Source organism: Aquarana catesbeiana, linkage group LG04 (assembly GCF_042186555.1).
Source record: "Aquarana catesbeiana isolate 2022-GZ linkage group LG04, ASM4218655v1, whole genome shotgun sequence".
Classification (NCBI taxonomy): Eukaryota; Metazoa; Chordata; class Amphibia; order Anura; family Ranidae; genus Aquarana; species Aquarana catesbeiana.
Genome location: NC_133327.1, coordinates 424,706,603 through 424,850,781, shown reverse-complemented (window position 1 = coordinate 424,850,781; position 144,179 = coordinate 424,706,603). Strand labels below are relative to the sequence as shown.

The 144,179-nt window shown below is 42.3% G+C and overlaps 1 protein-coding gene and 2 long non-coding RNA genes across 6 annotated transcripts; 2 read left to right on the top strand and 1 right to left on the bottom strand.

Moving 5' to 3' along the window:
- The first annotated feature begins 9,850 nt into the window (after positions 1-9,850).
- Positions 9,851-13,072, top strand: CITED2 (Cbp/p300 interacting transactivator with Glu/Asp rich carboxy-terminal domain 2). 3 transcript variants are annotated; one of them, XM_073627393.1, is made up of 2 exons: positions 9,851-10,222; positions 11,585-13,072. In XM_073627393.1, exon 2 carries the CDS (start codon positions 11,592-11,594, stop codon positions 12,285-12,287), a length of 696 nt encoding a protein of 231 aa, XP_073483494.1. In that variant the 5' UTR covers positions 9,851-10,222; positions 11,585-11,591; the 3' UTR covers positions 12,288-13,072. The 3 variants fall into 3 exon arrangements, with proteins under 3 accessions (XP_073483494.1, XP_073483495.1, XP_073483496.1); XM_073627394.1 differs by lacking the exon at positions 9,851-10,222 and adding an exon at positions 11,321-11,456; XM_073627395.1 differs by lacking the exon at positions 9,851-10,222 and adding an exon at positions 11,329-11,443.
- A 14,351-nt stretch (positions 13,073-27,423) lies between these two features.
- Positions 27,424-32,997, top strand: LOC141140332 (uncharacterized). Of its 2 annotated transcripts, none has more exons than XR_012243925.1 (3): positions 27,424-27,565; positions 29,014-29,096; positions 32,907-32,997. It is a non-coding gene; the product is annotated as an uncharacterized lncRNA (long non-coding RNA). The 2 variants fall into 2 exon arrangements; XR_012243924.1 differs by having other exon boundaries at positions 27,551-27,681.
- Positions 29,173-104,044, bottom strand: LOC141140331 (uncharacterized). Its single transcript, XR_012243923.1, has 5 exons — positions 103,885-104,044; positions 36,322-36,426; positions 35,162-35,212; positions 30,588-30,731; positions 29,173-29,793 (listed from the first exon to the last, which is right to left on the bottom strand). It is a non-coding gene; the product is annotated as an uncharacterized lncRNA (long non-coding RNA).
- Between the last annotated feature and the right edge of the window lie 40,135 nt (positions 104,045-144,179).

The window sequence follows — 144,179 nt, the reverse complement described above, 5'->3', positions numbered from 1 at the left end:
CATTCACAGACATGACTAGGCATGATGGGAATTGTAGTTCCTAAACAACTGGAGGGCCATAGTTTGAAGACCCATGAACTATGGGATATATTTTTGAAATTTTAATTTTTTTTGTACTAGTAATGGCGGCGATCAGCGACTTATAGTGGGACTACGATATTGCCGCGGACAAATCAGACACCTAACTGACACTTTTGACACTTTTTGGGGACCAGTGACACTAATACATTGATCAGTGCTAAAAATATGCACTGTCACTGTACTAATGACACTGGTAGGGAAGAGGTTAGCATCAGGGGCGATCAGAGGGTTAAATCTGTTCCTAGGGAGTTTTTGCTAACTGTGTGGGGGGTACTTGTACTGTGGAAAGGATCACAGCCTTCCCTTGTCACAGAACGATGATCTGCCTTGTTTACTTAGGCAGATCGCCATTCTACCTGTCTCCTGAGCGTTTGGCGGGTCCAATCACAGTGGGAGCAGATTGCCGGTGGCGTATGTGCGTGCCCCAGACCCAGACGTGCAAAATCACATTTAGGTACGTGATTCTGCCCAGAGCGGCCGCCCTGCCGCAGTAAATGTACGTGGGGCAGTTGGCATCTGGTTAACTAGCTTGGTCAATTTTTAGCATTTTTTTCACACAAATAGAGCTTGTGGTATTTGATCTCCACTGGGTTTTTATTTATAAACAAAAAAAGACCGATAATTTTGAAAAATTTTGAAAAAAACTATATTTTCTACTTTGTGTTTTAAAACATACCCAATAAAAAAAAGATCAAAAATCACATTTCTTCATAAATTTATGAATGTATTCTGATACGTCTTTGGTAAAAACAAAAAATCCCAACATCTGACACAGGCGGACATATTACACACAATATGTGAGTATGTAATGCTGAGAAGAAAAGTTTGTGAATGAACTAAAAAAAAAAAAAAAACGATAGATAGGTGGACCCCCGCTTTAATTGGTTTGTGTGAAAGTTATAGCGTCTACAAACTATGTTATATACAGTATACTGGAATTTATGCAGCTATGACACTATACTGGTAAAGGCGGTGATCAGCGTCTTATAGTGGGACTGTGATAGTGGCAATCTGGCGCTAACAGACCCTCACTGGGAGGTACACTCACTGACATCAATAGAGACACAAATACAGTGATCACTTATACACTGTCACTGTACTAGAAACACTCGCTGGGAAGGGGTTAACATCTATGGGAGATCAAGGGGTAATTGTGTGTCTAACAAGTGTAATGTGTGTAATATGTGATGCTTTTACCAGAGATCTGGTTGTTTTTTAGTCCTATGTATTTTTAAGCACACAACTCTGTACTGTGATTGGACACAGCTGATCAGCAGGTCTCAGACCTAAATCATTGGCTGACACCTGCTGACAAAATCGTGTCCACCACAGTGCAGGTCAGCAAGGGGCACATGGATACACACCTCAAACCCAGAAGCAAGCCAGCAATGTTTATTTACGCTGCTGAGCCTGCAGCTGCAGCTTGGTCACAGTAAATCTACTGGGATTGAGGGTAATAGCATAGCTCCCAACTGTCCCTGATTTCGAGGGACTGTCCCTGATTTGGAACAAAGTCTCTCCGTCCCTCTTTCCTCCTCATTTGTCCCTCATTTTGGTCTGATATATATAGTTGTATATTAAATGCACTTTTTATCTTTCCAAAAGTGTCTCCCAGTGCTAAAAGTTTCATCCAATTTCTAAATTTCTGTATTTGCAAATGTTCAAAGCCAGTATAAAGGAATAGTAGTGGTAAAAAAAAAAAGCACTTGTGGGTTTAACTTATAATTTTTTTTTTGTATAATTTTCCTTTAAGGGGGTGTGGCAGGGGTGTGTCCTATGTCTACATACTTTTGCTAATAGGTGTCCCTCGTTCCCATCTCAAAAAGTTGGGAGGTGTGTAATAGGCGCGGGCTTCAAAATACAGTGTGGATATGAAGATATGATTTTGCATTTCCACCATACATATGCTTTGATGTAATTTCAAAGTCAACTAGAAATTTGCAGCTTTTATTAAAATAATACCTGGTGATGCTGCCACTAAAGTCCTTGTTCAGGCACTTCTTGTTATAAGGTGACAAAGCTATGTCCCTGACCCTGCACTGTGTCATGCTGTCACATGTGCTTCTAGTAAACACTAGGGATGGGCCGAACACCCCCCCCCCCACCCCCCCCCGTTCGGTTCGCACCAGAACATGCGAACAGGCAAAACATTTGTTTGAACACGCAAACACGTGCTCATTTTAAAGGCTTATATGCATAGTATTGTCTTAAAAAATGTTTGGGGACCTGGGTCCTGCCCCAGGGGACATGTATCAATGCAAAAATAAGTTTTAAAAACTAACGTTTTTTCGGGAGCAGTGATTTTAATAATGCTTAAAGTGAAACAATAAAAGTGTAATATTCCTTTAAATTTCATACCTGGGGGTGTCCTTAGTATGCCTGTAAAGTGGCGCATGTTTCCTGTGTTTAGAACAGTCTGAAAGCAAAATGACATTTCTAAAGGAAAAAAGTAATTTAAAACTACTCGCGGCTATAATGAATTGTCGATCCAGCAATACACATAAAAGTTCATTGATAAAAACGGCATGGGATTCCCCAACAGGGGAACCCCGTACCAAAATTGAAAAAAGAAATGCGTGGGGTCCCCCTAAATTCCCTACCAGGCCCTTCAGGTCTGGTATGCATATTAAGGGGAACCCCGCGCCAAAATTTTTTAAAAAATGGCGTGGGGGTCCCCGTCAAAATCCATACCAGACCTGAAGGGTCTGGTATGGATGTTAAGGGGAACCCCGTACCACAATTAAAAAAAAAATGGTGTGTGGTCCCCCCAAAAATCCATACCAGACCCTTATCCAAGCACGCAACCTGGCAGGCCACAGGGAAAGCGGGGGGGGGGGGGCGAGAGAGCGCCCCCCCGACCCGTACCAGGTACATGTCCTCAACATTGGGAGGGTGGCCCCCCAAAGCAGCTTGTCCCCATGTTGATGGGGAGAAGGGCCTCATCCCCACAACCCTTGCCCGGTGGTTGTGGGGGTCTGCGGGCGGGGCGGCTTATTGAAATCTGGGAGCCCCCTTTAACAAGGGGACCCCCAGATCCCAGCCCCCCCTGTTTGAAGTGGTAACGGGTACATTGTACCCATACCATTTCACAAAAAAAGTGTGAAAATGGTAAAAAAAAAAACAACACACATCGTGGGAGAAGTCCTTTATTAAAAATTAAAAAAAATAAAACTGTCCCACATAGTCCATTCACCTCCACCGACGGACCAAAAAAAAAAAAAAGAAGATCTGCCTCCATGGGAGGCACAGGCCATATGACGCGTCCTCGCAGGTGACAGCTCTTTTAAAACTGTGGGCGGGACCACATGGTGTAGTCGCTGGGTGACCCCACCCCCCTCTGACACACGGGGACATCCCTATGGCTTCCCCGTAGCATCAGAGGGGGCGGGGCCACCCGGTCCGCCCCCCTCTGACACACGGGGACATCCCTATGGCATCTCCCATAGCGTCAGAGGGGGCGGGGACACCATGTGGTCCCGCCCACATTTTTAAAAAAGCTGTCACCTGCGAGGACGCGCCATATGGCATGTGCCTCCCATGGAGGCAGATCTTCTTTATTTATTTTTTTCGGTCCATCGTCGGAGGTGAATGGAATACGTGGGACAGTTTTAATTTATTATGTTTTAATAAAGGACATCTCCCATGGTGTGTGTTTTTTTTTACCATTTTCACACTTTTTTTGTGAAATGATATGGGTACAATGTACCCGTTACCATTTCAAACAGGGGGGGGCAGGGATCTGGGGTCCCCTTGTTAAAGGGGGCTTCCAGATTCAGATAAGCACCCCGCCCGCAGACCCCCACAACCACCGGGCAAAGGTTGTGGGGATGAGGCCCTTCTCCCCATCAACATGGGGACAAGCTGCTTTGGGGGGCTACCCCAAAGCACCCTCCCAATGTTGAGGGCATGTGGCCTGGTACGGTGCAGGAGAGGGGGGTGCTCTCTTGTCCCCCCCTCTTTTCCTGCAGCCTGCCAGGTTGCGTGCTCGGATAAGGGTCTGGTGTGCATTTTTGGGGGGACCCCACGCCACTTTTTTTTTTTAATTTTGGAGCAGGGTTCCCATTAAAATTTAGATTTTGAGGGGGACCCCCACGCCATTTTTTTAAAAATTTTGGCGTGGGGTTCCCCTTAATATCCATACCAGACCTGAAGGGCCTGGTATGGAATTTAGGGGGAACCCCACGCATTTTTTTTTTTATTTTGGTTCGGGGTTCCCCTGTGGGGGAATCCCATGCCGTTTTTATCAATGAATCGTTATTTGTATTGCCGGACCGACAATTCATTATAGCCACGAGTAGTTTTAAATGACTTTTTTCCTTTAGAAATGTCATTTTGCTGTCAGACTGTTCTAAACATGGGAAACATGCGCCCCTTTACCGGCATACTATAGACACCCCCCAGGTACGAAATTTAAAGGAATATTACACTTTTATTGTTTCACTTTAAGCATTACTAAAATCACTGCTCCCGAAAAAACTGCCTTTTTTTAAAACTTTCTTTTGCATTGATACATGTCCCCTGTCTTCCACCTCACTCTAGAAAGGATATCCTTTTGCCTCCCACCAGCGTTTCCAGATCTCTTCATATTTCTTTAAACAACCTTGTCTGACATTCCAGATAAATTCTTTGAACTTTTGGAACCACTTTTTGTATACCCACACTGGAGAATTATGTAGTGCATACAAAAGCTGTGGCATCCATATCATTTTAATCAAGTTACATCGTCCTGCTACTGATAATGGGAGACGTATCCATATTTTAATTTTTCCCCTAAATTTTTCCAAAAGTGGGACAGTATTATTTATGATATACTGTTTAGGGTCTCTTGTGATATTAATTCCCAAGTATTTCATTTTGTCCACTATTTGAATTTGGGGGACCTCCTCAGGCAAGGGACTCCAGGGGGTCTATTGGTAACAACGCAGATTTTCCCAGTTTATGATAAGTCCGGAAAATTGACCAAAATTTGTAATTATTTCCATTGCCTTCAACAAGGAACCCTGTGTATCTCCTAGAAATAGTAGAAGGTCGTCTGCATATAATGCCACTTTTTGTTCCGTTATTCCCCTTCTAAATCTTATTACCTTCAGGAAAGACCTGAGAGCTACCGCCAGAGGTTCGATTATGAGGGTAAAAAGCAGGGGGGACATAGGGCACCCCTGTCTAGTCCCCCTCAGCAGTCGGAATTTGTCAGAGTATTCATTGTTCACTCTCACTTTTACCTCTGACCCCTTGTATAGCATTTTATCCAATTAGTGAAGCCCGGGCCAAATCCGAACTCAGCCAGGGCCCTCCACAGATATCGCCACTCAAGGCTGTCGAAAGCCTTGGTGGCATCCAAAGACAGAATGGCCCTCGATCCATCCCCATCAGCTGGGATTTGTAAATTCAGGTACACTCATGTTATATTTATGCTAGTGGATCTTCCAGGAATAAATCCCGACTGATCGGGGTGGACAAGTTTCTGGATGACCCTATTCAACCTAGTCGCCAAGACCTTCGCCAAAATTTTAATATCCATGCTCAGTAAGAAGATGGGTCTATATGAGGATGTTCCCTACCTTTCTTATGTATCACAACTATGGTAGAGTCCATCATAGATGTAGGAAGCTTCCCCTCCGTCGCCGACCGATTTAAGATCCCCAGCAGCTCGGGTAGTAACACCTTCCCATAACGTCTGTAGGTCTCCGCCGGAAGGCCGTCGGGACCAGGAGACTTCTGGCCTGCCATTTTCCTTGTGGCCCGCTGCAGTTCCTCTAATGTTAGGGCGAATGTTGGCCCATCTGGTTAAGACAAACTCACCCCCATCTATGGTCCCCACGATTAGTATAGGGGAAGGTAGAGTTTTTTCACACACTCCAGAAATTGTAGATCAGTTCAAAGAATATTATTAACACTTATATAACTCCCGGCAGGAGGAAATGGGGGAGGAATTGGACGCTTTCTTTAGAGGCTTGGTGATTCCGCCCCTCTCTGAAACTGACAAGGAGGAACTGGATTTACCAATAACAGCAGGGCCAGTTTCAGTGCGATTTGTAAAAAGAATCTGCTGCAATTTCATTTAGCTATTCAGGTGTGAAATTTTAAAGTTTGTGACACTGGAAATCGCACTTGAATCGGACTGAAAATGGTACCTGACTCGTTTTAACCCCTTGGCGCCGACTGCATCTTGGCCCTTTAAGAGTTCTAAAACCCAGGAGACGGGCATAAGGGTCATGTGACCGCTGTGATTGTCTTTCACAGTTGTCACATGATCGGAAAGCTCCCGATCCCCGCTGGCTACCGTACTGGGAGCATGCTCTCAGCATGGTAAGCTGTTTACACAGGGCCGCATATATGCAGCCACTCAGCGTTAAGGTCCACCCACTGAGAGGCCACATATATGCGTGCTGACGGCACCAAGAGGTTAAAATCCCACTGCGGCTGGCCCGCACATATATGAACTGGCTCTATACAAAGCCGGGTTGGTTCACATGTCATACAAAACGGATGTAGTTCAAAACGCATCCAGTTCACACATATATATATATGTGATCCGGTGCACAGCTGCCGCCCTGTAGCAATAAAACTGCTATGGGGCTGACAGCAATCGGTTAAAGCGGTAGTAAACTCTGTAAGAAGAAAAAAAACTGCATACTAGCACATTATGGAACCTTTACCTTAAAACAAAGTCTTCCAGAGGTGCGTTGCCACCGCTGCAGAGGCCTCCATCTTCACCCGGCCTTCCTTCGAGGTTCAGGGACTCCGGGCGTCTGACTGGCCAAGCCACGATGGCATCACCCCCATGCATGCATCTCGGCCGCAGCACACAGCTCTGAAGGAATGCCTCGGGCAGGGTCATCTTAATAGCATCATAGGCCCCAAGGCACAGTAATGCACTGGGGCCCTACCAGCCTGCCCCAGTTTACGCACCTACTCTCAAGAATGAAAGTATAAATAGTCAATGGAATTAAACATACAGTATATTTATTACTACTATCAATAAAATCAATCAAACAATAAGAAAACATGTCATAAATCAAAGGCTAATCAACACAAAGGGTACAGTACCAGGTGGGAAGTCAGAAAGGCACAGTACAGGTTCCAGGACACTGTCTTGGACACAGCCATCCTGGGACAGCTTTGTAAAAATTGTGACTGTCCCATCAAATCAGTTGGCAAGCAAAATGTAATGCAAGATTATCATGGGGCCCTTATGCACCTGGGGCCCCTGGACAGTGCCCATGCATTAAGACAGCCCTGGGCATGGATATGTTGTTCCTTCAGAGAGCATGCACCAGTGATATCACTGGCTGCTGCTCGCAAAAATATCTCCTAAACGATACAGGTTTAGGAGATATTGATTTTACCTACAGGTAAGCCTTATTATAAGCTTACCTGTAGGTAAAAATCCAGGGTTTACTATCACTTTAACCACTTCAGCTCTGGAAGGTTTACTTTCTGCTATAAAACACACCCAATAAAAAAAATGTAAAAAATCAAATTTTTTCATCAGTTTAGGCACAAATGTACTGTATACTGCTACATGAATTTGGTAAAAAAAAATCCCAATATTGATTGCGCAAAAGTTATAGCGTCTACAAACTATGGAATATAGTTATGGAATTTTTATTTATTTATTTATTTATTTTACTAGTATTGGCAGCGATCAGCAACTCAAAGCGGGACTGCGATATTGCGGCGGATAAATCGGACACAATCTGACACTTTTTTGAAACCAGTGAGACTAATACAGTGATCAGTGCTAAAAATATGCACTGTCACTGTACTAATGACGCTGGCTTGGAAGGGGAGTCCTAGCAGACATTGGATCTGCTGATAGGCTCCCGCTGTGTCCAATTACAGCGTGAGCGGGTCGATGACGGCACGTGTGTGCGCCCCAGACCCGGAATGCAGGATCACATGCTTGTACGTGATTCTGTGCACAGGAGTCGCCGCCCCGCAGTAAATGTACATGGGGCTGTCGGTAAGATGTTAAGCTTTGACAATAAAAACTGGAAGTTGATTGGTTTCTCTGCAGAGCTGCACCAGATTTTGCACTCTCCAGTTTTAGTAAATCAGCCCCTAAGCTCTGGAACAAATGCCCTTGCAAAGTGTACAGTCTATTTGGCTTTAGTAAATCCAGTGCGGTGCATACTTGTTATTACACTGTATTCTACTTTAGTACACTGCATTCTACTTGTTATTATTTTACTGTATTCTACTTGTTAATACTACACTTTATTCTAATTTATTATTATACTGTATTCTACTTATTATTACACTGTATTCTAATTTATTAATATACTGTATTCTACTTATTATTACACTGTATTTGACTTGTTATTATTATACTGTATTCTTCTTGTTATTACACTGTATTCTACTTGTTATTATACTGTATTCTACTTGTTATTATTACACTGTACTCTACTTATTATTACGCTGTATTCTACTTGTTATTATACTGTATTCTACTTGTTATTATTACACTGTACTCTACTTGTTATTACGCTGTATTCTACTTGTTATTATACTGTATTCTACTTGTTATTTTTACACTGTATTCTACTTGTTATTACACTGTATTCTACTTGTTATCTTTATGCTGTATTCTACTTGTTATTATTATACTGTATTCTACTTGTTAATACTACACTGTATTCTACTTGTTATGTTTACACTGTATTCTGCTTCTTATTACACTGTATTCTACTTGTTATTTTTACACTGTAATCTACTTGTTATTATACTGTATTCTACATATTATTATTACACTGTATTCTACTTGTTATTACGCTGTATTCTACTTGTTATTATTTCACTGTATTCTACTTGTTATTATACTGTATTCTACTTGTTATTATTACACTGTATTCTACTTGTTATTATACTGTATTCTACTTATTATTATTACACTGTATTCTACTTGTTATTACGCTGTATTCTACTTGTTATTATTACACTGTATTCTGCTTGTTAATACTACACTGTATTCTACTTGTTATTTTTACACTGTATTCTATGTGTTATTACACTGTATTCTACTTGTTATTGCACTGTATTCTACTTGTTATTATACTGTATTCTACTTGTTATTACACTGTATTCTACTTGTTATTACATTGTATTCTACTTGTTAATGCACGGTATTCTACTTGTTATTATACTGTATTCTACTTGTTATTACACTCTATTCTACTTGTTATTACACTATATTCTACTGTTATTACACTGTATTCTACCTGTTATTACACTGTATTCTACTTATTATTACACTGTATTTTACTTGTTATTATTACACTGTATTCTACTTGTTATTATTACACTGTATTCTACTTATTGTTATACTGTATTCTACCTGTTATTACACAGTATTCTACTTGTTATTATTACACTGTATTCTAATTTATTATTATATTGTATTCTACTTATTATTACACTGTATTCTGCTTGTTATTATACTGTATTCTACTTGTTACTATTACACTGTATTCTACTTGCTATTACACTGTATTCTACCTGTTATTATACTGCATTCTACTTGCTGTTACACTGTATTCTACCTGTTATTACACTATATCTATGATGTGATGTGTCTCCAGACTATTAGCAAGCTTTGTAAAGTTTCCCACTTGGTTAAATGTTGTGATGGAGAGTGATGGTGCCTGGGAGATAAATAAATAAGCCGTTTGTCTTGTGTCCTCCTCCTCCATGATCTAATAGCACGATCCATTTCTGCTGTGTTGTGTACAAAGAAAATAAAGACACCTAGCGGCTGCTCTCCGAGGACACTGATCACACACGTGTCATAAGGAGAAGAGAGCAGAGGAGAGGAGCGTCACACTGCTGGATCTCTTCCAGCTCCTCTCAGTTTATCCTTTATCCAGGTTTTACTTCTGCTTGCCTTTTTTTTTCCTCTCCCCCCCTCTTGCTCCTCCCTTTCTGCAATCCTATATTAACAAGCTGGGAAGAAGAAACACACTTCATTGTTGGCAAGTCCCGATGCGTGTGGGTGAAGAGTGACTGTGCAGCCTGATCGGCCAGGGGGGATCGGCCAACAACAGTGGACTCGTGTGGGTTCTCCCCTCCTCCAGGATCCTATATGCTGGGATCTACTCCCTGATCGTCTCCAATCCTCTGCAATCAGCGATCACAAGGGGTGAGCACTTCTCTGGGGGAGCCCAGCTGGCCTCATTGTATTGTCTCTTTTTATTTTTCTCCTCTCCTTCTTCTTTTCTTTTTTTTTTTTTTTTTGTTGTTGTTCTGGAGTGTGCGATGGAAGACAGATGGCAGTGGTTGCTGTGACGATCTGTACATCAATAAATAATTCAGCCGATTCGAAAAAGTTGCTGAAATAGTCATGTTACCTTTTCTGTGCTGGGATCTGTTTCTGGCTCGTGTGTCGGATGAGGGATACAAACTCTATTTATTTGTTTTTGGATTTTTTGTTAATATTATTATTATTATTATTATTATTATTATTATTTTTTTTTAAACACAGATGAAAGTTTTTAAAAACAGATCTGGATTGCTTTGCAGATTGTTGTCTCAGTAAGTTATCAAGTAAGCAGTATGGACAGTGCTGGTGATTTGGGGGGGGGGGCTGTGTCAACACCCCCCCCTCGCCCCTTTCTCCCTCCTCCTTATGATTTACATTTTTATTGTTGATTTATTGCATAGATGTATGTTCATTTTTAGAACCGTTGAGCCCCCCCTTGAAATAATCCCACCTAGGCTGCTGCACCCAGCATATGGGCAAGACTTGCAAATGATGTAGTACCTTTGTTTGCATTGTTGCGTGAGACCCTTGTTAACTGCCTGCTTCCTTGGTCCCTGCCCTCTCCTGTTAGTATATGTATTTCTAGATGGATCCCCCTCCCAATCCATCATGTATGGCTGAAGTTTTGATTACTTTTTAAAAATGTTTTTTTTTATATTTATATTAATGTTGTGATGGGCTACTCTTGAGCTTTTGTTTGTCTTCTTACTCTTAAAAAAGAATCGATCGCTGTGGTCTTTAAAGCCTGCTCAATCCAATTTAATGGCAGTGTTTAAGGGGCTGGTTGTAGCTGCAGAAGATTACGGGTACTTAATGTATCGCTGTGAATGTATAACAGTGTTTATAAAAAAAATGCAATGTGTCAATGACATTGTTATAGCTATACGTCATGGGGGGCTGAGCTTGGCTGATTTTAATCCCATCGTGTCAGCAAATGGTGTGGGTTTTTTTTTTTTTTTCTTTTCTGGAGGATTTGGTCAAATTTTAAAGGGCATTTAAGGCTTGCAGTTTTGATGTAATGGTAGCAGCTTGAGTGTCCGGGAGCACAATGCAGGGGGATGAGATGAACAAGGTCTTTTGAAGATCTAAATGCATCTTGCTGTGAGTGTGTGTGGTACGTGCTGCACGTTTATGCAGAAGTGACACTTGCTGTAATGGCTTAATCTCTCGTTGCATAAAGTGATTGTGTTCTAGAAAGCCTTGCGTTCGGCAGAACTAACATTTTATGTACTCCTTTCCCAGGTGTGCAATGGCAGACCATTTAATGGCAATGAATCATGGCCGGTTTCCAGATGGCACAAACGGTCTTCACCACCACCCTGCTCATCGGATGGCTATGGGTCAGTTCTCCAACCCACATCACCACCAGCAGCAGCAACAGCAGCACGCCTTTAACAGCCTAATGGGGGAACATATGCACTATGGTGCAGGAAATCTGAACTCTAATAACAGTATCAGGCACGCCATGGTGGCTGGGAATGTAAACGGAGGGCATCCTAATGGCAGCATGGCACAGACAGCAAGATTTACCAGTTCACAATTTATGGGACCTCCTGTTTCGAATCAAGGAGCTCAGCTTACAGCTAGCATGCAGCTTCAGAAATTGAACAATCAATATTTTACGCATCATCCGTATCAACATAACCACTATATGCCGGACTTGCATCCTGCAAATCATCAGATAAATGGGACAAGCCAGCATTTCAGAGACTGCAATCCAAAGCACAGCTCTGGTATGCCTCCTTCTGTCAGCCATGTCCCTGCAGCGATGCTGCCTCCTAGTGTCATAGACACGGACTTTATAGACGAGGAAGTTCTCATGTCCTTGGTGATAGAAATGGGTTTGGATCGTATTAAAGAACTACCTGAGCTATGGCTGGGACAGAATGAATTTGATTTTATGACAGACTTTGTTTGCAAACAGCCGAACAGAGTAAGCTGCTAGGACCTTATGAGATACAAAAAGAACTTTGAACATTCCTCCATGGACACCGACTCTTGCTTCCAGAATCCACTATTAATCTGTACAGAATATATATATCTATATATATTTTTTTTTTTTTTGTTTCTTTTGATTCCCACTTTTTTATTTCCCTACTGCCTTGTTTGAGACACTTTCCTGCAATAGTGTGTTTCAGTAATTTTTACTCGTCTCCTGTCCAAGTCAGCTATTTTATGGTGTTTTGACTCAAGTCCTTTTTTTTTTTTTTTTTTTCTTTTTTTTTTCCTGTTTTTTTGTTTTGCTGGACTGCATCAACGTGAAATAGAGCTGATGGTTGCATGATCCTTACAGGCAGGATTGTTACTGCACTAATGCTGCCATGTTGCTTCATTTAATCTATGCATTGCTGTGCACTTTTTTTATTGTAACTGGAAGTTTTAACAAGGGGCCAAGCTTTGGCAGATCAGGAGACGGTTGTACTGGTATAATTGAATTTTTTTTTTTTTCTGCCCCCCTCCCAATTTTACCAGTGTTTTCACCCATGTACAGAAACGGTGAGGGTGGAATGTAATCAGTGTAACATTTCACAACTGCATTTCCCCAAAAATGTTTGACACTGTTCTAATCTAGTTAATTTAGTTCATGGAAGAATACTACTGTGTTTAAAAGCTTTTTAGGAAATTTTGACAGTATTTTTGTACAAAGAATTTTTTTGAGAAAATACCTGTTAATTTATTCTATTTTAATTTGCCAATGTCAATAAAGAGCTGCAAAGTGCACCAATCTAATTTGACTATTTGTTTTTTAACAGATGAGGGGGGAAAAAATGTTTTTTCAGGAACTCCTAAGAAGCATATAGGGCAATTGTTTAAAGGAAATCTGTCATGAGAGAATAATGGGAGGCTACTGTTGCTGACCCTTCCTACAAAAAAATGAATTCCCTGGCTGTCATTCAGATGCTTGGATTTTAATGCTTAGAAGAATTTCTGACCCATTGTCTGATACTTTATTTACTACATGCTGCTACCAGGTCTGGCCCTGACAGGTACTGTAGTTGGGACCCAGCCAAGTGGTAATCATTTTCAGAAGGTCAACAATAGCAGCCCCCCATTGCACACATTAATCCAGTTTTTTTTATGGCTCAATGAGACTTTCATGCTGGCCTGCTGCCAAGGTGGAAAATGATTGGCTTGCTGGGTCCTCCTTTGGCAAGCCTGTCTAGAAAGAAACCTGGAGGTTGTGATTACAAACTACTTCTGAAAAATACTAGCTGTTTCCTTAATAGAGACCCTTTATTGGTTCAGTACTTTAGAGTCGCTGACCTAGAACAAATATCCAGACTAGGACTTCATGACTTTTCTGACATTCTTGTGGTGGTGTCGGTGGCTAATAATAAAAAAAAAAAAAACAGTGGGTCAGCCTAACAGCCGGGCAACTGGAATCTTTGGAAAATTGCCAATGGAAGCCCCCATATTTCTCTCCCAAAATGGGTTTACTGAGTGCTCTGCAACGCTTGGGAGGATTTCCTGTGCTTTTTGTATTGTGGCTGCCCCATCACCTGCTGTTTCAAAGGTATCCATAGACACAAGAGAAGCCCTGCCCTTACCAGCTGTGATTACATTCATAGGGGGAATGAGCAGATGCTGCTGTTCAAGAGCTGCCTAAGAAATGGTGTTTAGAAAGTCTTGTTTGATTGCTCAGTTTTTTGTTTTTTTTCCCTAGTACTGCAAGGTATCTCAGCCTGCTTTCCTTCTCCCCACTCATCTCCATGACTTAAGGGTGCCATACCTCATTCACAGATATTAAACAATGTTATGATCATGCCTCTCTGGAAATCTTAACTGACCATACAGAATAATCAAATGAATGATCCCCTTTAGATTTACTAACAACGTTGTTTAGGTCGGCTTTTGCCACACTGTGGTTCTTTGTTTGTTTAAAGGTGAGACCAGCTTTAGACATTACATAACGGCACAATCAAGCCGTGTCTATGGATACTTTATACAGCAAACACTCCCTGTCTATTGATCTGTATAGGAACAACCAAGTATGATTGTTAGGTTTTCCCAGCTAATGTTCCTCCCAGATGATGCTGGGGGTGTCTGAGTGCAAATCCCTCATACAAACAGATGTATATACCAAACTGTGCACATGCTGGAGAAGAGTTGTCCTACTTTGTGAGGCTTTTTGCTACAAATGAAAGTTTCTCTTTGAAAACAAAATGCTACTGTACTGCAGAGTTTCTCACCTTGTGACCATAAAGTCCTGGCTCCGCATTTTACAAATCAGGACAGCGAGAATTGTGATTATGTGAAATCCATTCAACTGTACAGGCAAAAGTGTCCATGATGGGGAAAATGTTACAATTTTGCTGGTTGTGTTGACCGCTAAATGTTTGTGGATAGTAAACTCAATAGGGTTGATTTACTAAAACTGGAGAATGCAAAATCTGGTGCAGTTCTGCAGTAGAAAAGCTTCCAGGTTTTTTTCATCCAAGCTTATTTGAACAAGCGTAAGTTGGAAGCTGATTGGCTACCATACACAGCTACACCAGATTTTACACTCCATTTTTAGTAAATCCCAACTCCAATATGTCTACAGATCCTGCACAGTGGTCACTTCATGAGCAGGTGCTTGTACAATGGTATGAATTTGGTAGCAAATACACTAATTGCTTTATAATGTTGGTGGAATGGCCCTTAAATAGGTCACTGTTCTTCTGTTTGTGGTATAATGCAGCTAAACCAACAGTTCAGAGTTGTGCAATGGTCTTTATTTTCAGAACTAGTTAATCAGTAAAATGAATACCAGTCTTTGGTATTTATATGAAGTGTATTTTAAGAGCCAATTAACACCTTTTGCATGCATGAACACACGTATTTTCATGCATTTAAGGTGTTTCATTAAGGCAAGCCCATTCATTTTCAATAGGCTCTCTAGGCCTCACACAAAGTACTTGCACTATATTTTGACAACACAAGGCCTAATGGTGCATTTTGGTTTACTGTATATGTGTGATAGGCTAGATTCATACACCTGCCTGTCAGCAATGTGTGATGGAACCCTAACAATGCCATGGCTATAAATTTGAATAAAAGGAGAGTGCAGAATCTGGTGCAGGTGTTGCATGGTAGCCAGTCAGCTTCTAACTTCAGCTTGTTCAATGAAGCTTTGACAATAAAACCTGGATGCTGATTGGATTCTCAGTTATACCAGATTCTGCACTCTTCAGTTTTAGAGAATCAAACCCATTGTCTGCATCCAGGGTCGGTCTAAGGTTTTATTCACATGTAACCACTCGTATGAGCCGTTCATGCAAACCACAGCAGTGGCAGCAATTGATTTGTAAATTGTACATATCTGATCGGTGTGCAGGCAGCACTTAAAGCGGAGTGCTGCTTAAAAAAAAGTCAGCAGCTACAAATAATCGGACACTTATCTGTCCCAGGGTCCAGCGATGCGGGGGAACGAAGCCCTGCTCATCTCCCCCTCTCTGTGGCGCCAGCATTGTAACTGTGGGCGCCCATCTGTGGCTTCACAGCCGGGCACCCATTGCTCATGCACGAGCCTCACGCCGTGACTGGCCGGGCAGTCATCTGGAACTTGTGACGTGTCCCAGATTGCCGAGAGGGAGGGGGGAGAGGTGATCTCTTCCGGTGCTGCGGTGCACCAGGAGGAAGTGGGAGCTGGGCCCCTCCAAAAAAGAGGGTATCCACCCCCCCAAAAAAGACACACTTCTGCATGCTTGAGATAAGGGCAGATGGGCTCCAGCAAGTAAATGCTACACAAATCATTTGCCCTTATTCAAGATGTCAACTGTCAGAAATGCTAGGTGTTTTTCAAAGTGATTTCTCAATAAAATAAAGCATGGAGACCTGGCTGGATGGGGGGGCTTGAATAATTTTAAATAGCATTTTTGGATTGTGGTGCTCAGATGCAGTGAATATCCGCTTTAACTGGTGTCAAGAACCTACTGATTATTGCCAACAGCTGCTTTTTGGCTATTTGAATGTTGCCTTATATTTGAAAGTGGTCCTTTTTAATGTAGCAATAACTAGAGGCATAATATGGACTTATTCATTCAAATAGTAGAAAACAAACAAGACATTAGAATCTGTTTAGTTCTGGTCTGACATCAGTAAAGTGAAATGTGATTGGCTGTTTTTATTTTCACTTTGTAACTTGTACTATATTTTTATTTCCTTAAATTTCAGTCATTCTGAGCAGGTGTTCCATCAGATTAGCGAACCCATTAGATAATGTAATGGAAGTGATGTTCTGTCAGCTGCACATGCGTTCCACCCCTACCAGGTCTGCTAATCTGACAGAACACCTGCAGTCAGAAGAAGGCAGCAGACATCCTACTACACCCCAGCTGTGTCTTGAATTTCAGAATAATTTTAGCAATAAACTGATTGTTTATAAATAAATATAGTATATTGACCTGTGTGGTGCTGTTTGGATGTTTAGTTTTGAAAGCCTAAAGGTTTAGCGCTGAGCAGTACAGGGGTGTACCAACATGGCCTCCACCACCTTCCTACTGCTGGTGTACAGCTTCTTTCAAAATGTAACATCAAAACAGCATCACAGATGTCAACATAAATTTATATATGCTCAGTTTATTGCTAAAATTACTCAAATTCAAGACTTCGCTGGGTGTAGTAAGATGTCCACTGCCGCCACCTTCTGACTGCAGGTGTTCTGTCAGATTAGCAAACCTGGTAGCGGTGGAACGCATGTGCAGCTGACGGAACGTTGCTTCTGTTATCCAATCTGAGGGGTTTGCTATTCTGGCTGGTAAACTTGTTTTGGGGAAAAAAATTGAATTTGCTTTGCAACACTACTAAAAAATATACTGCAAATGAAGGGCAAGTTACATAGACGGTCATATTAACAGGAGTTAATAACAAGGAAATTCTGTTTTACTATATATTGTTTCTTATTGTGTATTGAATAAGTAACATGGTATCAACCAAAGGCTTTTTTTTTTTTCTCCCCTTAAACAAGTCCAGTACATGATAGATCCTGTCTCCTGTGAGTATCGTACTTTGCTCCTTGCACTGTTTTATTGACTAAGCTGTTAAACATATACATTGACATTTCCTGGAGCTTATCAAAATGTTCAGTCTCATAGAAGGGATATTCAGATACATACCTGGCTGACATTCTATTTATAACCCATAAAGAGACAGCAGTTACTTTTATAATGGCAGATGGCAATTGTGTTTTGTGGAGGTGTGCAAATGTGTACATTCACGTTTTGTGAAAAGGTTTTGTTTTTTTAAGGAAGCAAAGACGGCATTGTTTTTACTGACCCTTTCTATGCAAATAGCACCTGGATATGGTATAGGCAAGTGTTGTTTGAGGGGAAGCTCATTTGCACAGCAATACATCCTAGTCATTCACCAAGGCAGGCCTTGTTTACACAAAACACAAGTAGAATGAATGATCCTAGGAAAGGCTAAACCAAAATCCCAGTGTTTAGAGTCATCCCATATGTTATGTTATCCTGCTATGATTTCACCTTTCATTAGGCATGTTGGCACTCAGAGAAATACACATTTTAAACTTTTTCCCTTCCGGCTTGTAGCAGTCTACCACCACATAACTGCAAAACCTGACTGACAAGTATCCAGTTGTGCAAACATGCACTCGTGTTTGGTTGTGTGTTTTTATAAAATTCCATATTTTATTGTCACCTTCAAGGAATGTGATGAATGCTAGGAGTTTACAAATGTGATGTAGGCCAGGTCTATAAACAGCATGCATGAGAAGTATGGATGGGCATTGAAACCTCCTCCATAATACCTTTTTAACTGTTTATAAAGTGTGGACTAGGGACTCTCACATTAATGCCCTGTACACACGGTCGGATTTTCCGACGGAAAATGTGTGATAGGACCTTGTTGTCGGAAATTCCGACCCTGTGTGGGCTCATTACACATTTTCCATTGGATTTTCCGACACACAAAGTTTGAGAGCAGGCTATAAAATTTTCCGACAACAAAATCCGTTGTCGGAATTTCCAATCGTGTGTACACAAATCCGACGCACAAAGTGCCACACATGCTCAGAATAAATAAAGAGATGAAAGCTATTGGCTACTGCCCCGTTTATAGTCCCGACGTACGTGTTTTGCGTCACCGCGTTCAGAACGATCGGATTTTCCAACAACTTTGTGTGACCGTGTGTATGCAAGACAAGTTTGAGCCAACATCCGTCGGAAAAAAGCCTAGGATTTTGTTGTTGGAATGTCCGATCAATGTCCGACTGTGTGTACGGGGCATAAGGCTGCTGTCACATGGAAATCGCTTATTTAAGCGGTGCTTTTGTGCTGCTTTTCGGCCGATAGCGGGGCGCTTTTAACCCCAAAGAAGGAGTTAAAAACTCCTGTGTTGCGGCGCTTCCGAAACTCTTTTCAGACTCTTCAGAAGTGCTGTCCATTCATTGCAATGGTCAGGTATGTTTTGGGGCACTGTATACAACGCTCCCAAAGATGCTGCTTGCAGGACTTTTAATAATGTCCCGCAAGCGCACTGCCAGGGTGTGAAAGCACCCATTGAAGAGAATGGCAGGCAGTTTGCAGGTGCTATTTCTAGCGCTAGAACGCCTGAAAACTGCCTTGGTGTGAAAGGGGTCTAAAGGAAAACAACCATTGTTAAAAGGATGGTCCGCTTTACAAAAAAATTAAACCTGCCTATGCAGGTAAGGGATGTTTGTAGATTAAAACAAACTGTGCAGCTTTGACTAAAGATGAATAATACCCTTGCTATAGGCGTAGGCCATTTACATATCTTATGAAACATGACCGGAATACTACAAGGACATTGCTAAGTGAGGTCTAATCGTCACCGCTCACCTCCACCATAACAGGAGTGAGCGCTTTTTCTGATTTCAAACCCCTCACATAATCGTGTTCTCCCCTGATGCTGTAGCGCTGAGCTCAGCATTTGAGAGCTGACTCCTGTAATGGTGGAGGTGAGCAGTGATGACAGGGCCTCACTTAGCAACGTCCTGGGAGTATTCTAGTCAGGCTTCTAAGGTATGTAAATTGCCTACACCTATAGCAAGGACATTATGCAACTTTAGTCATAGTTGCAGTTTGTCCTTATCCACAGATGCCCCTTATCTCCATAAGCAGTTTTGTGATAAAGGTGAACTATCCCTTTAAACTCTTCTGGGAATGTTTACTGCTCCTGAGCTGTCTTTCAATACTGGGAGTCTCTAACAAGCATACTGCAAGTAAACACTGATTGGCATCAACCTCCTGATATGCAAACCTGTTTAAAGTGGAATTTCACTCTCCCAATCAACATTGATTATTTTTAATACTCATACTGCTAACATTAGTAAATAGATAGAAGTATATCATATTTTCTTGTTTTAAACTTTTTTTTTTAAACATTTTTTCAGTTACTTCCTGGTTTATTGCCTAGGCATATGATGTCATACATTTGGTTTTCTCAGCTAAGCACATTCTCCTGCATGCTTGCGCTAAGGGCAGATGGATTCCAGGAAGTAAATGCTACATGAATCAGTTGCTCTTACTCAAGATGGCCATGGCCAGAATTGCTAGGGTGGCATTTTTTTTAAATTATTTCTCAACAGTATAAAGCATAGAGACATGGATAGGGGAGTTTGCTTTGAATATAAAAAAAATATTAAATAGTGCTTTTGGTCTGTGGTGTTTAGATGTAGGGAAGATCCGCCTTAAGCCCTGTTATCAATGTATTGCTACCTGGGGCTTGGCATGACAGCTGGGCAACTAGTATTTTTTTTTCTGTTTTTTTATTTTTTTATTTTATTATTATTATTTCTCTCTCTCCTCCCTCCACCCCCCCCCCTCCCCGTGTGGCATTCTCCAACAATTACATTGATAAGTGTGGGCAGCATTACTGCTCATACAGTATTTGTTGCAGGGTTTTCTTGCTAAATTGGCTAGATGTCTTAGATGCCCCCAATACGTTACATACTGCTTGCATTGGTCCCTGTATACCAGATAACCCGATGTGCAGGGGTGACTTGGGACTTTTGGGCACTGGGCTCTGCCCTGTGGTGCTTTCCAGAGGTTTGTGTACTGCCTCACCATTTGCACCATGGGGCACCTTTTCAAATTTTCAGCTGCTGCCTGTTTTTTGATCATGGTAAAGGTTAAAGCACATCTAAACCTAAAAACACAAATGTCATATATTTCAGCTTACCAATCATTAAATGTCAACCTGTAGAGAAGGTAGTGGTAGTTGCACAAACAGATTTAGAATGCTTGACTAACAAATTAAAGCCATACTCCAGCTAACACTTTTGCAGCAGTTTTCTTTTTTTTTTTTTGATTAAAGGTTTTGCACAAATGGACAACGGTCGATGGTTTGTCCCACCCCTCTAACTTCCACTTTTGCTAAACAGCTTGTTCTGTTAAAGAAGTACTAAACAACTGCGAAGACTGTTCCACTTTCTTCTACGATTTGACTTATTCATTTCTGTGAACAGGAGACTGGAGAGGTTATCTGGCCAGTAACTCCGGAGAAATGAGCACAGGAGGCACAGCAGACGGCAGTATTGTCAGTCTGGGGAGGGAGGGGGTTAAATGTATTAGCAGATTTAGATACACTAACAAACTGAAGCCAAATTCCAGCTTACACTTTATAAACAGTTCCAGTTTTTCCTTTTGATATAATGGCTTTGCATGAATAAATAAAAACTGATAATTTTAATCACCTCTGTCAGTGTTTAGTGGTTGGTCTCATCCATGTAAACTGATAAATTATGCTGGAGAGCTTGGCTTTTTGAAAAACAATAGACTTGCTGGCTGGATCACCATATGACAATAGAAGAAAGAAAGCCTATAAAAGGAAACTAATACAACCATCTTATCTAAGAATTGTTAATCATTCTGTAGGTGGGGGACTGTTTGTGCATCCCGATGGGTTCTTGAGTAGTTTCCACCCTGGCATTTTGGTAATCAGGACACCCCTTTTAAGCCCCCAGGTTAACTTTTTGTGCCTGGCATCTTCTTTAGTTGTTCCTAACTAATGTATCTTTTGCTATTTCATATACAGTAGCGGTGTATCTTCCTAGGTCTTCCTGAGTTTCCTGCACACTGCTGGGACCCCTTGATCACGTTCAAGTGGGAATACCAGGCATTTTCACCCCCTTCCTTCCCAGACCAATTTTTATTTTTCAGCGCTGTCGCAATTTAGACGACAATTGCGCGGTCGTGCGACGTTGTACCCAAACAAAATTGACGTCCTTTTTTCCCCACAAATAGAGCTTTCTTTTGGTGGTATTTGATCACCTCCTGCGGTTTTTATTTTTTGCGCTATAAACAAAAGAAGAGCGACAATTTTGAAAAAAACACAATATTTTTTACTTTTTGCTATAATAAATATCCCAATTTAAAAAAAAAAAAAAACTAATTTTTTCCTCAGTTTCGGCCGATACATATTCTTCTACATATTTTTGGTAAAAAAAATCGCAATAACCGTATATTGATTGGTTTGCGCAAAAGCTATAGTGTCTATAAAATACGGGATAGATTTATGGCATTTTTTAAAAAAAATTATTTATTTATTTTTTTTACTAGTAATAGCGGCGATCAGAGATTTTTTTTTTTCGTGACTGTGACATGGCGGACACATCGGACACTTTTGACACATTTTTGGGACCATTCACATTTATACAGCTATCAATGCTATAAAATTGCATTGATTACTGTGTAAATGTGACAGGCAGTGAAGGGGTTAACCACTAGGGGGCGGGGAGGGGTTAAATGTGTTTCCTAGGGAATGCTTCTAACTGTAGGGGGAGGAGGGGCACAAGGGGAGGAGACCGATCAGTGTTCCGCTGTTCTGGGAACACAGATCGCTCTCCTCTGAACTGACAGGACGTGGATCTGTGTGTGTTTACACACACAGATCCATGGTCCGGCCCGGTTAACGGGCAATCGCGGGTGTCCGGCGGACATCGCGGCCGCCGGGCACATGCACCGGGTCCCGAGCAACGTGGCGGGTGCACGCGCGTGCCCCCTAGGCGGCCGGGAACCCGAGGCCTTCATATGACGTCCACCCAGGATGGGAGATCCCATCTGTGGACGTCATTTGTCTATGGCCGGGTAGGGAAGCGGTTAAAGTATAATAAAATAACAAAAAAAAACTTTTTTTTTTAGTTTTATATAGAGTGGAGATGGATTAGAATTCCGAGCAGGTTTTTATTGCTGTCTGTGCTCCAGTTAAGGAGATTCACCTTATTTGCCCTGTTTAACATTATCATTGAAAGTGAAAGAAAAGTAAATCTCAAATTTTGTGGTGTTCCCCAGAAAAGAAATGGAGGCAGAATCTTTCATTGGGGACACTAGTTCTAGTGACCTGGGGGTCCTCAAGGGATTCCTGCTCGCTTCCTGTTTGACTATGGGACAGGAAATGAAGGCAAATCTCTGAAATGGGACATAGATGGCCAAAAAAAAAATGACAAGGGTTTTAACCCTCCCTTGCTCTATTCAAAGTGAAAAAAAAAGTTTTTCTTATAGTTCTACTTCACCCTTGGCATATATTCCCCACATGGACTTACACTCCCTTTTTCAGGGGAATTCCGTATCCTCAGATATTGAACCCTTCGTGGTACTTGTTACCCCTTAGCATTCCCCATCTTCAGAAGGACCCTTTGATGTACAAGGTCGGTCGGGAGCAGTTCCTACAGCTCTACTGCGTAACAAGGACCTTGTAGCTTATTGTCCTTTAGAAGAACATGCTTTTTCTTGAAGAACTGGACCTTATGTCCACCCTAGTGCCCTTTCCCGGCATCCCCATTGGGGAGCATTTAGGTGACCCTTCAGATGTCTGGACCCTTACAGTCAAAACTATCTGAAGGACCTAACACCTTTGTTAGATGGTGACCAGATGGGTTTTCACTGGAGCTTATCTCCACCCTAGTGTCTTTTCCTGCCATCACCATATTGTTTCTTTGGGTGTAGTCATTTTCCTTGGGTGGTGATCTCCTCTGTCTTGGTTGATCCTCTGAGGCTTCCCTTGTTGGCATATTCCCCTGTTTTGCAGGGGACTTAGAGGACTGCTTATCTGGTTTAAACTCTGACAGTGGTCTTCCTGGTAGTCCTAAGTTGCAGATAGTCCCTGGTTCCTTACTGGATCTGTCAGTGGCTGTTACCCACTTCTTAATTGAGCTGCTATTGAAGTTCTTGGCTGTTACTGAACTCTGTGTCCCTCAGTGGATGAGAAAAAAAATAGGATAATCTTTTTCTTGGAGTACAGGTCCCACTCATCAGTGTTTTTGCTGGCCCTGATTATTGCTTTCGTGCAAAACTGAGCCATGCTAGGTAGAGGAGGTCATCAGGGGACTGGTTTACAATTTTTCTGTTTGCCAGTGTCCCAACCATCTGAAGGTGGCTGTATAACCCAACTGTATCTGAATTATCTCAATAGACTTCCAGAAAATATTGTTATGGTAAGTACAACATTTTTTTTTTTTTTGAACAATGAACCCTACAGGGCATTGATGATGCTCAATTTAACCACTTCCAGCCCTAGGCCATCATATGACATCCTTGACTTTCAGTGGGCATATCTGAATGATGCCTGCAGCTTACAGGCATCATTCAGATATCCTTGTTTTCAGCCAGCGATTGTGTACACCATAAGAATGATCATAGCGGCAGTTCCGCTGCTTGATCATTCTTACAGTGGACGGGACATCCCCCTTTCCGCCGCCATCCGGTGCTTCTCCGGGCTCTCCCGTGCCATCGGGGACCTGGAGAAAGAATCGGCTGCCGCCGGATGCTGACCATAGAGATTTCCGGTGACCAAATGGTCACCAGTCATCTCTATGACTGTCGGAGGCCAGTGCGCGGCATTATGACGTCACGTCTGGGCCGCGATTGTAAACAAAGCCGCGATCGCGGCTGGTACGCATGAGATTGTCAATTTTTTTTTTGATCTCATGCTTTCCAGCTTGGAGGAGAGAAGAGGACCTGTCATGCACCATTCCTATTACAAGGGATGTTTACATTCCTTGTAATAGGAATAAAAGTGATTTAAAAAAATGTAAACGAAAAAGTGTAAAAATTAAAAAAAAAAAGTAAAATAAACAATAAAAAAAAAAAAAATTTTAAACGCCTCTGTCCCCGGTAGCTCGCAACCAAAAGTGAACGCACGCACGCGTAAGTCCCTCCCACATATGTAAACACCGTTCAAACCACACATGTGAGATATCGCCGCATGCGTTATAGCGCGAGCAACAATTCTAGCACTAGACCTCCTCTGTAACTCTAAACTGTAAAAAAATTGAAAGCGTCGACTATGGAGATTTTTAAGTACTGAAGTTTGGCGCCATTCCATGAGTGTGCGCAATTTTAAAGCGTAACATGTTGGGTATCTATTTACTCGACTTAACATCATCTTTCACAGTATACAAAAAAATTGGGCTAACTTTACTGTTTTGTTATTTTTTAATTCATGAAACAGTTTGTTTTCCAAAAAAAAAGGCGTTTGAAAAATTGTTGCGCAAATACCGTGCAAGATAAAAAGTTGCAAGGACTGTCATTTTATTCCCTAGGGTGTTGGCTAAAAAAACATATTATGTTATGGGGTCCTGAGTAATTTTATAGCAACAAAATAATGATTTTTACATATAGGAGAGGAGTGCCAGAAAAGGCCCGGTATGGAAGTGGTTAAAAATTGTGGCAGTTTTAATTAGAAAACACAGCATTGACTGTGTGTTAAGATTCACCCTTCTGTATAGCTGAGTGAATCACATGGATCCACCTAAGTTTCTTGTTGGATTGAATAGGTGGGGTATGTTCCTCATCTACAGTATAATTAATTTTGAATTGTGTGTGATCTGATCTCCCAAGTCTATTTCATAACATGCAGCTGTCATTTGAGCACCCAGAAGACAAATGCAGTTGCCTGGAGATTGTCACCTACAGGCTGTCATTAGTAACTACGACATTTTTTTTAATTCAGTGTTTATCGGATTGAGACACATTTAAAATATTTAAGTCCTGAATATAATGTACAGATAAACACCCTACATTATTTTTTAAATTTTTTTTACCTGAAACTACCAAGCCGATTCAATACATCAAGATATAATGCAGCTTTGGTGTTCAAAAATACAGTTGCCCAAAACACCTGGATTTCACTTTACTAAGGACAGGTCAGAAGATGTTATTGATTGGTTGGTATGGGTTACTGGCCTTGACATGTTTCTCCTTTCAGTAAGCCTTTGTTTGAGGCAGGGAGGGCTGGATATAACTGTGCCTTTGTTTAGGATTTGTTTTGTTTCTTTTTTCTAGATCAGGAGTCTCCGAACTTTCTAGACAGGGGCCAGTTTACTGTCTTTCAGACTTAAGGGGGGCTGGACTGTGGTCATTGGGCGTAGAAAGGTCCCGACGTTGGTGGGAATAAACCATGCCCCATCGTTGGTGTCAGTGGGAGGAATTGTACCCCATTGTTGTTGTAAGTGAGAGGAATTGTGCCCCATCTTTGGTGTCATTGGGAGAAAGTCTGCCCCTTCATTGGTGTCAATGGGGGAATCCTGTCCTATTGTTTGTATCAGTGGATGAAAATAATGCCTCAAAGGCCACATAAAAGCAAGCAAAGGGCCGCATCTGGCCCCCCGGGCCACAGTTTGGAGACCGCTGTTCTAGACGAAGCCATGGGAATAAAGGCAGTGTGATTTATTTTGAATTTTCACCTCTAGCAGGCTCAGTCATTTTACCGGTAATAGATTATTACATTCCTAGGACAATGAAGATTTACAGGTGTATGTATAGTGACCCTACCTTTTGACCTCAGTACTGTTTTAACTGAGCCCATTTCTTTAACACAGTGACCACAAAGGATGGCATTTATGCTGCAGTATGGGTGCATTCCCTGCTACTATAGTGTCTTGAGGTGCAATCCAAAATTAATGGAAATGCCACATCGCAAAGGTTTTAAAGGGCTCTAAAAGTTGATGTTATCCCTAACTGAAATTACATTTAGTTTACAAAAACCACTGTGCACCATAAACAATTGCTATGTTTAATTGTCTTTTTTATATAAAATACTTTATTTTTATCTTCACTTTCATCTTTTCTTGCATCCCTGTACTGCTGTTCTCTTGCAGCCACATCCTGTCTACATGGATACATATTGTGAGACTTTGGGGTTTATTTATTAAAACTGGAGAGTGCAAAATCTGGTGCAGCTGTGCATAGAAACCAATCAGCTTCCAGGTTTTATTGTCAAAGCTTAATTGAACAAGCTGACGTTAGAGGCTGATTGGCTACCATGCACAACTGCACCTGTTTTTTGCACCCTTCAGCTTTAGTAAATCCACCCCTGTGTTTCCCAATGGCTACAATTGACACTGCTTGCGTGACTTTTGTTAAAAAGCCACTTGTTTCCATCAGAAGCCCGTGTGACAGACAGGAGCACAATTTAAAGACAGAGCGTTGTCACCCTATAACAGGAAGTGCCTCATCAGTGACCTTGATGACAGAATCACTGTTATATTAATACAAATAAAAGCTGCAGATTTAAAATATTAAAAATGGCTTGATATTTTAGTTTTTGGGTTTACAATTTACTTAAATAATTTTACATGTATTCCGTCTCAGTAATTTTTAATTGCACAGACTTAAGAAAGTTTGCTAATTGTCCATCCCCCTTTACAATTGCTTTATATACTTGACACATTTACAGACCTTGATATCTATAGTTTTGAATAAACCATCAATAGTCCTAGGTACGGTATATGGAACAGGTAAAGTATATGTATGAATCATAAACATAAACTTTGCAATGGAGAATTAACACAGCCTGTTGGTCCCATGCTAACCTCTCTACTATGTAAAAAGTAGACTCTGCTATCTAAAAGTTGTATTTATATATATCCCAGACTATGTTCTCTTGGGAAAGTAGTGTACGTTTGTCTCATGACTGTAAATCCAGTATCAGGACTGTTTTGTTAATGTGTGTGGTTTATTTAAAACCATTTCTATGTTTCTTTTCAGACAAATTGGACATTTATTTGGGGTGGGGATAGAATGTCTGCGTCATTTCGTCAAATTTTAAGGGAACCCAAGTTTTATGTTTGTATAGCCTGCGTACAGTATCTGCATCAGACTGCTAGAAGCTGAGAACTGGTTTGGACAGTTTTGGCTTATCGCTGTACTGTGTACTTTAGTATTACATAATAGTGAATGTGTTGATTGCACAGATGTTGCGTATAAATTAAATTGAGTGAGCATGACAGGCACATTGCAAAAACATAAGACTTTTTCTCAGGTAAAGATATACATTGGAAAGCTACCATCTTAGTGGAATGTGGTTCAGATTGTAACGCTTTGTAGTTTGTAACAAGACAACAGTGGACTTGTATTTTAGCTGCTATGGCTGAAAAGGTGGGTGGCCAAATTGAATGAAATCCAGCTGTTTTGTGCCTTTAGGGATCTACGTCTGTATGCTTCCTGTACTGAGGATCCTATTTCAAATGTTGTGTTACTGCTGGCTAAAACAAAGAAAATAAAATAGTTGCATTCTTTTCACTGATAAGGGCATTCACAGACGGTGGTATTTTGGTTATAGGTGGAGCTCTGGCTTCTTATATATTTTAAATGCTCAAACAGCAACATCTCCCTACCATCATTTCTAGATCTGTTCCTGTCCACTTGGGAGTTTTGGGCGTTCCTGTCTTGGTTTTTTCAGCTCATTCTGTTGCAGTCTGCATGTTATAAAATAAACATCCAACAGGGAGGAAGGAAAGCTCTCGGAATCACCACAGCAGGTGTGCAGCCTCAGAAAGTCAAGCACAGATAATTAGCCAAGAGTCCCATGACAATCATAGCAATTGGCAGGTGAAGGTCAACTTTTAAACATCCACTAAAGACTGAAACAGTTTTGGGTGCACACTATCTCCATTTACACCACATTGCATTTGCATTCAAGTGTGCTTGCAGTGGTTCACTTTAAAGATAATGGAGTCAATTTGCTTGAAGGGAAACTTGCTTTAAGGCAGGCCATACACGGTTCGAATCTCGGCCAGTTCAGCAGGAGATTCGAACCGAGTATGGGCAGGCTGAATGTACCAAGTTGATCAACTTGGGTGTAACCAGCATGCTGGGTTTTACCTGCCATTATTGCTAGGGGCTGTTATAGCAATAATCACTTTCTTCTCCCGGCGGGGATGGCTTCCCCCGCCCCCCCCCCCCGCGCCAGGAGAAGATAATGGCCCGGCAGGAGGGATTCCCACATCAACACTGTGTTGATGGGGGAATCAAGCAAATTCCTTCCCTGCAACTCATGGTTGCAGGAAATAAATTTGCTCCATGTATGCCAGTCTAAGGGTGTACTCACACCTGCAAATGCATCCAACTACATGCAAGATTTGCAGGTGTGAATGCACCCTTAAATAAAAGGTGCCCTTAGCACATCACACACCCCCTGCTATCTTCTAATATTGTCACCAAAAGTTTTTTTTTTTAAATTCCATACAGTACCTAACAGCTTCTGTACTGGAGAGTTAATAGCCATGCACTTAATAGCCATTTTCAGGAACGTGTACTTGGGGAATATTGCATTTGTACTGTGCTGGACCACCTGAGATATTTGGGTGCTTAGCGTTCCAGAGATTTTACCAGAAGGATCAGAACATCACCCTTGCTTATGTGACATGAGTGAAAGCCAGCTGTAAGGTATATTTTGTAACTTTTTTCCTAATGGTGTGTTTTTTCTAGCTATCATGCCCCAATTTGAGATGGGAGGAGACCAGATGTTACGTGCGCTGGACAATAAAATGGACACAGCACTGCAATTAAATGTAAACAGCACTTTTTTTTTTTTTTGCATTGAACTGAATTCAGTTTTAATGGGCTACTTAAAGCAGCATCAATGCACCAAAATGCATTGTGGTTTGAACAGGTGAAACTTTGAGCAGTGATATTTTTAGAACAACATAGATAATGATGTACCATAAATGATTGATGATGTACTAATTTTACTCTGCAATTTGTCCCTTTTATTTTTTAGAAAATTATTATTTTATTTTATTATTATTATTGAATTAATTCTTTTATAATTATTTTATTTTTTACAAATTTATGTTTCCAATTTCCATCTTTTGTTGGACTTTACATAGTTCGTTTGGGCTAAGCTATGTCCCTCACTAACATGTGAGGCTGCTGGATGTGCGGTATAAACTGTATGTAGCTGCTTCGGGACAGGAAGTCTCGGCTCGAACCCGGAATACAGTGCAGTATGCTGTGCGTAGGCTCAGCTACATACAGTTTATATCTCACATTCAGCGGCCTCACATGTGTGAGAGGGACATAGTTTGTGTGGGCCAAGCTGGCCCACACAAACTATTTAAAGTTCAACAAAAGATTGAGTTTAGCTTTGAAAACAGATGAAATGCAATATGCTGCTCTTCATAGTTGCAGTTATTTACAATACTTCTATTTCTGTTTACATTGTAACAAACACTGATATTGGTGTTGAAGGAGCTCTTCATAGTAGCCCTGCTAAAGAGAATGGGACCTGAGATTAATTTTTGGGTTTCTGTTGCAAAAATACAAAAATAAAATGAATTATAAAGACAATACAAGAATGCAGCTCACTCTCTACTCTGCAACATGGCCCTGAAAAGCGTTCATGGATAAGAGTATATATACGGAAGGGTAGCAAAGTTGGCTTCATTGATCATTTGCTGCTCACTCTGTTCATGATGACTGGACTACCTGTAGCTGTTTTCTCACAGTCTTCTCTTCAGCCAGCTTGTGGAAAGGCCATATGCCTATCCAAGTGAGACTATGGGGTTGATTGGCTCCATTGACCAAAGACACGGGGGTTGATTTACTATAGACAAATACTGAAGACTGTGTACTTTTCAAGTGCAGTTGCACACATTTTCGTCAGAGCTTAGTGAATGTGATGAAGCTTCACTTTGTAAAGAATACCCCAATCAGGTGCAAGGAAAATGGAAAAAAAAGCATTTTTGTTTGCACATGATTGGATGATGGAAATCAGCAGAGCTTTACCACATTCACTAAGCTCTGCGGAAAATAAATGCAACTGCATTTTCAAAGTGCATAGTCTATTTGCCTTTCAACCCTTTTCTTTGGTCAATGGAGCCAAATATATAAGGTAAGATAAACAGGCTGCTTCTTATCCCGATGTCAACATTGCTAAAGCAGCCCATCGTTGAGTCCTTTTTTTATTCAACCAGTGGATTGAACGTAAAAAAAAAAAAAAAATGACTCAGAGTTTCCCCATCCACACATTCAAGCTGGATGGGGTAATCCTTCACACTGACCTTTGTATTTTGGCAGTGGTAGACTGCCCCGCCGTCAGAATACATTGATATAGCCTGCTGCGCTTTGTGAGCGGAGAGGACCCAACAGGGTGGTTGTATCGATCGGTACTGCCCATACATGGATCGAAATTCAGTCTGTCCCTGCTGAATCAATCGAATTTTGATTAATGTTTGGCCAGCTTTAAGCTATAAGAGGACAAAACATTGTTAGCAGTGCAGAGCGAGATATCCTGAATACACAGCTATGCCCCACAATGATTAGGGGTGATGGAGGAGGGTTAAACTTGCAGCTACTTTATACTGAGATGTAATAAAGGCACATGATGCCATAATGTAAAAATTAGCTTCATGCTGGGAAAATATTTCAGTATTATTTAAAAAAGCAACATAATTATAAGTCTACTGGTATACTACTACGTTATATCATGCTTAATGCTTTCCAATTTTTAGCTTTGGTTTGCCTTTTGAAATGTTACCTTCTCAGGATGAGTGGGAATTAAGTACAGCAGATTTATTCCTAGCTTGTGTTATTTTAAACATCCGCTTTATAACCAGCATACTGCTTTACAAGGCACGGTGCTATGCAAAAATTACAAAAAAAGGCGACTTTCACTTAATAGCACGTTAGCATTTTTATCTAACAGAGCGGCTTTGAAAGAAATACTTTCACAAGCTTGTGATTTCACACATCTCTGAGATGCGGCTTTGATCTGCCATCATGCACTTTTAAACTTTACTGCCCACAGAAATCTGTAAAAGCGCCTGACCATAGTGTGTATGATATGGTTATATTATGCTGCTTCCATCAATAAAGGCTGGCTTAGTATACAGTATGTTAGCTTTGCTTTTTTTTTTTTTTTTTAATGACCAAACCAGTTCTAATTGTCTCCTTCCATACAGATGTACCTGAAACGATCACTGTGTAGCATCCATGTGAACAGGATATTTGAAATTACACAGTTCACTGTCTAAGCTGCTGGAATCTTTACACTTCAGTTCCTTTTTAGAAGAAGCAAATTAGATTTAAATGTTGACAAGAGTTGGCAAAGGACTGAGCCTCTGCAACTTGTATTTATGAATGATGTATATTTGTTAAGGAAAACCCAGGAAGGAAACTCACATATTGATAGCATCAATTATCTCAAGCTGATCACATTTACACCGAAGTGTAAATGTGTACTTTAAAGGAAATGTACAATTTATATTTGGTGAGTGCATATTTGGAGTTATTATTTTATTGTTTACCTTAAAGGGTCTCCTTTCGTGGGAAAGATATAGCAAATTAAAAAAATAAATAAAATAATATAGCGTGTACAACTGCTACACAAGTCATAGTGGGGTTGATTTACTAAAACTGGGGAATGCAAAATCTGGTGCAGGTGTGCATGGTAGCCAATCAGTTGCTAACTTTAGCTTGTTCAATTAAAGGGGTGTTCCGGCCGCAATATTTATTTTTTTTTAAAAGTCAGCAGCTACAAACACTGTAGCTGCTGACTTTTAATAAGGACACTTACCTGTCCAGCGAGCCTGCGACGTCGCCCCCCCCCCCTCCCCTCGAGGCCGATCCGTCCAACGGATGGCGCCTCCATCTTAACAAAGGGAAACAGGCAGTGGAGCATTGCGGCTTCACTGCCCGTTTCCTACTGCGCATGTGCGAGTCGCGCGACGCTTCGTGAATAGCCCCGTGGTTTTCTGAGACACACACATCCCAGAAGGCAACGGGGCCGCTCACCGAAGAGGAGGAAGCGCCGCGGAATAGGAAGAGGCAGATTAGGAAGACTGCCTAGCAACAAGGGTTTCAGGTAAGTTAATTTTTTTTTTTCAATTTTTTTTTTTTTTTAAGATTTTTTATGCAATTTTTTATTTTAGGGTGGCCCTCCACTTTAAGCTTTGACAAAACCTGGAAGCTGATTGGTTTCTATGCAGAGCTGCACAAAATGTTGCACTCTTCAGTTTTAGTATATGAATCCCATTGTATTTAAAGTGTTACTAAACCCAGGGCCCTGCATTTACTATATCTGGTCTCCCACAGAACATGGAAATGCAATTATTTTAGTAACTCTAAACTGCTAAATATCCTTTCTCATCAGCAGTATATAGCAGTCTTGTGACTTCTATCAGTGTCTGGTTAAAGCTTGTAGGAAGAGTTTTCATTCTACTCTGACTGTCCTATGAGGCTGCATGACCCCTGACTGTCAGAACCATGCTGATTTACCCTGTGCTGATCACATGCACCCTCCCAAGAAAAATAAAAAAACTCTAGCAACACACATCAAACTGAGCATGTGCGGAATGACTCCAAAGGCTCTGTCTTTTCAGGAGATGGATTGGGGACAGTGGAAAAGGGAAGGATCAGAGAAGACAGGATAAAGCAGCCTTTCTACACAATGCGCAGGATTAATCTCTTAGGTTCCACAGTGAGTATAACAAGCATGTTTTACTGTTGTGGGTTTAGTAACACTTTAATGTTATTAAAAACAATCTTTTCTTTTTAATTTGCAGCCATTGTAATTATAATTTATAATTATACAGTTAGATCCATATATATTTGGACACAACAATGTTCATACTTTTGTCTCTGTATCCCACCAGAATAAAATTAAAATTAAACAATCCAAAATAATTTGAAGTACAGACTTTCAGCTTTAATTCAACGGGTTGAACATAAATATCAAGTACAAATTTTAGGAACCGCAACCATTTTTATACACAGTCCTCCCATTTTCAGGGGCTCAAATGTAATTGGACAAATTAATATAATCATAAAGAAAAAAGGTTACTTTTTAATATTTTGTTGAGACTCCTTTACTGGCAATGACTGCCTGAAGTCTGGAACCAATGGACATTACCAAAAGACTGAGTTTCCTCCTTTCTGCTGCTTTTCCACATTCTAACTGTAGCTGTCTTCAGTTTTTCTTTGTTTGTGGGTCTTTCTGTCTTTTTTTTTTTTGCCTTCAGCAAGTGAAATGCATGCTCAGTTGGGTTGAGATCAGGTGATTGACTCGGCCATTGCAGAATATTCCACTACTTTTCCTTCAAAAGCTCCTGGGTTGCTTTTGCAATGCGTTTTGGATCATTATCCATCTGTACTGTGAAGCGCCATCCAATCAACTTTGCTGAATCTGTGCTGACAGTGTATCTCTAAACACTGCAGAATTCATCTGGCTGCATCTTCTGTCACGTCATTAATAAACACCAATGACCCAGTGCCACTGGAAGCCATGCATGCCCATGCCCTCACACTGCCTCCACCATGTTTTACAGATGACGTTGTGTGCTTTGGATCATGAGCTGTTCCAAGCCTTCTACACACTTTTTTCTTCCCATCATTCTGGTACAGATTAATCCTAGTTTCATCCATCCAAAAAAATGCTTTTCCAGCACTAGTCTGTTTTTTTTAGATGTTTTTTGGCAAAGTCTAATCCGGCGTTTCTATTCTTCAGGTTTATGAATGGTTTGCACCTTGTGGTAAACCCTCTGTATTTGCTCTTGTGAAGTCTTCTCTTGATTGTAGACTTTGACAATGATACACCCACCTCCTGGAGAGTGTCCTTCACTTATCTGGATGTTGTGAATGGGTTTTTCTTTACCATAGAGAGGCTCCTGTGATTATCCACCACTGTTGTCTTCCGTGGACGTCCAGGTCTTTTTATGCTGCTGTTGCAGTGCGTTCTTCTTTCCTCAGAATGTACCAAACTGTTGATTTGGCCACTCCTAATGTTGCTGCTATCTCTCTGATGGATCTGTTTCATTTTTGAAGCCTTACAATGGCCTGTTTCACTTGCATTGACAGCTCCTTTGAATGCATGATGTAGGTTCACAGCAAAAGATTCCAAATGCAAATACCACACTAATGCTGGCCATACACTATACGAAAAATCGGCCGAAAAATCGTTCGTATGGACACTTCGTTCGTTTTTCGGCAAGTTAGTGGGTACAAATCGATAATCGTTTGTGACGTTTTTGTGGAAAAAAAACGAACGGCATGTTTGGAAAATTTCTGCCGAACGTACGATAAATTGCAAGGTTAATGTGTTTCCCGTCCGAACTGCACTAGGTATATGTAAAAAAACGAACACAAAATTATTTATTCATGTCCACTGAACAGATTATCGGACATTATATGATGGCACGATCGTTTGCGGTCACGGTCGAACGTTCGTTTTTCGAAAATGGGTACGGCCGATTTTCTGTATAGTGTATGGCCAGCATTAGAATCAACTCCAGACCTTTTATCTGGTTAATTGATGAAGGAAAAAAAGGAGGAGTAGCCCACACCTGGCTATGAAACAGCTTTTGATTCAATTGTCCAATTACTTTTGGTCCCTTGAAAAAGGGGGGTTGGCTAATCTTAAAAGCTGTAATTCCTAAACCCTTCCTCCGATTTGGATGTACTGTACATACCCTCAAATTAAACCTGAGAGTGTGCACTTTCAGCCCATATCTATATCATTGTATAAATATAGCTTGAATATGTTTTGGTAAATACCTGAAAAAAAAAAAAATTGTGCCTGTGTCCAAATATATATGGGCCTAACTGTAAATATAATTCCCTGCTTGTGCGATTGGCTTACCGATTTTCCCAGAAGTCTGCACTAAGATACAAGTCAGATTTTTGGCATCCCCTGCAACAAAAATGTAATTTTTGATTATTATGAAATCGCTCTCATGCACATTCATTTTGCACTTGGACACAGACAAACAGCTATTTCTTCAGAATAACAAAATATAGGAATCTGCAATAAAGTTTGTTAAAATCTCAGCAATGTACATAGATCACCAAGAGGGGAATGTTTTCTTGTCAAAGCGGAGTTACCCTTTAAAGGGTATTCAAACCCTAAAAATAAACTTATTTGGGCCCTTTGGGTCTGTGAAATACAGTGCATCTGGAAAGTATTCACAGCGCTTCACTTTTTCCACATTTTGTTATGTTACAGCCTTATTCCAAAATATATTAAATTCATTATTTTCCTCAAAATTCTACAAACAATACCTCATAATGACAACGTGAAAGAAGTTTGTTTGAAATCTTTGCAAATTTATTAAAAAAGAAAAAACGAAAAAAAAAAATCACGTTACTAAGTATTCCTTCAATGCTACAGAAATTTTTCTGTATCCTTCCCCAGATCTGTGCCTCGATACAATCCTGTCTTGAAAGCCTACAGGCAATTCCTTGGACTTCTTGGCTTGGTTTGTGCACTGTTAACTGTGGGACCTTATATAGACAGGTGTGTGCCATTCTAAATCATGTCCAATACTCTGAATTTACCACAGGTGGGCTACAATCAAGCTGTAGAAACAGCTCAGGGATGATCAGTGGAAACAAGATGCACCTGAGCTCAATTTTGAGTGTCATGGCAAAGGCTGTGAATAATTATGTACATGTGATTTTTTTTTTTTTATTTTTTTTTTTAATAAATTTGCAAAGATTTTAAACAAACTTCTTTCACGTTGTCATTATGGGATAATGTTTGTAGAATTTTGAGGAAAATAATTAATTTAATCCATTATGGAATAAGGCTGTAACATAACAAAATAAGGAAAAAGTGAATACTTTTGAATATTGTGAATGCTTTCCGGATTCACTGTATACCATTGCGAGCATTCTTGTTAAATATGTTTGATATATGTGCAAAAACATAGCTTGATCCTGCCAGAAATCTTGTCAGTTAAGAACTTTCTGTGCTTTGTGCCTGAGCTGCATTATTTCTGGGGACTACAAGACCCTGCCCACCTGTGTTATTGAGAAGAGGCAAAGGGGAGGTTTCAGTAGTCCTGTTCAGTTGTTATGTAGTAGTAGTAATGAGTTTGTGAGTATTGTCACCCTAGGATGGATCACCTGATGAAATAGATGAAAAACAGAAAAATAGAAAACTATTACACACATCACATCACATATATAATTGTTTTTGGATTTGAAGATGCTTTACAGTATTTCTAAAGAAAAATCTTTTTTTTACTATTTTGATAAAGCGGAGAAGGATCAGGACAAATGTTACATTTTTACTGCTGTCTATGCCCCCCACTATGGGGATTCTTCCTCTCTATTTGTCCTAGATAAAGGTGAACAGGATAAATAAACCGGGAGAAGACGGCTCGGGAAGAAGACAGCTTGGAGCTATTTTTTCAAATAAGGGAGGGCTTAAAGGGGGCTTCCAGATTCCAATAAACCCCCCTGCCCGGAGACCCTGACAACCGCTGGCCAGGGTTGTCGGGAAGAGGCCCTTGTCCCCATCAACATGGGGTCAAGGTGCTTTGGGGTGCCGGGTACACAGCACCCACCCCTCCATGTTGAGGACATGCGGCTTGGTATGGTTCAGGAGGGGGGGGTACTCGCTCCCTCCTTTTTCCTGACCTACTGGGCTGCATGCACAGATAAGGGTCTAGTATAGATTTTGGGGGAACCCCATGCCATTTAAAAAAAAAATTTTTTTAATTTTTTTTTAAACCGAAGAGTCTCGTATGGTCTTGGGGGGGGGGGGGGGGGGGATGCCACGGCGTTTTTCGTGAATTTTTTTAGCCAGTAGTTTTTATCTTTACATTCAGCTGTCAGCAGGGAAGCCTGCTGACAGCTGATGACTCATCGGTTTTAAGGACACGGCGGCCGGCTTCCCGACCTGCTCCTTAGCAACCAGCTATATACTGTGAATGTAGAAAAAAAACACATACAAATCGTAAATCACAGGAAAAACGCAGTTAAAAAAAATGCAAAAAGCACAGCAAAAAGTACTGCAGAAACGCTCAAAAGCAACATGCATAGATGTGAATCGAGCCTCATAAGGTGCAATAAAGCACAACCACTGTGTAGCACTGCAAATCTGAAAGCAGAGAAGAGACAAAAGGTTTTTTTTACATTTTGGATAGAACACCTATCAGGTTTTTATTGCTGTCTGTGCCCCCATTAGGGAGATTATCCCTCTCTATTTGTCCTGTTTACTTTTATCATTGAGTGCCGGTTCACACTTGTGCGATGCGATTTTGATGCAAATTTTTTCATTGCGTGTTTGATTATTACAAGCGCGATTGTATTGCGAATTCAATGTGAATTGTATGTGCTTTAAATGTAAATTAGGCACAGATGCGATTTGTGCTCAGGCCAATCGAAAAGGCAAGAAAAAAATGGGTGTTAACTTCCTGTGCCCTTCCTTGTTTTCCTTTGTGGGAGAGTATTGTCGTTGAGGAGTGTGGTTTGTTTGTGAGTAGTCAGTGAGTATTTTGATTTTTGATCATTATGTTTCATCAAATGCCGTTGATCATGGCAGCAGTTGTTACTGCTACTGCTGCAGTCCTGATGGACAAAGCCAGGAGGAAGAGGAGGAGGAGGATGAGGAAGAGACTGATGAGTACAAGAAGATATTGGGTCCATCCAATTATTCAAAATAGGGAAGAGAGAGGCCAGTTCAGGATCCTCTACAATGATCTCAGGCAGCATGAGGAGAAGTTCTTCAACTATTCCCGGATGTCAGTAAATAGGTTAGTACCTGTACCCCTCTTCCTTCTCCTCCTCCCTCCTTACTATCTATCACTGACATGCATCCTACTGACCACCAATCCCACTGACCACCAATGTAAGGGCATGCATCCCACTGACCACCAATCCCACTGACCACCAATCCCACTGACCACCAACGCCACTGACCATCAACCCCACTGACCACCAACCCCACTGACCACCAACCCCACTGACCACCAACCCCACTGACCACCAATGCCACTGACCACCAACCCCACTGACCACCAACCTTACTGACCACCAATCTTACTGACCACCAATGTCTCTGACCACCAATGTCACTGACCACCAATGTAAGGGCATGCATCTCACTGACCACCAATCTCACTGGCCACCAATGCCACTGACCACCAATCCCACTGACCACCAATCCTACTTTTGATCGCTTTTCTCCTTTTACTAGAACTCTTTCCTATTACCATTTTATTTGATTTTGTGTATGGGCTTTAGCCTGTCACTTACATTGAATGTGTGGTTTTATTCCTTAGTTTTGATGAATTGCTTCGGCTGCTTGGTACACGCTTGGAGTATCAGAACAGCACCTTTCGAAATAGTGTGGAGCCAGCAGAAAGGTTGCTTGTTACATTAAGGTCAATTTTATAGATATACTTTGTGAAATTTTATGCGATGCACCATAGTAAGCTATAGTAAGGAACGCAAAGAATGCAGACAGATATGACAACAAAATTGTGTTCCAAAAAAAGTATTTATTTTTTTATTTTCAAAAACGTAATACGTCGTTTTTTTTTGATTACATACTTGGCATGAAATATTTTGGAAACAATCCAGCTCCCTCTGACTCTCTGACCTCCTCTGACTCGCTAGCTCTCTAACTTCCCCTGACTCTCTAACTCACTCTGACTCTCTAACTCCCTCCGACTCTCTAACTCCCTCCGACTCTCTAACTCCCTCCGACTCTCTAACTCCCTCCGACTCTCTAACTCCCTCCGACTCTCTGACCTCCTCTGACTCTCTAACTTCCCCTGACTCTCTAACTCCCTCCGACTCTCTAACTCCCTCCGACTCTCTGACCTCCTCTGACTCTCTAACTTCCCCTGACTCTCTAACTCACTCTGACTCTCTAACTCCCTCCGACTCTCTAACTCCCTCCGACTCTCTAACTCCCTCCGACTCTCTAACTCCCTCCGACTCTCTAACTCCCTCCGACTCTCTAACTTCCCCTGACTCTCTAACTCCCTCCGACTCTCTGACCTCCTCTGACTCTCTAACTTCCCCTGACTCTCTAACTCCCTCCGACTCTCTAACTCCCTCCGACTCTCTGACCTCCTCTGACTCTCTAACTTCCCCTGACTCTCTAACTCACTCTGACTCTCTTACTTCCTCTGACTCTCTTACTTCCTCTGACTCTCTTACTTCCTCTGACTCTCTTACTTCCTCTGACTCTCTAACTCCCTCCGACTCTCTAACTCCCTCCGACTCTCTGACCTCCTCTGACTCTCTAACTTCCCCTGACTCTCTAACTCACTCTGACTCTCTAACTCCCTCCGACTCTCTAACTCCCTCCGACTCTCTAACTCCCTCCGACTCTCTAACTCCCTCCGACTCTCTAACTCCCTCCGACTCTCTAACTTCCCCTGACTCTCTAACTCCCTCCGACTCTCTGACCTCCTCTGACTCTCTAACTTCCCCTGACTCTCTAACTCCCTCCGACTCTCTAACTCCCTCCGACTCTCTGACCTCCTCTGACTCTCTAACTTCCCCTGACTCTCTAACTCACTCTGACTCTCTTACTTCCTCTGACTCTCTTACTTCCTCTGACTCTCTTACTTCCTCTGACTCTCTTACTTCCTCTGACTCTCTTACTTCCTCTGACTCTCTTACTTCCTCTGACTCTCTTACTTCCTCTGACTCTCTTACTTCCTCTGACTCTCTTACTTCCTCTGACTCTCTTACTTCCTCTGACTCTCTTACTTCCTCTGACTCTCTTACTTCCCCTGACTCTCTTACTTCCCCTGACTCTCTTACTTCCCCTGACTCTCTTACTTCCCCTGACTCTCTTACTTCCCCTGACTCTCTTACTTCCCCTGACTCTCTTACTTCCCCTGACTCTCTTACTTCCCCTGACTCTCTTACTTCCCCTGACTCTCTTAATTCCTCTGACTCTCAATTCCTCTAACTGTCTAGCTTGACCGTAACTGAACTTTAATATTAAGTTACAAAACTTTAGTAACTCAAACTCTATCTCTCAAACTCATCCTCCCTGTCATCTCAAACTCTCTCATCCTCCCTTCCTCCCTCGCATCTTCATCTCCACTGTCCCCCTAATCTTTTTTCTCTACATCTCTATTTCCCTGAGCCATTCAAAATATGATAGCATTTTGGAATACACTATTCAAAATTACAAAAAATAATTTAACAAAAACATAACGCTAACAAAGAAAGTATCAATTTTTAACATGAAGTTGGTAGCGGCATTAGCAGGTAGTCATCTACAAATTCAAAAAACTTGGTGAACTATGTTCATCAGGCTTGGTTAAATCATGCCGTTGTAGTGTTGCTGTTGAAGAGCTTGGTGGTGTTAGCTGCAAGGCTTCACCTTGTGTTGAGGGATATTTCCTCAATAACACAGTTGGGGATATCGCGTTATCTGGTGGTACACTTGGGGGCCCATATTGTCGATAGGGTGTAGGCATGTTTGAGGCTACTTCAAGCAATCGATTGTGATATGGGTAATGACTTGGAATTGTCGGTTTCTGCTGTTCCATTGGTCTTGTTACAGGTGGAAATTGATTTGCCACGGACAGTAGTTGCTCATAGAGCTGTGCTGGTCTGTTTTGTGTCGGGACATGATAAGATGTTGAGTCAAGTGGTCTCATATCCATTTGTCTGCCGATATCCGTGGTTCTACTTGGGGGTGAAATTACTGAGGCAACAGGTGAAGGAATAGGATATGGGATTCGTGATCTGGGGGTCTCATAAATGCTAGAGGGTTCTGCAAAACTAGAGGGATAAGGGTTTGGTGCAGTGTTTGAGGCAGAGGAAATGGGAGTAAATATTTGAGTACTAGGAATGTCATGCATTGGCACAGAAACATGGCGTGGCACAGTGAATGAATGGATGCAATGTTGCGCTGCAATCCTCATATTAAAGTAATGGTCTGGCAAGCCCTCTTTGAGAAGCGGCACCAGGCTAATGGCAAACATAGTGTGAGGGCATCGCTGGGCATCGATTTGTTCAGTGATACCTGACACTATGTTTAGTAATTTATTGGTCTGGTCCTGGTCTTCAACCTGTTCTGCTGCCCTGCTGCTTTTCTTCCTGCGGGAAGCAGATGCTTGCCTTTGCCTTCTGCTGGACGGTATCGAAACATCCGTATCCTCATTATCCCGCTCCTGAGCAGAGGACTCGTGTACCTCGATCAGCTCACCCTGGAGCTCCATAGATGAATCCTCCTGATTTGTGCAAGCAAATGATACTCCTTCATCATCGTCAACACTAGAAGCATGCGCCTCCTCCCCCTCCTCCTCCTCCTCCTCCCAACTTGCTTCCGTGCTGCAATACAAAAAATTTAAATTGGAACTCTTTTATGAAATAAAAAGTATAGCTGATAGGGGAGAAGTAAAGGTTAGGGTTAGGACAGGTTAATTAGATAGAGATGGTAGAGTGGCCGATTCATGTATCATAACTTCCTCAATTCTAGTACTGGCTTCAAAAAATCCATGTATCTGGCGAAGGCATAGGGACGCTTTGGGGGGTCACCAGACCCACTCCTTTATTCACGCTGCAGTCTCTGGTGTCTCTGAAGTGTGTCCTTGAGGCTCCTCCACCTAGTGCGTATGAGTCCTTCTGTAATAAAGAAAAAAAACATAACTAATTTATTTTGTACTCGGAGTCAATCTGTGGATAGTGTACAAAGGAACAAAAAGCAACAAAGAACATAGACCTGAGTTGTGCCCTGGTCAAATGGTCAGTATGCCTAAAAGGGGGCATACCCAAGTATGAATTGAAATAAAATGAAAAAAGAAAAGAAAAAAAAAAAGGGAATGGGTGGGTGGGACACGAGATCCTACGACCATAGGAAGGAGAAGGAGGAGGGCAGGCTTTATGCAGCCTGACTCCTCCTACAATAACAGGCTGACCTGCAGTCAGCCTTACACTTGTACTCGGAGTCAATCTGTGGATAGTGTACAAAGGAACAAAAAGCAACAAAGAACATAGACCTGAGTTGTGCCCTGGTCAAATGGTCAGTATGCCTAAAAGGGGGCAAAAATGACCAGTAGGATGAATATGAAGCCAAATTATAGCCCACTGAAATTACGTATAATCTACCAAATACCAACCGCTTGTGGTATCTCTAAAGTGGCTGAGGGCCAACCCAGAGAACAAGACGACCTGCACTTACCCAATACGGCTGAAGTCCCAGGCACAAATATGCAGAACTGCTCCTGTCTCTTGTGACCCAAACCCGGGTATAGGCCTGCCTTGAGCACCGAGCTAGTACCCAACACGAAGGAGACCATGGGAATGTGATAGATACGATACGGAAAATATGACCCATGATGAGAAGTCTGCTGATCACAGCAGGAGGGCTACTTTCAGTAACCCTGAGGATGGCTTTAATAGAATGCACAGCAAAGAAAACCTGTCCGGGTCTACTAACGACATGAAACGCTGAGTCCCAATCAGATACGCCCTGACACTGCTGTGCCGATATGAGTTAAAAGAGGCAAAAACCGAACCAAGTAGGAAGCCAGCTGATACTGGCCTAGGGACTGAGAAAATTCAGAACCCACAAAAACCCCTGAGCCCGTAAAGGCTGCTGGAGCTGCCATGGCTGACTAACCAATAGTTCCATGCTTTGCCAACCCTAGCCAAGAGTAGCTAGGCAATAAAAAGGTCGTGTGCATGGATAAGGAGGAACCACAGTCCGCTGGGTAACCTATTTTTGTGTAAGTGACACACCACTGGGACAGCAACATGAACTACGAGAGAAACATGAGCATACTGAGAAAACCTGCACCAGGAACGAAAGCTACGTGAAGGAACGAAACCCATGTATAGCGCGAGCTTACGAAATGTGAGCAGCCTAAAAACACAGGCTGCCAGAAACCGCAAACTACTTGCGAAATACCAGTAGCATGAGAACATGAATTAATGAACGTGTGATGAACATGAGAACGAGAGTAACCTTGGGAAAACATGAGAAACCTGGAAAAAAAACGAGAGAAACATAAAAGTGAGTTTAACATAGAAACAACAAATTGCATGAGAAGCATAAAATTATATGAAAAACATAAAATTGCATGAGGAACGTAAATAGCATGAAAATGTAAATAACATGAGGAACGTAAATAACATGAGAACACGTAAATTACATGAGAAACGTAATTTGCATAAGAAACGTGAACTGCATGAGAAACGCAAGTTTGTACGAAATACATAAGCAACGTAAGAACAGATAAGACTTGCCACCGAACAAGCCAATTAAAAACGATCACCTCAATCTGTTAAACCCATAGACGTGACGGGAAATCTGCAGTGGTAGAACATGAAACAATTCAGCTGTATGAAAGCAATCAGATAACATTACAAACAACCAGCCCAAAACATAACACCCCTAATACCTGACAAATATGAAGATGTGAGTGCAGAAATGACAGGACCAAGAGCGTAAAAAATGAACCTAATGACGACACCCCCCTACTGTATGCAGTGAGCGAGCCCGAGCAACCTGCCACGCCAAGACAGGAAAATTAAAAACGAACACTCAGGGCTAAAGTACCCACAGACCGTGGTGGGTAGTAGTAAAGGTGTAATGGTGAATGTGCACGTATGACGTATGGAAAACAGGCGAGAAGATTGTGGGACAACGATCAATTAAAAACGAAACCTCAGCCTGTACGGATCTGTAAACCTGACAGACCCTGAATGTGAGCACTAGCTAACGGTAATGCAGCGAACGAAAGGCTGTGACATAAAACATATGACATGAACGTAAGAGACATGGGAAAACGAGAGAAGCATGGGAAAACGAGAGAAGCATGGGAAAACGAGAGAAGCATGGGAAAACGAGAAGCATGGGAAAACGAGAAGCATGGGAAAACATGAGGAATATATGAAACAAAGAAAATAGGAAAAAACATGAATAGGCATAAGAAGTGACAAATTGCATGAGAACACTGTAAAATTGCATGAGAACACGTAAAATTTGCATGAGAACACTGAAAAATTGCATGAGAACGTAATTGCATGAGAAAACTGTAAATTGCACGGGCAACTGTAAAATGCATAAAAACCATAATCACATGAGAAACTGTAAAAAAGCATGAAAAACCGTAAATTGCATACGAAACTAATATGCATGAGCAACCGTAAATTGCATGAAAAACCGTAAAATGAATAAGAAATCGCAAATCGCATGAAAACCGTAAAATGCATGCGAAACCGTAAAATAAATGAGAAATCATAAATCGCATGAGAACACTGTAAAGTTGCATGAGAACACTGTAAAGTTGCATGAGAACACTGTAAATCGCATGAAAAACTTAATAGTATGAGAAACTGTAAAAATTTGCACGGGCAACCGTAAAATGCATGAAAAACTGTAATCACATGAGAAACTGTGAAAAGCACGAGAAACCGTAACAAGCATGAAAAACCGTAAATTGCATACGAAACTAATATGCATGAGCAACCGTAAATTGCATGAAAAACCGTAAAATGCATGCGAAACCGTAAATGAGAAATCATATGACAACCGTAAATGCATGAGAACACTGTAAAATTGCATGAGAACACTGTAAATCGCATGAAAACATAAAAGCATGAGAAACTGTAAAAATTGCATGAGAAACCGTAAAATGCACGGGCAACCGTAAAATGCATAAAAAACCGTAATCATAGGAGAAACTGTAAAAAAGCACGAGAACCGTAACAAGCATGAACAACTGTAAATTGCATACGAAACTAATATGCATAAGCAACCGTAAATTGCATGAAAAAAAAAAAAAAAAAAGTAAAATGAATAAGAAATCGCAAATTGCATGAAAACCGTAAAATGCATGCGAAACCGTGAATTACATGAAAAAAAAACTTAAAATAAATGAGAAATCATAAATCGCATGACAACCGTAAAATGCATGAGAAACGTAAATTGCATGAAAATAAAAATCGTAAAATGAATGAGAAATCGTAGATCGCATGCAAACCGTAAAATACATGAGAACCAGCATTCCATGAGAAACCGAAAATCGCATAAAATCGTAACATACATGGAAAAACCGAAAATTACATGAGAAATGGAAATTTGCATGCCCCCAAAGGACCCCCACAGAATATCATGAGATGACCGGCAATGAGCAAGTGTCATGACAACCCCACAGCCTGAATTTACCCCTGAAAACCCACACTATAGACCACGTGGAGCTCGGGGAGGGACACGACCCACTATGTGGCGCTCAGGAGGGGGGGAACCCATCACACGAAGCTGAGGGGGGGGGGGAAATCACCATGAGGCTAGGGAGAGAGGAGACCCTGCCCATACATACCTATGCTGTAACCTAATAGTGGTGACAGCAGACCCAAATACCAAAGACTAAATGCAATGACCTACACTATTACAACTGGACAAACATGGATCCCTGCTAGAAAAAAGATGTTTCATTGGATTGCTTACCTGTATTCCAGGAATACAAACGTGCTATGCAGTGCTAATGACAGAGGCGGGACATTGTGACATATGAGACTCTGCCATCATCTCCTGAAAACCCCCAAACACACTCCCCCCAACCTGCAACCCCAACACATGGTGCTATCTGAACCCCAAGCTGACCGGAGTAAAGTGAAAACGGATGGAAGAATACTACCCCTATCCCTGCGCCCGCAGCACACAAGACCCTGCCTCATGGTAACGCTGCCGAGACCTGCCACGACCACCGGGAGAGAGATCCAAACAGAAAACCTTGCAGCCGACCATGCTGCCGACCATGCTGCCGCCCTGCAAGCCACAAACGGGAAGTGATCTGCTGTGACCTGCCCTAACCCGGAAGTGACCTGTCAACACGAGATCCTACGACCATAGGAAGGAGAAGGAGGAGGGCAGGCTTTATGCAGCCTGACTCCTCCTACAATAACAGGCTGACCTGCAGTCAGCCTTACACTTATATTTTTTTCAGGTACCTAGCAACTGGAAATTCATTTGCCAGCTTACACTACGAGTTCAAGTTGGGAAAATCTACGGTGAGCACAATTGTGCGTGACACCTGTATCGCCATCTGGGAGGTCCTAAGAGATGTGGTCATGAGAAAACCAAACAAAGAGGAATGGAACACCAAAGCTGAGTTGTTTTGGGAGTGCTGCAACTTCCCCAACTGTGTTGGTGCCATAGACGGCAAGCACATCAGAATTGTGAGGCCAGTTGGTAGAGGGACAAAATTTTTTAATTATAAAAAATATTTTCCTTTCGTTCTTCTGGCAGTGGCTGATGCAAACTACTCGTTCACCTACATCGACATTGGTTCTTATGGGAGCAGTTCTGACTCCAGCATTTTTTCCCACTCAAGTTTTGGAAGAATGATTCGGGAGAACGCACTAGACCTCCCAAACGAACGACCATTCCCTGGAACATCAGAACCCTCTCTCCCTTTAATATTTGTCGGTGATGAGGCTTTCGCTCTTTCAGAAAAAATGCTCAGGCCATATGCTAACTGGTCACTGTCTGTGGAGAAAAGGGTCTTTAATTATCGGCTAACAAGAGCACGAAGAGTTGTGGAGTGTACTTTTGGAATCCTGGCAAACAAATGGCATTTTCTTCACACGTCAATAACTTTAAACATGGAAAACGCCATAATTGCCGTAAAATCTGCCTGTGCACTCCACAATTTTGTCCGCGAAAGAGATGGATACCTTTTCGAGGACTCTTTAATGGATGGGATGGAAGGCGCAGATTGGACACATACAAGGGGCAATTACAGAGGGGCCAGCATCCGTGAGAAATTTACTGACTTCTTTATGAGTCCTGCTGGTCAGGTATCATGGTAGCTTGATGCCATTCAATAAAGACCAATAACTTTTTCCCTGTCAATTCTGCATCGTCTACTATCTGTACTTTTTTCTATAAATGTAATAAAGTTTTATTGTTCGACAGTGTGTCCATCTATTTTTTGCACTTTCTGTGTCAACATACAGAGCATGCAATATCATTCCACAACATTGGTGGTCAGTGGCGTTGGTGGTCAGTGGCATTGGTGGTCAGTGAGATTGGTGGTCAGTGGGGTTGGTGATCAGTGGCGTTGGTGGTCAGTGGCGTTGGTGGTCAGTGGGATTGGTGGTCAGTGGGATTGGTGGTCAGTGGGGTTGGTGCTCAGTGGGGTTGGTGCTCAGTGGGATTGGTGGTCAAGTGGCATTGGTGGTCAGTGGGATGCATGCCCTTACATTGGTAGTCAGTGGCATTGGTGGTTTGTGGAACGCATGCCCTTACATTGGTGGTCAGTGGGATGAATAAATAGAAATATACTTACATTTATGTTTGCGAACCTGAGGTGTGAAGCCATCCCAGTCTGCATACAGACTTTTACAAATTTCATCCCAGCCTCTGCTCTTCCGGGCATTGTTTTTGTATTCTTCAATCCGGCTGTCCCATATATAAGGCCTGTCACGGAGAAGTCTGATGAGCTCCTCATTATCAATGGTGTTCCGACGCCTGGGTGTCATCTTGACTGCTTACAGATGAACATGAGACAGGAAACAGGAAGTGAGGGGGCAGAACTGAGTTGAGCTGAAAGGAGGAGCTGGAGGTGAAGAATTTGCACATATCTGAACCAACAATGCGCTTCCAGAACGATTTACATTAATGTCTATGGAGACTAAATTTGCAATGCAACACTGTAAACTTGCACAAGAACCTTTTTTTTATCGCATCGCATTCGGAGAGGAATCGCAACGCATATATGTAAACGACCGTAATTGAAAACAATTACTTTTTGGATGACATGCGAATCTAGTTTTTGTTTAACGCAATGCATTCGTTATAAACTCGCACAAGTGTGAACCGGCACTGAGAGTGAAAGTAAAAGAAAATACCAAATTTTAGGTTGTCCCCAGAAAAGTAATAGTGGGGAAATCTTCCAATGGGGACACTAGTTCTGGTGACCTGGGGTTCCCCAAGGAATTTCCTTAACCACTTGCCGTCCGCTGCATGTACATATACGTCGACAGAATGGTAGACAGGTACGTCCCTTTAAATTTACCGCTGTGTGGTCGCGCGCGCGACCCTGCCGCGAGCTCCGTTATTGTGAACGAGATGTCGGCATACCCGCGATTGTTTCACGGAGAGGAAGAATGGGGAAATGCTGATGTAAACAAGCATTTCCCCGTTCTGCCTAGTGACAGGACACTGATCACAGCTCCCTGTAATCGGGAGCGGTGATCAGTGACGTGTCACACATAGCCCCTCCCCCCCACAGTTAGAACACATCCCTAGGACACCCGTAACCCCTGCAGCGCCCCCTCCTGGTTAACCCTTTCGCTGCCAGTCACATTTACACAGTCATCAATGCATTTTTAATCGCTATGATCGCTGTATAAATGTGAATGTTCCCAAAATAGCGCCAAAAGTATCCGATCTGTCTGCCATAATGTCGCAGTCACGATAAAAAACGCTGATCGCTGCCATTACTAGTAAAAAAAAAAATATTAATAAAAATGCCATAAAACTATCCCCTATTTTGTAGACGCAACTTTTGCTCAAACTAATCAATAAACGCTTATTGCGATTTTGTTTTTTTACCAAAAATATGTAGAAGAATACGTATCGACCTAAACTGAGGGAAAAAAAATGTTTTTATATATATTTTTGGGATATTTATTATAACAAAAAATATTGCTTTTTTTTTCAAAATTGTCGCTCTTTTTTTGTTTATAGCGCAAAAAATAAAAAACGCAGAGGTGATCAAATACCACCAAAAGAAAGCTCTGTTTGTGGGGGAAAAAAGGACTTCAATTTTGTTTGGGAGCCATGTCGCACGACCACACAATTGTCAGTTAAATCGATGCAGCGCCGAATCGCAAAAAGTGCTCTGGTCTTTGGCCAGCCAAATGGTCTGGGGCTTAAGTGGTTAATTTGCAGGGATTTCCTCTCACTTCCTGTTTTGGCTATGGGACAGGAAGTGAAGGATAATCTCTGCAATGGGACACAGATGGCGGGAAAAAAATCTGCTCTATTCAACATGAAATAAAAAGTTTTGCCTATAGTTCCACTTTAATTTTTACACCAAACTGATCTTTAAAAGGGTCCATGAACACTAGGCAGCTGAAAAAAATGCCGGAACCTCTGGCAGAAAAAACAGCTCCGATTCCTCCTGTATTGAATTGTATTGTAACTGTACTGTCTGCCCTAATGTTGTAAAAGCACTGCACAAACTGTTGGCGCTATATTAATCCTGTATAATAATAATAATAATAAATGCTCATAGTGGCTCGTATTGCACAAGAGTTTCCGAGAGTTGATGTGCATGTGCTTTTATAAGCGTTTTTTCCAAAACGCTCCCCTCTGCTCATTTTTAACTAATAGTGTACACTTGAAAACGCTGAATGCTCCTAAATGCCATGTTTATGAGTGTCGAGCGTTATTTCTGCCCCAAGTCTCTCAAAAATGTGAGGTAAATGGGTTTTTTTCTGCCTAAAAAAAAACCTTCTCTACAAATATGCCCATAAACTCCCTAAGACCCCTTTCACACTGCCAGCGGGCCACGTTAGCAGTAAAGCGCTGCTAGTTTTAGCGGCGCTTTACTGTTGTTTTAGCAGTGCTTTTTGGCCGATAGCGGGGCACTTTTAACCCCCGCTAGCGGCCCAAAGAAAGGGTCAAAAGGGTTGAAAAAAGCGCCACTGCTGAAGCGCTTTGCAGGCGCTTCGGCAGCGGTGCCCATTTCATTTACACCGCTCCTAAACCACTCCAAAGATGCTGCTTGCAGGACTTTTTCCAACGTCCTGCAAGCGCACCGCTCCATTGTGAAAGCACTCTGGCTTTCATACTGGAGCTGCAGGGGAGGCGTTTTTCAGCTTTCCAGGTGCTATTTTTAGACCTTTAGCACCTGAAAAATGCCCCAGTGTGAAAGGGGTCTAAAGTGCATGGACAAACAGAATAACATAGGACTGCAAGTTATTGTCATAAAAAGTGTTTGGGGACCTGGGTCCTGTCCCAAGGGACATGTAGCAATGCAAAAAAAAGTTTTAAAAACGGCAGTTTTTTCGGGAGCAGTGATTTTAATAATGCTTAAAGTGAAACAATAAAAGTGAAATATTCCTTTAAATTTCATACCTGGGGGGGTGTCTATAGTATGCCTGTAAAGTAGCGCATGTTTCCCATGTTTATAACAGTCCGAGAGCAAAATGACATTTCTAAAAGGAAAAAAAGTCATTTAAAAGTACTAGCTCTAGTGCCGGCTATTAATGAATTGTCAGTCCCGAAAATACACATAAAAGTCATTGAAAATTTTTTAAAAAATGCGTGGGGGTCCCCCAAAATTCCATTACCAGGCCCTTCAGGTCTGATATGGATATTAAGGGGAACTCTGCGCCAAAATTTTAAAAAATGGCATGGGGTTCCCCCCAAAAATCCATACCAGACCCGTGGAAGGGTCTGGTATAGATTTTAAGGGGAACTCCGCGCCAAAATTTTAAAAAAAATGGCGTGGGGTTCCCCCGAAAATCCACACCAGGCCCTTATCCGAGCACGCAACCTAGCAGGCCGCAGAAAAAGAGGGGGGACGAGAGAGCGCCCCCCCCTCCTGAACCGTACCAGACCACATGCCCTCAACATGGGAAATGATGTCCCCATGTTGATGGGGAAAAGGGCCTCATCCCCACAACCCTTGCCCGGTGGTTGTGGGGGTCTGCAGGCAGGGGGCTTATCGGAATCTGGAAGCCCCCTTTAACAAAGGTGACACCCAGATCCCGCCCCCCCATGTGAATTGGTAAGGGGTACATTGTACCCCTACTATTTTACAAAAAGAAAGTGTCAAAATGTTAAAAAAAACACAGGAGACAGCTTGGGACAAATCCTTTATTAAAAATAAATAAATAAAAAAGAGATTCCAGCGATTTAATCCAATAAATTCATGCTCCTACTCCAGCGATGTAATCCACTTCTCGATCTCCAGTGATGGATGATCTCCAGCAACTCCAGCGAGGAACATGCACAGGATCCTGCCTCCTCCGGAGGCACCCAGTCAATGACACGGTGCTAGCTTGACAGCTCTTATGTAGTGGAGGGCGTTGCCACCCGTCACGTGACCCTGCCCCCCTCTGACAATGGAAATCCATGGAAGAAATCCATGGATTTTGTTGTCGGAATGTCCGATCGTGTGTACGGGGCATCAGAGTGCAGTAGACAGGACTATCTAGAACAGTGTTTCTCAAACTGTGTGCCGCAGGAGAATTGCAGGTGTGCCGTGGGATTATTCTTGTTGTTCTCTGGGCCCAGCGGTGGCTGCATTGGTGCCACACTGTGAGAATAAATTTAGAAACGTTTGAATCGTGCTAAACCTGTGAATGTGTATCAACCATAAATAAATAAATTTGTAAATCATTGACAATTCAATGTAAATAAGTGAAACATAGATAATGGTTCATACATCCTATAAACACCCAATCTCAATGGTTGTGAATAGGAGAACAAAATACTTAAAGTGATAGAATAGTGAATCAAACTTAAATGTAAATAAAAATAAAAATAAACAGTCTCAGTGAGTGGCTGAAAAAAGTAACATCCACCCGTGGACAAAATGGGAGTCAAGTTCATCCAAAAATGAGGTAACTCTTCATCCGCTATGTGACACAAACTTGTGATCCACAACCGCTATAGAAGAAATCACTTCTTACCAAATGGCCATGATCCCGCACTACAGAGGACCATGGTGAGCATATACGACTGTGATTCTGGAATACATCACACGTGCTGACTTGCTGTTGGGTCCTCAGATCACCTCATTGATAAACAGGCCCATAGGATGCACAATGGACCGATCCCGATATATTCCCCGCCTCGTCCGGACTCTCAGTATTCGGCAGTGAGACGGTCAGATGGACTTCTTCCCCATTGGGAAGTTTAAGCAGATGGTGTCCTTTCTGGAGGACTCGATCCCGGGCTGGAGGTACTTAGTATTGGGAGAGGCCAGGTTTCTCTCTGGGGATAAATTGAGGAGGCTAATTGAGAGCTTGTCTTTTCCTTGGAGATCACGGTCCGGACAAGCCCTCAATTAGCCTCCTCTATTTAGAGCCAATGGCACCACTGCTGTGTTTCAGCCAATCAGGAGGGAGAGTCCCGGATAGCCAAGGGACTCGTGGACATCATTGGACAGAGATGGGGCTCCGGTAAGTATTAGGGGGGCTGAGGGGGGCTGCTGCCCACAGAAGGCTTTTTATCTTAATGCATTGAATGCATTAAGGAAAAAAAAAACGTCTGCCTTTACAACCCCTTTAGGCGCAGCCCCTGACATCTCTAAAGGGCCCCACATAAAACTGAATGTGATGCTTCATAAACCTTTTGAGCTGGTCAATAAGGGGCACAGGGGCGCCTCCCCCCCAGAGTTAGTTTGCCAAAGAAGAAAGCTACTTTAACATGTTAAAAACTGTTAGCCATATTATCATTTATTAAAAAAAAACCTGTATTTTGTTCATATGTGTGTGCGCTGTGGCGGGGCTAACGACTAATGTGTGTCTATTAGGTCCATAAATTGGCTCTAATTTGCTAAAATTAAAAGTGTTAGGAACCATTCATCATTTTAATTTCTCAATTTGTTTGCTTTTGAGAGACAACTGACTCATGGAATTTGAGATCAAAGATTACAGGCATGCTACAAGAGATAGATAGAAAATGTAGACATGATGCAGGAGTGATTGGTAACTGGGGACATGTTTCCAGGGACAATCATAGACTGGGAACACATTACATAAGACTGCTAAAGATCACAGCTACAGGGCAATAGGGAACACATAAAACTGCATAAAAAGCAGGGACAGGCAGGTGAGGCAGAGCCATGAACATAAAAAAAAATACCAAAAAACCCCCAAAACGATTGAGTTTTGAGCGTCATAGCTCAGCGACCTAGGGCCGACAATTCATTAATAGCCGCGAGTAGTTTTAAATGACTTTTTTTCCTTTGAAATGTCATTTTGCTGTCAGACCTTTCTAAACACGGGTAACATGCGCCCCTTTACAGGCATACTATAGACACCCACCAGGTACGAAATTTAAAGGAATATTATACTTTTATTGTTTCACTATAAGCATTATTAAAATCACTGCTCCTGAAAAAACGGCCATTTTTAAAACTTTTTTTTTTGCATTGATCCATGTCCCCTGGGGCAGGACCCAGGTCCCCAAACACTTTTTATGACAATACCATGCATATAAGCCTTTAAAATTAGCACTTTTGATTTCTCCAATAGACTTTTAAAGGGTGTTCCGTGGCTTTCGAATTTGCCGCAAACACCCCAAATTGTTCGCTGTTCGGTGAACTGGCGAACAGCCAATATTCGCGTCGAACATGAGTTCGACTCAAACTCGAAGCTCATACCTAATGCCTCATGCCGCGTACACATGACCGGACTTTCCGGCAGAAAAGGTCAGACGGAATCATTTCATCGGAAATTCCGATCGTGTGTGGGCTACATCGGACTTAGAAAATTCTGACGGACCTAGAAATAGAACATATTTTAAACCTTTCCAACGGAATCAATTCCTATCGGGAAAACCATTCGTCTGTATGCTATTCCAACGGACCAAAAACGAAGCAATTACTTAGAAACCCCAAACATTCTATATATTTTTTTAGTGGAGACCCTAGAGAATAAAATGGCAATCGTTGCAATATTTTTTTTTACATGGTATTTGCACAGCGGTCTTTCAAACGCAATTGTTTGGGAAAAAGACACTTTTATGAATTGAAAAAAAAACGAAATAGTAAAGTTAGCCCAATTTTTTGTGTATTGTGAAAGATGATGTTACGCTGAGTAAATAGATACCTAACATGTCAAGCATTTCCGGCTTTGTTCCATTCTCTCTCTAGCCGACGGAAGTTCCGGATCGTGGCTCGGGTTTCCCGGTGGGACTGGAGGCCCAGGAAGAGCAGCGGAAGGCGGCGGGAGTGGGGACGTCCCCTTTCGTTCGTTTGGGATAACAACCGAGCGGCTTTTGGCCGCATCAGTTGTTATCCCTAAAGAGCCGCCCGCCCGTTCTAAAAAACGATAATGGGGTGATGCATGCAGTTGCATGCATCATCCCGGTATAACCTCTGAAAGCCGTGAACGCAAATATGCGTACGGTCGGCACTAAGGGGTTAAGCTATATGTTATAACATAATTATTTATTATTTATCTATTTACTGTGAAATTACTGGTTTGAAGTTATAACTTTAAACTTCAGTAATTTGTCCGTTAAGCCACCTGCGTGAGTACAGTTTTTGAAAATATAGTTAATTACCTTAAAAAAATATATAATAATTATTTGTATATTACTTACTTATCGTAATTAACCACTTGCCACCCAGGCCAATTCTGACACTTCTCTCCTACATGTAAAATCTTTTTTTTTGCTAGAAAACTACTCAGAACCCCCAAACATTATATATATTTTTTAGCAGACACCCTAGGGAATAACATGGTGGTCGTTGCAACTTTTTATGTTACACAGTATTTGCGCAGCAATTTTTCAAACCCATTTTTTGGGGAAAAAAACTGTTTCATGAATATAAAAAGAAACCCACTAAAGTTAGCCCTATTTTTTTGTATAATGTGAAAGATGATGTTACACAAAGTAAATAAATACCTAACATATCAGGCTTTAAAATTGCGCACACTCGTGGAATGGTGCCAAACTTTGGTACTTAATAATCTCCATAGACGACGCTTGAAAATTTTTTACAGGTTACATGTTTAGAGTTACAGAGGAGGTCTAGTGCTATAATTATTGCTCTCACTCTGACGTTCGCGGCAATACCTCACATGTGTAATTTGAACATCGTTTACATATGCGGGTGCGACGTACGCATGCGTTTCTTTGCTGCGCGAGCTTGCAGGGAAAGGGGCGCTTTAAAAAAAAAATGTATTATTATTTATCTTATTTATTCTTATTTTTTTACATTTTAAAATGTTTTACATTTCTGTGGAATGCACGCCGACCAGCGGCGGACTCAGATGTTCATACACTGATGCCTGTTTATCCAGCTATCTCGTAAGTGGCGCCCAGTTTGCAAAATTCATCTAGTTTAATGGTATTTCACTATGAGTTCCTTCTTTGTTTTCTCATTTATCGAGCATGGTCGATCCACTCTGATATAAGAATACCTTTCTGGAGAAGTCTCTGAGAATCGATTCCTCACATACCAGATCATTAGATCACAGCTTTTTCTGACCCCAGACTGCAAAGCTAAGGGTCCGGTACTTTTGGTGAGTGGGGTCACCAAAGGGAAGTGTGGCACATGACACTACAACAAGTTTGGAGCACCGTTGCACTTTATCATATATTTTTATGAGTATTCAGCACTTTAATAGACTGTGTCCACTTATATGTTCATATATTGATGTATTTTTGATTATCATAGTATAAGATGTTTAGATATTGATTTATATTTGCGATTTTTTGCAAGCCCAGTTTTTCACAAGTATTTTATTCTTTGAGTTTGTAGCACATTTGCAACAGCTGCTGCAGTTTTTCCTACACTTTTCACAATTTCATCACCTTAGCGTGAGTTTGCATAAATTCCTTTAATGTGCAACATTGGTTACAGAGTGTACCCATCAGAGTTATGTAACATACAACATAGCATAGAGTATACAGTGTAACAGTCAGGACTGTAATGTACAACATGGGGCATACAGTGCAGTGGTCAGATTGCAAGGACCAGAACCATATAATTGCACAAAACAGCTTGCACAGTTGAGTGGTCAAGTGTAAGTGCCCTGCTGTGCTGCTCAGTGTACTTGCTACATTGCTGCCCAGCATGTCTACTCATACTGCTGCTTAGCTTGCCCCCTGCATTGTTGGTCAGCATGCCTGCTTAAACTGGTAGTCAGTGCTCAGTGTTTCCTCTTATATTGGTGTTCAGTACATAGCCCATCCCCCTACACTGATAGTCAGTGCTCAGTGTGTCCTCTTACATTGGTGGTCAGTGCTCATCCTGCCTCCTACATTAGTGGTCGACATGCCCCCTTTCACTGATGGTCTGCACTCAGTGCATCTCCTACACTGGTGGTCAGTCAGTCAAAGCATGGCAGTGCAGGATGCACTGTCTGTGCATAGAAAGTAATTACATTAAATTGACCCTGGGGAGCCAGGGCACCAAGCGTCAGATATGGGCACATGCCTCAGGTGTCCAGCGTTAGCGACTCCACTGTGCAGCAGGGAGCACAGGAAATCATTAAATGTCCTGAAGGATTATAGGCCAGGTTCACACTGCTCTGACATGGAAGTCGGACGACTTCTGATCCGACTTTGCCCTGCGACCTTATGTCTGACTTCAATGCAACTTCAATGAACGCGATCTGACTTTGATCCGATAATATCAGGCCCTTTGAGTCTGATATGAATCTTAAGGGGGGAACCCCACGCCATAATTAAAAAAAAAAAACAGAGTGGGGTCCCCCTCCAAATCCATACCAGACACTTACTGAGCACGCAGCCCGACGGGTCAGGAAAGGGGGTGACGAGCAAGCACCCCTCCTCTTGGACCAGACCAGGCTCATTGTGGGGGATGGGTGCTTTGCACCGGGGGGGGCTCTGTGGGGACAAGGGCCTCTTTGGCCCACCACCGACAACTGTGGGCAGTGGTTTTGGGGGTCTGCAGGCAGGGGGCTTATCGGAATATAGAAGCCCCCTTTAACAAGGGGACCCTGGATCCCAGCCCCTCACCCTATGTGAATGAGTATGGGGTACATTGGACCTCTACCCATTCACCCAAAAAAGTGTAAAAAATAAATAAAAACAGTACACAGGTTTTTGAGAAAGTACTTTATTAACAATGAAGAATGCCCCCCGTCGTAGCTCCAATAAGTCTTCTCCCGCCGGTCTTCTCCCTCCAGTTCTTTTCTCTCTTCAGTGATGTGTTCTTTCTCCTGTTCTTCTCCCAACGTGTCTTCTTCCTCTGGTTCTTCTGCCGGTTCTTCTCCCTCCTGATGTCTCCTCCCAAAGCTAGCTCCCGCTGTTGTGTTAGCTCCGGCATGTGCCATTACTTATATAGCCATGGGGCGTGGCCACCCAGTGACAACATCAAGAGACCCTACCCCTTGGGACATTACCGCCCGCCCCATCATGCCCCGGCGGTGACGTCACAAGGGAGTGGGATCTCCATATGATAGTAATGGCACACGCCAGAGCTAACACAACAGCGGGAGCTAGCGTCGGAAGAAGAGATCAGGAGAGAGGAGAACTGGTAGAAGAACCGGAGAGAGAAGAACCAGAGGAAGAAGGCATCAGTGGAGAGAGAAGAACCGGAGGGACAAGACATCAGCAGAGGGAAAAGAACTGGAGGAAGAAGACATCACTGGAGAGAGAAGAACTGGAGGGAGAAGACATCAGTGGAGGGAAAAGAACTGGAGGAAGAAGACATCACCGGAGAGAGAAGAACCGGAGGGAAAAGACTCATTGGAGCTATGATGGGGGACATTCTTCATTTTAATGAAGGACTTTGTCAAAAACCTGTGTACTGTTTTTATAAATTTTTGACACTTGTGTACCCCATACTCATTCACATAGGGTGGGGGCCGGGATCCGGGGGCCCCCTTGTCAAAGGTGATTTCCCAATTCTGATAAGCATCCTGCCTGCAGACCCCCACAACCACCGCCTATGGTTGTCAGAAAGAGGTTCTTGTCCCCATCAACATGGGGACAAGGTGCTTTGGGGTGGGGGGTGCAGAGCCTCCCCTGCCCCAAAGCACCTACCCCCCCCATGTTGAGGGCATCTGGTGTGGTCCAGGAGGGGGGCCACTCGCTCATTCCCCTCCTTTCCTGACCAGCCGGGCTACATGCTTAGATAAGGGTCTGGTATGGTTTTTGGGGGGGGGCCCATGACATTTTTTTTTTACATTTTGGCATGGGGTTCCCCCCTCAAGATCCTCATAGTGCAAGTCACGTGCCACAAGTCGGATCAGTTAAGATGATGATCCAAATTGGAATGCGACTTACATTTAAATAAATTGACTGAAATCGTGCCCAAGCCGGACCTAAGTAGTCCAAGAACCTTTATCAAAGTCGATCCAACTTGTGTCGGACCAGTTAAGTCGGCTCTCATAGGGAACCATTGATTAATACATGTCATGTGACGTTCTTCCAAAGTCTGTGCGTATGTTGCACCCGTGTAAACCGGGCCTTATTACCTTTTTGTTTCTACATTTTAAACATATTTTAAAAACACTTTCAACCACTTAGTATATTTAACGGACCAAAATGGGGCAAAACATAAAAGGTCATTGTTAGGGTTTACACACACTTTAGTATGTTGTAGAACTTGTTAGGTAACATTGCTTGCTGATATTTAATCAAATATATTTTAGGGGTTGAGCAATACTAAAGTCTCTTTCTTTTGTTTGTTTTTTTTGTATAATGTCTTCCATTGTGCTTTTGAATTGCCTCCTTTTTTGGTAAATAGCCACAAGGCTTAATAAGAACATTCATGTCCACCTTAGACATTGACAAGATTAATTCCAGCAGCACTGCAGGGGTTAATCCAGCTGATACAAGGTATAAAATGTATTACCCTTAATGCATTTATAAGCTTAGAGCAAACATTGCAAATTCCATAACAAAGAGAAGGAAGATAACTTGTGCTAGCTTCTTTTCATAAGATAAAATCTGAGAGTGCACTGTATTGCTTCCTGAGGAAGGAGGAGACAATAGAACAAGTCATTATGTGCTCTTTTATTAGATTTACAACATCAAGAAAAAGATGTATCATGTTGTGCAAATACTATAACTAAATTGTAGCTGTGATGCTAACAGTAAGTTTATTTTGAATATACAATATGGGAGCAATTGTGTGAGAAGGAACTGCCCTAAAGGATTGCTTGTGCTCCCTTTATAGTGGTATATCAAAGTATGCTGTGTTTTTTATTATTATTGTTTTTGCTATACTTTGAGGTAGGGTTGTCCCGATACCACTTTTTTAGGACCGAGTACAAGTACCGATACTTTTTTTCAAGTACTCGCCGATACCGATTACCGATACTTTTTTTTTTAATGTCACGTGACAGTTTTTTTTTTTTTTTTTTTTTAACAATGCTTTCTTTTCTTTCGGGGGGGGTGAATGGTGTATGTCTGTGTGTGTTTTTTTTTTTTTTATTTACAATTTTTATTTTTTACAATAATATTTTTTTTATTCATTTTTGCAATATGTTTTTTTTTTTTTTAATCAGCCCTGTTGGGGGGCTTTGGTGAGATATCAGGGGTCTTAACAGACCCTTGATATCTCCCCCTTGAGACAGAGAAAGAGACCGAGGATAGATATTCCCCAGTCCCTTTCTCTGCAGTCTCAGCTGCACTGAGAATGAATGGAGAGAAGACAGCGGCTCCTCTCCATTCATAAACTGACACATCGTAATCACGAGATTACAATGTTTCAGTTATGTGAATGGACAGAGTCACTGAAAGCCGCGGGGGGGAAGCTTGTAACTCCCCCACACGCCGATCACCGCTGACTGTCATAGTATCGGCGGAAGCATCGGGAGCATTTGCCCGAGTACAAGTACGTGGGCAAATGCTTGGTATCGGTGCCGATACCGATACTAGTATCAGTATCGGGACAACCCTACTTTGAGGTATACAGTATATCAGTCCTGAAAATCTGAACAAACTAATTACTACCTGAATACACAGAGAGCTGGTGTCCTGGTCAATGCATAGGACAAACACATGTTTTTGTTTTACTTCCTCTTTTTTCCCCTGCAAAGTAAAAACATAATGGGCTAGTATGCATTGCATGCTAGCCCATTATGTGGTACTTACCTGCAAACGAAGCCCGCATCCATCTTCGCCCCTCTTCCTCCCGGGGCCACGGACTCTGGCTGTGTGACTGGCTAGAGCCGCGTGACGTCACTCTCGTGCATGCGTGCCGGAGCTGCCAGTCATGGCACTTACTCACTGACATCATCGGTGCACTACAAGGTAAATATCTCCTAAACAGTGCACATTTAGGAGATATTTACAGTACCTATAGGTAAGTCTTATTATAGGCTTACCTATAGGTACAAGTTCTAAAAAGGGGTTTACAACCACTTTAAGTGCATAGGCTAAATTATATTTATTTTTTATTAAATATAACGTATGAGAGTTAGAAGCACAGTAACATCAGTCTCATGAAACAGGTACAGAGGTTAACAAATAAAAAGTAAAAAAAAAAGCAAAGCAAAGCATCATGGAGTAATGCAGGACTATTAATGCAGAAGACACAGCGGAAAGGCCATCAATGTAATGTTTGCTGGCTGTATCATAGTGAAGCACTATAACTTTTACAGCCGTAGCAGACTATCACCAAGATTGATGTAGAATGAAAATGAATAAATCATTTATAAGAAGACATTTTTGGGGTGTTATAACACCATTGTATCATCTTTAGTTCACATTGACCCTTGGAATAGGTAGGGAGTCAAAAAAAATAAAAGGAGTCAAAAAAAGAGATTATTACACATGCATTTACAGATCAGAAAAGCATTATTAGTGATGAGCTATGATTTAAAATACTTTAAGATACTTTTTCAGAGATGTTTCAAAGAGTGCTCTAGCACAAAACTAGCGCTACTTTCGTTAAAACATTTTTTTTTTCTAGATGCCGATTAATTGTTTTGACAATGTTTGCAGCTATTAAAATGGTTATGTAATCTACATTGTGGCGCAACACCTGTGCCAAATTCAAAATAAAATACCAAGTTTGTATCTTACAAAAGTAGAGCTAATTAAGACCAACTTTCTGTTGGTGTACAGAGATAAAGTTTGCAAAAGTGCCTCACATGCGTTCCTTGTGAGGCACAAAGCGTCCCTGAACCTAATCTCCCCCGATGACTCTCTCTTCTCCTAGTCTTCTATGTCTGCCACTGTAGAAAGACACTTGCTATGGGGCAGATGTGCAGGCTCGCTCCCAAGCCAGGCTGTGCGTGTGCATAGACACACACAGAGGAGCTTGGCCCCACTCTATGCTCGCAGGATTTGATTGACGCCAGCAGGTGCCAATGTCTTCTGCTGTTGCCCCCCTTCCCTGTGAAAGCAGTTGCTACAGACAGGCACAGTGCTGGATCGAGTAAGTATTTCTAAAATTGTGGAGGCAATAGTGTTGTTAGACCATTTTGTACCTTAATGCAGCGAATACATTAACCACGTAAGCTCTAGAAGGTTTTACCCCCTTCATGACCAGGTCATTTTTTGCTATTTGGCGCTGCGCTGCTATAACTGGCAATTGTGTGTTCATGCAACACTGTACGCAAATGAAATTTATATCATTTTTTCAAACAAATAGAGATTTCTTTTGATGGTTTTTGATCACCACTGGGTTTTTTATTTTTTATCATATAAATGAAAAAAATCTGAAAATTTGGGGGGGGGGGGGGGGCAATATTTACTACTTTCTGTTAAGTTATAGCAGGGCCGGTACAAGGCAGGGGCGGAAGGGGCAGATGCCCTGGGCGATACACTTTACTGCAGGGAGGGGGGCGCAGGTGAAGTGGGCTTCTAAAAACTGGCTGTGTGTGCGATTGTACATACCAGCCGCTAATAGCTGTAGTTACAACGATGTGCCGAGTGCGCTCCTGCACCCGGCACAAGCTAACATGTCAGCCCTTCATTGCCTTCCCTGTCAGTGGAGATACTCGGACCCCCCCCCCCCCCGACAGGCGCTTCGTGGTTCCGGCCGGCCCGGCGTGATGTCACTCACTGAGAGGCCGGGTGTCTTGTCCCCCATCGGATAGTACCTGCCCTGTACTGCGCAGGCGCAGCGCTTGCGCAGTACGTAGGACAAAGGAGACGCCGACAGTCTCCGAAGATTAACAGCTGTTCATCAGCTCTACACGGAGACTTTCGGCGTCTCCTTTGTGCTACGTACTGCGCAAGCGCTGCGCCTGCGCAGTACAGGGCAGATACTATCCGATGGGGGGGGCCCTTTCTTGTCAGAACACCGGCGATGATGGGAGGCGGGATTGGAGGACTCACAGGAGCATCATACAGTGCTGCTGAGGCTGTGACCAAGAGGAACCGAGGAGGAGGAACTAAACACTGAGTGACTGCAGTGTGTATTGCACAAGTAAGCAAAGCAGATGATTGCAGCTTAATTAACTCTGTAGATTTAGGGGGGGGGGTTGGAGGTGGCTGCTGAGGGGAGGCCAATTACCAATCATATTACATTTTAGTAATGTATAGCATGGAGGGGGGTTAATGTATTGCCATTGGTCACTGATCTATTAGTGATCAGTAGCAGTTAATTAACCCCTTTGTGCTGCATTGGTGGCACCAGTATCAGTGTTATGCTGCAGCACAAAGGGGTTAATTAACTGCTACTGGTCACTAATAGATCAGTGACCAATGGCAATACATTAACCCCCCTCCATGCTGTACATTACAAATTGGGTCAAACACCAGTAATAAGATCGAAGTCCCAATTACTCGATCGCATGGACCTCCTATCACATGTAATCACATTAGGATCAAAACAAGCTGGCTGGCTAATCACAGCTACCCGTCCTTCCGGGATTCGAGAAGCGCAGTGACGTCAGGTGATGGAGCGAATCCCGGAAGGACGGGTAGCTGCAATTAGCAAGCCGGCTTGTTTTGATCCTTATGCGATTACATGTTTTTGCTATAAAAGCAAAATGTTATACTTTCAATGAAGTTTTTAAATATTTTTACAGTATGGCTAGCAAGCCTTTTTGTATTTTGGGGACCATCTGTGATATTGTTTCCTGGATGGTGGGTCCACTTGCCATAAGGGGTTCCTTGGATGGTTAAAGGACCTGGCTGGGTTTAGAGCCACAAGTGTCACTGACCTTCCCTGATAGGAGGTTTGTGCAATCTGGTAAGCAAGCACTTTATCTATGGTGGAGGTTACTGTCACAGGATCACTCAATTGAAGGTGCGGATGTTGCCAAAGAACTTTTTTTTATCACATTGGGACTTTGTTTTTATCAATGGTGCTTGACTCAATATTAATTAGCGCAACTCTGTTGATGAATTTATGATTTGGGACTGTGTTATATCTCACATAGCGCCATTTTTTGCTGTATTTGATGCATATTACAAATGCCATTGGTAATTAACCACTTGCCGACCCATCACAGTACATTTACTGCTATTGGGTGGCAGCTACAGGCGTATGATGCTGCCTGTTTCAGGGTGTCGGGCGCATGCTCCCACCCACCTACTCACCTGTGATTTGACACATCAGGACTGTCAGCAGATCCCAGCCAATGATTCATGGCTGGGACATGCTGATCAGCTGTGTCAAATCACAGCCCAGAACTTGACAATCAATACAGGGGCTCTTTACAGAGGGAATGATCACTTTTTTTTTTCTTTTCCCTGCAAAGCACTGACTCTTTGTTTACACGGGGGGGGCGGGCGCAGTTTGCCATCTTCGCCCTGGGCACCAAATGACCTTGTCCCGGCACTGAGTTATAGCATCTACAAACTATGCTATATATACTGGATTTTTTTAAAACTAGCAATGGCAGTGATCAGCGACTTTTAATGGGACTGTGATAGTGTAGCGGACAATCTGACACTGGGTGGGAACTAACCAACTGACACTGACACTAATAGAGTCATCAGTGCTAATGCTATACACTGTAACTAAATTACTGACACTGGCTAGGAAGGGGTTACCATCTAGGGGCAATGAAAGGGTTAACTGTATGCCTAACACGTGTACTGTGTGCAATTTGTATTGCTTTTGCTAACAGATGTGGCAGATTTTTCTCTCTGCAAAATAACAGCCAAATCAGCACTCTCGCCGCCGCTCGTAAACACAGGGCTCTGCACTGTGATCCGCTAAGCCGATCATCAGGTCCTGGCCATAAATCATTGGCCAGGACCTGCAGACTGGCTCGTGCTTTACCGAATTACAACACAGATGGAGCGACGCACACGCCCCCGACCCGGAGATGCCAAATCACGTACACGTATCCGCTGCAGTATACTGTCAGCTAGTGGTTAAGGAAAAAAAAAAGTCTAGCCTTTAGAATTACTTTAAGTATCTATAAATGACTAGGACACTAAACCACACTGCATGACTAACCTTGGCAGGGCAAAATACATTATTAGAGTGATCTGATGGTGAAATAGTACAGTATCTCACAAAAGTGAGTACACTCCTCACATTTTTGTAAATATTTTATTATATATTTTCATGTGACAACACTGAAATAATGACACTTTGCTATAATGTAAAGTCTTGAGTGTAAAGCTTGTATAACAGTGTAAATTTGCTGTCCCCTCAAAATAACTCAACACACAGCCATTAATGTCTAAACTGCTGGCAACAAAAGTGAGTACACCCCTAAGTGAAAATGTCCAAATTGGGCCCAAAGTGTCAATATTTTCTGTGGTCATCATTATTTTCCAGCACTGCCTTAACCTCCCTGGCGGTATGCAAGTGTTCTAATTTACTATCGCTGTTTTCTAGCTGGTCTAAAGTTACTTTTGACGTAAAGGGACACTTTTTGGTTGCTATGGACAATCTCCAGTTTCCACACAGAAAGTACAGTATATATGAAATACTGCATTGAAAGGGGGAATAAACTGCATGCAGGGCACTGGACAAAGCACTGGGGACAAAAGGGATGTGAAATAATTTCAAACAGTACTGTAATCTGTAAGATTACAGTACTGTATGTTTTATGATTTTTACTTTTTTTTTAAATTTGCCGCCAGGCTCCGCCCCCATGCGTCGCGACGCTCGCAGGGAACGGAGCCTGGCACAGAGAGGCTTCGGAGGAGGACAGAGCTCGCAGACACAGCGGGGGACATCGCGGGATCCTGGGGACAAGGTAATTAGCACTGCACCAGAATCCTGCAATGTAATCCCGAGTGTGGCTCGGGGTTACCGCTAATGGTGCTGAAATTTAACCCCGAGCCACACTCGGGAAAACCGTCAGGGAGGTTAACCCTCTTGGACATGGAGTTCACCAGAGCTTCACAGGTTGTCACTGGAGTCCTCTTCCACTCCTCCATGACGACATCACAAAGCTGGTGGATGGTAGAGATCACCTTCTGTTTGAGGATGCCCCATAGATGCTCAATAGGGTTTAGGTCTGGAGACATGCTTGGCCAGTCCATCACTTTTACCCTCTGCTTCTTTAGAAAGGCAGTGGTCATCTTGGAGGTGTGTTTGGGGTCGTTATCATGTTGGTATACTGCCCTGCGGCCCAGTCTCTGAAGGGAGGTGATCATGCTCTGCACCAGTCATGTCACAGTACATGTTGGCATTCATGGGTCCCTCAATAAACTGTAGTTCCCCAGTGCCGGCAGCACTCATGCAGCCCCAGACAATGACACTTCCACCACTGAATGTAGGCAAGACATACTTGTCTTTGTCACACTTGTCTCACACTTGTCTCACCTGGTTGCCACCACAGACGCTTTATACCATTTGAACCAAATAAGTTTATCTTGGTCTCATCAGACCACAGGACATGGTTCCAGTAATCCATGTCCTTAGTCTGCTTGTCTTCAGCAAACTGTTTGCGGGCTTTCTTGTGCATCATCTTTAGAAGAGGTTTCCTTCTGGGATGACAACCATGCAGACCAATTTGATGTAGTGTACGCCGTACGGTCTGAGCACTGACAGGCTGACCCCCCACCCCTTCAACCTCTGCAGCAAGGCTGGCAGCACTCGTACGTCTATTTCCCAAAGACAACCTCTGGATATGACACTGAGCATGTGCACTCAACTTCTTTGGTCGACCATGGCGAGGCCTGTTCTGAGTGGAACCTGTCCTGTTAAACCCCTGTATGGTCTTGGCCACCATGCTGCAGCTCAATTTCAGGGTCTTGTCAATCTTCTTTTAGCCTAGGCCATCTTTATGTCGAGCAACAATTCTTTTTTTCAGATCATCAGAGAGTTCTTTGCCATGAGGTGCCATGTTGAACTTCCAGTGACCAGTATGAGAGAGTGAGAGCGATAACACCAAATTTAACATACCTGCTCCCCATTTACATCTGAAACCTTGTAACACTAACGAGTCACATGACATCGGAAAGGGAAAATAGCTAATTGGGCCCAATTTGGACATTTTCACTTAGGGGTATACTCACTTTTGTTGCCAGCGGTTTAGACATTAATGGCTGTGTGTTGAGTTATTTTGAGGCGACAGCAAATTTACACTGTTATACAAGCTATACGCTCACTACTTTAAATTGTAGCAAAGTGTAATTTCTTGAGTGTTGTCACATGAAAAGCTATAATAAAATATTTACAAAAATGTGAGGGGTGTACTCACTTTTGTGAGATACTGTATGTGAGATTTCATAAGAGGAGATGTTGAAGTTCATTAACTGGAAAGAGTTACAAAAGGATTTTGTATGATGAGCTTACAGTATGGGTGACAGTTTTCAAGTAGATTTCAGTACTCTAATTACAAATGGACACCCCACAAATATCTGCAAAAGAGCATGCTGTACAACCTTTAAATAGGTGTCAAAGAACCTTAAAGCTTATTTAACCCCAATAATATAATTTTTAATTTATAGCAGTTTACTAAACGTAGATGAAGCAGCTGCACTTGATTTTTTTTTCAGGCTAAGTATATTTTCTGCAAGTACAGAAATCTATCTGGACATCCAGTGTCCCTGTAATCATGGCTGGACTGGGTATAAAAACCAGCCCTGGAAAAAATGTCATACCAGCCCCATAGTATTATTATATCAGCCCAACATCATTATGTCATCATATTTTCTTATTCATAAAAGGGAAAACCATGCAGCCTCACCAGTGCCCATCAAATGCAGTCTCACTAGTGCCAATCAAATGCAGCCTCATCAGTACCCATCAAATGCAGCCTCACCAGTGCCCATCAAATGCAGTCTCACCAGTGCCAGTCAAATGCAGCCTCATCAGTACCCATCAAATGCAGCCTCATCGGTACCCATCAAATGCAGCCTCATCAGTGCCCATCAAATGCAGCCTATCAGTGCCCATCAAATGCAACCTGCCAGTGCCCTTCAAATGCAGTTTATTAGTGCCCATCAAATGCAGCTTATCAGTGCCCATCAGATGCAGCCTTATCAGTTCCCACCAAATGCAGCCTACCAGTGTCCACCAAATGCAGCCCACCAGTGCACTGCCCAACAAATGCAGCCCACCAGTGCAGTGCCCAACAAATGTAGCCCACCAAACAAGCAAGTGTTAATGAAGCCAAGAAATACTTTGTTTCATAATACTAAACATACAGATACCAACCCATTAAGAATGATCACTACCTTTAACCAACAACAACACCAAGTTAGGACCATCGTTGAAAAATACTGGCATATGCTGACCCTAGATCCAACTATAGGTCATTTTGTCCCTGATAAACCTTTATTTACTTTTAGAAGAGCTTCGTCCATTGGTGACAAAGTTGTTAGCAGTGAATTTAAAGGCGAATCTAACAGAACACATTGCAAAGTGAGAGGCACCTACATGTGTGGTGCCTGCCATTATTGCAAGTACATGTTAACCCAAAAAAATCCAACCCTACCCAATGGCAAGGTGTTCTATCCAAAACACTTTGTCAATTGTAGGACTCCTGGAGTCATCTATATGCTCCAATGTAGTTGCAGCTGCTTCTACATTGGAAAAAGAAAACTAGAATTCTGGAGGAGGGCCTACAGACATATCATCAGTATGCAAACTTGTGATCCAGACCTCCCCCTTGGACGTCACGTCACAACCATGCACAGTGGAACTTTCCCTAAGATCAAATTTTTAATCCTTGACAGGATACACCCTAATCCGGGGGGGGGGGGGGGACTGGAACAAGACCCTCCTCCAGATGGAGGTAAAGTGGATTTATTCCCTAAAAGCTACCCTGCCCCCCGGTTTGAATGAAACCATATCCTTCAAGCCATATTTTGAGGGGTTCTCATCTGGGGGAATGGAGAGATTAACCTCTCCATTCCCCCTTTCTCCGGTATATGCTACATTTAACCTTGCAAGGTAAACTTTCAACAAAAAAGATGAGCTCCATCTTTGTAACCCAAAACAATAGGGCTCCCTCTGGTTCCTCTGTCTGTTGATCACAATAGTGATTGTTTAAATGTAATGTTGTTTTTCCCTTTCTTTCAGGAATAACATGAATTAATATACCATCTATTCATTTTATATCGTACACCACTATCTAGAAAAAATATTATTCCTCTAACAATTACCATGTAATGTATTCTTACTTGTTATAAGTCAAGAAATATATATAGTAATGTACAATTGTTTGAGTATTTTATGTTATAATCCTTTTGTTAATACTGTCATACTATGCAATGTTAAAATGTGGAATCGATATAAACCTTGTGTTATCTAATCATATATTTTAAATATAACATTTAAGCTCTGATGAATCAGTTATATTCCTTATATGTACAGGGCATGCAAATGGATTTAGCTCAAAAGGATCTTATTTTTATTTTTATATTTTCTTATTTGTTCTTTATTTTTATATATTTTTATACTAATTTGCAATGGTTCGTACCCAGCATTCGCTTTTTTTTTTCTCCTTTTCCCAAAACCCCCCCTTCCCTCCCTCCCCTCCTCCTTCCTTCCCCTCCCTCCCCTCCCCTGGCTGCGGTCGACCAGGGGAATTGCCCGGCACGGAAAGTCACCTGGTTCCTCCTACTGGGCGGCTTCCTTGGAGGATGATGGACGCATTTTACCTTCCGCCCACATCCTCCATCTTGCCACTCTGTCGGACTTGCGCAGTCCGCCGAGATGGCTCTCCATGTCAGTGGACAGTGTGTGCGTGGCGCCGCTTCGACGTGCTGGCGTTCGCGCACGCGCGGTGGGGGCTGCGCCGCGCACACTGAGTCCAGAGGGCAGCGTTACAGGTCTCCCTGACAACCATCCCAGACATGAGCTGTGAGCATTCATTGCTCCAGCTGACTGGGATTAGACACTCTTACAATACCCAGACCACACCATTCCCAAACCAGGCATTATCTTGCTGGATTTGGGCTGTGCGGCTGGTCTCTTGATCTCTCCCTTGATACAGGTATTTTTATCTATTTACCACCCAATTTATATACTCAATGTACTCAAAGCGTGTCTATACCCATATTAAGGAATGTTTTGTTTTTTGTTTTTTATTCAGCTTCACTAATACTTAAATATTGAATCTCCTTAATATATCCCCTGCTCAGTATATATACTCTAAATAAGTTAAACTCCTATCTAGCCTTACTTTAATGGCAGATATTAAGTCCTCTTTTTTATAGATATATTCCTTTTCTTTTTATTTTATTTTACTCAATTTTGATATTTATATTAATCTATACTATCTTTGTATAAACTATATTAGGACCACTATACTGGCCCATATATGGCAATATACATTTTCCATATAAAATATTTTTCTTTGTTTCACCTCATATAGAAACATAGATAACCATTTGACATTTTTACCAAAATAAATATAAAACACTCATACACCTTTACACTATCTACCAATATCTCTCCTTTCCCTTGTAGATTATATTTACTGCCTTCATCTTTCTTTCATGATACTGACTATACTACTCAGGAAGATATAAATATTAACTTGAATTATACATTTATTTTTATTATTTATTACTTCCATTTTCACCCTCTCTTTTACTCCCAGGGATTCCTTTTTTGCCTCAGTATATTCCTTTGGCCAGACCGCTGCCGTGGAGTGCATGAGGGACCCTTCCCCTCCCCGGTCCCCTTTGATATTCATATCTTACTTCTCCCCACATAGACCATCTGAATACACACTTTTTGAGTCTATGACAGCCTTACTACCAGTCTAAAATTTGATGCTACTCCAATTGCAAGCTTTTATGGAAATCAACGGAACATTGTTAAACTACTTTATCAATCAACCATATGTAAGTGATAAAATATGAAAGTCTGGAATCAATGATTGTTTTTTAACCCTTTGCCTTAGGTCTGTTTAAACTGATTTTTGTACATTCAATTTCATCTTAGATAAATTTCTTCTAAGCCTTCACACCCCTGAAGAAGGACTAGACATATATACCGAAACGCGTTGGGTGAAAGGAGAATTTGCTACATGCTTTTCATAGTACTATATATGTATTGTATGGATTAATTAATGTCTCGTTGCAATTGCTTTTAATGTATTTTCAATAAAATTTATGTAGTTTTTTTATATACTCTTGTATACTGCCTTACTACTTTGAGTGCCTCAAAAGTCCACTTAAGGGAATCTTTCCGCATTTCTTGATAAACTGGATGTTCAGCAACACTAGTGGAACAATATTCTGTGGATAGATAAGTCTGCAGATGAAATTGTGCATGTACACAGCATACACTGTTTATCAACACCAACACCTATCCCAACTTTGAAGATCTGTGGAGGGACTGTATCTATGCTATGCAGCATAAGGAACAGGATGCCTTGAAGTTATTGAGACACCAGCAACTTCTAAGTTATGTTATCGAGCTTTAAAGCTATAGGATTAGGTATAGATATTGTATGTTGAAATAGGTAAAGATATGATATATTATCAAATTTGAAAGCTATAATTAGGATTAATTTTAAAGCTACTGTATGTTAGGACTTCCGTGTGTATGGTCTAAAACTCAAAAGCCGTTGAGTCAAACAATATGGTGGTCAAAATACAGGACTAAATCAACACTAGAGGTGATCAAGCAACATAAATTATATATGATAGAATAGTCAAGACTTGACCCCAACCTGTTTGAAATGCTGTGCATGATCTGAAGCAGGCTAGGAGAAATGGAACATTGGGGTTAATTTACTAAAACTGGAGAGTGCAAAATCTGGTACACTAAAGTCAATCAGCTTCCAGGTTTTTTGTCAAAGCTTAAGGCCGGGTTCACACTGATGCGACAAACGCTCCGACATTGGAAGCTCATGTCGCATGACTTATGAAAATCAATGTTTCCCTATGAGAGCCATCTTAACTGGTCCGACACAAGTCGGTCCAACTTTGAAAATGCTCCCTGCACTACTTTGGTCCGACTTTGACCCTACTTCAGCCCATTGAATATCACTGAAGTCGGATCAAAGTCGGATCGCCATCTTGCCTGATCCGAGTTTGGCATGCGACTTATGCTCTGATGATCTTGAGGGGGAACGCCATGCCAAATTTTAAATAAAAAACAGGCATGGGTTCCCCCTCCAAGAGCATACTAGGCCCTTTGGTCTGGTATGGATTATAAGGGGAAACCCCCTACGCCAAAAAAAACGGCGTGGGGGTCCCCCCAAAATCCATACCAGACCCTTATCTGAGCACGCAGCCTGGCTGGTCAGGAAAGGGGGTGGGGACAAGTGAGTGTTCCCCCCCTCCTGAACCGTATCAAGCCACATGCCCTCAACATGGGGGGGTGGGTGCTTTGGGGCAGGGGGGCGCCCTGCAGCCCCCCATCCCAAAGCACCTTGTCCCCATGTTGATGAGGACAAGGGCCTCTTCGCGACAACCTTGGCCGTTGGTTGTCGGGGTCTCCGGGCGGGGGGCTTATCGGAATCCGGGAACCCCCTTTAATAAGGGGGCCCCCAGATCCCGGCCCCCCACCCTATGTGAATGAATATGGGGTTCATCATACCCCTACCCATTCACCTGGGGGAAAAAGTGTCAATAAGAAAAACACACTAGACAGGTTTTTAAAGTAATTTATTAGGCTTCGGGCGGTCTCTTCTTACTTGGGGGGGGTCCTCCGACTTCTCCGTTCTCTTCGGCCTCTTCTCCCGGTCTCCAGTTCTTCTCCCACTCTCCAGTGTCTATTGCCAGGCTCCTCCGATATCTTCTACTCTTTTGCCCGCTCTTTTGCTAGCGTTGACCTGGTCTTCTCCGTCGTCTTATTCCCTCCGGTCTTCTTCCGATGTTGACACGATGCTCTCTCCCGCTGTAATGCCATGTGTGCGGTGCGCAACGACTTATATAGGCATGTGGAGTGGTCACCAGGTGATGTCATCCAGTGACCCCGCCCCTTATGGCATCACCGTCTGGGGCATGATGGGGTGGTACGCAAAAACTTATATAGGCATGGGGCCTATATAACGACTTATATAGGCCCCATGCCTATATAAGTCGTTGCGCACAGCGCAAACGGCATTACAGCAGGAGAGAGCATCGTGTCAACATCGGAAGAAGACCAGAGAGAAGAAGACAATGGAGAAGACCGGGCCAAGGCTAGCAAAAGAGCGGGCAAAAGAGCAGAAGACAGCGGAGGAGGAGCCCGGGAGAAGACACCGTGTAGAGCACGAGAAGAACTGGAGACTGGGAGAAGAGGCCGGAGAGCGGAAGAAGAGGCAGGAGAGAGCGGAGAAGTCGGAAGAGACCCCCCAAGTCGGAAGAGATCCCCGGAGCTGCCTAATAAATTGCTTTAAAAAATGGTCTAGTGTGTTGTTATTAAAAGTGCGCAGTGCGCCCCCTTGCCCCAAAGCACCCACCCCCCCATGTTGAGGGCATGCGGCCTGGTATGGTTCAGGAGGGGGAGCGCTCGCTTGTCCCCACCCACTTTCCTGACCGGCCGGGCTGCGTGCTTGGCGTAGGTGGTCCCCCTTAAAATCCATATCAGACCGAAGGGCCTGGTATGCTCTTTGAGGGGGAACCCATGTCGGTTTTTTATTTAAAATTTGGCGTGGTGTTCCCCCTCAAGATTCATACCAAACACACTGCCTGGTATTGGCAGGGATCCAAGTTGGATCCCCATTCATTGAAGTCGGACGCGTCTCTGACTTCAAGTCGCAGGGCAAAGTTGGATCCAAAGTAGGACGAGTGTCGTGTCGCACCAGTGTGCACCTAATTGAACAAGCTAAAGTTAGAATCTGATTGGCTACCATGCACAGCTGCACCAGATTTTGCACTCTCAAGTTTTAGTAAATCAACCACAATGTCTGTGCTTATAATCAATAAGCTTGCATGCACATAACATATGAGGTATTGAGCCATGTGACTACACTAAAGAATTAACGGTCTGCACACTGCTGAAAATCTTTATACACTTCTAGCAAACTTTTGCATAGCTGCATAGCAGTGTGCTGAGGCTTAATTAGGAATTTAGAGTTACTAATGCTATGCTGTTTAGTGAGCAAAAGCCACCATTGCATACAGTTTAGAACAGTTATATATTGCTGTTAAAAATGAACCTTTCTTAATAAAAAATATAAAATTGCAGCGCTAATAAATAAAAAAATATATAAAAGAGCAGTGACAAAACAGTGAACTATAATAGTGAATACCTCACAATCATCAAAATATAAATCTAAACAAAATCAAATATCATATACAGGTGAGTATAGAAAAGTCCACTGTATTGAATAAAAATAGAAAAATACAGGTAAGTATAGAAAAGTCCACTATGATGAACAGTAATAAGAATATACAAAAGTTTCATCCATATATGTGTGGTCGTCCTTTACCAAAGATCCAAACATGTACACCAATAAACGTGCACACAGGGCCGATGCTACCACTAGGCAAACTAGGCAGCTGCCTAGGGCGCCACTGCTGCCTAGGGCGCCTGGCCACTGGTGTTCCTACTCTGTTCTCTCTGCAGCAATCAACTAAGTCTCAGCATCAGCAGGCAGCCACTGCTCCGTTCGCACATAGTGTCAGAGGCACAGCGGTGGAGGAGGTCTGTGTCCCAACTCCCGAATAAATGGACGCAAGCAAACGTTCATTGATGGGGGCTAGTGAGGCTGCAATTGATGGGCACTGGTGAGGCTGCAATTGATGGGCGCTGGTGAGGATGCATTTCAATCCTTGCACCTGCCCTGCGTGCACATCCTTCCACCAAAAGTAAGACTGCGCACTGACCACATGGACAGCCTGCCCAAGAATGATGCAACAATATAGGCTCAATATAAGATCCCTGGACCCATCCATTCAAACAGTCTGGTACTTTAAATCCTCTTCTCTCACTAGGGGCAGTGTATGCACTGTGCAATCATAAGACACCAAATAGCCAAGAGATAGCAAGCCGATATAGTGTATTATTTATTAAAACTTGTGGTACAAAGTGCAATACAGTATCACTGTTTAAAACCATCCATAAAATGTTTTCCAAAGCTGCATGTAAGCGCTTACATCAAACACTATCATCAGTGTGGCGGCTTGACGTCACGCTCTACGCTCCACCCAATGCGTTCCTTACACCTGCGCATCCTCAGGGGCCTCTCTTAACCTTTCTTAATATTTCTGATAGAAGAATAGACTTGGATTTTTGTAAATATACTTTGTAAATATTGATAATATGTTAAATGTAGCATGTTTTCTGCAAATATAAAAATAATAATGACTGATGTGAATGTATGATATAGATATATATCTATATATAGCACTTCTCAGCGCAATATAAATACCTGTGATGAATAAATAAAGATAAATAAATAATGAAAGATAAAGTATATAATCTCAATTAAGAACCAGGTAGTAAACTATTTCGAGCAACTGTGATTAACAGTCAAGAATGTGATTCACCTAATATAAGTTTGCCAGCCTATATTTCAAAAGTACTATGGCTATTTTCAATAGTACTCTGGTTATCTATCTGTCACATCCTAGCTGTGTAATATATCTTCTTCCTTTTCTGTGACTGATTGGTTTTCTATCCATGTCAAAACTCCAGGACAGGGTGAAGTTTTCCTCTAGTTTCTCTCTTCTGTGTTGATAATTTAATATGATTGTCTGTCTGATCCAGCTTAGTGATTGGTTCAATTGTATGCTTGGTTGAGTGACATAAATTTGATTCTCGTATAGTTCTTGGTATTATGTGGTGCAGCTTGATAAAGGGGACTTTTACTCCTAAAACATTACTGAAACGTTGCTTTTTTCTAGGCTTTTGTGGACATAGGAATACTTTTTTTTTTCTTTTTACATTTTTATGATGGCAGTGACATTAATCCTTTATTATCCAATGCAAATATCTGCTTCTGCTTTTTCTTAGGGATCCTTTTACATGGACTTTCTAATCAGGTCCACCTCACAGTTTTTTAGGCAGACCTGAACGGAAGCCCCATGTAAGTGTATGGGAAGGCGGATGTAAATGGAAATATATCTGTTTACGTCAGCTTACCTCTGAGCCTGTATCAACAACAGGAAGAGGAGACAAGGGAGTCCCCAGAAAGCAAAAAAGGGGAATGGTCAACTACGGCTTATGGTACAAAAATGCAAAAAGGCTTTATTAAGGGTGGGGGGGGGGGTATTTACATATACAAAAAATTCCAAATATATGTAAGATAAACAATGTATCTAAATAACACAGTCCGTCTCACTACACTAAACCAAAATTAAAAACCATGCTGCAACATTGATGAATAAAACTGCAGAGCGTGCCTGCAGGCCTTCAACATGCTTCCTTTTCCAGCAATGTAAAAGGGTTTCCCTGTGATTTGCATACAGCACCATACTTCACAAGCTATTTCCGCATCAGCAATTGAATGCAAAGTTCCTGGTTCCTGGTCTTTTCCTGACCATGTGACCGGTCATGTGATCACACAGTCTGCAGTGCTCCGTACGCGGAGGCATACGAAACGTTAACGCAGCCCCTGCAGGGCTTGTCAGCAGGTCTTCAACATGTTTCTATTTCCAAAACAACTGGTGTAAACACACATTTAGCGCACTGAGGTTGGAAGCTGCTTGTGGAGGATTTTCTTCTAACAGAGGTTTTTAAAAAAACCCCACCTAATTCAGCTATGTAAGGTCTTGTCTATGTGGATATATGTAGTTTCTTTATAGTACTGCTCAATCTGATGCACAGTTAATACTAGACCACATAAGACTTGATATCCCATCAGTAGCTTACTCCAAGTAATGTTTGGTGCTATACTTTTTTCTTTGGATTCAAATGGACACTGCATGCGTTTTTGGCCTGCAGGCACGCTCTGCAGTTTTATTCATCAATGTTGCAGCATGGTTTTTAATTTTGGTTTAGTGTAGTGAGACGGACTGTGTTATTTAGATACATTGTTTATCTTACATATATTTGGAATTTTTTGTATATGTAAATACCCCCCCCCCCCTTAATAAAGCCATTTTGCATTTTTGTACCATAAGCCGTAGTTGACCATTCCCCTTTTTTGCTTTCTGGGGACTCCCTTGTCTCCTCTTCCTGTTGTTGATATAGTGCCATTGCTTTTAGGGCAGGTATCCCGTCACATATTGACGAATCGGCTGGTACTCTATTTGCTGTTTGCAACTTTGGTGAGTGTGGATTCAAGGACATTTACCACCCATTTTTTACCTCTGAGCCTGTTAAGGTCCAGAAAAATATGGCGGATCAGTGGTAGCCTTATGTAAATGGATACATTTCCATTTTCATTTGGCTGTCCATCCCATTCTCCTCTGATTAAGCAGGGAATCTGTTTACTATTGATATTTGTCTAGGCATCTGGGTGGGAAGGACTTATGATTTTATATATATATATATATATATATATATATATATATACTGTATATATCCACTTGAAGACCCAGCCTTTTCTGCCACTTTTTGTTTACTGGAAAATAATCAGTATTTTTTGCTAGAAAATTACTTAGATCCCCCAAACATTATGTTTTTTTTTTTGTTTTTTTTTTAGCAGAGACCCTAGAGCAGGGGTAGGCAACCTCGGCCCTCCAGCTGTGGTGAAACTACAAATCCCATCATGCCACTGCCTCTAGGAGTCATGCCTGTGATTGTCAAGGTCTTGCAATGTCTCATGGGACTTGTAGTTTCAAAACAGCTGGAGGGCCGAGGTTGTCTACCCCTGCCCTAGAGTATAAAATGTCAATCATTGCACTTTTTTATGTCACACGGTATTTGCGCAGCAGTTTTTCAAGTGCAATTCTTTTAGAGTAAATACTTTAATACATTTTAATGCAAAAAATCTCAATATATAATTTTCTGGTAAAATATAAAAGTTGATGTTATGCCAAGTAAATAGATACCTAACATGTCACACTTTAAAATTGCACACGCTCATCGAATGGCAATAAACTATGATACTTAAAAATCTCCACAGGGGGGGCGCTTTAAGAGTGTTTACAGGTTACCTGTTTAGAGTTACAGAGGTCTAGCACTAAAATGATTGCTCTTACTCCTAACGTTCACAATGATACCTCACATGTGTGGTGCGAACACCATTTACATATGCGTTCACGACTTAGTTATATGCCACGGTAAGCATCATAATGTTTTCATTTTAGCAGTGCAGCTTCCTGTGTGAACTGACATGTCTATGCCATGAGTTTGTCTCCACATTGATATTATGCTATCAAAGTGTCCGCTCCTTGAGAACACCTCCTCCTCCAGCCCCCAGTATCTGAAAACATGTTAAATTGATACAGAGCCTTACAGTGCATACAGGCATACAATAAGGCAGGTCATACATTATGCAATTTTCCCCACTTCAACATCAACTTAAAGGAAAGAAAATTGTTTGATTCCAACATTGACATAGTCAGTGTTTATGGGGGAATCCCTCCCACTGTGCTATTGTATTCTGACAGTAAGAAGTTTCCCAGCCATCAGAATACAATGAACACTGCCAGCAGCTATGGCTGCCGGCAGTCATCGAACGAAAAACCCAGACAGGCTGGTTGTAATAAATTCAATCAAACTGTAATAAATTCAATCAATAAATTTACTTTAGCACAACCAGCCTGCCCATAGATGGATAGAAACTGGCTGAATTTTGATCCATCTATGGCTAGCTTAAGGCTTCATTCATTCGGGTGTTGACACCCGAACTGACTCCACACAGGCCATATTTGTTTTTGAGCCTGCATCCATTCCAAGCTGTGCATAGGCAGCCTATGGAGGTGGATGCAGACACAGCAGCACACAGATACACACTGCCTGCATTTGGATCCATGCAGCCACTTCTGTACACATGTCAAATGAGCTAAGTCCGGCTGTGTCTGTATAGTCGGTGTGTCTGCATCCACCACCATAGGCTGCCTGCATGCAGCTTAGGGTGGATGCAGGAGCAGTAACAAAGGCAGCCAGCACACATAGCACAATGCTGTCTGAATGAAGCCTTACTCATGGTCTAATTTTTGCTGTTTAGGGGAATGTGGAGATAGAGCTATACTAGCTTTATATTTAAAGATTTCTAGGGCTTATTTACATTAGCATTATGCTGTCTGCCTGTTTTAACCTTTAAAAGCCTACGCAACTGCACCATGGTTGTGTTTGAAAGGCAGTAATGCAATGAGGTATAATTCTTGCCGTGCTGTAAAACAGCGGCCTGTTTTTTTTACCACCCTCCAAATGCAAGTGTAAACTTAACCTTAAACTGTTACTAAGCCCAGGACCCTGCATTCACTATATCTTGTCTCCCACCGTACGCAGAACATGGAAATTCAATTATTTTAGTAAAAATAAACTGCTAAATACTGTTTCTCATCAGCAGTATATAGCAGTGACTTGTGACTTCTATCAGTGTCTGGGTAAAGCTTGTAGGAGGAGTTTTCATTCTACTCTGACTGCCATATGAGGCTGCAGGACCCCTGACCCTCTGTCTGGACAGTGCTGATTGGCCCTGTGCTGATCACATGCACCCACTCAAGAAAACTGAGCATGTGCAGCGTGAATCCAAAGGCTCTGTCTTATGAGGAAATAGATTGGGGGCTGTGGAAGAAGGGGAGGAACAGAGAAGACAGGATCAAACAGCCTTTTTACACAGTGTGGAGAATTAACCCCTTAACTTCCACAGTGACTATAACAAGCATGCTTTACTGCATATACAGACTGATTTTACTGTTGTGGGTTTAATAACACTAATGATTTTTAGATCTATAGCTGAATTGGGAAAATGACCAATTTTCTCATTTTCTATTTAACTAAATATAAAGATTTATGTGACCCGTGCAGAATCTCACAATTCACAAACTTTGTCAGCCTGTCTTGAGAAAAATATGTAAGCTGCCATTGCCATTGAAAATGCTAGTTCCTATTTGACAGGTTGATTCAATAGTTTTAGTACATTCTGAGTCATGGACCCAAAACAAAACAAGCAGCCAGTGACGTCAAAATTCACAATGTTCATACTTGTTCCAGAACCATGACTGGTGGAGCACTGAAACCACTAAATAAGCATGGCAACCAGGCAATGAGCATTTTCAAAAGGAACAGCAATGGCAGCCTGCCCGGATCTTAATTTTAGCTCAGTACATATGCCCAATTCTAATGAAAGCAGCAGAGCTAATAATGAACAAATAATTGATTAGATTGTAAGATCCATAGGCAGGGCCCCTCCTATTCATTCTGTATTGAAGTGTGTTGTAATTTTACTGCCCCCCTTTATATTCTGCGCAAACTGTTGGCGCTATATAAATCCTGAATAATAATAAATGTAACAAAGTTAATAATTCTGCTCTACAAGAAGCATGAGCTTCAGAAATACAGTTTCCTTCACTGCCTGTTTTGGTTGCATTGCCTGGAGGGTTTTAGCATTGACTTCCTAGTTAAAACTCTACTTATCCTTTATACATGTTGCTTTAAAAAGAGTTATAGCTTTGTAGATGAAGTTCCCAATTGTAAATTTTAGGTAATAGACTAATAAGAGTATACATTTTACAGTTCGGTTTTCCATGCAAGACCCAGGAATACAATAATACAATAACATGTGACAAACGCAAGGCGACTCTTGAAGCAGATGGCCTTTTCTGTTCTAATAAACAGCTCTTTAAAAGACTACAGATAGGTTAACAAAGATGTGTGTTCACTTGTAAGCATGCACATAATGATATGACTGAGAAGCACAGGAAGGAATGTGCCACACATACTCCCCCCATCCCCCATGTCACCCTCCCCCCATTAGCTCCGAAGCTAAAGGCAATCGCATATCAAACCTGAACGAGGGACAGAAGGACAGTAATGAAAAATCAATTGATGTTGTTTCACAAATCAATGCCTTTTTAGTCCACTGAATACTTTATACACATACCGTATAAGCAACTAAATATGTTTCAGTGCTTTCTGCAAATACATAAGGAAATTGGCAATCCTAGCTTTGGATAACCATAGACTCTTTCCATGATGACATTTATAACCTAGGGATATTTCTTGCATATATAGCCAGAAATGACTTTAATGGGCTCTGACTGTTAAAGGAACGTGTTTTTAAAACGTTTAAAGATAAAAGGAGCACCAGTACACAATCATTTTTTACTTAAATTTTTTACTTAAATTTATTGTCCATATGATAGCACAGTAGTAGTCTATATTATGTTACTGTTTTAGAAACAGTCTTTGGGTATACTTATTTTTATGTATGTATTAAAGGTATTTACATTTATAAAGCCCTTTATATACTATACGTTTAGGTAGTCTATATTATGTTTCTGTTTTAGAAACAGTCTTTGGGTATACTTATTTTTATGTATGTATTAAAGGTATTTACATTTATAAAGCCCTTTACATACTGTACATTCATATCAGTTTCTGTCTTCGGGAAGCTTACAAACTAAAGCTGGTCATACACTAGTTGAATATTAAAACCAACATTTGTACGAAAAATTCTCATAGGTACATTTAATGAATTGACAAATTGAATTTTATCATCACTGTAGTCGAAACATCGATGTGACCCCAGTAACGGTTAGAAAATCAAATTAACATTCTTAAAACGAAAATTTTCCACAGAACTTTACTCATCTATGGCCTGGGTTTATAACCTAAGGTCCATTGACCCCTAAGTGGTCCATGGATGGATTTCAGGGGGTCCATGAGGGTCAGATAAAAAAAAATCATTTAAATTCACTAAACTGCCCTCTCCCTTGTCCTAATCAATAGTTTCCCATTGAAAGAAAGGAAAGAAAATGCACCCTGCCATTGCTTATAGTGCCAACCACTAATGCCTGGTACTCATGATGAGATTATCTGACGAATGATCATCCATTTTTTTTTTTTTGCATGCTAGTCTCCATATCAAAAATGAAGAGGTTACTAAAGTTACGAAAATTCTGCTATGACAGAATAAAAATTGGGAAGCGATGTAATGTGTTGTATTGTATTTATATTGTATTTTCCCCCCAAAACTGTACTGATTAAACAAAAATCATATCATCTGGTATTGTACAAGAATTTTTTTGTCCTTGTCCCATCGGATAATTTTGCATGAATTGTCTTGCTCAGCTCTCCAAAGCTGTGTACTAATGATCAGATTATCATACAATTAGAATTAGAAAACGGTGTTTTTTCATACGATTTTTTGATTGTGTGTATGGGTCTCAAGCCTCTCTTCACTTGTTGTTGGCCCATATTTACCATTTTAATTTTTATCATTGTTCTCTGCAAAACCACCGCCTTGTTCAACTCCATGAGAGCTGGTTCACACCAGATGCAACAAAGTGCATTTTTATTCTACATTAAAAAATGCATATAAGGTGTTTAACATGGATTTCAATGGCCCTAGTTCAAAACAGTGCAATGCATTCCAGTGCAGTCAACAAAAATAGAATATGCTGCATTTTTTTCTGTATACATGGCATCTGGAACATGGCAAAATGCATAAAAAATGCACTGAAACACACTGTATGAGGCAATCAAATTTGAATGAAATAAAGTACATATTAATTATATGAAAAATTGTGTGAGATTTGAAAATGTGAATATTTCTGGTGATGGGATCCATGGCCTTCATCAGGTTTCTAAAGGGGTCAGTGACTCATAAAAGGTTAAGAACCACTTGTCTATGGGCAGGGTCTCCAGCTCACATACACACACACACACATACTAGGGCAAATTTAGACGGGAAATGATTAACTTGCCAGCATGTCTTTGGAATGTAAAAGGAAACCAGAGTACCTAGATGAAATCCACACAAGCATAAGGGGAATATACAAACTCCATGCAGATAGTGTCCTTGCTTACATATACCCTTAAATAGATTAATATTAATTTCGGTTTGATTTATTATCATCTATCAGTAGTTTTTATTTGCCTCATTAGGCCCCATTCACACTTGGCATAGCGGGAACTTGTGTTACCACTCGCAATTTTGTGTGAGCGATTTTTACGCGATTCTGCGTGTCACACATAGGGCAGCCCATTTACTTCAATGGGCTGCCCTATGTGCATTTGTCGCCTTGTTGCACTTTGCTGCGATTGCAGCATGAATCACTCTCAGCAAAATCGCACCGCGTTTGAGGTGCCATTTAGTATGAATGGTGCGTTTTGAACTGATTGCTGCTTGATTTGGAATCGTGAACAGAATCACAGCAATTCCGTTTGCGATTACAAATCAGCAAGTGTGAATGCACCAATAAGCTAGTTCAGGAGCAAGGAGAAAAAAATATTTTTTAAGCTCACTACACATGTTATGATCTGATTGTACAATCTTGTTTAGATCTACCATTGACTATGAAGTACATGGACCTTCCTGTTTGGCACAGAATTGAATGGATAGTATAGGGGTAGGTCCTCATATTACATAGAGTTGGTATGTTGTAAATCTAAAGGAGATTATATAAAGATTTTAAAGTCAGAGTGTAACAGGTATGGTGAGCTTTAAATGAATAACAGCATTACATTTTTTTAGATTGGGTCAAATTTGTTATTTTGGTCTTATCAGTAAAATGGTGAAATATAAATGGTTGCTATGAATTACTGGGTATCTATAAAAGCGCACTTGTCCTTTAAAAAGAGACTTACATTTTTCTTTTACATTTGAAATGTTTTTTCCTTAGCAAAAATCAGATTAACATGACCAAAGTGTGGCAATACACAGAAAAATATATTATAACGAAAAAAAGAGATTTCATGGAAGGGTTGATTAAGGCTGAGAAATCTAGGACATACAAGGACAAAACATTTCAAGGACAAATCTTCAAAAATTAGGAAAGTCCCTACAAATGTAATCTGGTAAAATGAATCAATCACAGCTCCAGGGGATATAGGGGGGGGGGGGGTAGACTTGTCAAGGGGGATTCAGCCTCTGTCAGCAGGACAAATTAGATGTCTGTGAACTCTCTATAGGAAACTATGCATGATGTTGTAGACATTGGGGTTTATTTACTAAAGCTAGAGAGGGCAAAATTAGTCACAATTCTGCAGAGAAACCAATAAACTTCTAACCTCGGCTTGTTTAATTAAGGTTTAGCAATAAAACCTGGAAGCTGATTGGTTTCTCTGTAGAATTGTGACTAATTTTGCCCTCTCAAGCTTTAGTAAATAAATCCCATTATGTTAAACTCATATGGTCAATTTTCAATCATAAACTGTTTTACTAATTTGCTCTTTTAATCACAATTTATTATACAGCAACTAGCAGAGGCATTCCATTTTAAAATGTTAATTTTAAAGCTAAGCAGATAAGCTAAAACTGTGAGAACACTGGGAATGATTTACTAAAACTGGCGAGTGCAAAATCTGGTGCAGTGCTTCATAAAAACCAATCAGCTTCTAACTTCAGCTTGTTCAATTAATATTTGACTAAAAAAAAACAAAAACTGGAAGCTGATTGGTTTCTATGCAGAGCCGCACCAGATTTTGTACTCTCCAGTTTTGGTAAATCAACCCCAGTGTTCATCCCATATACTTGCTAAAGTTTCTGCATCTTTTAGTGCATTGTTGTTATTAGACATAAGTGGACCTAAGGGAAAGCCTATTTTTAGACTCCATGGCAGACTCCATGGCAGCATACGCATGGGTTAACCCTGCCTCCTCTCTACTTCTGTAGGCCACGTTCCTTTTTTGTCCTCCTTCTAAGTACCAAAATGGTTAAAATCTTATACCTTATATCTTATACCTTGACCTGTCCACGATCAAGGTCTGATTGTTCGGCTAGCTGTGCCCCAGAAGACGTGTGGCATCTCCAGCAATCTCCAGCCATTGATGGGGTGGAGAAGGGTGATGGATGCGGTGCCATGTAAAATCATCAGCAGTCCCCAGCTGTGAGTTGGGTGAAGAGGGGTGATGGATGCGGTACCATGCGGAATCTCCAGCAGCCCCCAGTTTTGAGCGGGGTGGAGAAAGGCGATGGATGCGGTGCCATGTAAAATCTCCAGAAGTCCCCAACTATGAGCAGGTTGAAGAGGGGTGATGGATGCGGCACCATGTGGAATGTCCAGCAGCCCCCAGCTATGAGCAGGGTGGAGAAGGGCGATGGATGTGGTATCATGAAGAGCTTAAGCCTGGCCATTGGCAGGCAAAGCGCCAGTACGGCTTAATAGCCTAGCTATGAGCAGGTGGCCATAAACACCCTGGGCCCATGCAGCAGCGTCTTCTGTATACATGCGTAGTCGTGGGGGATGCCGTGCACAGTGATGTATACCTTTATATTGCATATTGCATGGCAGCAGTGTGTGTTTACTTGTTTGTTTTCTTCCCTGGCTTTAGTGTCTTCCAGCCTATAGTGGCTGGAGCGCATCTGCGTTCCAAGCTGCCGCTCTCTCTCTCCCGGCCTAGCGTCCTTGAGTTACTCCTGCCCAGGGACTCAACATATGCGTTTTGTAGGTGGCAGTGGCGCCATTACGGTGGAGAAATTCAATCAGTGGTCAGTACTGTTGATATTGGGTTTTCTCTGTGGGCAGCCTTCAGCAGTTTCCCAAATGCTCTGTGCAATCATCACAGGTATATGCTTTGCATTAACACCCTTGTGTGTTGCCTTGATGTGATTCTATTGCCTGTGCAGGTTGGCTGTCTGTGCAGTTCACACTATAGATATATCACTGCCTCCCTCCTTGTGGCCAGCCCTTGCATAGCAGGTATTTTGTGTATTTTTGTGTGAGTCCTTCTAGGTCAGATTGACAATACACAGCATGAGATGAGTAAGACCTCATTATGTCATAACATCAACATTCTTTGTCCAGATTTAGTCATCATAAGTCACCATTAAGGTTCAGCCTTCATAGCAGAAGCTCTGGATCCTTCTCTAGGCCCTGCACCCACCGCCATGTCAGCCGCGCTAAGGAAGGAGCCTGCTGGGGATACAGCATTCAGGTCCCAGAGGGCTAGCCTCTGTGTGAGCCATACTATGTCCGGGTGGTTGGAGAAAAGGATGGTGATTTCCAGCAATTAGAGTCTCTGATGAGGCATGTGGTGCAAGAACCCTTATTGACCAAATAGGCCATTGTTCCCTGTGCTAGCACAGCTCAGCTACCAGAAGCCAGAGCCCATTGCCCTCAGGCTAGACCTTCTGTCACAGGGTGCAATTCTACATCCAAATCCAGCACAGTGGCATCTGGTGGTCTGGTTCTTGAGATTGGAGGTTCTCGGCTGCTCCTTCAGAGTCATTTTCATTCTCATGAATACTAGGAGAACAAACACAAACAAAGGAGAATCAAGTCAAAGTTGTGCAATACATGTCTGCTGCTGACGGATCATGTAAGGATCCTGAAGTTCAAATTATTCTGGGCTTCCTCCAGTCAGCTTTAGATCTGGCCCTATCGGTCAGCTCCCTCAGAGTACAATTGTCAGCATTATCCGCTGTCACAGGTATGTCCAGATCTAGGCTTTTATTCCTGTCTGACAATTCTGCAAGAGAGCAACTAGGCTCAGACTTTAGAGTAGGCAGAGGCTTCCCAAATGGAACCTCCCTCTTGTTCTCGACTCTCTCTCTGGAATTGGATCAGAGTGTTCTAGGGCTGTCTACGTTAAAGACCTCTGTCAAGTTCACCTTACTCGTGGCTATCAAGTCAGCATATAAAGCCTCAGAAACTGAAGCATTGGCCATGGAGAACCTATATTGATGTTCTTTCCAGAGCGAGTAGTGCTGTTACCTATGCTCGACTCAAATCTCAAGGATATATCAGTCTTTCATGGGAACCAAGGAATTGTTCTGCTAACCTCTAGAGTACTTACATGCGTCCTTCAGACATGGGAGAGGTCATGTTGTGGCTTAGTTGGTTATATGGCCAGTCTAGTAAATGGAAAATCCTGAGTCTGACTCTCAGCAGTACCTTTTCTTTTACTAATAGTGATCTAAATGTTGCACTACTATGAGTGACTTGGCAAGTTTAAAAGTGTGAACTATTTATAAGATTGCCTTTTCTTTGGTTCTAGAAATCTCTCAGATATTGTTATATCTGCAAGCTACAGCTTCCTTCAGGCTTATAGAAAGCCTGCTTATTCTTTGCTGAAAAGAACAAAGGGAAACACGCCTTATCTAGGTCGATTGTGGCATGGGTTGTCCAGGCTATCCCACAGGCTCACAGAGCTGAGGGCTTGGCTCCTCTGGAGGTGGTGACTGCTCACTCGACCAGGAGTGTGTCTACTACTTGGGCAGCTTTGCAGCATGTAGTTCCCAGTGTATTCCATAGGGCAGCCTTGCGGTCCTCAATCAATACATTTATGGCTCATTATTGTGTAGAGCCTGCTTCTTCATCCTCTGTTTAGTTTGGCTTGAAGGTCCTGTCTGTTGATGGTACAAATTAAAGCCTTTGGTGCAGCATTGCCCACGCATGAGGTATGTGGCTAGTTATTTCCCATACGTATGCTGCCATTGAGTCTGTCAGGAAAACATAAAATTTCCAATCAAATACCGTAATTTTCATTTCCTGATGGACTCCATAGCGGCAGGAGTTCCCTCCCGGTGTCATGAGTAGGCTAGTTACAGAGCACGGCCTCTGGCTCCGAGCATGAATTTATTGGAGTGGGGTCCTATAGGAGTGGAGAGGAGACAGGATTAACCCATACGTATGCTGCCAGGGAGTCCATCAAGAAAGGAAAATTACGGTATTTGATTGGAAATTTTCATTTTTTTAAGCAGGACTGAACCAATTCCACGCTGAGCTGTCAGCCACAGCTTCGCTGTGGGGGTGGGTGCAGAAGACACATCCGACAACAGAAGCCCCATAATAAGTCTATGGGTGACGTCACTCCCCATTCATTTCACAGCTGTTGTCAGCTGTGTCCTCTGCAGAGCTTCCGCCGCTGGAGACTGGATCGGATCTGCTTCAATAAACGTATGTATACTGATTTCTTCTTTACAGGACTAGTGTTAGATTGTGGATTTACACTTTAATTAACTGTTTGTCGACCATATAACTTAGATATAAGGCTGCTCTGCTGCGCCAGATCACGTACTAGGTACGTGATTCGTTACTTCCGGGTAGGGGGCACGTATATAAACACAGCAAATGCCGATCAGCCGGCTAATAGATCACCGCCACCACCCTCCGATTGTCCAGAAAACAGACAGGGCTCTGCCTATGTAAACAAGGCAGAGCTCTGTCCTGTCAGCGGGGAAGTAATTCATTTTTCCCCCCAGAAAGCAGGGAATAAAATCCATTACTTCCTTTAGTAAAACCACCACACACTGTACACATAAACACTGGCTAGGCACACCCTTAACCTTGATCACCATCGATGTTTAATCCCTGCCCAGCCAGCTCATTAGTACAGTGACAGTGCATACATTTTTTATTGGATATGTTTTATAACAGAAAGTAAAAAATATTGTTATGTTTTTTTTCAAAATTGACGATCTTTTTTTGTTTACAGCGCAAAAAAATAAAAAAATGCAGTGGTGATCAAATACCACCAAATATTTGTGGGGAAAAAAGGACATAAATTTATTTATGCACAGTGTTGCATGACCGCGCAATTGTCAGGTAAAGTGATGCAACGCCGTATCGAAAAAAATGGCCTGGTCATGAATCTTCCGGAGGTCAAGTGGTTAAAGAATCATTTTACATTTTCCTATGCAAATATAAACTTCCTAATAAAAATAACTGAACTGTGGTACAGGAAAACCATACTTGACACATCCCTGAAACACAAGTAAGTATGCACTGCAGCTAGCATACCTAACTTTCTGAGTCAGTTAGGAAGGACACATTATAGCACATTGTAGCACAATAGGTATATGTAGGCAAAGGACGCATCCCTGCCATGCCCCCTGTAGACCATGAAGAATTAATGCACAAAAATTGATTAGTTAAATCAACAAATGCTTTTTTGACCACTACTTTTCCTTTATACTGACTTATCAAAACAACATGACATAATTAAGAGGTTGGATGAAAGGTTTAGTGCAAAAAAACCACTTCTGATATTTAACACTTTTTTAAAAGTATATGCTGTACATCAGACCAAAAAGAGGGACAACTGAGGAGAAAAAACAGGCAGAGTGATCTGGTTCCAAACAAGGGAAATCCTCTGCAAATAAGGGAGAGGTATGAGCTAAGACTCCCAGGAATACAAGCAGAAAATACTTTTTATGTCCTGCAGACATAAAGAATACAATGTAGATATTAGTCTTCTTGTCTAAATTAAGGGAATACATTCAATTCTAGAGAAACTGCCATACAAAAGAAATCTATATGGACATGCTGACAAGGACCAGTCGCTGGGTTTTATTGCAGACATCATAAACACTTATGTGTCACAGATGAAACAAAAAAGGACTCTGAAATATCCCTTTTTTGCTTTAAATTAGCCTTTGTAATGGGAGCAGATTGTCAAAGGGCTTGTTTGTTTATCACTAAACAGCATGTGCCTTGGGAATACAAATGCAGCATTCAGACTGTTATAGAGAAGATGGTTATTCTATAATCTATTGGCTACGGGCAAATTTATCACAAAGCAAAGATTTAGGAGCACAGGAAGTGATGTTATTTGAAGTCCCAAGACCCAAGCTGGAATGCTTGCAGGAAATGTTATTACAATTAGTGATTAGCAAATGTGGCCTGAGTTTGATTTGCAGGCCATTCGTAGAACTCATCATAAATTCCAGTTGTGAACATTAATCCAAACCCCCCTTAACCCTAATAATAAGGTGGGGCAAATTTTTAAAATCAGTATAAGCCATTTTTAAGGCTAAAAGGCAAGGCATTGTCAAACAAAGGGCAAGAGGAGCTGGACACTAGGGACATGTACCACTAAAAATGTTTTTTTTAAATACTGTTCAGCAGGGAGAGGGTTCTTTTTTGTATGCGACTTTGAGGGCAACATGGCAAAAACACCATTCCTTTCTAATCCAAGCTTGAGGATCCCTATAACCTGTATGCAGTGTTACGAAACAGTACAATTCTCATGGATAGCTTCAGTAACAGCATCATGTATTTTGCATGTGTAATTGTTTTTTTGAAATTTTACATTAAACTTGACTTAAACACAGAAGCAGCACCCTAATCTGATTCATTACAACTTTTAAAGTCGTTTTAGCAGAGACATCCAATTTTTTATCTGGCAGTAATAGTTCAAAATTGAGTGGTAGAAATAGCAGCCACAACACTTACTCTTCCCATAAAAAATTAAAGCCCTAAGCTTCATATCAGTTGCCAAACAGTAGTAAAACAGTTTTTTGCAGTGCCATACTGAATTGTCTTAGAAGTTTAAAAAATTTAAAACAGAGTTCACAAAAACATTTCAAAACCATGACCCCACAGACAATAGCCACAGGGGTCAGGGGACAGTCTGATTGGGCTGTAATGTAAGAGAAAGAGATGGGGCAGTTTTTTTATCATTAAATAAAAACTGTAGTGTGTTATTTCAGTGACAGCAGCTAGAAACATTGTACGGACTCACTACTTATTATATACGTAGTTCTACTAGCCTGATATCGAAGAGGAAGAGACGAGGCAGGTTTTATTTTGAAATAAAATGTAAAGAAAGACAAAGCCGGAAATATTGTACAGAGTCCATGCAAACTATGTCAGCCTTTCTACAAAGCCAAAATTTCAAAGGCAGAGACCGGGCAGGTTTATCATATAATAACATGATAAAGTGTACTATTTCAGAAATAACAGCTGTAAATATTGTATAAACTTCATAGTCACCATTAAAGTAGTTGGAGTAGGCTGCATTTTAAAAAAAGATGTGCAGTATGCAGCTTTTCTCAAAAAAAAAAAAAAAATTTATGTGTATTTATGTCAGAAAAAAAGGAAGAAATCAGACTACGTAGACATCATTAAAGCATTTAGAGTAGGCTGCATTTTAAAAAGGACACGCATCTTTTCAGGCCCAATATCCACAATAAAGTGGCTGGTTCTCAAAAGGAAATTAATATTGTACAGACTTCACAAACAGTATTTAAATAATCAGTTTTGTCACTTTTTAAGCCAAAAATGCTCCATGGACAGCATTTTTTTTTTTTTTTTTGTAAGGTATATTTTATTGAAATTTTAAGACAGACCGGTCACAATAAGAGCAGTACCAGCCAACATCAAAACTTAAATAAGGGAAGGAAAAGAAAAAAAAAACACCCCATCATTTGCCCATATAAGAATGCACAGTTCAATACTCTCTATAGGAGGTAGGTATATAGCTATTCCGGTGCGATGTGAGCCCCTGCAACCAAATGAGTTAATACAGTTGTTACAGTTCCCAAGACCCTGCACCTCCCCCTCATCAGGAGAATTAAGTCTAATAAAAACACTCAGCACAATGTAACATCATAATGTCTAGGACAATCAATCTCCCCTCCCAGAGGTACACTCCCCTCAGCTGTTCAGCCAACACCACTTAACATATAAAGCATACATCATATGAATTCAGTCAGAAACTGTGTCTGCAGAAGCCATCCAACCCCCCCATACCTTATTAAATTTGGCCAGGGCCCTTCAATTCAAATATGTGACTTTGTAAAGTGGAACCACTTTGTTAACTAGTGATTTCCAGGATACCAAAATTGGAGCATACGGCCTCTTCCATGACAGAATAATCAGTTTATTGATGTAGAACAATAAGAGAGTGAGAAGAGTGCGTATAGTCCTAGTGGTAGCCAAAGGTTCAACTATGTGCAATAAGCATACCTCAACCAAAAGGGGTATTGAGATTGAGGTGACTGACCTGATGCATGCCGCAATTTCTTGCCAAAAGGGCTTAATGTTAGGATATTCCCAAAAGATGTGCATAAAATGTGCAAGAGGTAAGAGGTACGGAGCATCTCCAGCACAGGGAAGGATGGCCTCTAAACATCCTGGCTAGCCTAGGGTAAGGTAGATTCTGTGTAAGAATTTGTAATGGATCAAACGGTCTCTAGCTGATACTAGGCACTTAAAGGGAGCCTCCCAAATGTCATCCCAATCGTCCTGGTCTAGTCCAGGAGCTGCGGCCTCCCAGGCTAGTTTGCAAGGTTTTATCAGTGGATAATGAGTCACTGCGTGTCAGTAGTTCTAGGTCACTGGGTTCAAAATCAAGAGGGTCCTTTCCAAATTGAGAGCAAAAAGCATGTCTCAGTTGGATATACCTAAAAAATTGCGAGTTTGGCAATCAGTATTGCTCTTTAAGATCATTATATTTCATTGGGGCACCATTAGACACTATAGGGGGCATTTACTAAAACTGGAGAGTGCTAAATGTGGTTCAGCTCTGCATAGAAACCAATCAGCTTCAATGTTTTATAGTCAAATCTTAACTGAACAATCTGAATTTAGAAGCTGACTGGCTACCATGCATGGCTACACCAGATTCTGAGTGCAGCAGGTTTAGTAAATCTCCCCCTATATGTTGTAGAGTCTTTATACCTTATTTGGTCCAAACTACTGGATCGGAATAGTCAAAAAAATGGGCTAAGTTTGGATTTCTCCACAGTGGTAGGTTGGGAGTTAGTCGACCAGGACTAGTTGGCCTAAACCCCTGCACCACAGTCCATGCCTTTATAACCGACCGCATAGAAGAGGTAAGTGGGTAAGGGGATTTCAAACCTCTGTATAGGGATGAGCCCAATGTCACCGAACAGCGAACATTATGCGGTGTTCCTGGCAAATTCGAAAGCCGCAAAACACTGTTAAAGTCTATGGGACATTAACATGGAAAACCAAAACTGCTCATTCTAAAGACTTATATGCAATTTATTGTCATAAAAAGTGTTTGAGGACTTGGGTCCTGCCCCAGGGGACATGTGTCAATGTAAAAAGCAGTGATTTTAATAATGCTTAAAGTGAAACAGTAAAAATTTAATTTTTATTCCTTTAAATATCGTGTCAGGGGATGTCTATAGTATGCCTGTAAAGTGGCACAGTTTTCCCATGTTTAGAACAGTACCACAGCAAACTGACATTTCTAAAGGAAAAGTAATTTAAAAATGATCGCGGCTGTAATGAAATGAATTGTCGGGTCTCAGCAATATGGATAAAACTAATTGAAAAAAACAGCATGGGTCCACCCCACCCCCCCCAGTCCATTACCAGGCCCTTCAGGTCTGGTATGGATTTTAAGGGGAACCCTGCGCCAAAATTAAAAAAAAATGGTGTAGGGGTTCCTCCAAAATCTATACCAGACCCTCATCCGAGCATGCAATATACGTCCAATCAATGGAGTCAAAGGCCTTTTCCAGGTCGAAAAACACCAGAGCCCCCCCTGATGATACCTCAGGAGCTAACTGAATATGTGTATATACCCTTTGGAGGTTAATGTCTGTGGCTTTTTTTGGCATGAACCCAGTCTGATCTGGAGATATCAGGTGGGGTAATGCGTTGTCAACCTATTGGCAATCATTTTGGTGAGTATTTTCTGGTCCATGTTGAGTAATGCTATGGGTTGGTAGGAGGATTAGTATAGAGGGTCTTTATCTGGCTTGGGCAGTAATACAACCTCAGCTTCATAAAAGGATGCCAGTAGAGTCCCTGAATCGAAACATTCCCTATATAGCTGTAGGAGAATAATGACCTATTCATTGTTTATATATATAATTCAGCAGGGATCCCATATGGGCCCTGTGATTTGTTATTGGGAAAGGAGGCGATAGCAGTCACCAGCTCTTTTTTGGTAAAGGGGTCATCTAGGCTTGCTACGGCCTCATCAGGTAATACCGGGATTTGAAGGGAATCCAGCAAGTCAGTTAAGAGCTGTGCCTCATACGTAGGAATAGGTGAGTATAACCTAGAATAATAGGTCACAAACGCCTGTAGAATACCCTCACTATTCTTCACTAGAGTACCGTCTGGGGAGTAAATGCAAGGGGCCACTGTGTTAGTGTGATTGCCGGCTGTCAGGAAGGCCAGCAGTTTCCCAGTTTTTTCACCTTTCTCAAACTATTCTTCTGCCTGACCCTTAAAGACACACTGAGTGAGGTTCTGGAAATGGACCAACAGTGCCCTTCTTGCCATCTGCAGCTCAGCTAAGGAAGTGGAAGAAGGCGAGCAGCATGGGTTTGGGCACAGCTCAGTTCATGAGCCTGAAGCTCCTCGGATTTGGAATTTTGTTCCACCCTGGCTACCTTAATAGCCGAAATAGACCCCCGTGTCGACGCCTTGAAGGCATCCCATATGACTGATAAAGAGGCAGTGCTCTCGTTGAGCTTCCAGAACTCTTTAAGGTGAGGAGACACCGAGGACTCCACGAGGGCTCAACCACCCAACCCCGATGCAACCGCCAAATACTCCTGTATCTCCCGGGGCACCAGATCCAGCATGACCTGTAGGGGGGTGTGGTCAGAAATTCCACCCGCTAAATAACAGACATCCGTAACCAGGAACAACAGAGCAGAGTTGGCAAAGGCTAAATCAATGTGGGAAGAAGAAGCTGTTACATGGGATAGATAGGAATAACCCCGCTCCATGGGGTGTTTCCAATGCCATAATTCCACCAACGCCACTGAGTCAGCCCAGTGCCAGAGGGCAAGGTTTTGTACCCGAGTTTAGTTAGAGTCTAGAACATAGTCTAAAATGTTATTGAGGTCACCAGCCACAAACAGCTTCAATGAACCAAAGGTGGCGACTTTCTCCAAAACAGTGAACAAAACCTCATTTTGGAAGGAGGGGTGGGACATAGATATTCACTATTGCCAGCAGCTGGAACTCTTTGTTCACAACCACTATTGCAAAGCGACCTTGGGGATCCATGACCACATGTTCAATTATACAGGCCAGTTTTTTATGTATTAAAATGGCAACACCCCTGGCATATGAAGAATGTGTAGAGTGTATCGTTCTCTGCATCCAGCTCCTGGTAAGGGAGAGTGTTTTACTACCCATCAAATGCATCTCTTGTAAGAGAACCATATGTGGGTTCTGGGATTTGAGATATTGAAGAACTAGAGCTCTCTTAAACTTTGAGTTTAGCCCAAGGACATTCCATGAAAGAATTTTGATATAACTCATACAGCAATAACCTATATTCCAGTGAGACAGGAAGCTAGGACAGGTGAGACTAGACATCAAGCTAGGGGGTAGGAGCCTAAATACAGAGAACCGCATCACACCAGACAGCAGTGTAACATCAGTACAGATTGTGCAAGGCAGATGGAAGGCCCATAGACAGACCAGGGATGGGTATACCCATTGGTCCGAACTTTTGGTGCAAAACATAAAGAAAAAACAAATTGAGGGTAGAAAAAAAATAAAAATAAATAAGCTATAATCCCAACGTCCTGTTTACTCCGGCGGAACAAACCAAAAAAACAGTTAAAATTCGGGGAAACTTCAGTCCCAAAACTAGAAAAAAACAGCAGCAGACTGTTCCAAGGGATCATCTACTTGTAGAGTGGCCGAAGAGACGTATGATCAAGTCATAGCGCCCAGTAACAGCACCTTAGCCACCCGCAGTAAATGGACATACAATCCCGAGCTCTCCAATAAGAATCTTTTGCAGGTGGGAGAAATTTGAAGAGGAGAACAACTTCAGAAGCAAGGGACATGTACCACAGCTCCCAGCACCATCTCGGAACAGAGTGAGTAGAATTGCCCACGGCCGTGGGCACAGAACCAGGCGGGCCAGGCAACCCACCACTGTTAGGCAATATAATCCAGCCAGCCAGTCAGCAGCCTCCGCAGGCGATTCGAAGAACTTAGCAGAACCATGGTGGATGACTTTCAGGCAACTAGGATACAGCATGTTATAGATCAGGCCTTTCCCCCAAAAACGTCTGTGAACATCTGTGAAAGAACGCCTTTTCTTTTGTAGATCAGGGGAGAAATCAGGGTACAGATGGATCACTGCATTTTCATGTCGCAATTCAGGATGTTTACGGGCCTTCGCTAGGATCTGATCTCTGTCTCTGAAGTTAAGCAGACGGAAGAAGAAGGCGAACCAGCAGGTCTCGGGCCGGTAGGCACTCTATGCGCACGTTCGACTGTATACATAGGGGACAGTTGTTGCAAGCCCAAAAGTTGCTTGAAGAAGGCCTCAGCGAACACCGCAGGGTTAGGGTCCAACCACCTGGACGTTGTTGCATCTGAAGCGATTCTCAGCATTATCTGAGCGGGCTGTGAGGACTTTAACCGTTTGTTGCAGATTAGCCAGTGTTTAGACAGTGGAGGCTGTGGTATCCTCCACTGCCGAGATGTGATGCTCTGCATCTGTCAGGCGGTCTCTAAACCTGTCCATATCCTCCTGCCGTATGAGCCCACATTATAATGCCACCTTCTCTATATTCCACTTCATGGAGGACTTACTTTCTGTGATGGCCATCAGGATTGCAGCAGTGGACTGGTCCGCTCTGGGCTCCAGGGTTGTGAAGGGTAAATCGCTGTCCGGGCCTCCGTCTGCACCGCCATTGAAGCTGGAGAGGAGGAGGGAACAGGCAAGATGGCCACTGCATGAGTTATCGGCGGCGCGGGCCGGGAGCTGTGGGAGGCTGATTTCTTGCTGGATTTACACTTAGTGGTCATGGGAAGAACCGGAGCAGCCCCCCAAGCGGTATGAAGATGTTTTCTGTGCAGGATGGCTAGGGAAAGCCCAGGATTCGGATGGATTATCCGGACGGATGGCAGGAGCTACAGCAAGGCACGTTTTGTTGCTCTCACCTCCTGGCCACACCCATGGACAGCATTTTAACAATCCCATGTAGACTGCTATTGCAAAATTCCAGACCTCAGTTGTTGAGAAAAAAGAGTGTATATGTTTCACTGTAAAAAATGAAGGAATGTTGTACAGACTGCATAGATAATATTTCAATAATCTGTTGTAGGCCCTATTTGCAAAATCATATACTGTAACTCATAAAGCTTTTGAGGCAAAATAAAACAATAAAAAGTTTATTTTTCACTGTGCAAGTGCACTGTACAGACTGCATAGACTATATTTAAACAATTTGTTGTAGGCCACATTTGCAAAATTCCTTGCCTCATACAACTTGTGAGGATTAAAAAAAAACACAATAAAGTGAATATTTTTCAATGTAAAAATGAGGAAAAATTTTACAGACTTTTTCCCTTGTATTGAGGATCCAAAAGAGTGATCCCTGTCCTTCATGGTCTTAATGCTGCAGGCACTGCAACATGAATAAAACCATTCACCATGTATTTCCTGCAGCATAGGACCACGAGTCCTTTGTGTCAATGAGGAAAACGATTTCCTCAACAATCTCACTTCACCCACGTACAACTCTCAGGATTTGATAGAGGTGAAAAACAGAAAGGAGATAAGGGCGCTCTGTCGACCTCTAGAGAAGGAGCTGCACATGCTCCGAAACGCGTTACCGCCCCCTTCTCTCCACTAACACCATCAGTCTTGTGTGTCCCGCAGTGGATACAGACTTCCCTGATGCCTCCTGTAACGAGCCCCTGCTCGTTCGATTCCACTCTCCCGACACTCCTCTGCGGCTATTGAATCAGATTGCAACGTCTGATGGTTCGGTCATCCGATGCTCCGGGAATTGAACTACAGCTATGTGCTGTTCAAATCCAGTTGTGATAGCTCAGATCAAACACCAGGCAGGCTGTATGTAAGTTCAACCAGGAATCTCTTTTATTGAAAGGAATACAGGCTCTTTTATACAGTAAAAGAGGAGGTGCATACCTCCTGCTCATATTACTCTGAACATACACCTGTGACCAGAAACCTAATTAACATGGGCTAATTAACTAATCCCTTTAGACAGCCTAGATGACTCAGTCATGACCTTTAGACCAGACTGGCCGTCTTGTAGCTCAGAAAACACAATCAACATTATCACAAATCAACACAGAACTCTTCTTTACACAATAGCAGAGTTAATTAACACAAACAACAATGGGGATCTAATGACTCTTAGATCCCATACTAGACTTATTTACAATAAACACATTCTAGCAGGCAACAGACAGACAGGTGGCTGGAATTGACATCAGCATCTCCTAACAGTATTTGTCCCAGCATTATGAATCAGCCACTATTTCTAATATGGCAAATCCAGGGTCCCCAGAGTCTGTGTCTATTGGGAGGATATGGACCTGAATCCAAAGTAACACCACCTCAAGGGTCCTCAGGCATACAGCTCACAAAGAGCACCGTTCCCCCAAATGCCAGGGCCCACGATCGATCGGCAAGAAGCTAGCATTCAGTCCCCTCCAAAATTCTCTCTCCCGGCTAGGTCTGTCACATTTCTCCCCTTTCGGCAGGAGACTAACACAGGAGGAGACCCCAGACGGGTTGACTCTAAAGTTAGTCCATAGTTCCAGTCCCCCAATGCTGATATCCACACAGTACCCCAAATAAATTGTCCCAAACAGAGCATTACTTACCCAGCCAACCTCTGCCTCTCTCAGAGAACACGCCCGCTGCTGGGGAGAGGCCTGGACTGGCCCTTCTCCCTGGAGTCTTTTCAGCCACTGGAGAGAAGACAGGGTGACTGGGCTCACTCCGTCATGCCTTTGGGGATCTGGGCCGACCGCCTAGCATCCCTGGGGTATACAAGTGGAGACTGAAGTCCCATCCACTACCACAGGAACTCCCTCTTCTGTTAGTTGAGGGCAGAGGCCAGCAGCACTCTGCCCGGTTGCCAGCCCTTCTGCTGGGGACTCCACATCCTCCGCTCTGGCTAACTGTTGGGGCAGGAGGCTGGCTTCCTCCACTCCCAAACTGTGTAACTGCTATTGGGGAGGTGAGCCGGCTGCTTCCTTTTCCATTCCCTCATCTGGATGTTGGGACGATATGTCTGTGGTACTGTCTCCCAGGTGCACGGATCTTTGCTGGGGAGGAAAGACCACTTCCTCCACCCTGGCCAACTGTTGGGGAGGGACGACGAACACCTCCTCTCCCTTCTCCCCCTGTATCCTGATCTACTGCTGGGAAGTGACCACCTCCTTCTCACCCTGAACCCCCGGAACCACTGCAGGTGTAGGGCAGAGATCTTGGACCCTCTGTCCGGTTGCCAGTGCTTCAGCTGGGGAAGTTCCTTGTAACTCCACAGATACTTCTGTTGCTGCTGGGCAGAGCACAGTGAAGTTTGGCCCTAATAACAGTTCTTCTTCTGCTAGAGGCTCACCAGGCTGTTCTTCCTCAGCAGAAAAGTCTATCAAATCCCCTGTCTCTGCAACTTGTGTTTGGGGATAAAGGTTCACCATCTCCTCTCCATGGAACCCAGAAGATGCTATCAGTGCTGGGTAGAGGTTAGCAGAGCTCTGCCCTGTTGTCATCACTTCAGCTTTGGGGATAGCAATCTTCAGATTTTCCACTGCCGATTCTCTGGCATTCTGCTGGACAGGCACATTCCTCCATCCAAGATCATCCAATGCAGAAACAGGTTCATCAAGGTCAGTCAGCACTTGCTCCATCCGCCATAAGACCTCTACGTCCATAGCTGCGGGGGCAGGTTGGCAAAGCACACTGTTACTCTGTCACATTGTCGACTCTTCAGCCAGGATTTCAGAGTTGTCAACTGGTATTTCCTGATAGTCCCAGGCAAAGGGAGCCCCACCCTGCTGCTGAGCAGAGTCTAGCAGCTGTCTGTAGGCCATCTCAAGCTCCCATTCCTGAACGGCCAGAAACTCCAAATCTTCCTGTGCCCAGTGCACTTCCGAGACATTCAGTCTTCGCTCTCTGTGCTCCATTATTTCCTCCAAACGCCACTCCCGATTACTCCCAAAGTCAGGGTCCCTGGACAGCCTCCAGTACTACAATCCCAGGCCATTGTAGTCAAAGCCTTCCATCTGGCTGTCATCCGCTGTCCACAGGCATACTTCTGGCTACATACCACTGGAGGGCTCTGTAGCTCTCGTCCAACCGCATTTCTGCCCGGATCAGCCTGCTTAACTCAGCTGTTCACTCCTGGTTCGGCTGTTCCCCCAATAACAGCATTCGCACTTCATACTGTGACCAGTACCTTACATGGATGGAGGGGAGAACTTTTCCCTGGTTTCGCTGCTCACGGGCTAGCTCTTCCTTCCAGAGTTCGCAGCGGATAGAATCAAACCATCCTAGCAGGACCTGCTCTGATACTGGTCCTCTGTGCTGTATCTGCATCTCTCGCAATCTCCTTCTGAATTCCTCTTCCATGGTGGCTGGTATCTGTACCTCTCCTCTCTTGCAGTCTGGACCTTTGATCCAGGTGATGGTTTGGATGTGTTCAGGGCAAGGAAGCACAATCCCACCGGTCCCTCCCGCCTCTCAAGTAAGTCATTCAGCGTGGCTCTCCTGAAGGCTGGTTTGGGGTGTCCCAGTAACTGGAGAGCAAATCCCATGGCTGCCAACCAATGTAACGAGCCCCTGCTCGCTCGATTCCACTCTCCCGACACTCCTCTGCGGCTATTTCATCAGATTGCAACGTCTGATGGTTCGGTCATCCGATGCTCAGGGAATTAAACTACAGCTATGTGCCGTTCAAATCCAGTTGTGATAGCTCAGAACAAACACCAGGAAGGCTGTATGTAAGTTCAACCAGGAATCTCTTTTATTGAAAGGAATACAGGCTCTTTTATACAGTAAAAGAGGAGGTGCATACCTCCTGCTCATATTACTCTGAACATACACCTGTGACCAGAAACCTAATTAACATGGGCTAATTAACTAATCCCTTTAGACAGCCTAGATGACTCAGTCATGACCTTTAGGCCAGACTGGCCGTCTTGTAGCTCAGAAAAAACAATCAACAATATCACAATTCAACACAGAACTCTTCTTCACACAATAGCAGAGTTAATTAACACAAACAACAATGGGGATCTAATGACTCTTAGATCCCATACTAGACTTATTTACAATAAACACATTCTAGCTGGCAACAGTCAGGTGGCTGGAATTGACATCAGCATCTCCTAACAGTATTTGTCCCAGCATTATGAATCAGCCACTATTTCTAATATGGCAAATCCAGGGTCCCCAGAGTCTGTGTCTCTTGGGGGGATATGGACCTGAATCCAAAGTAACACCACCTCAAGGGTCCTCAGGCATACAGTTCACAAAGAGCACCATTCCCCCAAATGCCAGGGTCCACGATCGATCGGCAAGAGGCTAGCATTCAGTCCCCTCCAGAAGTCTCTCTCCCGGCTAGGTCTGTCACACCTCCTCTCTCCAACATGTATGAGAATGCTTTACAGCTGCTGGACACTGCTCTACACTGGTCTCTACCACCATGCTGAGGATGGACACAGATGAGGACTCCTGATTTTATCATGTCTTTTAACACTCAACGATCTTGTAAGTGCTTTTAACCCTTTTTGCACTTTATTAAATTTTACATACTGCACTTAGAGGTGCCTTTCTTTTCCTTTTTGATAGAGGTGAAATGTACCCCTGGAAGACTGCCCCGTGTCTAGGGTTGCCACCTTGATTTCAGATCAAACTCATGGTCAATCCAAAACCAAAGTATTCTAATTACAGCAGGACTATGTAGTCCACATCATTCATGAAAATCTAGTCCAAAACACATATAGCCATTAGTATGCAGAGAAGTGATAGATGAAACAGCCTATTATCAACATGTAAGGGCCTGCTGTAGGTAAACGCATCAAGGCAGATGATTTACAGATGATTTACTGGTTTAACCTTACCATCTCTCAACTGCACAAGTGGGCCCATGGCAATGTTAAATATAAAATCCAAAGGGCATTTTATTCCAGAGCTGTGTGCATGTCAGGGTTCTAGGTGTAATCCTGGACTCTGAATTATCCTTTTGAATCATCCAATCACTGTTCAAATCTTGCCACCTTAACCTACACAACATCTCCAAAATACACCTTTCCCTAACCAATGACACCACAAAGCTCCTAGTTCACTCCTTGGTCATTTCGTGCCTCGACTACTGCAACTCCCTCCTCACTGGATTAGTTCTACATAGGCTATCCCCCCTTCAGTCCATCATGAATGCTGCTGCCAGACTCATCCATCTTACCAACCATTCAGTGTCTGCTACTCCTCTCTGTGAATCCCTCCAACGGCTTCTGCTCACCCAACAAATTAAATTCAAAATACTAACAACAACTTAAAGAGGTTGTAAACCTCCAAAAAAAAAAAAAAACCTGCAAGACAAAGACATAATGAGCTAGTATGCATCGCTCATACTAGCTCATTATGAAATACTTACCTTAGAACGATGCCCTGAATCGGTGGCGGCACACAATTGACAGGGCTGACATCTTTCTCTGAGTTACTTCCGGGTTCACTGGCTCTGGCGCTGTGATTGGCGGGAGCCGCGATGACGCCACTCGGGCCCTGAAGAAACGGCACGAGCGGGCCATTCCTTCAGTGCACATGTGCCGATGACGTTGGCGGCAGTGTACATAGTAAATATAGTGAAAGTTTAGGAGATATTTACAGTACCTACAGGTAAGTCTTATTATAGGCTTACCTGTAGGTACAATTAAAGAGGAAGACTTTACTTCCTCTTTAAGAAGCCCCCAGCTACATCACTATTCTAGTCTCAAAATACAAACCTAATCCTTCTTTCCTCCCAATATCTCCTGCTCTCTAGCTCCCTTGCCACCTCCTCCCATGCTTGCCTCCAGTACTTTTCCTGAGCCTCTCCCATCCTATGGAACTCCCTACCCCAATCTGTCCGACTATCTCCTACTCTGTTTACTTTTAGCTGATCGTTGAAAATCCTTCTTTTCAGAGAAGCCTATTCTGCCCTACCTAACAACTGTACTTTTATTTTCTCCATCAGCTCATCCCACACAGCTATTATCACTTGACTACCCTCCCCTCCTACATTATCAGCTCTAATGAGCAGGGCCCTCTGATTCCTCCTGTATTAAATTGTATTGTAACTGTACTGTCTGCCCTCATGTTGTAAAGCAAACTGTTGGCGCTATATAAATCCTGTATAATAATAATACCACAGTCCTAAAGAAGGAGCTCAAATGATATGTATATGCTACAATTAAAGTAATGTTGTCAGGATATGTTCAAAAGATATTATTAGTGAATTAGTGTCATCAGTGAATTAACATGTTTTTTTTACTTGAAATCAACACAGTATTAACTAACTAACTAACAACAAGATGTAACTAAATAGGGGCTAGCATGAAAACATTTTATGTGTAGTTTATGCATTGTTACAATAGGTATTATAGGACTATGAGACACAAGCAGTGGCGGCCCTTCCATTAAGGGCTCAGGGGTGCCACCCCCTAATTCATGATTCAGGCGCATAATCTACATGCAGGGTGCCAGACGCATGGATTTCAATGGGATTTTTTTGAAGCACATGATTAGATCCTGAGGCTCTAATTGAACTCAAAAAAAGCGTGGGCTTGGGGCGCAGAGCACTGTGCCCTGGGCCCACCCAGTTTTGTGACAATAGCGAATTAATATTCGCTATTGTCTTCCTAATTCTCATCCCGGCCAATCAGGAAAGGGGTCTTAGGACCCGATTGTCCGGGAGGAGTAGCGATCGTATTGTCCGCGTTGAGGGAAGAAGTAGGGAAGCCGCCGAGGACGAAGCCGCCGTAAAGCCGGAGACGCAGGGTGAAGCCGCTGAGGAGGAAGCTGCTGCCATGGAGGAGAAACAGAAAGGAGCCAAAGCTGCTGGATGGGGTAAGTGCAGAGCTGGTGGGGGGACGGACGAGCAACCGACGGACCGATGAACCAACTCCTCTTTCACCACAACCTTTCTGTCCAGTTCTTGCTCCTTGGAAGTGCACTTATCTAGGAATTCAATTACATTTTACTGTTCTAAGCAATGATTTGCTATTTTGAGAACTCTGCATTTCAATATGTTCTTTAAATACTGGTAAAATAATTGTTTAATTTAGGAATACTCACCAAAATAATTAGTGAATGTGCCAGGTTGAGCCAGTGATTTATATCTAACTAACATAATAATTCATCCTGGCCTTTAGTACATTTTTTTAACTTGTGCTAGTTCTGTAGAAAATAATTAGATTTTGTTATACTTCATAATACATATAACACTAATACTATATGGCTGTTCGTTTCAAAGTAAAAATAGATGATGCACGAATAGAAAGAAAAGCAGATTTCAGCAAATATATATTTTAAAAAGTTATGTGCAATCTGATCTTTACTGAATGAGGGTTTTCAGGAATGAACCGTTTTCTAGCACTAGAGAAGATGTGTATAAGATCATTACCTCCAGGGTTGAAATTATGTTTGCATTGTGGATGAAATATTAGTATTGTGTTTAGTATTGTGATGTAGTGTGTCTACAATAGACTGATTTCAATGCTCAAGCGTAGATGCAGACTTTTTAGCTAGAACATTGAATTGCTTGCCTGGCATTCTGAACTGTTATTTGCATCGTACCCTAGATTTTTCAAACGTCAGTATATTTAATTTCTTTAAAATATTCTTGATAAATGAATCTTTAAAAGCTGCCCATATCTGGTACATTTTTTTCTGGTGTACAGGGAAAAATCTGATAAATGTTCACTCTGTGTGAAAAATTGCTGATTATCATAGCAAGGCAAGGTAGGCAAAAGGGAAGATACTCCCTGAAGTAACTCCACATTTACAACTAGTAGTTGGTTCTGTGATCATGCTTGATAAAACATGTTGATAAAACATTGTATGCTCACTATCCACTTATGTTTAAAGCCAAAATCTAAACATATAAAAAGATACAAATTAATGCAGCTCTGTCATCATGAATCACAAATAAATAATCAAATTAAAATGTAAGTACCTGACATCCTCTTGCAGTCCATGTATAGTGTGGCTGGAGTGTGAAGGGCTGAATATCAGGCGGCATTGGCCGGTTCAATTGGAACCGACCGACATTTGGCCCATTTGGCAGCCAGTCCGACAGAAGCCAGCCGTTCGGTTCACCATGCGGTAAAGCTCTGTAAAATGTGTTTTAGCACATGTTACTGCATGCCTAGTTTGGAAGGCTCCCTAAAGCAATAAAAGTTCTCTCCTTCCTGCCATAACATCACATCATGATTTTTCATGAACTAGGCTTTATTTGCTAAGATGGATGTATTAATATAAGGAGTCGTATAGACTTGCGATTGAGGAGGGGTCAGAAAAAGCAGGTGGTCAAGCCACATTTTTACTGCTGCTCCCCTTAAAGTGTAAAAGTGTAAAATCTGTAAGGTGAACTTACACTGGACCCCCTCCCCATCCCCCCGGTCCCACTATACAGGAGTCCTGCGATCACTCGCTGTGAGACACTGGGTCGCCGCTTCACCGGTCCAGGGATTTGAACTCCCAGCAGCTCCACCCCCTGTAGGTACCTCTCAGCGTGTACTGATAGAAGGCATTCTAATTGGTCGGTGCCGTCACATGGACAGCGCTGACCAATTAAAACCTGCCTAGCCCATCCCATCAGCACTGGAAAAGAGGAGAAAATGGCCAGGAGGATTTCAAATCCCCAGACCGGTAAAGCGACATCCTGGTGTCTTCAGGATAGCGGGACCGGGGGGGATAGGGAGGGGGTCCAGTGTAAGTTCACCTTACAGATTTTCTGTGAAGATGAACTTACTCTTTAAGCTGCAAAGGCAGCCAGATGGGGGTGTACATATGCCACAAGAGAAAATGATCACGCCCGTGGGTTTGGCAGGCAGCACCGCCAATGAACGCAAACCATTCAAGCAAATAGGTCCATGTCATGGTGGTGTGGCATTTACAGAGTTAAAACAGGTAATGAGGAGGCGACATAGCGCCACCTCACTGTTTGTCAAACACCGCTATGGATCGCTTTTCAGAGCTGTGGCAATAATAACTGCATGTCAAAACGTAGCCTAACACCGCTATTTATTTTAACTCAAGATCATTTTCTTCTAAAACTGTTCAATTCACAAACATAAATCTCCCCAAGCTTTATTTTTTCATCTGAAGTGAATATTAATTTGTCAAAAGCTCTATTTCCTCATAAATCGTTATTTTATCTTGTGAAGTGTTTCTTTATCACCACTTCAACCAACTTATTTTTCTATCTGTCCTCTATATGCAGCTTCATAAAAACTCCCGGCTCTCACCACCTTAAATCTGGGGTCATTTTATGGGGTTATAGCTGTATGTTACTCTTTGCGAATAGTCTTAATTTTTTATTTTTTTTATAAAGACTGATAAAATAACAGTGATATAACACTAGTGGTTGTAACATGCCTACACTAGCTGACTGAATAAAGAGTGTTTTATGCATATTTATGAATTGAGATCTGAGCCTTATGATGAGGTAAATAAGGTGTGGTATTAAGGTAACAACACCAGAACAAACAGGTTTATGAATTGAGCCTGATGCATTTAGGAAAAAGGGTCAGAGAATTCTTGGAAGCTTTGAATACCTTCCCATTTACCTAGTGGTGCACATTTATGCATTTTCATGCATTTCCATTGACTTCAATGAACCCCTCGATGTGTGACAACATGTAGAAAAAAGTACAGCAACCGTTGATGCTTTTTGTGATATAGAGTTCTGTACCCCCCTGTCTGAAGGGGCTGCAATGCCTAGGAAGCATTGGGTAACCTAGGATTATCTTAGCCAATCAAAGGACCGTCCGTGTCAGTTGGAATATGATCCACATCCACTATACCTGAGCGCAGAAGTAGTCTTTTTTTGCCCTTTATCACAAGAATTGTGTTTACATGCATTGCATTAATATGCATTACAGTGTGTTATGAGGAGCAGGTGTGAACAGGCAGGTTGCTAAAGATTTTTTTTTTACCATGTTGGCGATTTTATTAACTCCACTCACGGTGTGTGCCATGCATTATGAAGTGCTCTTTTGTAATGGCTTCAATACGTTTGTTTGCATATATAGCATTCAGGGGCGGCCAGTCCATTAGGGGTGCCCGGGCACGGCCCCCCTATCCTCTCCACCGTATATGCAGTGGATAGATTCATGCATAGCATTAATCTATCCATGGCCACCGCTGACGCCCCCTATTCATGTGGCTGGCCCCTTTTGGGTCACCGGGCATATGAATTACAGCGGCCAGGGTTTTTTTTTTTTTAAGAACCTGATTAGAGCCATGGGCTCTAATAAGCTTGAAAGTAGGGTGGACTCGGGACGCAGAGCATTGCGTCTGGAGCCCACCCAGGTGTGTTGCAACAGCGAATGAAAATTCGCTGTTGCAACACTGATCCTCCTCCCTGCCAATCGGGAAGCAGGTATGAAACCTGTTTCCCGATTGGCCAAAACATCAGGTGATTCTATTGGACGCCAGCGCCAGGAGGAGAGAGGAGACACCGCGGAAGCTGCTCCAGGAGAGGACACCGGTCACCGGAGCAGCTTTCCCCAAGCCCACCACGCTCTCACTGCTCGCATCCAAGGTAAGGACAGTGGGTGGTGGTGGGGGGCTGTGTTAGTGCCAAAAAACCCACCAGCCACCACTGATAAGTGTTAATCAGTATTCATTCATGTACCTTTAAAGGAAAATTGTACTGGTTTTTTTTGTGCCTAAACACATTTACACAGTCCAGGAAAAGCAAAAGCTGAATTCCTCTACCTTCACAATAGCCCCCTGTCCTTCCTGTTCTACCCAAAATGTCAGGGCTTTTGGGTATGGGGTATACTGTATGTATGCACACTTTCCTCCCACATTTCAGGATCAATGACTGGATTATGTATCACCAAATAATGTCAAACAATTACAAAAGAGACCAAATTGATGAACATAATCTAACATTTGGTGGATGTTTTAAAAATCTTGTTTCTATGTTCAGTTTCTAATTACACATTTACATGGCAAAACAATATTTGTTTCTTACATATGCAGGCTCTGTTTCATTCTTTAGGCTTCCTTCACGTGGGTGATTACATGCATACACTGAATTCCAGTAGCAAGAATTGACAGAATACACCTGGGATGACAGGTGTATACAAACAGTGGTGGCTGCTCAACCTGTGACAGACTGAGAAGAGCCATTCCCATGTAGCCGCTCACTCAGCAGTTACTGTGTTTAGGAGTGGATGTCCCAGCCTGGATGCATCTGTCAGTGCCCAGGGTTGCTCATCTGTCCCTAACTGTGTGTAACCTCTAAAGCCTAGTAGACATGGGCCAGTTCAATAAAAACTGACCGGCATTCGGCCCGTGTGTATAGCAGCCGGTCCTACAGAAGCCAGCTTCTATCAGACGAGCATGCTGGATAACCAGCAGCCGACCGCCTCCCAATCAGTGCTCTCAGCAAATTAATGCAAGTGCTGACCCGATTGTATGGGCGGGGGGGCTGTTCCACTGTCAGAACACAATAGAACAGCAGTGGAGCTTGCTGTAGTAACATTGTACTACACTATGAGGACACTTTTTTATGTAAACCCACTGCAGGAATTATGCATGATTTTTTAAAGGGACATATAACCTAATATTTGACCATCTGAAAGTGGTGAAACGAGGAGACTCTGAAGTGACTATAAAGGCAGCCCCAGCCTAAAGGGAAAGCAATATTCGATCTAGCAAGCTGCAGGTCCAATATCTGAGGTGGGACTCACTTTTTCTGATTGAATCAGCACTACACATATACATATGGAAGACTTATGTTCATTGGAGAATCAAGATTGGAGATGTGCACGTTTTTTTTCTGTCCAACAAGAGACTTTTTGGATATGTTAAAGAGGCACACATTTATAAAAAATACACTAGTGGATCTTTATAAATATATATTTTTATGACATTAAAGATAAGATATAATTGGTACAGGTTGCTGCACATTTATATACGTATACACAAACCTTGATACATTACACTATTTTGAGGGGTTGTATTTTATATCAGTTCACGGTATTAGGAAGGGTCAACAGTGTCACTTTTTTATTTATGTAAATTGATGTGGGAATGCATAATTACTGATTGCAGTAGTTTGCACATATATAGTAATCTTTTGAGTAGGTAGCGCGGGATAGTAATATTTTATTGACTACAACCCAATTGCAGGAATAGGGTGGGCTAGAGCTCTCTTCACTCACCATGCCTAACAATCTGCACACAAAAAAGTCCATCCAATATAAGGTGAAACTGGCAACAAGGTGAGTATTGATAAAATCAATCTTTATTCAATCCAAAGGAGTACATAAGTTCCAAAATAGAGCCTGCTCTGACATGTTTCAGCCCACAAAGGCCTTAATCATAGTTCAACTATGATTAAGGCCCTTGTAGTCTGAAAACTGCTAGGGGTTATAATCCTCCCTTACTCTACCCAAAATGAAAAAAAAAAAAAAAAGTTTTGGCCTTAGTGCTACTTAACAGTACATAAAAACAGGCAGCTCCCTCTAGTGGCTAATCTACACATCTGCACATTTAAAGTGCATGCTACCCCCCCAAAATGTGATCCTAAAATTGGGTCTGTGCTTACAATTTGTTTAATGTAAATCAAACCTGATTTTGTTTCCCTTTGTCAAATCCTATAAATATCTTGTGATAGTGTTTATTTTTCATTCTGATCACATCAAGCACAGAAAAATATCCGTGCTGGCATGGTCATTTTGCTTCTCACTGCTTCACCTCCTGAAATATATATATCCTGTGATCAGATTAGCTACCTATCACAGCACCCCTTATGGAATGCAGATAGAGAACTTACTTCTCCCATGTGTGATGTCATAACGTCTGCCTCCTTAGTAAGCACCTGACCCTTGCTTTCCACGGGCAGCAGGAAGGCTGTGTGTTTACATATCAGTCTCAGAAAAGGTACAAAAAGCTTATATTTAATTATAATACATGCAATTATGGTATACAGTGAATGCTTGCGGTACTTTGTGCTGGGGTTCTAACATGTTCACATATAGTATACTTTAACCACTTAAGGACTGCCCCATGTACATTTTCTGCGGCAGCCCAAAATCATGTACCTGTACGAGAAACTGTTGTTGGCTCTGGGGCGCACGCCACCAGAGCTGCGCTCACGCTGGGAACTGCCGATCGCTTGTAGGAAAGGCAGCACGCTGTTCTGTCACAGCGGGAGAGAGAGATCTTGGGGGATTTCCTGTGTTTAGAACAGTACCACAGCAAAATGACATTTCTAAAGCGGGACATTTTTATTTTTAACAAAGGACTTGTCCCAAAGTGTCTCCTGTTTTTTTTTTTACTATTTTTTACACTTTTTTTGTGAAATGGTAGGGGTACAATATACCCGTTACTAATTCACATAGGGGGGAGGACAGGATCTGGGGGTCCCCTTGTTAAACAGGGCTTCCAGATTCCGATAAGCCCCCCGCCCGCAGACCCCCACAACCACCGGGCAAGGAGTGGGCATGTTGTCCCCATCAACATCATTTTACAGGCATAGTAAGGACACCCCCCAGGCATAATATTTAAAGGAATATTTCATTTTTATTGTTTCACTTTAAGCATTATTGAAATCACTGCTCCCGAAAAAACGGCTGTTTTTAAAACTTTTCTTTGCATTGATACATGTCCCCTGGGGCAGGACCCGGGTCCCCAAACACTTTTTATGACAAAGCCTTTATATAAGCCTTTAAAATGAGCACTTTTGGTTTTTCATGTTAGTGTCCCATAGACTTTAACGGGGTTCTGCGGCTTTCAAATTTGCAGCGAACACCGCATAATGGTCGTTGTTCGCCGAATGTCTGAACGACCAGAGTTCGGCCCGAACTTATGCTCGAGCCGAACCGTTCGCCCATCCCTATTAGGCACTATTTTCACTTGTGCATCCTGCAAGTGGGTCAGATTCCCTGCACTACTTTGGTTTGACTTTAATGCGACTTGAGGTCCATATACCGCAAGATTACGCAGGCATTGGTCGCACAAGTGCAAATGGGGCCTAATTCAAAGGTGTTATCAATTAATCTCATTAAGTTCCTTTCACACTTGGCCGACTTTTCATACAACTTGAGGTCCATAATGTCCCTTTCACACTTGTGCGACCTGAAAGTCCCGCGATTTTGCAGTGCTTTTTGCCGCAAATTTGATGTGATTTGAAGCAATGCCAGTGTAACCTTGAGGTCTATGGACACAGGAGTCGCAGGACAAGTCACACAAGTGTGATAGGGGCCGGTTCACACTGCTGTGTTGTCCGACATCGGATGTGATTCCCCCGCACTGCAAATCACATGCGATGTCTGTGTGATGCAAACTCAGCCATACAGATTGCCCCCTCTTTTCCTGCGGCCTGCCAGGTTTCGTGTGCGCGGATAAGGGTCTGGTATGGATTTTGGGGGGATCCCCATGCCATTTTTTTTTCATTTTGGCGCAGGGTTCTCCTTAATATCCATTCCAGACCTAAAGGGCCTGGTATGGATTTTGGGGGGACCCCCACACAATTTATTCATTTTCTTTTTGTGCAGGGTTCCCCTAAATTTTCTTACCTGACCTAAAGAGCCTGGTAATGGACTTGGGGGGGGGGGGGGGACTCACGCAGTTTTTTTCAATGATTTTTATCTATTTTGCCAGGATCCGACAATACATTACAGCCACAAGCAGTTTTAACCTCCCTGGCAGTATTCCCGAGTCCGGCTCGGGGTGGATTTTCAGTACCAAAAGCGGTAACCCCGAGCCAGACTCGGGATCGCATCGCATCGCATACCTTGTCCCCTGGATCCTGCGATGTCTCCCCGCTGTGATCTGCGAGCCGCCGTGTCTCGCTCGATTCACAGTGCCGAGCTCCGTTCCCTGCGAGCCTTTACGACGCACGGGGACGGAGTTCGGCTTCAAATTGAAAAAGTAAAAAACACAATATAGATACAGTATACTTAATCTTACAGATTACAGTACTGTATCAAATAATTACACATCCCCTTTGTCCCTAGTGGTTTGTCCAGTGTCCTGCATGCAGTTTTATTTTATAAATACTATTCTTTCTGCCAGGAAACTGGAGATTGTCCATAGCAACCAAAAAATGTCCATTTACGACAAAAGTGCTTTTAGACCAGCTAGAAAACAGCGATAATAAATTAGAATCACTTGCAGAATTGAGCGATAATGATTCGTGGGGGAAATTTGTCATCAAACACTAAAAGTAACGACAGCGTCAATTCTGCAACTGAGCAAATTTCAGTGTTTTTGATTTGATTACATTATTTAATAATTTTTATTATTATTATATTATTATTTGTTATAATTATTTATAGTTATTTATTATATTATAATTTTTTATTTTGTTTTTCAAACTTTATCATACCCGGGATGTCTACTAGACTCTTGTTTGGACAGATTTAAGTGAGTTATTCCTAAGAATTACAGGCCTACAATATAAAACGGCAAATTTCCGTGCAAAATAATTGTAATGCTTTCAGCATCAAAAATCTGAAATAATCATACCACCAGGGAGGTTAAAAGACATTTTGTTCCTTTAGCAATGTCATTTTGCTGCGGTACTGTTCTAAACATGGGAAAGATGCGCTACTTTACAGGCATACTAAGGACGCCCCCAGGCACGATATTTAAAGGAATATTTAATTTTTATTGTTTCACTTCAAGCATGATTAAAATCACTGCTCCTGAAAAAAACATTTGTTTTTTCTGCCTGTTCGCAAGTTCTGGTGCGAACTGAACCAGGGGGGTTCGGCTCATCCCTTCCCAATAGCCAATGGCACATGAGCATGGTTGGTACCATAATATTAATGCCTCAAATGCAAAACATTATTGTATAGAATGAAGTGTATTTTTTCCTTTAGAAATGTCATTTTTCTGCAGTATAGTAACATTAGTAATAGTATTTTCTATGTATGATTGTGCTCAGCTCCATAGTGTAATGGTATGCCCTGCTACCGTCAAAGGTTCAAGCCATGGGTTTGAATTCCACCAATGCTATCATCCCCTGAAATTGTACATTGTACTCAGCAGCATAATTAGTGAATGCATATCAGTTTGGTTTATTCCATCATTTTAACTCTTCAAATGCATTCAATGGTGTGTAATTATTCAATAATATTATGGTGTGTAATTCTAAAAATCCAGCTATTCAAAAATCAAGGAAAAAATGACATAGGGTCCCCCCCCCCAGTGCATATCAATCCCTTCGGATCTGGCATGGACTTTAAGGGGAACCCCATGACTACATTATAAAAAAATTGCATAGGGGTCCCCCAAAATCCATACCAGACCCTTATCTGAGCACGCAACCAGGCAGGTCAGGAAAGGGGGGCGAGCTAGTGCCCCCCCTCCTGAACCTCCTGAACCATACCAGGCCACATGCCCTCAACATGGGGATGGTGCTTTGGGGACAAGGGCCTCATCCCCACAACCCTTGCTCACCTAAAAAAGCAGTGAAATGTGACAAAAGACAATAGCCGGTTTTTGAAAATTCCTTTATTAAAAATGTCTTCTTCTTTCCCCTGCTTCTTCCTCCGGTCTTCCTTCAGTTTTCTTCTTCTTCCTCCAGCTGATTTTTCCCCCGCTTCTCCCTCCATCTCCCTCCGCTTCTTCCTCTGCTCTTCTCCATCTTTCTCCGGCTTCTTCTTCCCCCACTTCGTCCTCTGGTCTTTCTCCTCCGCCGCTCCCGCCACCGACCTGCTGAACATGAAAACAACGAACCTCCTCCGACGCTGCGGCCAGCCGATCTGTCCGCTTCCATAGCACACATTTTATATATAACTATGGGGCGTGGCCGCCGGATGATGTCAGCAGGAGATCCCACCCCTTGTGACATCACTGACCCATCATGCCCCGGGTGATGAAGTCACAAGTGGCGTGGTCTCGAAGTGACGTCATGCGCTCCATCGCAGCATCGGAGGAGGTTCGTTTTTAAATGTTCAGCGGGAGCGGCAGAGGAGCAAGACCAGAGGACGAAGCGGGGAAGAAGAAGCCGGAGGAAGATGCAGAAGACCAGAGGAAGAAGCGGAGTAAGATGAGGGAAGAAGCATCTGGAGGAAGAAGGAAAAAAACGAGAGAAGACCAGAGGAAGAAGCAGAGGAATATGGAGGAAGAAGTGGGGAAAGAAGAAGACATTTTTAATAAAGGAATTGTCTTTTGTCACGTTTCACTGCTTTTTTTGGTAAATGGATAGGGGTACAATGTACCCGATACCCATTCACTTGGGGGGGCCAAGATCTGGGGGCCCCCTTGTCAAAGGGGGCTTCCAAATTCTGATAAGCCCCCTGCCCACGGGCCCCCACAACCACCGGGCAAGGGTTGTGGGGATGAGGCCCTTGTCCCCATCAACATGGGGACAAGGTGTTTTGGGAGGGACTTGCCACTCTTCCATAAAGCCCAGATTTGTGGAGTGCATGACTAATAGTTGTCCTGTGGACAGATTTTCCGATCGATCTGAGCTGTGGATTTCTGCAACTCCTCCAGAGTTACCATGGGCCTCTTGGCTGCTTCTCTGATTAATGCTCTCTTTGCCCAGCCTGTCAGTTTAGGTGGACGGCCATGTCTTTGTAGGCTTGCAGTTGTGCCATACTCTTTCCATTTTCAGAAGATGGTTGAACAGTGCTCCGTGAGATATTCAAAGCTTGGGATTTTTTTTATAACCTAACCCTGCTTTAAATCACACAGCTTTATCCCTGACCTGTCTGGTGTGTTTCTTGGCCTTCATGATGATGTTTGTTCACTAAGGTTCTCTAACAAACCTCTGAGAGCTACACGGAACAGCTGTATTTATACTGAGATTAAATTACACACAGGTGGACTCTATTTACTAATTAGGTGACTTCTGAAGGAAATTTACTAGATTTTAGTTAGGGGTATCAGAGTAAAGGGGGCTGAATACAAATGCATGCCACACTTTTCAGATAATTATTTGTAAAAAAATTTTAAAATGATTTATCATATTCCTTCCACTTCACAATTATTTGCCACTTTGTGTTGGTGTATCACATAAATTCCCAATTAAATACATTTACATTTTTGGTTGTAAGATGACAAAATGTGGAAAATTTCAAGGGGTGTGAATAGTTTTTCAAGGCACTTTAGTTATTTTTGTAAAAATTACACTTTTGCACACATGTAGGTAATACAAATACTTAGGTATGAATGGATACTAACAGTATTACCTTAAAAAACACACTAACCTGCAGCACATAAGATATGAACCTGTCACATGGGAATTCTACATCAAATTCATTGCAGCAAAACAGACAGGTATGAATAGGTTCTATACATTTTATTTAAATGCCATTCTTTTAAGTACTCATATCTCTCTTGATATTAGCTTCCCCTGCAAAGCCACCAGCAGACCCGGAGAGAGCCAAAGTGATGGCCCTATCACTGTGCTGTTGGTGATTGACAGTGCAGTCAGCAAGCTGTAGGTGTGTTTTGAAAAGTGTTTTTTTTTTGTTTATAAAAGTTTTATTTAAAACTTTGAACAAACATTTTCAATGCAATAAAGGAAGTTCCATAAAACAATACAGTGTAGTATATGGATAATACAGTAGAAGAATGATATTAATCATATAAGATTATTGGTAGAGGATTTAATAATATATATAGAAAAGTAAATCAATCTAAAGATTATTTAAACCATGAGAATTATTATTACCTCTTGAAATTTGGAAGTAACGGTATTGCTATCTGTTGGAAAATGAATCAAGGATGTATTGTACCAGAGAAATATTATGGTAAGATCCAATAGTTCAATTTTTTATTGAAAATATGCATACTGTCATGAAGGGTGTGGTGGATCCTCTCTGACAGTCTAAGCATTTCCATCCTGGATAGCACTTGCGTCCATGATAGGTTGTTAGTTCTCTAGTTGAATGCTATCATCCATTGCATCGAACTGATCAATGAATGTAGCAGTCTATGGCATGGTACAGGTATGTTTGGTACATTAGCATACAGAAGGCATGCTTGTGGGGTAAGAGGAATTTTTTGTTTGAATGATTCTTCTATTCTGGCTATAGCTGCTTCCAGCTTGGCTGACAGCTGATCACATGGTAAGGGGCCGGGATTGGCCCCTTACTAGGATATGTGATCACCCGAGTCTCCGTGACTCGATAAACACAACGCGCGCACCACGCACCCGGCAGGGTGCGCGCGGGGCGCATGCACAGGGGAGGATGTCCTCTGACGGCCTCCCGGAAATTGAGGCCCACGCTGTGGCCGTCATTCGGCTATGGCCCAGACCTCAAGTGGTTCATCCATATTGTGAATGTGCTATTGTTGTAAGTTTGCATGAATCTAGAATCTCCTAGGTATGAGGCTAGAGGTGGAACCTTTGAAGCTGATTTACAGGGATCTTTGATCTTTAGCCATAATTGGAGGAATTGGGCAAATATCATATTGGATTTAGTTAATGTGCGATGGTGGTACAAATTGGACCATAAGATGCCCTATAGGTGTAGTGGGGAGGTTGAGATTGACTCGAATATTTTCCAGGGGATATTGTGAATAGGGGCAAACCATTGGGATAGTTGTGCAAAACTAGCGGCAAGAAAATAGTGCCATAGGTTTGGAAGACCAAGGCCTCCATTAATTTGTGGTCGTGCATAAGAGAATAGCTACATCTAGGTTTTTTGTTTGCCCAGATAAATTTATTAATTTCTCTTTGGAGGGATTGTATTCTAGCATTGGGGACATTGAAAGGAAGGGCTCTGAAGTAGTATAGAAGTTTGGGGATGATTGACATCTTAGTGGCACAGATTCTTCCAAGGAAAGAGATGTGGTAAGAGGACCATTTTTTTAAGTAAGGAGCTAATGTGGGAGAAGAGTGGGGGTAATTCTCTTTGTAGATTGATTTGAATGCGGGAGTGATTTGGATACCGAGGTATCTGAAGGATTGTGAACATCATGTGAACGGGAAGTTTTGTTGTAGTAGAGATTGTGTGTTTTGAGGAAGATTAATAGGTAGGGCTGAACATTTATTATTATTAATACCCAGGCCTGAGAGGTCGTGGAACTTTTTGAGTTTGGTGAGAAGGTTGGTTATGGATCTAAGTGGGTCGGATAAGAATAATAGAGCATCATCAGCGTATAAGCTTAATTTAAATTCACTGGGGCCTTTAGTGTAACCTTTTAATTTATTGTTATTTCTCAGTGCAAGTGCCAGGGGTTCAATTGCTAGGGCAAATAAAAGTGGGGATAGGGGACAGCCCTGCCTAGCTCCCCTACTCAAGGGGAAGAATTTTGAGTTGCTACCTGGGATTTTAATTCTGGTTTGTGGGGAATGGTAAAGAGCATTGAAGCTATGTATGAATTTATCAGAAATACCATATTTGGGGAGAAGATAATTGAGGTAAGACCGGTTGGTGCTATTAAACGCCTTGCGAATGTCTAATCTGAGGAGACAGACTGGTCGTGAGTGGAGGTTGTCGTCTTGGATAATGTTTGAGACTAGTCTAATGTTATCAACTATTTGTCGGCCTGGGATGAAGCCAGTTTGATCTGTGTGGATGAGATTAATGATCACTGCCTCGAGTCTGTAGGATTCCCGCAGGATTCCCATTGCTTCAGGGGGGGCGGGGTCACCCGTACACATCACTGGGAAACCCCGGCGTTTCCCCTTGTCAGAGGGGGACGGGGTCACGTGATTGGTGGCCCCGCCCTCAGCTACAAAAGCCCTTAGCTACATAAGAGCTGTCAAGCTAGCGCCGCGTCATTGGCTGGGTGCCTCCGCTGGAGGCAGGATCCTGTGCGTGTTCCTCGCTGGAGTCGCTGAAGATCATACATCACTGGAGATCGATAATTGGATTGTGTCGCTGAAGTAGGAGCATGGATTTATTGGATTACATCGCTGGAATCTCTTTTTTATTTTTAATCTTTTTATTTTTAATAAAGGACTTGTCCCAAGCCGTCTCCTGTGGTTTTTTTATCATTTTGACACTTTCTTTTTGTGAAATGGTAGGGGTACAATGTACCCCTTACCAATTCACATAGGGGGGGCGGGATCTGGGTGTCCCCTTTGTTAAAGGGGGCTTCCAGATTCTGATAAGCCCCCCCACCCGCAGACACGCCCTCAACATGGGGAGGATGTCCCCATGTTTATGGGGACAAAGGCCTCATCCCCACAACCCTTGCATGGTGGTTGTGGGGATGAGGCCCTTGTCCCCATGTTGAGGGCATGTGGCCTAGTACAGTTCAGGAGGGGGGAGGCGCTCTCTCACCCCCCCCTCTTTTCCTGCGGCCTGCCATTTTGCGTGCTCGGATAAGAGTCTGGTGTGGATTTTTGGGGGAATCTGAGAGGAGGTTTTTGTAAAAGGATGTGAATATTTCTAGGACTTCTTGGGGTTGGGTAACCAAATTACCTTTTTGGTCATGTAATTTGTATAAGTGTGGTGGTTTCTGTTCTTGATTGAGTTTTCGTGCAAACATGGTAGATGTAGAGTTTCCATGTAGCAAAAATGTAGCTTTAGAGCATCTGAGAGCTTTTTCTGTGTTTGCAGATAAAATTGTGTCTAAAGCTTGAAGTTTCTCTTGTATCTGGTGGTTCAGTTCTTGTGAGGGTGAGTAATTTAGTTTTTATATAGGTGGTCTAGGTCCCTGGTGGGGCACTTAATTTTAGTGAGCTTTGTTTTTGGCTGCTGCAATACTGATTAGGTGACCTCTTAAAACAGCTTTGTGTGCTGATCAGAGTGATGTGGGAAGAATATCCTCTGTTGAATTTTCACTGAAATAATTTTCTATGTGAGCAGATATTTTTTGGATATTGGAGGAGTCTGTTGGAAGGGAATCGTTTAGGCGCCAGTTGAAGGGAGTTGGAGTCAGACCTATATGGGATGTGTCAAAAGAGACCATGTTGTGATTTGATCATGGGCATGGATGAATGTGTGCTTTGGTGAGTTAGCAAGCAAAATTGGTGTACAAAAGATATAATCTAATTGAGCATAGCAATTGTGTGGGTGGGAATAGTGGGTGTAAGCTTTTAATGCCTATGTTGTGGGCTCTCCAGGAATCTATCAATTGAAGCCTGCTGAGAGTCTATACATTTAGAGAAGGTCTTAGAAGAAGGGACATTTCTACTTCTGTCCAGAGCAGGGTGAGCCGCCATATTAAAGTCCCCCACTAGAATCATGTGTGGGGAGCTATACCAGTCAAGGGTATCAAAAAACTTTAAGAAAAAAGAGTGTTGGAATTCACTGGGGGCGTATACCGATGATATTGTCATTAAGCGGTTAATGATAGTTCCTTTTATAATGATGAAGCGGCTGTCGTCATCATGTAAACATTTTGAATATAAAAATTGTGGAATTATGGACAAAGATGGCGACACCTCAGGTTTTGTTGTGGAATGTGGTGAAGTATGATTGGCTGTAGGATTTATCAAAGTATTTTGATAAAGCCGACTACAAAAGTAGGTAAGGGGTCAAACCAGCAACATCGGATATGCCAAGCACATAAAAATATCAATTTGATTGTGCATAGTGGTGGAAATCCTCCCAGCTCTGCACAACAGACAACAACAAAGTGAAGATTTAAAATAATCTTGTGAGAACATTTTAAAGGAGTTTAGAACAATTAACTGAAATAAAATATTATCACTGTACCATCCATCTCCTCTCCCACTAAAAAAAAAAAAGGAAGGGGGGGGGAGGGTGGTACTAGAATGGTTATTCTTTTACCACCCAAAAAGTTGTGTCACCACCAAAACATGGGGAGGTAGAAATGTTCAGTTAGTGAAGTACTACATGAGGAAAGTATATTCATGTGTGCTCTTAGCTCACAGTCATGGTGGTTGATGTGCTGACTAGGTAGCGTCCAAAGGGCTTCAAAAATCTAGTTAAAAAAGAACTTTAAACTGTATCAAAGGAACAAAAATATTTAACGTGTTCGTATACTTATTTGGGTCAGTGAGAAGGGAACAAATCCAAGATCTTTCTTAGTTTGATGAGGAGATTTATTCTTGGGATGATTGTCGCCATCTTCTTTGATTTCTTTGGTTACGGCGTGAAGCGGGGGTTGACCAAATGGGTGATGATCGTGGGGTAGAAGGGGGATGGACAGGGGATCAGGATCCAGAAGGCCCAGTTTTACTAGGAGCTCTTTTCCCTCAATGATGTTGTAAACCATGTAAGTGGAACCATTATGTATCACTGATAGCCTAAATGGGAAGCCCCAGCGATATTTCATTCTCGCTGTTTGTAGTATGGTGCTGACCTCTTTCATTCTGCGTCTGTCTAGCGTAGCCGGTGAAATATCTGGGTAAATTTGTACTCTGTGACCATCAAACTCTATGTTTGGGGTATTCCTGGAGGTCCTGTTTAGTAAGAAAGTCTTTCATGCACATAATCATGTCACGTGGGGGTTTGTCAGGTGTTGGTTTGGGGTGAAGAGCCCTATGAATCCTGTCACATGTGAATGCAGATACAGGTTTGTCTGGTAGTAGATTGTGAAAAAGTTTGGAGATAGCAGGTGTAAGATCAGTGATCGATTCTGGGATGCCACACTCATATTGTTGCGATGATTTCTATTGTCCAAATCTTCCATTTGAGCTTGCATAAAAGCAAATCTATCTGCAAGTGTCTCATAATCTTTCCTGAGATCATTATGGGCAAGAGAAAGTTTGTCATGTTTAGTTTCAAGAATGTCAATGTTTGCTATCTCCTGTGATAATGCACTTGTAGATTTGTAGATTTGCTGATAGACTTTCATCCAAGTCAGCTTTGGAAAGTGGTTTACTGTACTCACTGTTTTTAGATGCTGTATGCCGTGCAGGCATGGGAGTGCTGGAGGCTGTAGAGGAGCCGGCGCCATCTTGGGGTTTTTTTGCCTGTGATTTCTCCTTGTTAAGAAGATAGTTTGTCAGGGGGTGCTAGGAGTGGCTTTTTCGTCCTTTTTTTTGGTTCGGCATGCACTGGTATGTTCCGTAGGGTTTCTGGAGTGATTTGGGTTGATTCTGGGTAGAATAGCCCTGGGAAATCTGGCTTGGCAAACCAGGTCAGACGGAGCTGTGCTCAGACACGTCTGTCCCACATCGCGCGGGGCATGCGCCCCCCTGAAAAGTGTTTTTTGACCAAGCAGTTCTGCTGTTGCAGTGAAGGTTGAAGACAATAACAAAAAATATGACATTGCAAGAATGTTAAGGTCACATCAAAGAGTACCTGAACTTAAATACTTTGAAAGTAATTCAAACTATGTGATCATTGAAATCACTTTTACTTTCCTTGTAAGCATTTTTCAAGGATATAAAGTTCACAAAATTTGGCTATAAATAGCCACTTGTGTACACAAGTAGAACTAAAATGTGATATATTTCTCCTTGCCAGTCCGTATGCAGACTTTTCTCCTATCTTTTTTTATATTTTAACCTGACCAAGCAGTAATATATTTTGAGGTCTATTTATTCCTGATTCTTAGCATCATCTAGTTGCCAAATGCAGTATTACCCATTTTAAATTAATATAAAACATTCATCCTCAACAGAATATAGCCTAAAAATATTTGTTTGTTTTTTTTTGTTGTTTTTTTTACAAATGCACTTTCAAATTGCTATGCAAATCTGTTATAAATACACCCCTTTCTGTCCGCACCCCTTTCTGTGACAATGTGTACTCACTGCTAGGGATGGGCCGAACGGACCCCTATTCGGCTCGCACCAGAACTTTAGAAGACCATGAAAGTTCAGACCCAAATAACGAACCCCATTAAAGTCAATGGGGCCCGAACGTCAAAAATCAAAAGTGCCCATTTTGAAGGCTTATATGCAAGTAATTGGGCATACAATGGTTATAGGGGTGCGGGTCCTACCCTGGGGGACATGTATCAATAAAAAAAAGTTTGTGAAAAACTTAATTTTTAAATGAGCAGGGATTTTTTGATTTTTAAAGTGAAAGCATAAAAATTAAAAATTCCTTCCAATATAGTGCCTGGGGGGGTCCCCTTAGTCTATCTATAAACTGGCAGATCTGTACCATGTCTAGAATCTGCTGCAGCAATAATTTTATTTTATAATAAGCATTTATAAAGCCAAAAAAAAGACATTTTGCCTGCAAGCTGCCTTTATTTTGCTCAGCAACAGCTGGAGGGCCAGTGTGAATGATGAGTCCACAATGTAGTGCACTGGGAACAAGATTAGAGATTTTTTGGATACATTCTGGTGTCACTTAGACTTTGGATAGAAGTAACGGGTGCAGAAAAATTGGTCTTTGGGTGTCAGTGGCACCTTCGCACCCTAACCCTATAAAGGTGCTCTTGATGAAAGCAAGAATTGGCCTTGCTGTAAACAATTGCAATGATATGCACCTGTCAAACAGGTGCAGAAAAATTACTTTTTGGGTGTCGGGGATGCCTTCCCACCATAACCCTATAGAGGTGCTCTTGATGAAGGCAAAAAAAATTGCAATGATATGCACCTGTCAAACAGGTGCTCAAAAATTGGTCTTTGGGTGTTAATTGTGCCCATAAATCTATACCAAAAACATTCTTCCAGATGAAATGATTGAACACCCTCAAAGCTAGGCAGCCTCAAAGTCCTGCAGGGATTCCACATCCCAAAAAGACTTAATCAGTAACATCAGCATCAGGGGCTTCATAGCTGGAAATCCAGGACTGATTCATTTTTATAAAAGTTAAACAGTCTACGGAGTCTGTGGACAGACGCATTCTATGATCAGTAAGGAAACCTCCTGCAGCACTAAATGCCCGTTCTGAAAGCATGCTGGATGCAGGGCAGCCCAACAACTCAATAGCATACTGGGCAAGTTCTGGCCAGTGGTCTATTCTCATGACCCACTGAGTCAGTGGATCGTCAGCTGGAAAACTCTCCATCTCTGTTTTGGCCCCGAGGTAATTGTCCACCATGTGATGCAGACGCTGCCTATGGGATGTGGAAGCTGACAGCCCTGAGCGGCGAGGACTAAAAAAATTCCCGAAATGCATCACTTAGGCTGACGCCTTTTCCAACCCTACTCTCTTGACCAACAGAAGATTCAAAACTACATTTTCCACGACACTGTACCCTACTGAAGTCAGGCAAAATGTTAAAAAAAAATTGTCTTTAACATGTCCTCAAGAGATTTTATCTTCTGCACTCTCTGTGGGGACTGGATGAGTTCTGAGACCTTCCCCCCTGGTCAAGGAGGGTTGCCAACCAGTATTCATTCTTCTTCTTTATGCCACCTATTCTTGGGTCCTTTCGCAGGCTTTGAAGCATGAGGTTGCCCATGCACCTCAAATTTGCCGTGGTTTGTGAAGCAGACTCCTCAAGGTCACTCAGGATGACAGCATCTGGAACTCTGGAACTTCCTCATCCCAGCCACGTACTACTCCAAAGGGTCCTGGGGTTGGAAAGCCATTGCTTACAGATTTACGCATGTCTTCCTCTTCTTTGAAGCCTATGAAAGTGCCAGAATCCTGCTCCTCATCCTCCTCCTCTTTTTTCTCCTGTGTGTTCTGTGACATAGGAATGATGGTGTCTGGATAAAGTGGGCATTGAGAGCAAAGGGAGTCATCCTCTTCCTCCTGCTGCTCTGCCTCTAACGCCCAGTCCATAATGCCATGCAGAGTCTGCTCCAGCAGGAACACAACAGGGAATGTGTCACTGATGCATGTACTGTCACGGCTCACAATCCTTGTGGCCTCCTCAAATGGTGACAATACAGTGCATGCGTCCTTAATGATCAGCCATTGGCGTGGGGAAAAAAAGCCGAGAAGGCCAGAGCCTGTCGTTGTGCTGTATTCGCACAAGTACTTGTTGACGGCCCTCTGCTGCATGTATAGCCACTGCAGCTTTGACAAAGTCGAGTTTCACCTGGTGGGCATGTCACAAATCAGGCGGCTTACAGGCAGGTGGATTTCCCACTGAATTTCAGCCAGCCGAGCACTGGCTGTGTATGACCGCCTAAAATGGTTACAGACTCCTCTGGTCAGCTTTAGCACATCTTGCAACCCTGGGTACATATTTCGGAAATGCTGCACCACCAAATTGAGGACATGTGTCAGGCATGGCACATGTGTCAACTTTCCCTGTCTAAGGGCAGACAGGAGGTTTGAGCCATTATCACACACCACCATTCCTGGCTCCAGCTGTCGTGGTGTGAACCACCTCTGGACCTGTCCCTGCAGAGCTGCAAGAATCTCTGCTCCGGCGTTGTTCCTATCCCCTAAACACACCAGCTGAAGCACTGCATGGCACCTTTTATCCTGACTCATGGAATAGCCCTTTGAACGCTTAGGGGGTACCTGATGCTCATACGACAATTCTGCAGAGGATGGTTTGGAGGTGGCGGAGGAGGAGGAGGGAAGAGCTCACAGGTCTGGCATTGTCACCACCAGCTGTATGGAGACGTGGGGGCACAACAAGCTGCAGCATCGAGCCCTGTCCTGCATCCTTTCGAGTTGCAAGCAGCGTTACCCAGTGTGCTGTAGACATGTGAAATCAAATTCGAATTCGACCCAAATTTGAAAAATTCTACCGCATTCGAAAAAACTATCAGATAATTCTACCGCATGCGAAAAAACCTATCAAATTTTTAAAAAAATCTACCGCATTCGAAAAAATATGACCGAATTTGAAAAAGTAAACTGTATATAACCATTTTGCGAAATTCGAAATTCGTATAGCATGAAAGTGAATTCGAATAGAATAAAAAATAATAGAAAAGAATAGCATAGAAAAACAATAGAACAGAATAGAATAAAATCTAATATATATATATTATATATAATAATATAATATATTCTATTCTAATCTTTTCTATTCGAATTCATTCTGTACCAAATTCCATTTTCAGAAGATGGTTTTATATATAGACCCCCTTAAATTTTTCACTCTGTTATATTGCAGCCATTTGCTAAAATCATTTAAGTTAATTTTTTTCCTCATTACGTACACACAGCACCCCATATTGACAGAAAAACACAGAATTGTTGACATTTTTGCAGATTTATTAAAAAAGAAAAACTGAAATATCACATGGTCCTAAGTATTCAGACCCTTTGCTGTGACACTCATATATTTAACTCAGGTGATGTCCATTTCTTCTGATCATCCTTGAGATGGTTCTACACTTTCATTTGAGTCCAGCTGTGTTTGATTATACTGATTGGACTTGATTAGGAAAGCCACACACCTGTCTATATAAGACCTTACAGCTCACAGTGCATGTCAGAGCAAATGAGAATCATGAGGTCAAAGGAACTGCCTGAAGAGCTCAGAGACAGAATTGTGGCAAGGCACAGATCTGGCCAAGGTTACAAAAAATTTTCTGCTGCACTTAAGGTTCCTAAGAGCACAGTGGCCTCCATAATCCTTAAATGGAAGATGTTTGGGACAATCAGAACCCTTCCTAGAGCTGGCTGTCCGGCCAAACTGAGCTATCGGGGGAGAAGAGCCTTGGTGAGAGAGGTAAAGAAGAACCCAAAGATCACTGTGGCTGAGCTCCAGAGATGCAGTCGGGAGATGGGAGAAAGTTGTAGAAAGTCAACCATCACTGCAGCCCTCCACCAGTCGGGGCTTTATGGCAGAGTGGCCCGACGGAAGCCTCTCCTCAGTGCAAGACACATGAAAGCCCACATGGAGTTTGCTAAAAAACACTTGAAGGACTCCAAGATGATGAGAAATAAGATTCTCTGGTCTGATGAGACCAAGATAGAACTTTTTGGCCTTAATTCTAAGCGGTGTGGATAAAACCAGGCATTGCTCATCACCTGTCCAATACAGTCCCAACAGTAAAGCAGGGTGGTGGCAGCATCATGCTGTGGGGGTGTTTTTCAGCCGAAGGGACAGGACAACTGGTTGCAATCGAGGGAAAGATTAATGCAGCCAAGTACAGGGATATCCTGGATGAAAACCTTCTTCAGAGTGCTCAGGACCTCAGACTGGGCCGAAGGTTTACCTTCCAACAAGACAATGACCCTAAGCACACAGCTAAAATAACGAAGGAGTGGTTTCACAACAACTCCGTGACTGTTCTTGAATGGCCCAGCCAGAGCCCTGACTTAAACCCAATTGAGCATCTCTGGAGAGACCTAAAAATGGCTGTCCACCAACCTTTACCATCCAACCTGACAGAACTGGAGGGGATCTGCAAGGAGGAATGGCAGAGGATCCCCAAATCCAGGTGTGAAAAACTTGTAGCATCTTTCCCAGAAGACTCATGGCTGTATTAGATCAAAAGGGCGCTTCTACTAAATACTGAGCAAAGGGTCTGAATACTTAGGACCAAGTGATATTTCAGTTTTTCTTTTTTAATAAATCTGCAAAAATGTCAACAATTCTGTGTTTTTCTGTCAATATGGGGTGCTGTGTGTACATTAATGAGGGAAAAAATATCTTCCAAAATTCAAATTTCGTATAGGATGAATCTGGATTCAAACAGAATTAAAAGATTAGAATAGAAAATCATAGAAAAACAATGGAACAGAAAAAAATATTTTATATATGTGTGTGTGTGTGTGTGTGTGTGTGTGTGTGTGTGTGTGTGTGTGTGTGTGTGTGTATATATATTATATTTTTTTCTATTCTGTTCCATTGTTTTTCTATGCTATTCTTTTCTATTCTATTCTAAACTTTTCTACTTGAATTTGAATTCATCCTATACGAAATTCAAATTTCGGAAGATGGCTTCTGAAATTCGAATTTCGTATATAATGAATTTGAATAGAAAAGATTAGAATAGAAAATAATAGAAAAGAATAGACTAGAAAAACAATAGAACAGAATAGAATAAAATCTAATATATATATATTAGATTTTATTCTATTCTGTTCTATTGTTTTTCTATGCTATTCTGTTCTATTATTTTCTATTCTATTTTAATCTTTTCTATTCAAATTTGATTTCAGTCTACATGAAATTCGAATTTTGGAAGATGTTTTATAATATATATATATATATATATATATATATATATATATATATATATATATATATATATTTATATTTATATTTATATATTATATTTTTTCTATGCTGGTCTATTGTTTTTCTATGCTATTATTTCCTATTTTATTCTAATTCATTTGAATATGCGAATTCATTCTATACGAAACTCGAATTTCGGAAAATGGTTATATAGAAATAGAATGAAATAGAATTCTAATAGAAAGACTAGAATAGAAAAAACAATAGAACAGAATAGAATATATATATATAACCATCTTCCGAAATTGGAATTTGGTACAGAATGAATTCGAATAGAAAAGATTAGAATAGAATATATTTTATTTTTTTCTATTGTTTTTCTATGCTATTCTTGTCTATTATTTTCTATTCTGTTATAATCTTTTCTATTCGAATTCAAATTCATTCTGTACCAATTTTAAATTTCGGAAGATGGTTATATTATATCTTTTTTTTCTATTCCGTTCTATTGTTTTTTCTATTAAAATTCAATTTCATTCTATATAACCATTTTTCGAAATTCGAATTTCGTATAGAATGCATTGAAATAGAAAAGATTAGAATAAAACAGAAAATATAAAATAATAGCATAGAAAAACAATAGACCAGCATAGAAAAAATATACTATAATATATATATATATATATATATATATATATATATATATATATATATATATATATATATATATATATATATATAAAAAAACATCTTCCAAAATTCGAATTTCGTATAGAATGAATTTGCATTCAAATAGAAAACATTAGAATAGAAAAACAATAGAACAGAAAAAATATAATATATATATATCGAATTTGAATAGAAAACATTAGAACAGTGTAGAAAAGAATAGACTAGAAAAACAATAGAACAGAATAGAATAAAATATAATATATATATTATATTCTATTCTGTTCTATTGTTTTTCTAGTCTATTCTTTTCTGTTATTTTCTATTCTAATCTTTTCTATTCAAATTCAAATTCATTCTATACGAAATTCGAATTTCAGAAGCCATCTTCCGAAATTCGAATTTCGCATAGAATGAATTAAAATTCGTATAGAAAAGTTTAGAATAGAATAGAAAAGAATAGCATAGAAAAAAATAATATATATATATATATATATATATATATTATATTTTATTCTGTTCTATTGTTTTTCTAGTCTATTATTTTCTATTCTAATCTTTTCTATTCGAATTCAAATCCATTCTATATGAAATTTGAACTTCAGAAGCCATGTTCCGAAATTCAAATTTCGTAAAGAATGAATTTGAATTTGAATAGAAAAGACTTATAGAATAGAAAATAATAGAAAACAGAAGCATAGAAAAACAATAGAACAGAGTAATAAAAAAAAATTATATATATATATATATATATATATATATATATATATATATATATATATATATATATTCTATTGCTTTATTGTTTTATACTCTATACTATTGTATTTTTTAGAAAATCATTTTCTATTTTTTTCGAATTCTAATCGAATTTGTTTTCGAATTCGATCGTTTTTTTTTTATTCGTTTAAATTCGTTACTTTTGTAATTTGGAAATTCAGATGCATCCGAATTTCCAAATAATGAAAAATTTGTCCGAATTTTGACTCGGAATGTAACGAAATGCACGTCTAATGTGCTGTGAACAAAATATATCATCTCTGTCCATGCTTGCTGGACCAGGTGTCAACAGTAAGGTGTATTTTAAGGCTGACTGCCTTGCCCAATGATGCCAGAATATTCCCTTCCATGTGATGGTAGAGAGATGGAATGGCCTTATGTGAAAAGTAGTAGCAACTGGGAACCTGCCATTGTGGTACAGCACATTGTGCAAATTCAGGGGGCAGAATCCACCAGGTTGAAAGGCAGAAGTTGGAGAGCCAAAGGCTTTGACAAGCTTGCATTTAGACGCTGGGCATGTGGGTGGCAGGGACTGTATTTTTTTTTTTCCGCTGCAGCAGATGGGGCAGAGAAATTTGCCGGCTACAGTCTACAGCTGGTGGTGTGCTGCTGGCAGATGTGCTGCTAGGACCTGGGACACCTTGTGCTATACCATCATCCCTGTCAGTGGAGGCTGCTGAGAGGTAATGACTCGGTATAGCAGGGGCAGACTGAAGTGGGTAAGGAGGAGGAGGAGTAGGGACAGATTTGTGCCCCTTTTGTGTGGCTTTTAGGTGCTCTTGCCAACGGGCTGAGTGGTTGGATGTTAAATGCCTTGTTAAGCATGTGGTAACCAAATGGCTGGTGTTTTTGCCACGTTTCATGTGCCAGAGACACAGTTTGCAAATAGCAACAGTCCGATCTGCTGCAGATGTGCTGAAAAAGGCCCAGACAGCTGAGCTTTGGGGAGTGGGCCGGGAGATAACAGCTGCAGAATGTGATGGAATAGGGTGGCTGCTCCCTACTCTTTCTTGATTTCAGCCTCCTTGGGGTTGTGCTGCCTCACCTTCAGTTTCCTCCTCTGCTCTATCTGGCACCCAAGTTGCATCAGTGACCTCATCATCATCTCCATCTCCTCCATCTTCGTCATCATCATTACCATTGGAGACAACTTGGCAATACGCTGCGGCTGGGGGAACATGAATGCCAATTTGTCTACCAGTGTTCTCCCCTCTCTCTAGGCTCATGTTCCTGTCATCCTCAACCTCAGAACCAACATCTGAATCCAGTAATGACTGGGTATCATTAAGGGGCCCCTCCTTTGCATGCTGTGACTGCATAGCACGGGTAAACTTGCTAAACAGAGGAAATGATGCCCTGCCTGAGGACTGACCACCACGTCTACCTTTGCCTGTGGACACATTTGTTACTGGCCCCCTTACAGTGCCAAGGGAACATCTGATGAAGTGGAAATCTCTACGTAGATGCACTTTAATCAATGTAAAGTGGTGTTTGGTGCACTTTAACCACTTCAATACAGGGCACTTAGACACCTTCCTGCCCAGACCAATTTTCAGCTTTCAGTCCTGTCGCAGTTTGAATGACAATTGCGCGGTCATACATCACTGTACCCAAACTAAATTTTTATCATTTTGTTCCCACAAATAGAGCTTTCTTTTGGTGGTATTTGATCACCTCTGCGGTTTTTATTTTTTGCGAAACAGATAAAAAAAGACCGAAAATTCTGAAAAAAATAAAAGTTTTGCTTTTGTTTAAAAATTTTGTAAATAAGTAAGTTTTCTCCTTCACTGATGGGCACTGATAAGGCGGCACTGACGGGCACTGATAAGGCGGCAGCGATGAGGTGGCACCAATGAGCGGGCACTGACGGGCACTGACGATGGGCACTGATATGCGGCACTGATGGACACTGGTAGGCGGCACTGATATGCAGCACTGATGGGCATTGATAGGCGGCACTGATGGGCACTTATGGGTGGCACTGGGTGGCACTGGTGGGCACTGATGGGCACTGTTAGGCAACACCTATGGGCACTGAAAGGCTGCACAGATGGGTTCTTATGGGTGGCACTGATGGGCACTGATAGGCAGCACTGCTGGGCACTGATAGGCGGCACTGATGGGCACTGATACGTGGCACTGATACGTGGCACTGATACGTGGCACTGATACACGGCACTGATGGGCATCCCTGGTGGCACTGGCAGTGGTAGGCATGGGAGTGGGCACTGATTGCCAGCTGCCTGGGCATTGATTGGCAGCTGCCTTTGCACAGATCAGTATTTCCCCGGGGGTCTAGGGGGCATACCTGGTGGTCCAGTGTGGCTGGTTTCCCTGGTGGTCCTGGGCGGCTTCCCTGGTGGTCCTGGGTAGGATCCGAGGGGGGGCTGTGCTGATAAACAATCAGCACAGACCCCCCCTGTCAGGAGAGCAGCCGATCGGCTCTCCTCTACTCGCGTCTGTCAGACGCGAGTGAGGAAAAGCCGATCACCGGCTCTTCCTATTTACATTGTGATCAGCGGTGATTGGACACGGCTGATCACGTGGTAAAGAGTCTCCGTCAGAGACTCTTTACCTAGATCGGTGTTGCGGGGTGTCAGACTGACACCCCGCAACAACGATCGCCGCGATGCGCGCCCCCGGGGGCGCGCAGCGGCTCAATATCCTGAGGACGTCATATGACGTCCAGTCAGGATATTGAAACCACTTTGCCGACGTCATTCTGCTATATGGCGGGTGGCAAGTGGTTAATTTGAATAGTCATACCACACAGACACACTCCACGGATACACTATAATATACTGCAATATAATGTGCCAAACGTACAGTGACGCACAGAACTGTATGGCGTTAAACTTGCAGTAATGCACATAGAACTATATAGCGTTAAACTGGCAGTAATGCACAAAACTATATGGTGTTAAACTGACAGTAACGCACACAGAACTATATGGCGTTAAACTGGTAGTAACACACAAAACTATATGGCGTTAAACTGGCAGTAACGCACACAGAAGTCAATGGCATTAAACTTGCAGTAACGCACAAAACTATATGGCATTAAACTGGCAGTAATGCACACAAAACTATATGGCATTAAATTGGCAATAACGCACACAAAAGTAAATGGTGTTAAACTGGCAGTAACGCAGACAGAAGTAAATGGCGTTAAACTGGCAGTAACGCACACAGAACTATATGGTGTTAACCACTTGCCGACCGCCTCACGCAGATATACTGCGGCAGAATGGCACGGGCAGGCAAAATCACGTACCTGGTACGTAATCTGCCTCCCGCGGGCGGGGGGTCCGGTCCGACCCCCCCTGGTGCCCGAGGCAGTCGGCTTCTGTCCCCGACTGATCAGAGGTGAGGGGGAGGCCATCCATTCGTGGCCCCTCTCACAAATCGCTCCCAGCCAATGAGATTCCTTCTCTGTTGTATAGTAAACAGCGGCAGAGGAAGTGATGTCATCCCTCCTCGGCTCGGTATTTTCCATTCTGGCGCCGTGGAGAGAAGACATCGATGTGAGTGCACAACACACACACACAGAGTAAAACATACCAGGCACACTTTACACCCCCCATCACCCCCTAATCACCCCCCCCCCCGTCACACTGACACCAAGCAGTTTTTTTTTTAGGAGTGTTAGGGCAGTTGGTGTTAGCCCCCTTTAGGTCTAGGATACCCCCCTAATAAAGTTTTAACCCCTTGATCACCCCCCGTCGCCAGTGTCACTAAGCGATCGTTTTTCTAATCGCTGTATTAATGTCACTGGTGACGCTAGTTAGGGAGGTAAATATATAGGTTCACCGTCAGCGTTTTATAGCGTCAAGGACCCTCATATACTACCTAATAAAGGTTTTAACCCCTTGATTGCCCCCTAGTTAACCTTTTCACCAGTGATCACTGTATAACTGTTGCGGGTGACGCTGGTTAGTTAGTTTATTTTTTATAGTGTCAGGGCACCCGCCGTTTATTACCTAATAAAGGTTTAGCCCCCTGATCACCCGTCGGGTGATATAAGTTAGGTTTTAGGGTCAGATAGTGTCTGCGTCGCCCCAGGCAGTGCCAGGTTAGCGCCAGTACCGCTAACACTCACACACGCAGCATACACCTCCCTTAGTGGTATAGTATCTGAACGGATCAATATCTGATCCGATCAGATCTATACTAGCGTCCCCAGCAGTTTAGGGTTCCCAAAAATGCAGTGTTAGTGGGATCAGCCCAGATACCTGCTAGCACCTGCGTTTTGCCCCTCCGCCCGGCCCTGCCCAGCCCACCCAAGTGCAGTATCGATTGATCAGTGTCACTTACAAAACACTAAACACACATAACTGCAGCGTTCGCAGAGTCAGGCCTGATCCCTGCGATCGCTAACAGTTTTTTTGGTAGCGTTTTGGTGAACTGGCAAGCACCAGCCCCAGGCAGCGTCAGGTTAGTGCCAGTAGCGCTAACACCCAAGCCGCACCGTACACCTCCCTTAGTGGTATAGTATCTGAACTGATCAATATCTTATCCGATCAGATCTATTCTAGCGTCCCCAGCAGTTTAGGGTTCCCAAAAATGCAGTGTTAGCGGGATCAGCCCAGATACCTGCTAGCACCTGCGTTTTGCCCCTCCGCCCAGCCCAGCCCACCCAAGTGCAGTATCGATCGATCGCTGTCACTTACAAAACACTAAACGCATAACTGCAGCGTTCGCAGAGTCAGGCCTGATCCCTGCGATCGCTAAAAGTTTTTTTGGTAGCGTTTTGGTGAACTGGCAAGCACCAGCGGCCTAGTACACCCCGGTCGTAGTCAGACCAGCACTGCATTAACACTTGGTGATGTGGCGAGTCCCATTAATGCAGTTCAAGCTGGTGAGGTGGCAAGCACAAGTAGTGTCCCGCTGCCACCAAGAAGAAGACAAACACAGGCCCGTCGTGCCCATAATGCCCTTCCTGCTGCATTCGCCACTCCTAATTGGGAACCCACCACTTCTGCAGCACCCGTACGTCCCCCATTCACATCCCCAACCAAATGCAGTTGGCTGTATGAGAGGCATTTTCTTTATGTCCTCCCGAGTATCCCTACCCAACAAACCCCCCCAAAAAAGATGTCGTGTCTGCAGCAAGCATGAATATAGGCGTGACACCCACTATTATTGTCCCTCCTGTCCTGACAATTCTGGTCTTTGCATGCTACCATACACTAGTTGAGTATTAGCGTCATCGCATGCCATCGCATTTCGAGAGACCCGAACCTGGAACCGGTTACAGTTATAAAAGTTACAGTTACAAAAAAAGTGTAAAAAAAAAAATATATATATATATATATATATATATATATATATATATATATATATATAAAAAAATAGTTGTTTTATTGTTCTCTCTCTTTCTATTCTCTCTCTATTGTTCTGCTCTTTTTTACTGTATTCTATTCTGCAATGTTTTATTGTTATTATGTTTTATCATGTTTTCTTTTCAGGTATGCAATTTTTTATACTTTACTGTTTACTGTGTTTTATTGTTAATAATTTTTTTGTCTTCAGGTACGCCATTCAGCTGCAGCGCGGATTTATTTATCTTGACAGCAACAGTGTTTGCTCCCACGATACATAAAGCCGTGACTCAAGCAGAGGTGATATATGCCGAAGCATGGGGGCAGCAGGGGCGGAGGAGCGATTTGCTCCTAACTTTTGGGGTAGATGCCCCCATGCTTCGGCATATATAAATGGTGCATGTATGCCCATCATTAGAAGTGGGTGGATGAAGGGAGGTATTCTAATGGTGGGCATACTCACCAAGCAATCTCTTTTTTTCATTCAGCCCACAGGCTGCATGAAAAAAAAGATTACAATATATGCCCAACAAGGACCAGCAACATACTGGTATGTTGCTGGACTTTAAGTGGTTATACCAGAATGATGCCTGCAGGTTTAGGTATCATCTTGGTATCATTCTTTTCAGCCAGCGGTCGGATTTCATGTAAAAGCAATCCTAGCAGCTAATTAGCCTCTAGACTGCTTTTACAAGCAGTGGGAGGGAATGCCCCCCCCCCCCACCGTCTTCCATGGTTTTCTCTGGCTCTCCTGTCCCAACAGGGAACCTGAGAATGCAGCCGGTGATTCAGCCAGCTGACCATAGAGCTGATCAGAGACCAGAGTGGCTCTAAACATCACTATAACCTTTGAAACTGGAAGCTACAAACATTTCATGCCTTAGATTTCGCCAGATGTAAACAGCGCCATTAGGAAATTGGGAAAGCATATTATCACACCGATCTTGGTGTGGTCAGATGCTTTGAGGGCAGAGGAGAGATCTGGAGGGAGGGTTCTAATAGACCCCATTTTTTCAAAAAAAGAGTACCTGTCACTACCTATTGCTATCATAGGGGATATTTACATTCCCTGAGATAACAATAAAAATGATTAAAAAAAAAAATGAAAGGAACAGTTTAAAAATAAGATAAAAAAGCAAAAAAAAAAAACAAAAAAAAAAAAAAACACCCCTGTCCCCCCCTGCTCTCGCGCAAAGGCGAACGCAAGCGTTGGTCTGGCGTCAAATGTAAACAACAATTGCACCATGCATGCGAGGTATCACCGCAAAGGTCAGATCGAGGGCAGTAATTTTAGCAGTAGACCTCCTCTGTAAATCTAAAGTGGTAACCTGTAAAGACTTTTAAAAATGTATTTAGTTTGTCGCCACTACACTTTTGTGCGCAATTTTAAAGCATGTCATGTTTGGTATCCATGTACTCGGCCTAAGATCATCTTTTTTATTTCATCAAACATTTGGGAAATATAGTGTGTTTTAGTGCATTAAAATTAAAAAAAGTGTGTTTTTTCCCCAAAAAATGCGTTTGAAAAATCACTGTGCAAATACTGTGTGAGAAAAAAAAATGAAACACCCACCATTTTAATCTGTAGGGCATTTGCTTTAAAAAAAATATATAATGTTTGGGGGTTCATGTAAACAAAAAGTGTCAGAAAGGGCTTCAAGTGGTTAGAAGAGTGGGTGATGTGTGACATAAGCTTCTAAATGTTGTGCATAAAATGCCAGGACAGTTCAAAACCCCCCAAATGACCCCATTTTGGAAAGTAGACACTCCAAGCTATTTTCTGAGAGGCATGTCGAGTCCATGGAATATTTTATATTGTGACACAAGTTGCGGGAAAAAGACAATTTTTTTTTTTTTGCACAAAGTTGTCACTAAATTATATATTGCTCAAACATGCCATGGGAATATGTGAAATTACACCCCAAAATACATTCTGTTGCTTCTCCTGAGTACGGGGATACCACATGTGTGAGAATTTTTGGGAGCCTAGCCGCGTACGGGACCCCGAAAACCAAGCACCGCTTTCAGGCTTTCTAAGGGCGTAAATTTTTGATTTCACTCTTCACTGCCTATCACAGTTTCGGAGGCCATGGAATGCCCAGGTGGCACAAAACCCCCCCAAATGAACCTATTTTGGAAAGTAGACACCCCAAGCTATTGCTGAGAGGTATAGTGAGTATTTTGCAGACCTCACTTTTTGTCACAAAGTTTTGAAAAAAAAAAATGTTTTTTCTTGTCTTTCTTCATTTTCATAAACAAATGAGAGCTGCAAAATACTCACCATGCCTCTCAGCAAATAGCTTGGGGTGTCTACTTTCCAAAATGGGTAATTTGGGGGGGGGGGTTGTGCTATCTTGGCATTTTATGGCCTTCGAAACTGTGATAGGTAGTGAGGAGTGAGGCTGGGTTCACACTGGTCCGACAAACGCTCCGACATTGGGAGCTAATGTCGCATGGCGTGTGAAATTCAATGTTTCCCTATGGGAGCTGTCCTAACTGGTCCGACACAAGTCGTTAGAAATGCTCCCTGTACTACTTTGGTCCAACTTTGATCCTACTTCAGCCCATTGACTATCATTGAAGTAGGATCAAAGTCGGATCCTTGTCCTAACCATCCGACTTTGGCATCCGACATTGTGTTATTTCCTGCCCCCTGCTGTAGCCCCTCCCATTGTTTGTTAGTTTTGATTGGTCAAAGGACAAGTGTACTATCTGAAAAGTCGGATCAAAGTAGTATCCTGTTCATGAAAGTCGGATGGATGTAGGAGCAATGTAGGACCAATGTAGGACTGATGTCGCAGAGCAAAGTAGGATGAAAGTCGTACTACTGTCGTTTAGTATAGTGTGAACCCAGACTGAATCAAAAATTTACGCCCTTAGAAATCCTGAAGGCGGTGATTGGTTTTCGGGGGCCCCGTACGTGGCTAGGCTCCCAAAAGGTTCCACACATGTGGTATCCCCATACTCAGAAGAAGCAGCCAAATGTATTTTGGGGTGCAATTCCACATATGCCCATGGCCTGTGTGAGCAATATATCATTTAGTAACAACTTTTTGTAAATGTTTTTTTTTTTTTGTCATTATTCAATCACTTGGGACAAAAAAATTAATATTCAATGGGCTCAACATGCCTCTCAGCAATTTCCTTGGGGTGTCTACTTTCCAAAATGGGGTCATTTGGGGGCTTTTGTACTGCCCTGCCATTTTAGCACCTCAAGAAATGACACAGGCAGTCATAAACTAAAAGCTGTGTAAATTCCAGAAAATGTACCCTAGTTTGTAGACGCTATAACTTTTGCGCAAACCAATAAATATACTTATTGACATTTTTTTTTACCAAAGACATGTGGCCGAATACATTTTGGCCTAAATGTATGACTAAAATTGAGTTTATTGGATTTTTTTTATAACAAAAAGTAGAAAATATAATTTTTTTTCAAAATTTTCGGTCTTTTTCCGTTTATAGCGCAAAAAATAAAAACCGCAGAGGTGATCAAATACCATCAAAAGAAGGCTCTATTTGTGGGAAGAAAAGGACACAAATTTTGTTTGGGTACAGCATTGCATGACCGCGCAATTACCAGTTAAAGCGACGCAGTGCCAAATTGTAAAAAGTGCTCTGGTCAGGAAGGGGGTAAATCCTTCCGGGGCTGAAGTGGTTAAACTGGCAGTAACGCACACAAAACTATATGGTGTTAAACTGGCAGTAACGCACACAGAAGTAAATGGCATTAAACTGGCAGTAATGCACACAGAACTATATGACGTTAAACTGGCAGTAACACACACAGAAGTAAATGGCGTTAAACTGGCAGTAACGCACACAGAAGTAAATGGCGTTGAACTGGCAGTAACGCAATCAATTAGACGGTGTTCAACCGTCACTACACTGACGCTATCTGAACTGTCCCTACTCTAACTATACACTGATGTAAAGATTACTGACACTGTCTCACGCACACAAAACTATATGGTGTTAAACTGGCAGTAACGCACACAGAAGTAAATGGCGTTAAACTGGCAGTAACGCACACAGAAGTAAATGGCGTTGAACTGGCAGTAACGCAATCAATTAGACGGTGTTCAACCGTCACTACACTGACGCTATCTGAACTGTCCCTACTCTAGCTATACACTAATGTAAAGATTACTGGCACGGTCTCACTACATTAGACTGAAACTATCTGAGCTGTCCCTACTCTAGATGCACACTATGCAAAGCTGAATGATGGTCCTCCTCACTACACTCACACTATCCCTAGACTGACACTAAACTAATATTCTGCACTGACAATTGAAGCAAAAAAGCACAGTATCGCACACTAACTAATAGCACTGAACATAGCCCTGTTCTATCTCTCTCCACGCCAAAATCACACTGAAAATGGCTGCCATTGAAAGAATACTTTTATACTATGGGGCAGGAATGAGCCGTGTTTGGGTAAAGTCGTGATGACAGTGTCCAATCATGACTCTGACAGTGCTTTGTGCCCTGATTGGCTGAAGCTTTCACTGCTTCAGCCAATCAGGGCTGGCAATGCACTGTTCAGCGCCACAATGCATTGTGGTCGGTTCAGTGGGCCGAACAAACGGTCGAAAGACCCGTTTGTTCGGCTGTTTGCTGAACATCTGAACAACGAAAGTTCAGCCCAAACTTATGCTCGGGCCGAACCGTTCGTCCATCCCTACCAGGGGCGGATCCAGGGGGGGGGGCAACAGGGCAATTGCCCCCTCCGAGAAATTCATGATTGGCAGGACAGTCAGTCAGTGAATGAGTGAGCGGGCGGGAGCCGGAGGATGAGTGTGCGGGTTATCGAGCGGGCGGGCCAGTTAGCGGGGGTCGGTAGGTGAGAGAGAGCCTGAGCGGCAGGTCGGCAGATGAGTGAGGGGGGGTTGACAGGTGAGTCTGCCTGCGGGTGTTCAGGAGCAGCAGGACAGACATCCAGAGAGGGGGCGGTCCGGTCCGCAGGTGAGCGGAGAAACTGGCCAGTCCAGAGATGTTGCTTGTGACATCATCTGGAATGGACGAGAAGAGAGGAGGAGGAGGAGGGGCCGCCGGGGGGAGCAGCAGCAGCGTGACATGAGAGAGAACTTACTACAGAGGCTGCCTGCGCTACTCTGCATATGCATATGAAGAAAACAATGAAGAAAACAAGTAAACGCTGCCCTTATTGTACCCTATGAGCCCTGATGTGCCCTGAACTTATCCCATTAGCCCTGATTGTATCCCATGTGCCCTGAATGTGCCCTGATGTACCCTGATGTATCCAATGTGCCTGATGTGCCCTGAATGTGCCCTGATGTACCCCATGTGCCCTGAATGTGCCCTGATGTACCCCATGTGCCTGATGTGCCCTGAATCCTGAATGTGCCCTGATGTGCCTTGAATTTATCCCATGTGCCCTGATTGTACCCCATGTGCCCTGAATGTGCCCTGAATGTACCCCATGTGCCCTGAATGTGCCCTGATGTGCCTGTTGTGCCCTGAATGTGCCCCGATGTGCCCTGAGTTTATACCATGTGCCCTGATTGTACCCCATGTGCCCTGAATGTACCCTGATGTACCCCATGAGCCTGATGTGCCCTGAATGTGCCCTGATGTACCCCATGTGCCTGATGTGCCCTGAATGTGCCCCATGTGCCTGATGTGCCCTGAATGTGCCCTGATGTACCCCATGTGCCTGATGTGCCCTGAATGTGCCCTGAATGTGCCCGGATGTACCCCATGTGCCCTGATGTGCCCTGATGTACCCCATGTGCCTGATGTACCCTGAATGTGCCCCATGTGCAAGTGATAATCAACAACATGTGGCAGGTGACGTGGCAAGTGACAATCAGCAACATGTGGCAGGTGACGTGGCAAGTGACAATCAGCATCTGGCGGCAGGCAAGTGACAATCCGCAGCTTGTGGCAGGGACGTGGCAGGGCAAGTGATAAGCTGCATCTGAAGGCAGGTCGGCGTAAAAAGTGACACACTCGGGGCTCCCACTGATTCTGCATTATGGTGAGTTGAACCATTTCATTTTATGTTAAATGTAATAATAGAAATAATGCGCTTCAATCATCCTGACACCATAACAACCATGGTGCCGTGATGATGAAAGCGCCAACACCAGCCATTACCCCGATAAATTGCCCACAAAAAAACATATTTTCTGGCAGTGCCCCTCCCGAGACTAGACTCTGGATCCGCCCCTGATCCCTACTCACTGCACAATATCAGTGGAGGAATATGGAGGTTATCAGTGATTACTTCATAGTGCCAACATCCTAAATTAGTAGCAGAAAACAGGTTCCCCTTGGATTTGGACTTTAACGGCACCTAAATACATGTAACCAGGGCTCAAAATTTTAAGCCCTGAGCTACAAGCCAGGCCTTAAGGGTTACTTGCCACCAGTTGCCCCACCCAACCCCTACCATGCCCTGCCCCTAATCCCACCCCTATAAACGCCCTCATAAATTCTCATGAAATGACACTTAAATGTTTTATGCAGAATTAAGTTACACAAATAAATATTAACAACAACTTTATCATCTGTGCCCATCAACACAGCCTCACCCGTGTCCATCAACGCAGCCTCACCCATGTCCATCAATGCAGCATGACCAGTGCCCACCAACGCAGCCTCACCTGTGTCCATCATTGCAGCCTCACCAGTGCAGCTTCACCTGTGTCCATTATTGCAGCCTCACCAGTGCAGCCTCATCTGTATCCACCATTACAGCCTCACTGGTGCAGCCTCACCTGTGTCCATCACTGCAGCCTCACCTGTGTCCATCATTGCAGCCTCACCCATGCAGCCTAACCTGTGTCCATCATTGCAGCCTCATCCATGCAGCCTCACCTGTGTCCATCATTGCAGCCTCATCCATGAAGCCTCACCTGTGTCCATCATTGCAGCCTCATCCGTGCAGCCTCACCTGTGTCCATCATTGCAGCCTCACCTGTGTCCATCATTGCATCCTCACCCGTGCAGCCTCACCTGTGTCCATCATTGCAGCCTCATCTGTGCTGCCGCACCTGTGTCCATCATTGCAGCCTCATCCATGCAGCCTCACCTGTGTCCATCATTGCAGCCTCATCCATGCAGCCTCGCCTGTGTCCATTATTGCAGCCTCACCCGTGCAGAGGGGGTGTTCGGATCATCATAGTGGAAGACGTGTGGAGGAAGAGGAGAGCCGGCTTGATCACAGAGTGTGGTTTGCCCACTGTAACAGCTTACATTAGGAATGCAGATTACATTAGGATGGGCAAACCCTGCTCTGTGATCAAGAGGGCTCTCCTCTTCCTCCACACGTCTTCCGCTATGATGATCCGGCTGCCCCCTCTCTTCCTCCATGCTCTCTTCCTCCAGGAGAACGGCTCCCATTCATCCCCACTTGTCGGTGGTGCCGCCCCCCCCCCGCTCCCAGGCAGCCCAGCTCCTCACCAGCCCTCATTTTCCAGTGAGTGGAAAATTTGAGGTCTGCATATAACAATTGTATTGAAGTAGCAAAATGATTTATTTATAACACATAGTTAATAAAAGAGATAACACAGAGTGTACATTACAGTAAGCTGATGGTGCTACAACTGTAACATAATAGTGGTACGGAAAAGATATCTTTCACCCAACGTGTTATAGAGTCTCTTGCGTCTCCTTCCTCAGGGGTAGAGAAGATATCAACTGTACAATGCAAAAGCAAAAATCAATAACAGTTCGTTTACATACATAATGTTCAAATATATGTAATTACACATCTAAAACTTGCAGTTACTTCAGTCGTGTATATGCAGACACTCCATGTAAGTTAAAAACAACACTTCCCTAGGGAATTGGTGCCTTCTCCATCCCCATTAGGTATCAAGCAAGTTCAATTGTAGATATAAGTAAAAAACAAATATTCCACAAACAAATGAGGGGAACGTCAACAAGAGTCCCCTATGCATCACTGTCAGTATCAGTGGAGGAACAGTGTTGTCACCCTAGGAAGGAAATGTGTTAGAACTAAAGAACACTTATCCATGTCCTATTTTCCATAACAGATGGGAAGTGTTCTGTAGTCTACAGAGGTAGTTGGGAACAATGTCACTGCTTAGAGGGTAGCACAGAATAACAGCACAGAAAGTTATCAGCTCATAACATTCTTGCAAGGTCAACAGGTATTTTTTGCCCTTATTGAACATTTATACTAAAACACTTTTAAAAGGTATATTTACCAGACCAAAATGGAGCAAATAGAAAAAAGTTCTTTGTTAGGCTCTACATAGACTTCAAAGCGGACCTTCATAATAATAATAATAATTTAAAATTTCAACCCTTTTTTCAATATACAGGAATCCAATTCTACAGTTTACCCCTCTAAACTCACCATACACCTGTGTAATGTAGTAAAGTCACTTCACTAGCTGATCTTTTCTGGATATATATAATATTATTTTCACCCTCATGTTATATCCTTAAGCATTCCAAATGTATAATCATGCATTAAAAGTTAAAACCTCATTATATCAACTACTATGTAACTGTTTATACCAACCTTCTGCTTAACACCTGTAAACTAAGACCTAAATTCTTCTATAATTATATACTATTCTCGCCTAGGTGAGAATGATGTCCACTTGGGACACTTCCCTGCACCACCCACAGTCTCCTGGGACACATCACATGTCCCTGAAAATTGCAGGACTAGACCTACAGCGTTGTCATGCCTCATACATGAGCAGTGGGGGTGTCAATTGTGAAACATCAGGAGTTGCTTACAGTATATGTAGCTGCTGAGTTTTATTTTTATTTTTTTTTTTAACAAGAATAATGTTCCTTCCTAAGACCCCTTTCACACTGGGGCGGGCAGTCGTTGATAGTAAAACACAGCTAGTTTTACCGCTGCTTTACTGTAATTTTAGCTGCGCTATTCGGATGCAGAAAAGCAGAATAAAGGGTTAACTGTGCCTGTGTAGTGCCGCTGCCGAGGCACTTTGCACGCACTTCGGCAACGGTGCCCATTCATTTCAATGTATGTATACACCCCTCCTTCACTGCCCCAAAGATGCTGCTTGCAGGACATTTTTTAATGTCCTGCCAGCGCATCGCCCCATTGTGAAAGCACTCGGACTTTTACACTGGGGCTGCAGGGGAGGTGTTTTTCAGGTGCTATTTTTAACCCAAAAGCGCCTGAAAAATGCCTCAGTGTGAAAGGGGTCTAATAGGCTCTAACGAGCAGGGCCCTCTGATCCCTCCTGTATTGATTTGTATTGTAAGTGTACTGTCTGCCCTCATGTTGTAAAGCCCTGCGTAAACTGTTAGCGCTATATAAATCCTGTATAATAATAATAAATCCTGTATAATAAGGTCTGGCCAGCGATACTCAACTTTCTACCAATAATAAACAATATGCAGAAGCCATCTACACTTTCACATTGTAAATGTGCGTTCAACCCATTTCCAAGAATGTCAGGAAATGGAGACAAATGCCGTTTCTTTTAGTGGACCCTGCCGTGATAAAGCTGGTTGGGGCTGGAATGTTTCTGTTGTCGCCTGATGTTTCCCTGTGTTCTGCACACCGCTTTCCTAACTAAACATTATCACCAATTGTTGGATACATTGGCTTTTCTAGAAGTTCATTTGCATACACCTTTTTTGCAAAGTTCCCTGGGGCTGCTTCAGCACTCACACGCTACCCAGGCATCCTTTAACTAAACACTGTCAGAACAGATTTTCCTACACTGCTGATTTTTGCTGGGAGAATTTGCTTAAACAAATTCAGAAACCTTCAGGTGAACTGACAATCACATCAAAGCTTCATCCCAGCGAACTGCAAGTGCTCACAGACCAGCAGTCTGGAAGGGGAGAAGCCCCAAATGTAATTCTTTCTGTGCAGGATTTGTGCTTGGAAATTCTGTACTCATATAGGGAAAAACTTTTTTTTTCCTACTAATTGCTGTCACGGAGGTTATTTGCATCTGCCAAGCATACATAGCTTAAAATATGTGAATATCTTAGAGAGTGGATGGTGGTGTATGTAGGTTTGCTAGCTGGTATTCTTAGCAAGCTTGAAGCAGAATTTGGTTTAAACTTTGCATCTACAGGATAAGACCTGAGAACAAAGATAGCTCACATTTGGGTGGATACCAACAGGTTTTTATCACTTACTGGCTTTTTATTACTGTCGTGCCCTGTACACACGACTGGTTTTGCAGTCGGAATAAACTGTGAAGGTTTTTCCAACGGAATTCCGCTCAAGCTGTCTTGCATAGACACGGCCATACCATCAAGAACGAGGTGAGCATGCGTCATTTTTGGTACGTCGGAACAGCATACAGATGAGCGGTTTTCCGATAGGAATTTGTTCTGTCGGAAAAATATAGAACATGTTCTCTATCTAAGTCCGTCTGAATTTTTGACGTAAAAAGTCCGATGGGGCATATACACGGTCGGAATATACGATGAAAAGCTCCCATTGGACTTTTTCTGTCGGAAATTCCGACCGTGTGTACGAGGCATCAGACACCCCAGCAGGGAGGCAGTACTGCAGGATTGAGACAGTACTGCAGGATTGAGTAAGCCCACAAATGTTTTTTCCCCACTATTATTTTAAAAGAAGGCTTTAAAAATGTTTTCAAAAATAAAAAGAAGAAGAAGAAGAAATTCAATAACTAGGTTTGGATAAAAGGTTTAGTCTCGGTTCACATCAGTGCGCTGTGTGACCTTGCATGTGATTCACACCGCACTGCAGTGCAAATCACATGCCATGTCTGTGCGATGCAAATTCAGTCATATAGATTGTATGGCTGAATTTGCATCGCATTCAGACCAAAGTCGTGCAGGACCCTTGGGATCACCTCTGATCAAAGTTTCATAAACGGACACCTAAGAGTTATGGAAGAATCTGGTTTTAAATATTTTTTATGGAAAAAAGATTTTATTAACATCATTAACAAAATAGATACATAATTGATTTTTAATTATGTACAATTTTTAATTTTAATAAATTGGCTAAAATCATTATGCTTTGTTTGAAAGGTAAATAATAAAATAGAAGCATGAAATGAGTACTCATTGAAGATATATTGTAGATTTTCTTTCAGTAATCAAGGTCTGTCATTTAGCAATTTGATCCACCCCTATGTAAATGCCATTATTCAAAGTCTGTTGTGTTGGTAATGTAACATCAGTATGACTTTACCTAATATGGTCATGTGATGCCAGAGACATGCATAATAGCTGCAATTATGTCTGAGCATACTGCAGTCACAGAGTGCTGTGTGAGAATCCAAGCACAACTATCACCAGCCACTTGGCTAACATCATTTAGCTTCATTGAATAATAAGTTGGTAAATGTCTATGCAGAAATAATCCAAATGCCAATTAACAAGTACACGCTTTTACACCATACAATGTGTTATAATAATGACAGCAGAGATGAATAGAGAATCAGAGAGATATATAATATGAGTGGCTCAATGTGAATAGTTATAGTATTGGGCTGATTTACTGAAAAAGTTGAGAATCGACACTAAAAAAATGAATGTGAATATTCACTTTAATTATTCAGACATTTGAAAAGCAAATTCCTGTTCACTTCGAATACCTAATTATGTGCAAATGCTTTTCACATGAACGAGTAATTAAACTGAATATTCTCACAT

Bases quoted from the DNA above. Each gene is read 5' to 3' on its own strand.
- CITED2 (XM_073627393.1), top strand. From the start codon at position 11,592: ATGGCAGACCATTTAATGGCAATGAATCATGGCCGGTTTCCAGATGGC.